The sequence below is a fragment of the Ceratotherium simum genome, chromosome 2 (assembly GCF_057802395.1).
Source record: "Ceratotherium simum simum isolate JZ-2026a chromosome 2, ASM5780239v1, whole genome shotgun sequence".
Taxonomy (NCBI): Eukaryota; Metazoa; Chordata; class Mammalia; order Perissodactyla; family Rhinocerotidae; genus Ceratotherium; species Ceratotherium simum.
The window spans coordinates 29,092,275-29,236,453 of record NC_141901.1 but is presented as its reverse complement, the minus strand read 5'-3'; the positions used below and the strand labels follow the sequence as shown (position 1 = coordinate 29,236,453).

General features: G+C 38.6%; 2 protein-coding genes and 3 pseudogenes across 10 annotated transcripts in view; 2 read left to right on the top strand and 3 right to left on the bottom strand.

The window, feature by feature from the left end:
* Positions 1-23,093, bottom strand: part of LOC147917790 (membrane cofactor protein-like) — a 183,082-nt gene extending 159,989 nt beyond the window's left edge. For 3 of the 8 annotated variants that reach the window (XM_087439866.1, XM_087439850.1, XM_087439860.1), the window contains exon 1: positions 22,821-23,088. In XM_087439866.1, the coding sequence (XP_087295992.1) occupies positions 22,821-23,010 (190 nt within the window). In that variant the 5' untranslated portion in view covers positions 23,011-23,088. Of the gene's footprint in view, positions 1-1,609; positions 1,658-1,998; positions 2,041-2,588; positions 2,772-8,362; positions 8,561-9,406; positions 9,493-16,357; positions 16,461-16,793; positions 16,983-22,820 lie in introns of all 8 variants that reach the window. The other 5 variants (XM_087439835.1, XM_087439842.1, XM_087439830.1 and 2 more) reach the window with 4 other exon arrangements.
* On the top strand, positions 11,410-11,806 carry LOC101402261 (ubiquitin-ribosomal protein eL40 fusion protein pseudogene; annotated as a pseudogene).
* A 28,697-nt stretch (positions 23,094-51,790) lies between the features above and the next one.
* LOC147917789 (membrane cofactor protein-like) lies at positions 51,791-108,444 on the bottom strand (annotated as a pseudogene). Its single transcript, XR_015553620.1, has 11 exons — positions 108,272-108,444; positions 102,707-102,895; positions 102,270-102,372; positions 95,513-95,598; positions 94,475-94,674; positions 88,912-89,094; positions 88,055-88,099; positions 84,725-84,778; positions 53,660-53,689; positions 53,329-53,430; positions 51,791-51,840 (listed from the first exon to the last, which is right to left on the bottom strand). The product of XR_015553620.1 is annotated as a membrane cofactor protein-like (transcript).
* On the top strand, positions 97,546-97,927 carry LOC106800974 (ubiquitin-ribosomal protein eL40 fusion protein pseudogene; annotated as a pseudogene).
* Positions 108,445-108,483: 39 nt separating the features above from the next.
* LOC101389269 (complement receptor type 1-like) lies at positions 108,484-136,066 on the bottom strand. The gene is given in 12 exon segments (XM_087436586.1): positions 108,484-108,583; positions 116,945-117,172; positions 124,593-125,025; positions 126,563-126,642; positions 126,917-126,926; positions 127,932-128,027; positions 128,112-128,288; positions 129,804-129,854; positions 129,857-130,195; positions 131,757-131,842; positions 134,228-134,359; positions 136,056-136,066. Coding segments are annotated over 12 exon segments (1,743 nt in total).
* Positions 136,067-144,179: the final 8,113 nt, after the last annotated feature.

Genomic DNA, 144,179 nt, shown 5'->3' with positions numbered 1-144,179 from the left:
AACACAGAATTACCATATAACGCAGCAATTTTACTCCTATGTATATAGACCCCAAAATTGGAAAACAAGGACTCAGATACTGGAATGCCAATATTCAGAGAAGCATTATTCAGAATAGCCAAAAGGTGGGAACAACCCATGTGTCTATCAAAAGATGAATGGATAAACTAAATGTGGTATATAGAAACAACGGAATATTATTCAGCCATAAAAAGAAATAACGTGCTGATACATGCTACAAGACAGGTGAAATTTAAAACACATTACACTAAGTGAAGTAAGCCAGAACACATTATGCTAAGTGAAAGAAGCCAGAAGTGATTCCACTTCTATGAGGGTACCTAGGATAGTCAAATTCATAGAGATAGAAAGTAGATAAGTGGTTACCTCCCCGGGGGAATGAAGAGTTATTGTTTAATGGGTATAAAGATCCAGTTTGAGATGATGAAAAAGTTTTGGAGACAGAAAGTAGTGATGGTTGCACAACAATGTGAATGTACTTAATGCCACTGAAATGTACACTTAAAAGGGTTAAAATGGTAAAAATTAAAATAAAAAGTTGATCCTGCAATGGAATACTACTTAGCCATAAAAAAAGACAAAATCGTCTCCAGTTGCAACAACATGGTTGGACCTGGAGGGTATTATGTTAAGGGAAATAAGCCAGACAGAGAAAGACAAACACTGTATGACCTCTCTCATATACGGAATATAAACCAACACACGGACAGAGAGAACAGTTTGGTGGTTACCAGGGGGAAGGGAGTCAGGGGGTGGGCACAAGGGGTGAAGGGGTGCATTTATATGGTGACTGACAAATAATAACGTACACCTGGTATCTCACAATGTTATAAACTATTATGACATCAATAAAAAAAGGGGGGGAAAAAGTTGATCTTGAAAAATTAACATAGTATAGTAGCCTGAACATTTCTGAAAAGGAAGTGTTCTACCAGATATTAAAACATATCATAGAACTCCAGTGGAAAAAAAACAATGTGGTGCTGGCACAGGATTGGACTGCTCAAGGGAACAGCAAGACGACTGGAACACCCATGAATTTAACGCACGATAAAACTTGGCAGTTCAAAACAGCTGGAGAGAAAACTTATTCAACAAAGTGTGTACTTAGTCGTTGGATGGGGGTGAGTGGAGTGGAGGGGAACCCTATCTCATTCCAAGTACCATAATGAATTTCAGATGTACCAATGAAAGCAGAAGACATGGTTTAAATGTTTATATACTGTAGCATGGGGAAAAAACCTAAAACTTTTATAAGAAAGACATAATACTCATAGCCTTTTAGGAAAAGATCAATACATCCAACTACCAATTAATGTAAAACTTCTATACATACAAATGACCACTGATAGCAGAATAGTTCAATAAAATATAATATATAGAATTAGAATTTAAACAGAGGGCCTGTTCCAGGAAGAGAGCTAGCACCAGAGATAACCACAAAGAATATGAGCTAGGGTGGTACAGTCCCCAATAGTAGAAATACTATAATGATAATGAGTATAAATCCCCAGACATTTAAAGAATTTTGAAAAAAATAACCAGGAACTTAGAGGATTTTGAAAATATAAGCAGGAAGTTACTCAACCTGAGATACTGGAATTTGGAGGTTTTGTACTGGGAAGAGTCGACACTGGAAAAGAAAGACACAACACTCTTAGCCTTTAGGCAAAAGATCAATACATCCAACTACCTATTAATGCAAAACTTCTACATATACAAATGACCACTGATAGCAGAATAGTTCCATAAAACATGATATATAGAATTAGAATTTAAACAGAGGGCCTGTTCCAGGAAGAAAGCTAGCACCAGAGATGACTACAAAGAATATGAGCTAGGTGTCGTAGACCCCTGAGCAGTAGAAATACTACAATGATAAATGAGTGTAAATCCCCAGATATTTAAAGAATTTTGAAAAACAACCAGGAACTTAGAGGATTTTGAAAAATATAAGCAGGAAGTTACTCAACCTGGAGACACTGGAATTTGGTGGTTTTGTACTGGGAAGAGTCGACACTGGAAAACAAAACAATGTAGACTGGATCAAACACTTGGGAGTGATTGCTGGCATTTGCACCAGGAATTGAAAAAGATTTCTGAAAAATAGAACCAGGAGTTACTAAACTTGAATGATTCAAAATCAGGCGCTTGGTACTTAGAGCAATCAGCACTGGAAAACAAAATAATGTAGACTGGATCACCACTTGGGAATTAGTGCTTTCTTTTCATTTACATGCATTATGCTTTTATTTTTGACTTATTTAGGTAAAAATTCCCATGCTTCAATTTTCTCACAAATGGTTGTTATCCCTTTTACACATAAAAAGCGGAACACAAGAAATTTATACACCTGTGTGATGTACGTAATGTGCTAAGACCCTATGAAAACACGCCAAATCAGAATAGAATTCTTTGTGGATTTTATTTCATACTTGTGTCGTGGAAATCAATGTAAGACAGAGTAAAATAGTAAAATTGCTTCCTTTCAATTATTCTGTTTCATTGACATTTACATAAAAGAAAGACAATCTGAAAAAACCAAGAAGGAAAAAGACACTTTATACCTTTAATGCACGCTGGCATCGCAGGCTCCCAAGTACTGTTGGCGCCACAGACAACTGAGTTGCTGCCACTGAGGTAAAAACCCTCTTCGCATTCAAATACAACCGCCGCTTTGTAGTAAAATTTTTTTCCAAATCCTGATACCAGTCTTCCATTTTGAAGTACTGGATATACACATTTGACCACTGAAAAGTAGAGAAATTACAGAATTAATGGAAGGATGCTTTAACAGAGCACCAGAAGAACTAGTGCAAAGGAGCAATTTCTAGTGGGAACAAAGAGACAAGGAATGAAAGAGAAGATGTTAATTTAAAAGGACAAAACTTTATGTGAGCATTTTAATTCCAGGTGAACAGATTTAGAGAAATCTAATAACTATTTTCCACCTAGAATAGACTGTCATTGTAGTTTATCGGCTTTCCTACATTTTTTTCCAATACTGACAAGTTTTGAGAAAGGTCTGACTACCATACACAAATTCCAGGTAAGTTCAAAGGCAACTTTTTTTTTTTTCTGGTGAGGAAAATTGGCCCTGAGCTAACATCTGTTGCCAATCCTCACCCTTTTTTGCTGAGGAAGATTGGACCTGGGCTAACATCTGTGCCCATCTTCGCCTACTTTACATGTAGGACGCCTGGCTCAGCATGGATTGATAATGGCTGCAGAGATCAAATCCTGGGATCCGAACAAGCAAGCACACGGCCACCAAAGCCGAAGTGAGTGAACTTAACCACTACGCGACGGGCCAGCCCCCCAAAAAAGCAAGTTTTAATACCCTTTAGCTCTAGGGATTTTTTTAAGCATGCAAACGCTGGTTACAGTACTCTGCTTTTTGAGAAAGGTAGGAAAGACTTTTTTGAGCAGGTAATACTTGAGATTATATTTAAAAGTTGCAAAGAAGCTAGACATGCAAAGATATGCACACAGAGAGTTCAGAGGTAGCAACAACATACACGAACTAGGCTATTTACAGAACAGAAAGGCCAGTGGAGTTAGGGCAGTGCTTTCCCAACATTTTGGCCTGCAACCCAGAGACCAAGAAACACATTTTACGCTAGTAAACCAGTATACAAGCACACAGGCCTGCAACAAAGTGAGTCCTTACCCTCCATACCAGTGCACTCTGGTACTTCCCATTCCACTCTACTTCTGAAGAAGTAAACGCTGGTCATGACCCTCTAGATTGATTTCAGGACCCATTAATGGGCTTGGCAGAATTTGGGGAAAAAAAGCCCAAAATACTGGCCCGGCACTGAGTACAGGAAAACATCTTTTGAGATTAAACCTGAGCAATAGCTCAGGGCCAGATGGTGTAGAGGCTTGTGAGACAGAAGAGCGCTCTTCCTCCTTTCCCTGGATCTGAGTTTCCTCAGGTGTCATTTCCCTTCAGCCTGAAGAACTTCCTTGAGCAATTCTTGTAGTGCAGGTTGGCTAGTGACAATCCTCTTAGCTCTTGTTTATCTGAAAATGTTTTTATTTATTTGACCTTCAGTTTTGAAGACCTCTCCTTGACAGAGAATTCTAGGTTAAGTGTTTTCTTTCTCTTGCAGCACACTAGCAGGTATTATTGTCCTCTGGTGTCCACAGTTCCTCCACAGTTCCTTAAGGGAAGTCGGCTGTCATTCTCCTTGTGAGGGTCACGGGAAGAGAGAATGGATTTGTTTCCTCTTGCTGGCTGCTTTTTCTTTTATCTTTGTTTCACTAGTTTACCAGGATGTGTTTAGTTCAATGAGAGTTTCTTGGTAAATTTAAAAAATTTATTTATCCTGCTAGGTTACTGAATTTCCTGGACCTGTAGGGTTGTTGTTTTTCATTATCAAACATATGATAATGTTTGGCCCATATTTATTCAAATAATTGTGTGTACTGTTCCTTCTCCTCTCTTCCTGAAACTCCAATTACATGTATGTTTGACTGCTTGCTACCCTCCCACAGGTCTGCAAGTCTCTCCCTCTTTTCTTTAATATTTGTTTTCAAAGCCTGTTGGAAGTCTACTGTCCTGACTTCCAGTTCACTACTCTTTTCTCTGTTGTGCTAAATTACTGTTAATTGCACTAATGATTTTCTTTAAGTTAGATTTAGTGGCTATAACTTACATACAATAAAACTCACCCTTTTAAGTGTACAGTTGTATGTATTTTGACAAATGCAAATAATCATGTAATCACCACCACAATAAAGCCAGACAAGTTCCATAAGCCCCCAACACTTCCTTATGCCACTTTATAATCAACCCTCCACACACCCCCAACCGCCTGCCCCAAGGAGCCAACCATTGGTCTGGTTTCTATCTCTATTGTGTTGCTTTTCCAGAATGTCAGAATGGGATCACAGCCTCTGACTATGGCTTATTTCACTTAGTGTAATGCATGTGAGGTTTCTTCCTGTTGCTGCAGAGAGTAGATGTTCATTCTGTTTTGTTGCAGAGTCTTATTCCATTGTATGGATATATCATGGTTGTTGATCCATTCACCAGTTGAAAAACGTGGGTTGTTTCCAGTGTGGGCGATTATGATTAAGGCCGCTATGAATATTCTCATACAGGTTTCTTTGTGAACATGTGTTCATTTTACTTGGATTGCTGAGTTGTGTGTTAAGTGTCTGTTTAACTTTATAAGAAATAACCAAACTATGGTTGAAAATGCTCATACCACTTTGCATTCTTACCAGCAATGTATGTAGGTTCCAAGTGCTCCATACCTTGCCAGTAGTTGGTATTTGTACTTTTTTGTATTTGTTTTTACTTTCAGCCATTCTAGTAGGTGCTTAGAGGTATCTCATTGGGGTTTTAAATTACACTTCTGTGATTACTAGTGGTATTGAGCAATTTTTCACGTACATTTTTGCCATCTGTACATCTGCGTTGATGAAATAGGTCTATTCAAATATCCTGTCCATTTTTTAAGAATTGGGATGTTTTCTTATGATTGAGTTTAGAGTTCTTTATATATTGTAGATAGAAGTCCATTATCAGATATGTGCTTTGCAAATATTTTCTCCCATTCTATGGCTCTGTTTTCTCATTCTTCTAACAGTGTCTGTTAAGAGCAGAAGTTTTGAGTACTTAAAGTCTAACATTCATTTTTTTTCTTTAAAGGATCATGCTTTTGGGGCTGTATTTAAGAAATCTTTTGCTTGGTCACAAATGTTTTCTACTGAAAGTCTTATAGTTTTAGGTTTTACATTTAACTATATGATCCATTTTGAGTAAATGTACATGGTGCTAACATGAGTTGTGGTTCTTTTTTTTTGCATATGTATGTCCAGTTGTGCCTGTATTTTACCATTTTTCCACTGAATTGTTTGTACACCTATGACAAAGTCAACTGGACACTTCTGAAAGGGTCTATTTCTGGGTTCCATTGCTCTATATGGTTATCTTTGCACCAATAGCACACTGTCTTGATTATATGCTTTACAGTTATTGACATCAAATAGAATGGGTCCTCTAATTTTTATTTTGATTATTCTACTTCTGGTTTTTCACATAAATTTTAGAATGAGTTTGTCAATTTCTACAAAAAGTTCTGCTGGGATTTTTATTGGGATTACGCAGAATTTATAGATCAGTTAAGGAGAACTGACACCTGTATTATACTGAGTCTTCCAATTCATGACCACTGAATTACTCTCTATTTATTAAGGTCTTCTTTAATTTCTTTTTTGTGTTTTGTTGTTTTTACCACTCAAATCTTACACACGTGTTGTTAGATTCACATGCAAGTATTTTGTGTATTTTGGAGCTGCTGTAAATACTACTTAAAAATTTCAATTCCTAATGGTTTATTACTAGTGTATAGACATACAGTTGATTTTGGTATGTTGATCTTGCGTCTTCTAACCTTGCTAAAACTTTAGTCTTTCAAATTTTCTACATAATCATGTCATAAATGAATAAAGTCTACTGTATTTCTTCCTTTATGAAATGTTTATCTATTTCTATCTTTTGCCTTATTGTACTGGCTAGGACCTCTAATACAATGCTGAATAGAGCGGGGAGAATACACACCCTTGTTCCTACCTCACTGGGAAATAAATTAGTCTTTTACCCTTAAATATAATGTTAGCTGTGGGATTTTTGCAGGTGCCTTCTATCACCTTCAGATAGTTCCCTTTTATTCCTAGTTTGCTGAGAAGTTTTATCATGAAAAGATGAATTCTATTAAATGCTTTTTTTCTACATCTATTAAGATGATCATGTAATTTTTTTCTTTAGTCTCCTGGAAAGGCAAATTATACTAATTAATTTCTGAATTTGAATCAACCTTGCATTCAAGGATTAAATCCTACTTGATTATGATATATTCCTATTTTTATATATGACAGGATTTTATTTGTTAATATATTGTTAAGAAAGTTGGTTCTATATTCATTACGGATGTTGTTTGTTATTTTCTTGTAATGATTTTGTCTGGTTTTGGTATTATGGCAATGCCCTTCCCGTGATATAAGTTAAGAAGTATTTCCTCCTCTTCCATTTTCTTGAAGCGTTTCTGTGGAGCTGCTATTCTTTTTCCGTTAATGTTTGGTAGAATTACCCAGTTAGCACATGGGGCCTGTAGTTCTCTTTGTGAGAAGGTTTAAGTTGTCAAATTTATACCCATAAAATTGTTTGTTTTATTCCCTTATTATCCTTCAATGTCTGCAGGATATTTAGTGACATGCTCTTTTTCATTCTTGATACTGGTAATTTATGTTTTCTTTTTTTCGTGTCAGACTAGCTATAGGTCTATTCATTTTACTGATCTCCAAGAAAATGGTGTTAGTTTCGTTGATTCTCTATTTTTTTCCTCTTTTCAGTACCCCTGATTTCTGTCCTATTTCTTTCTGTTTCCCTCTTTATGCTTAATTTGCTCTTTTCTTTATTGTCTTAAGGTAGAAGTTCAATCTTTTGAGACCTTTCCCTTTTCCAAATCTAAGTATTTCATGATATAAATATCCTGTATGCAATGCTTTTCCTGTATCCCACAAATTTTGATAACGCTGTGTTCTCATTTTTATTCAATTCAAAACACTTTCTAATATTCCTTGTGACTTTCTCTTTGACTCAATTGTTAAGCAGTAGTGTCTTGCACAATTTTTACATATTTGGGGAATTTATGGTATCTTTATTGGATTTCTACATTCATTCCATTGTGATCAGATAATGTACTGTGAACGACATCAACTTTTTGAAATTTGTCAAAAAATTATCTTATTGCCTAGAATATGATATTATAAAATGTTCCAAGTGCACTTGCAGAGAGTAAATATTTCGTTGTGATTCAGTGGTTCCTTTCTTTCAAGAGTCAAATCCCCTCCAATGCCTCCCTGCTTTTGGTCACTCTCAAGTGCCTGAAATATTCCTTTTTAAATATGTTCTGTCATATTTAACAATCTTATCAGTAAGAGAGCTAGTATTTTACAATTTACTCTGTCATCACCTACAGCCACAGCTCTCAGACTTCTTGTAATGCAAGCTAAAACGTTCTCATTTTTAAGCCAGTGTGTGTTGTTTTTTGATGCTTTCTAGCAAAAAAATCCTAACTCAGGCATACACACAGTAGTTCACAATGTAAAACTGGAATGCCAAGAACATGTGAGGTGAGAGGTGGAGAACTCTGCAACTAGAATTGTTTTTGACTCAATTTGACCTATATTAAATTAAATTAGAAAGTCAACTTAACAGGAGGAGGACACACACGGGACTGTTTTGTTTACCTGCAGGTAAAACGATTTTTAAAGTATTTCTACAGTATCTACAAATGAAGAAGGAAATAAATGGAAACGTTTTTACCTTTACACTCAGGAGGGTCACTACTCCATTTGTCATTCCCAGAACAAACAAGTCTGCTCTCTCCGACAAGTGAATATTCATCTGGTCCATTTGAAGGATCACAACTATAAGTTACTACATCATTGTACGTAAACACCTCCTGGTCGCTTCTGGTGTATTTTCCATTTTGTATTTTTGGAGGTGGGCTACAAGACATCACTTAAAAAGAGTAAAAAAGAGGACATGAAAGGCAAAAGGAAAGGTAAAAGATTAAGACGGCATTAGTAAAGTCCTATGAACTCCTTCAATAGATTCATTAACGTGTTTTGTACAATCTAGTCATGAATCCAATATCCAATTAGAAGAAGGATTCTTTGAGAAATTGTATTATCCCCATTTCAAACCACTAACATGGAAATGAACTTTCAAAATAAACCTATTTTCTTAAATACGTATATAAAATATCTATACAAAATATCTACATTTATCTACAAGGCCATGCTACGTTTTCTTCTCATCATAAGAGATGCTGACAATTTAAGGATAAAATATGCTTGTGATTAAAAATAAAATTCGGTGCTACTTGAGAAATGCTTTATAATTTATATATATATCCTTTTGGTATATCGGTAGTTCACAATACCAAGATATTATTGTCTTTTTCACTTTCATCCTTATGAGTGTATGGTGAAATTTTCCAGAGGCTACAAATTATGTGATAATGCAGCAGACTGAATCCCGATGTCATCCTTTAAGAAAGATATTGAGGAGATTTGCGATAATGTAAAACAATGCCACTATTCTCACTGTTTGTTTTGGAAAACTGATGTTTCACAAAAATACGTTGCATATGTTACTATGTATTGAGCTTACTATTCTTAAAAATGAATTAACAAATAATTATTTAAAAACACCTCATTTTTAATTCCAATATAATGAATATCAAGATAGAACCCCTATAAACGAAAGCTCGCCGATCTTTGTCAATTTAAGACGGGAAAAGGGTTCTGAGGCCAAACAGTGTGAGAACTGCTGCTCTAAATTCTAAAGAGAGAATACACTTACCTTGACATGTTGGGGGACTGGCACTCCAACCCACAGTTTCTCCAACAAGTTCACAATATAGAATTTTGTGTCCAATTAAGTTAAAACTAAAAGAAAAAAGAAAAATTGACTGTGTTCTTTATAGTTAAATAGGTGCAAATAATAATGAAGAAAATTTTTATATGGTTGTTGTCCTGCACAACAGTAGTTTGAGAAGAAGTTTCTAAAATAATGAAAACTGCTAATAAAATATGTAACTTAATTAAAGAGTTTCTGGATTTGAACACACATTGGCAAGAGGAAAATGTCTAAATAAATCTGTCATACCTGTTGGTATGGACTCTTTCCTATCTTTGGCAATCACATTACACATTCATTTCTATGCCCTTGCTCACGCCATCTGCCCAGTAAGGACAACGAGTGAGTAGACAGACCAGGCCCTAGAGCTTGCCCGCCTGGATTCGAGTCCCAGCTCCATGACTGACTTGTTATTTGAGCTTGGGTAAGTCCCTTAATGTTTCTCTTGCTCAGGTTCCTCATCTATGAAGAGGGGATATAGTACGCACTTCAGGGGTTGTTCTGAGGATTAGATGAGTTAGCATCTGGCACACAGTGAGTGCCAGGTATGTTTAGCTCTTATTAATATTCTTTAGATCAGAATATCTTCCTAGGAATAGCTCAGGAATACTACTGGATGAAATCTTCTCTGATGATTTAAGTTCACAGTATTCTCTCCTCCTTCTGGACTGGCACTGTAATGATCATGAATAATTCTATGTATTTGGTACTTATTTACTATTTTGCTTTGACACCTCTCCGGATTTACTGTGTTTCTCAAGAAGGCTACAACTTCTTGAGAAGGGTCTCTATCTTAAACTTTTGGTATCCTCCAAAGCACCTAGCAGGCTCTCTCTCTAAAACTAGTAACTGGAAGTTCCAATATCTTCACTTGATCAAGTTAAAAAATAGTAACTGAAACTGCCTGTACACGCTTCCAGCCAACTTTTCCCCAAGTGTCACTCATTGATTCTATATTAGAACATATTAGGAGTGGATTCTGGGATGATGGCAAAGTAGGAAGCACCAGGAATCTGTTTCCCAGCTAGACAACAACTGCACTGGTAGAATCTGCCTGATGTAACTATTTTGGAACTTTGGAGTCTGTTGATATCTTGCATTTTCCAGGGGAAGACTTAGACAGGTAATCAGCCTTAATTTTGGTCAATTTTAGCTCCTAGCACAGTGGCAGCTACCCACCCCAACCCCAATGTGGGGTTCATGTGCATGTGTCCCTGGAGCAGCTTAGAAGCAGCCTGTAGGAGCCAGGTTGGGCAAAAAGGATTCTGTCCTCCAATTATCGGGGATCTGTGCTCTGATCACTGATTGCTGCTTCTGATCACAAATAAGCTGAAAAAGGGGTTGGTAGTCATTGCTGTCACACCTAGCCCTACTCTTGCAAGCCCCTTGCGTGCCAGCTGAAGTGACTTTCGAGGGATTTACAGGTTCAGCGCTCTTTGCCGCTCCTGCATTTTGCAACTTTTCCCCTTTCAGGGACCAGACATTCAAAACTAGGACATTCAAAAACAACTGCATACACAGGGAAAATTAGAAAGTGACTATGCACACCCAGGAAAAGGCTCAAAAACACCTAAGATGTCCTTCAGTTTCATGTCAGGCTGATCCTCAGCATAGAGGCACCCTACAACAACAAACACACACACAAACAAAAAAACTAAGAAAACATCAAGCCTTAGGAAACAGGGATAATCCTTCCAGAGTTACCACATTATTAGATTCAAAGGTTGAGTTCAACAAAAATCACATGGTACACAAAGGAACAGGCAGTACGCCCCTAATCAAAGAAAAAAATAAATCAATAGAAATTGTCCCTGAAAAGACTTCATCGTAGATTTACTAAACAAAGATTTTAAAATAACTGTCTTGCACAGGTGCTCTTGGTGGCAAATTGGAGGTTTCCACTACTGCCACCCTCTTTTTCTTCACTGAGGGGCTGAGTAGCAGACGCAGAGATGCAAATCTTTATGAAGACCCTGATGGGCAAGACCATCTCTCTTGAGGTCGAGCTCAGTGACACCACTGAGAACATCAAAACCAAAATCCAAGATAAGAACGGCATCCTACCTGAGCAACAGTGTCTGATTTTTACAGGCAAACAGCTGGAGGATAGTCGCAGTCTCACAGACTACAATATCCAGAAAGACACCACTGTGTACTTGGTGCTTCACCTGTGGGGCGGCATCATCAAGCCTTCCCTTTGCCAGCTCACCCGGAATACAACTGCTACAGGATGATCTACAAGTATTATGCTCATCTATACCCCTGCACTCTCAACTATCACAAGAAGTGTGGTCACACCAACAACGTGTGCCCCAAAAAGAAGGTCAAATAAGGCCTCTCCGCTAGCTCCTACTTTGCCTGCAGGGTGGCCTCCTGACCGAGCCTCAAGGCCCTGGGGCCTCAATAAAATTTGAAAGATAAAAGAAAACACTGTCTTAAAGATGCTCAAAGAACTATCAGAAAATATAGGAAGTCAAGAAAACAATGTGTCAACAAAATGGAAATATCAGTTAGGAGATGGAAAACCTAAAAGAAACCAAAAGTAAATTATGGAGTTGAAAAGTACAGTAACTGCAATGACAAATTCAATACAGGAATTAAAGGCATATCTGAGCAAGCAGAAGAAAGAATCACTGAACTTGAAGACAGGCGAACACAATTTATCGAGTCCGAGGAACAGAAAGGATTGAACAAAAGTGAACAAAGCCTAAGGTGTGTGCAGGATACCAAGAAGCAGACAACGTAAACTCTGTGGGACTCGCAGGAGGAGAAAATAGAAAGAAGGGGCAGAGAGAATAGTTGAGGAAATAATGGCTGCAAATTTCCCAAATCTGATGAAACACGTGAATATAAATATCCAAAAAGCTCAACAAGCTACAAATAAGATGAACTCAAAGAAACCCACACTTAGAAACATAATAACCAAACTTTCAGAAGCCAAAGACAAAGAGAGAATCTTGAAAGCTGCAAGAAAAGAGTAAATCATCACATCCAAAGGATTTTAAATAAGATTATCAGAAGACTGCTCATCAGAAACTCAGAAGCCATTGACAGTTGGCCAATATACTCAAAGTACTAAAAGAAAGAAAGTGTCATGCAAAAATCCTCGATCCAGCAAAACTGTGTCTCAAAAGTGAAGGAGAAACTCAGGCATTCCCAGATAAACAAAAGCTGACGGAGTTCGTGACCTCTAGACCTCCCCTGCAAGAAATGCTCAAGGGAGTCCTGCAAGGTGAAATGAAAGTACTCGACAGTAATTCAAAGTCTTTTGGATAAATAAAGATCTCACTAGTGGTAGATATATGGGCAATTATGAAAGCTAGTACTACTCTGATAATGGTCTATAACTGCAATTTTTGTTATGTGATTTAAGAGTCTAATCTTTTTGAAGAAATTATTAGTGTAGAAGCTAGTATTATAGTTATAAAGCGTAGATGCTAGTATGACATCAAAATCCAAAAGGGGTGTGATGGATCTGTAGAGGAGCAATTTTTATAACTTACTGAAGTAAAGTTGGTATAAATTCAAATTTGAGTGGTATAACAAAAGGATGTTAAATGTAATCTTCATGGTAACCACAAAGAAAACAGACTTAGAATATACACAAAAGAAGGTCAGAAAAGAAGTTAAACATTTCACTACAAAAATCAGCTAAACACAAAAGAAAACAGTATTACAGAAAATGAGGGACAAAAAAGGCCATAAGGCATATAGAAAAGAAATGGCACAATGACAGAACTAAGTCCCTTCTTCTCAGTGATTACATTAAAAGTTAATGGATTAAACTCTCCAATCAAAGACAGAGCTTGGCAGAATGGATAAAAACAAATGATTCAACTATACGCAGTCTACAAGAGCCCCACCTGAGATCCAAAGACAAAAGCAAGTTGTAAGTGAAAGGATGGAAATAGTGATTCCATGAAAATAGTAACCAAGAGGAAGCAGCCGTGGCTATACTAACATTAGAAAAAATAGACTTTAAATCAAAAAAAGTTACAAGAGACAAGAACATTATATATCAATAAGGGTTCAATACTGCAAGAAGATATAACAATTATAAACATCTATGAACCCAGTGTCAGGCTATCAAAATATAGGAAGCAAAACCTGACAGAATTGAAGGGATAAATACACACTTCTATGTAATCGGCACTTCTACAATAGTAATTAGAGACTTCAATAGCCCATTCACAATAATAAACAGAACAACTAGACAGAACATAAGTAATAAAACAGAGGACGTGAACAACACAATAAACAAACTAGACTCACAGTCACATATAGAGTGGTCTATCCAACAACAGAATATATAGCCTTTTTAAGTGCACATGGGACATTTTCTAAGATAGACAATATGTTAGGCCACAAATTAATGTTACTAATACAATTAATTATATAATATATAACCTAATATATAAATAACAACATAATTATGTAGGCTACAAATTAATATTAATCAATAGACTTAAAAACATAGATGGTGTACAAAGTATTTTTTCTAACCACAATGGGATGAAATTAGAAATTAACATCAAAAAGAAAACTGGAGGGACCAGCCCGATGGTGTAGTGGTTAAGTTCGCATACTGCACTTTGGCAGCCCGGGGTTTGCAGGTTCGAATCCCAGACGCGGACACACGCACCAATTATAAAGCCATGCTGTGGTGGCGTCCAATATAAAGAAGAGGAAGATGGGCACGGATGTTAGCCCAGGGACAATCTTCCACAGCAAAAAGAGGAGGATTGGCAGCAGATGTTAGCTCAGGGCAAATCTTCCTCACACACAAAAAAAAGAAAACCGGAAAATTCACAAAATTCTGAAAATTAAACAACACACATTTAAACAACCACTGGCTCAAAGAAGAAATCACAAGGAAAATTAGAAAATACTTTGAGGTAAACGAAAATGAAAACATAACATACCAAAACTTATGGGATGCAGCAAAAGCAGTGCCAAGGGGGAAATATATAGCTATAAATGCTTACATTAAACAATTAAGAGATCTGAAATCAACAACCTAACTTTACAACTTAAGGAACTAGAAAAATAAGAACTAAATGAAAGCTAGCAGAAGGAAGTATACAATAAAGATTAGAGCAGGAATAAACAAAACAGAGAAGAAAAAAACAATAGAGAAAATCAATGAAACCAAAAGTTGGTTCTTCAAAAAGATCAACAAAATTGACAAGCCTGTAGCCAGATGGACTAAGAAAAGAGAGAAGACTCAAATCACTGAAATCAGAAATCTAAGTGGGGACATTACTACTGATTCTACAGAAGTAAAAATTTTATGATAGTACTTTGAAAAAATTTATGCCAATAAATTGAATAACCTAGATAACATGGACAAATTCCTAGAAACACAAAATCTACCAAGACTAAATCATGAAGAAATAGATAATCTGAACAGGTTTACAACTAGTAAGGAGATTGAATCAGTCATCAAAAATCTCCCAATAAAGAAAAGCCCTGGACCTCATGGCTACACTAGTGAATTCTACCAAACATTTCAAGAAAAACTAACACCAATCCTTATCAAATTTTTCCAAAAATTTGAAGAGGAGGAAATTCTTCCAAACTTAGACTATGAGACCAGCTTTACCGTGATACCAAAGCTAGACAAAGACACTACAAAAAAAGAAAGCTACAGACCAATATCGCTAATGAACACTAATGTAAAAATCCTCAACAAAATACCAGCAATTTTGCAGCATATTAAAAGGATTATACACCATGACCATGTGTAAGTTATTCTTTGAATGGAAAGATGGCTCAACATATGAAAATCAATCACTGTAATATGCGACATCAATAGAATAGAGGAAAAAACCATATGATCATCTCAATTGCTGCAAAAAAAGCATTTGACAAAATTCAATGTTTTCATGATAAAAATACGCAACAAATGAGGAACAGAAAGAAACTACCTCAAGATAATAGATGCCATACATGAAAAATCTACAGCAAACATCATATTTAATGGTGAAAGGCTAAAAGCTTTTCCTCTAAGATCAGGAACAAGACAAGGATGCCTACTTTTTTCTATTCGACATGGTACTAGAAGTCCTAGACAGAGCAATTTGCAAAGAAAAAAAATATAAAAGGCAACGGAATTGGAAAGGAAGCAATAAAATTATCATTGTTTGCAGACGATATGTTCTCCTATGTAGAAAACTGTAAAGATTACATGCATACACAAACAAAAAAATTAGAACGAATAAATGAATTCAGCAAAGTAGGAGGATACAAAGTTGATACAAAAAATCAGTTGCATTTCTATAGTGTATTACATTTACCCTCCAAATGCACATTTTTCATAAATGCCCAGTATTCCCAATACATACTATTAAAAGAGCCCCATAGAACAATGGTTATAATTAAGTTTTTGAGATGCTTCATTACTTTGCAGCAGTCTCAAAGATAAGGTTTTCCAATTTAGAGATCTTGATCAATGTTATGGTCCAGGCTAACCAGGGCAATTTTGGTCTGCTAATACCTTACAGAGTATCTCGATATAAGAATATCTCTGGATGGCATTTCTACCTCCCATTTCCACAAGCCCCACTTCAACTCTGAGAGGTGACATTTTAAATAGGGTGTGCTTTGATGTCAAGGATAAAATCACCATGGTTATTACATTTTAATGCTTGTGATAGGCTTATTATTACATATAGTATTATACAATTTTCCTTTCCTTCAATTTAAATTTCTTTCTATTAATTACACATCTTTTCAGTCTCCATAAAAAAACCAAGAGTTGTTTTGCTTCAAGTACAACTTGTCACAGAGAAAGCAAAATGAAATCAACTTCATGGGAATGCTTAGGAAGAGAAGCAAAACAAAAATGGAATTCACAACATTTACCTTATTTCCTCTAAGGAGCAACTTACTTACCCCTCATTACAAACATAGTGAATCTGTGAACCAAACTCCAAAGTTCCATTTACATATTTTACTTCACCATTTGTGGGTTCTCCTGGATGTCGACATAATTTTCCTAAAAGATAATTTTCAAGTTCATTGTTTTATATGAATTTCAAGACAGATTTGAATCAAAATCAAAATTCTACATTGTTCTTTTGAATTAATGAGACTACTATTTATTTTCTTTAACTATTATAAGGCCAAACTTAAGATTCAGATTTACCTAGGCAACCAACTACCCAGAAAAGGATTCCCTGGAGATTTTTCAAAGCCTGAAAATATACACTGCTATCTAAAAGCTACATTCACATGAGAAAATCATCAGTGCCGCAGTGGAATATGCACCATAAAATGTGTGAATATCTGTAGAGCAACAACAACAACAAAAAAAATTTTGTTTGCTTACTTGTACAAGCCTCCTGGAGAGGCGTCCATGTGTTATCAGGCTGACAGACAGTAGAGGTGGCAAGAGGAGGTGTCTTGAGCATGTATCCTAGACGACACTCATATTCTATTGTGTCTCCAGGCCTATAAGAAGATTGAGCAACACCCCTCACCCTCATAGAATTGAATCTTGGCGGATCACCACAGGCATCTAGGAAGAAGAGAATAAGAACATGAAAATAAAGTACTTTACCTCTTTCACCAGCCTAGCAGCAGGCAGGTAGTACAGAATAAATGGAAAGGTTCTTGGCAAGACACTAAATGACTGGCCCAGGCTTTTACCCAAATGGTGATACTTATGGATGATGTGTCTAGCTCATTTTAAATAACATTCTATCAGCTTTTGGTTTGTTGGGGAATAAGGTGAATTTCCATTCAACAGTAAACTGAAGAGACAATATCAATGGTTTTGGTTTTAAAATATATTTATAGGTACGCATCCTTTCCCACTTTTTCTAAATTCCTTCCAAAACTCACCTCTCCTCTAAGAAGTCTTCTATAGTATGTACCACTCTGCTGGGATTACGCTTCCATAGTTGGAAACACAAACTCATGACCATTTGTCACTTCGGGCTCAGTCTCCTCTCAGGAGGCAAGTTCCTAGAGGTCAGGGACCACACGCCTTCTTTTTCTACTACACCCCGTACCCAGCGGGTGCTCACGAAATGCTACGGTAAGAGGCGATGATGAAATGAGCATCGTGGATTTCACGGATCAAAATGAATATGGACTGCAGAACTTCAAAATAGAAGTACATTACTTCAAAATGAAAACATCATTTCATATCTTTCATATTAGTGAATGGACCATTTTGTAAGTGAATAGATGCCATTTAAATATCAAAATGTACTACTTTGATAGCCTTACATGAAAAAAATTTTGCTTTCTTGGACATTATTTCATATAATTTAATCTTCCTTCACTGCTCTATGGAGCGTGCATTCCCTCAGAAGCTCCCTGAGGTAGCTGTTTGAGCTCTTTATCCAATATATCCCTACAGTAAAGCTACTATATTGCTAGGCTTTTAGATAAATTTTTTACTTCTGGATTTTTTTGGGGGGGGGGATTTTTTCTCCTTAAAACAATGTCATTTCTACTTCAGCAATTCCTCACACTGCAACTAGAATAATATTGATATGATACAGTGACCAACCCTCTTCCAAGTCAGATGCCTGTCAATGGCTCCCCATTGCCCTCAAGGTAATGTCTAAGCCTCCTTAACACAGCTAACAGACTCTTAAAACCTGTCACTATCAGGACGCTGCTCACTCTTGCACACTATTCTCAAGCCATATTCCATTCCACGTAGTGCCCGTTAAGTTATTTAAATGACATTAGCACTCTTGGCCTCCATGCACCATTTTACTCCAGTTTTGACCAGAGACCCTGCCATTCCTCCCACCCGCTCATCCTTCAGTTTCATCCTAGATGCCACTGATTCCTTGAACCTCCTGACATCTCTCAATCAAAAAACTGGGCTAAGTGTCTTCACGCTGCCCAAATTTACTTCTTTCATAGCACTTTGCATATTGTAATTCTTTATTGTTGACACTCCTTGCGAGACTGTCACCTTCTTAGGGACCATGTCTCACTCATCACTGCATTTCTAGGACCTCGGGCCAGAGCTGACTGAGCACGGGTATCAGTTCTATACACTCTAAGGTCCAAATTCAAATTCTTTACTGGTCAGCCAACCTGTTCCAGAGGAATCTGCAAACCATGACTCTTTTCTTTGCTGTTTTTACACTTGTCTTCAATTTTATTTCATTGGTTTAGTTATAGAGAAATTCCTTTATCTGAGTTTTAAATTTCTTTCATGTCAAAATACTTATACTTTATTATTTTATTATACCCATTATTCTTTGTTACTGCTATTATATGAAATGGTATTTTAACATTATCAAAGGTAAACTCCAAATATTTTAGGTTATATTTTTTCCTAAAGTATGGTAACGCAAGATTCCAGTACTTGGTTCGTAGAACAATAGTGATGATAGTAATAATTGTAGAAATATTTAAGCACTACTTGTGCCAACCATATTTTAAGTGCTTTTAAACTAACTTAATCTTCATAATCATCCTATGAGTTGAGATTACTCTTCCATAATAGTTCCACAGGTCCTATTTCCCCCTCCTTAAGATGAGCAAACTGAGGCACAGTAAGGTGAAGTAACTTGCCCAAGAAACATTCCCAGTAGGCAGCAGACCCAGGAGTCAAGCCAGGCAGCCTGGTTCTGTTACCGGATACATACCCCGCTTCTTTACCCACCACACAGGAGAGGCCAAATGAAACTGGAATGCCAGGATTAGGGCAAGGAAAGAGTTTTTATTTCGGGTTATGTCAGTTGGGAGACAAGAGCTCTCAAGCTTCTCCTGTCTCCTCGAAAGATGGGATGCAAAGGGTTTTAAAGGTTGTGAGGAATGTGGCTGCTTGTAGGGAGCGGAGCCTGTGGCCTTGCTGGTCGGTGCTTTCCCACCAGCCTGCATTTGGCCTTGTGAGGTTGCTGGCAGGGAGGAGGATGGCGAGATAAGGGAATCGCAGGTGGATGTCCTTCAACTGTCTCTCCGTGGTGGATGGTGGATTCTGGTGCCAGGAGGCCAAGGAGTTGAGGCCTGAGAAGCTTTAGCTTCTTGGTATTTTCTGGATATCAGTTTCCCTGTAACAAACCTCAAGAACTGGTAATTAGCCAAAACTTCAGTGTGAGCCCAGCTTGAGGCCACCTGGGCTTTTAACAATTAGTAACTTCTGTCTGCCTTGTGAAGTTCAGGGATAAAAAAAAATACCCAATATTTACATATGAATGTAATCTAGAGAAGCAGGGAAAGAGGATGAGTGCTTTTGGTTTCAACCCCATATATGCTGGGCTTAATTTAGGGGAACTGATATCAAGGCTGGCATCAATAACATCATGTCTGAATTTTATGATGGTGATTCTTCATTCCTGACTATCCTGCTGCTTTTCACAATTATTCACTCTGTGATCTAGTCCTCTCCTTTCTCTTGCCTGCTTTGCCCTACTGCTGCCTCACTGGGTAGCTTGGCAGTCCATGAATCCCCGAGCCTGCTCAACTCTTGTCTTCTAGATAAGAAGATAATCATCTTAAAGCTTTATGCACTGGAGAGAGATTTGGCCACATAATTTCTTTTCTTGCCCATCTCCCAGGATTCTGGTAACCTAGCGACTGACCAGATAAGGACTGCTCTCTTTGCACTGTAATATGCAGAGGAAGGAAACTAGGTAACTACTGTGTAAGCACTTACTGATCTTGGCTTCATATTGGAAAGAAATAAAAGACCTAAAGCAGACAGAAGAGACCATCCATTACAGAAGATTGTGGCTTTTGTCCAAAAAAGCAGACTCCTTCTAGAGGAATGAAACTGCTCCAAGTTACAATTTCAACTGTAAATGAAATTCGACAAATGTTCCCTTCTGCAACCTTGTAACATTTGGCCACTACCTCTAAGATGACAAGCCTCCCAGGCACAATAGTGTCTGCTTACAAAACCTTCTCCTCAGGAGCTACTTCAAAAGTGAAATGTTTATTTTATCCACATTTTTCCCTGCCCAGCACAGCAAGTTCTCATTTTTACTTCTCCAAGTCTCATACCTCTCCTGATTTTACCTTTCAACGGTAACCTTAACCTTGTTTTTCCTCCTCTTCATTTCTAGTTGTTACCTTCCATGATGCATCCTATTCACTTCAGTTATCTATTTTCCTCTATTTTAAATAGCTTTCAGAGTCTCCTTCAACTTCCAGCTTTAAGCCTATTCTAAAAATTATTCTTCTTAAAAAATTCCTTTTACTACCACTGTTCCACCACCCACTCGCCTCCTACATAGAAATGACCTTGTTAATGATCTGTAACAAGCAAGCCTGCAATACTGTGAGCCCTGGAAAGTCTACTAATGGGGAAGACAGAGCCTCTCTGACCTCAGCTGTCCCTGCCTTAGACTTTTAGGCACCACAGAAAGGCCATCCTAAGCACAGCGCTTTAAAGAACCTTCCTCCTGGAGGCATGTGTGCCTGAGCTCTAAGCCCCTGCTGAATAGTATATTTAATTTTCTGGTATTTAATAGTAATAAAAGTGTTGATATGGAGGCAAAAAATAGTGGACATTTGGAACCACAAGTGTGACAAGACAGACAAGATCTCTGCATTCTAGTTGGGAGAAAACAGAAAAGATAGTTTTGGAAGGGTGACTACAAGTTGGGGGGGATTTAAGCTGGAGAGTGTGTGGGGGTCTACCTGAGACAGGGTGGTCAGAGAAGGTCCCTCAGAGTGGGTAGCATCGCAAATGAATTTGAAGAATAAGAAGGAGCCATTTATGCAAGAGGCAGGAGGACCATGTTCCAAGGCTGAGGAAATACAAGTGCAGAAGCCCGAAAGTCGAAGAGTCGGCCTGTGTGATGAGCAGAAAGGTCTTCCCTGCCTCCAGTCACTTGTTAAATGCTCTCAGAGACTCATGCTCCTTTCCTCCAGAGCACCTCTCGAGTCATAACATATTCATTAGTATTACATTTTGGTTACCGTCTGCCACTCCCAATAAATTTTAGCAACTATTTCTTGATTACCTACTGGGGATCTAACAATGAGCATAACACAGTCCCTGCTTATACTCATGTGTGTGCGCAAACAGACAAATAAAGATCATGAAAACAGGAATAGTTTGTTATTGCTCACCAGCGTATCTTCAGGACCAGCAGAGGACCTGGCCCAGAGAGGCAAATCTTTGTGGAATGAATGCTGCTAACGAAAGAATGCAGCATACAAACTGTATATGTAATAAGACCTTGAAAATAACTTGGGCATAGAAACACACGTGCATACAAAGACACAGGAAATATACCCAAGTATTAATATGGCTGTCCTTTGTGTAAGTTTTTTACAATACCATGTCTTTTTTACTATATATATCTTTAAAGTACTTATTTCCATTCTATGAAACAAGAAACAAACTTAGTAGATGGGCCTTCAGCTATAGTGTTTGAGCTGTAGGGGAAAACCAGATTAACACTATTTATCGTTCATCTCTTAGGATAATCATTTCTCACTAGGTTTGGCTACCAATGTTTTTGAGCTTACTTCCGATATCCCTCAAATGTGATCCAACCTAATGAAAAGAAGGGAACAATGTCAAAAAGCCTTTTGGTAATAGAACTGGATACTGTCTGTACTGGATGGGCACAGGAAGATAACTACATGGCAAAAAAAAGCAACAGCCTGCAAACGGATACCAATATGATGTTCAGCAACAAGGAGCCTGTGAACGTCAGGTACAAAAGCACAGCGCCCTTCCCAAACCCTCTAAAGCCCAGGCCCCCAGAGCCTGCTCTCACCCCAGCGCTACGGGCACACCAGGCACTTCCCAGCCCCCTTACAAAACGAGCAGTGAGCCTCCTTGCCCCACACTCGGCACCGCGGGGCTGGCCACTTCCATAAAGCACACACCCGGTAACACCCGCCGGGGCTTCCGCAGCCCAGCCCAGCGGGGCACCAACACCCCTCTCAACAAGGCACCACCCTGCCCAGGGAACAAGGGCAAACCCTCCCCACGGGCACAGCCCGAGTCCTAGCAACACCCCCGCGCACCCGGGCACTCAAGAGCAAGCCCTCGCCGCTAGCAGCGGTCCGCGCGCCCATCCCGACTTGGCTCAGCGCGGCCACCGCCCTGCAAGCTTTGGCCAGGGACGCGGCTTGGCCCCGGTAAACGCCGGCCGCACCCACCACCCCGCCCCGCTCAGTGCCGACCACCAAGCACGCCTCCGCCGCCCGCACTACGCGGTCCTCACCCCCCCGGAGCCCCGCACAGCACCACCCGGGGGGAAGCCTGGCCACGGAGCGCCAACTCCGCACGGCCCGGCTCGACCCAGCCCCGCGCCTCCCACCCGACCCACCGAGCGAGGCTCCCCCGCCCTCGGCTCCGGTCCGCCCGCTCCCCGACCCGCTCCGTTCGCCGCCGGAGCGCACACCCTCTCCAGGCTCCTACCGGAGGACACGGGCAGCAGGAGCACTAGGGCCCCCAAAAGGACCCCAACGAAGCTCCAAGAAGAGAAGTGGCTCTCGGGGCGACAGGGAGGTGCCGTGCGCGGCGCGCAAGACGCCGTCATTTTCGGGGAGATCCGCGGGATTCCTGAGAGACGGCGGAGCGGACCTTCTGCAGTCTGGTCACCGTACATAACTATCCCCAGACTCGCAAAGAGTCCAGCGCCGAACGGCAGGTGGGCGTGGCCTCTACCGCGCCCGGAGCGGAAGTGACTCGACCTACCGGGGCCGGGGCTGTGGGCGGGCGGGGCGGATCTGGCGGCTGCGAGGCGGGGCGTCGGCGCGGGGACGGGGCGTCAGGCCCGGAGGGGACGCGGCGTAACCCTGACTGGCATCTGACGGACTGGCGTTGGCGGGCGGCCCCGCCCCCTCCCGCGTGAGCCCGACTCTTCTCTGGCCGCACCCCCTGCAGACCTGCCCGGAAGCCCGAGGAGGCTTGCGGGAAAGGCTGGGTCACCGCCGCGTTCAAGAACGGTTAACACCCCGCTCAGGAAGGGTGGAAAGGAAACAAGTGCGGCGGGGTCATCGTTGTCCCTTTTCCGGAACGCTGGATGGAAGGATAAAGCGCATCGACCTGAAAATAGAAACCCGGGGCCCAGGAGCGGGTCACCGTGGGGCCAACACCCCTCAGGGCTTCAGTTTTGTCCCAGGTGCTCCATCTGTCAGGACTGCCTGGGCCCTTGGTCACTATTCGGCGTTAATCAGGCATAATTGGGGACAATACTTGAGAACTGTGGTTGAGCCTCTGCTCCTGAATCCCATCAAGGCCTGCTAGACTTCAAATCCACAAAGACTTGGCCTCTGCACTCACAGCCCCTAATGTAAATTACTCTCCCCCTGCTCGCTTGAAGGGATGCATGGGAAGGTAAATTATTAAAGAACACTGGGCCCTTAGGTACTGCGCCTCAACTCAGTGGGATGGGCCCTTGCTCTTCAGCAACTAAATGTTTATGAAGAGGAAATGTACATGTATGAAAAAGGTAAGGACGAGGGTGTATTAAGTGCCAAATTCCTGTAAGCAATGAATGCCATTATTGTTGGGTTGGGTAGGAGTTGATAAGAGGGAGAAGTTTTGTGGTGAAACAATCTGTCAGTGCTGGAAAATTAAGAATGAGCAAGATTTATTTGTAGAGTTGTGAGTAAACCTGTATGACTACAAAAGTGAGGAGAAAAAAATGTAACGTGACTGGTATTAAAAGAACAAACAAAAGGAGCTGACATTTTCTTGCTCTTAGTTGGCAAAGAATAAAAACGTCAGCCAACATGAGTAAATGTATTGCGGCCTGGCCCCCTCAGACTTGGGATTTTTTTTTTTTTTTTTTGTGAGGAAATCAGCCCTGTGCTAACATCTGCCAATCCTCCTCTTTTTTTTTTTTGCTGAGGAAGACTGGCCCTGGGCTAACATCCGTGCCCATCTTCCTCCACTTTATATGGGACACCACCACAGCATGGCTTGCCAAGCAGTGCGTCAGTGCACGCCCGGGATCCGACCCGGCGAACCCCAGGCCGCCACAGCGGAGCGCACGCACTTAACTGCTTGCACCACCGGGCCGGCCCCTCAGACTTGGGATTTTTAACATAATTTCCGTATATTAAAAGTTTTAAAAGTGGCATGATTTTTAAACCACCAGTTCCATTTAGAGTTTATCCCGAAGAAATCATCAAAGCTGTGAGCAAAGATGTATAATTTAGGAAAAAATATAAACTCTTCAGTGTGTAGCCAAAATATAAGGAATTTTTGATAGGTGGCTTTATGGGATGAAATTCTATGCAGCAAGCAGTATAAAAAAAAAATCAGTATGAGAAACTGATATATTCGTATGTGGGAAAAGCAAACTCTAAATCAGAATGTGTCTTTTGGCATTCCTTTTATTAAAAGTAGTTTATTGATACAAACAAAAAGAGATTAGTTGGAAATATACCCAAATTAACTAATAGTTGATAGGATTATGGGTATTTCATTTTCTTTGTGCTCTTAAGTTTTCTATATTGACACTGTATTACCTTTGGTGTCACGTACAGAAAAAAAAATTTTAAATCTAACCTGTATATCAACTGCTATTTTGTTCATAGAATGGCGAAGATAGAGCCTGTATTTCACAGGGTTCAGGTATGCGAGGATGGTGACAAAATGGAAGCTCTCCGTTTAAACCTCACATGGGTCTTCTGGAATTATAAAACTTTATATGTATTTAAACAATTCTATATCTGAGATGTACTAAAGACTCTCTGGGTTCAAAAAACCATGGAATTTCCTCTTCCTCCCAGACCAACGCAGTGTTTGAAGTCTCGGTAGAGCATATAGACCCAAACTGTGGATGTGATGTATAAAATAAACATCTTAGTATCTTGGATTATAAAATCCAGACACACCATGATGACACTTAATTGAAGGAGGTATAATTAAGGAGACAGGGAATAGGAAACTCAATGAGGGGGAATTATCTTTTCTGTGGATTCTTACAGTTGTAAAAGAGTGATAAAACAGAAAAGTTCTGGGGCTCAATGTTGGCACTTATTTGTGAAAACAGAGAGTCTATTTATTGTTCTCTGCTACCAACGATCAACAATGTTATATGTCAATTATATCCCAATAAAGCTGAAAAAACCTTTCTCATCTATTTCTAGACTTGAAGTTTTTTTTTTTTTTTCTCATAAGAAAATTTACAAAATAGGGGGAAAATATGGCTAGTGTTTGATTTCCTGGTCACAAGTGCTAGACTAGCTTCAAGGATTGGAGTTTTACTGGAACTTTCCATCCGTGAAATTTTTATACCTGGTGCATCAAGCCATTCTGAATGTAATTGAAGACTTTTGCATTGATTTCTTTAACTTGTTTTGGTTTGACCCAACTGAGGCTCCACTTGAAAGGTTCTGAGCCTTGTTCCTTATTTTTCAGGACAAGCTCCATGAGGCAGAGATAGTTTTCTTGCTGTATTTCCAGTACGGAGACTGTTCTAGGCCTGTAGTAGGTGCACATTAAATGCCTGTTGTTAAAAAGACAATCACAGGCCCAAAATGGCATCACTTGTGCCAAAAGCCCATGATACTGATACCAGCTCAAGACAAAGTTGACCTAATGGAAGCCATATTGTAGAAAAGAAACCCTATTGTAACTTTGAATGACCTCTGACAAACTAACCCAGCTGGATATGCACCCTCCAGGAGAACTAACTGCTCTGTAGATTACGACCCCTGGTTGTGCATGTACCTCCTAGCTGCCATAAAATGATAACTTTGTTCTTTGGAGTTCCTTAGGAATGTGATGACCCCCAAACAGAGAGTCTATGCTGATGGCCATCATCAATGAAAACTGAAAGATGTGGTGTGGCACTCCCAGTCTGTAATGCCAGAAGGTCAACATTCCTAACCCTATCTCTTATAACCCACCGGCCTATATAACTGCTGTAAGAATTTGTGCTCCCTTAAGATGGTTCTTTGAGACATTAGTCAGCCATCTTCCCCCTTGCTAGCAAGCTGTAATAAACTGCCCTTTCTTTTCAGGACCTTGCCTTTTGACGATTGACTTTTGTCTTTCGGGGAGCAGATCGTGCCCTTTGTGCGGTAACAATACCAAACGTAGATTTAATGAGTGATCTCACTGCAGTTTCACCCGCTCCCAGAAATGTCATCTGAATCTACCAGTCTGGAATTTTCTGGTCAAGTACCAGTAATCTGTCCAGTAGGCCCCCTCCACCCCCCAGAGGTAGAAGAGACAAACTGTGTGAAAAAGCATTGCCAGTTTCGTTCCTCCCGTAAACAAAATGTCCTGGCTAAAAATAACCATTTGTTTTCTTTTGCCAGTAGCTCCTTTGCCCCACCCTTCTTCCTATAAAAACTTTCCATTTTGTGCAACCCCTCAGAGCACCCTTCTACTTTCTGGCTGGAATGCTGCTCAATTCATGAATCGTTTCATAAAGCCAATTAGATCTTCACATTTACTTAGTGGAATTTTGTTTTTTAACACTATGTATTAAATCCTGAGTGAAATAAATGGATGTTGCTGTCAAGTGCATTTAACGTGTCTCTGCCAATTCAGCCCCAGCATGGATTTACCAAATGCTGGGAAAGTTCTGAGAGATTTTGATTTCAGTACTTTTAGACGCGAGGAACAAAGTGAGATTTGTCTCTGAAAAGAATGAGCTACAACTGTCTGCACAGAAAGCTCTCCTCAACCAGGCATTGTAAGCTGACCTATGAAGTGGAGCTACCACTGTCTCTCCCTTAGCCTTGAGATCATTTTAGTGACTGAGTTCAGAGTGAGAGTGTTGACCATGAACTTCCTAAGGTCCTGACATGAGTAGAAATCAAGAGTCAAGGCTTTGAGTGAAGTAGGGGAGTAAATACTAGTGGTTCAGCCAACTCCCCCTCAAGATATTGTCAAACTGCCAAAGAGAGAATGAGGAGAGAAGAGAATACGCATGTTTATAGACCCGGTTTTGAGCTGTGTGGTAGATCTCCTTAGGCTTTATGAATGGCAGGAGGGTGAGGTAGGTGTGTGGGGATGTCATTCAACAGAGGCCAACTTCTTTCAAATAAAACTTAATCTTAGATGACTCTTTGCCTCCTCAATGAGTATACTTACATTATGCTTTTCAGAGGTGTGGGTTGCAGAATGAACGGGCCTGTTAATGCTCCCAGAAAAGGCTTTCCACTGTCATGGTGAATTACACATTAGGTATTTGTGAAAACCTGAAAGAGAATGGCTGAACAGAGGATAGTTAAGCCACTTTTTGATGTTGGCCCTGGGAGCCCTGCCATCTCTATTTACACCTGGTAAGCCCCTGACAGCCAATTGACCTTCATATTTAGCTGATAACAGCAAGAGCATTACTGTGGTGTGCCACACTCTACACATGGATTCTGAAACCAATAACTACAGAAAGGTGGGCATTTCTCAGAAAGAACGCATATTCATTTTATTTCCTCTTAGCCTTTGAAGGCTTTAAAAAGCAAATATACTACAAACCATATTACATAAGTAGATTTGCACAGATAAAACCTTTTATTTCTTTCTCATTATAATAGTGGAGACAGAAAGTTTCATTTAAATGTCATAGAGTTATACTAACTTACATTTCACCCCTAAGTCTACAAAAAGGCAAACAAAATAAAACAAAAGTTAGAATGTTAGCACTAGGAATAGTTTTGGAAACCAATTAATCCAGCCCCTGCTTTTCAGTTGAAAAATATTAAGGCCAGAAACTAAGAGAACTGCTTAAATATGCAAGTTAAGTTAGGCAATATAGTATTTTACATATAGTTGGTTTAAACAGTATTTTCCCTAGATACTTGGTATAATAGAAAAAAATCTCATGGATTTCTTATAACTAAAAAGTCACAGGCATCAGATATTTGTTAATCATATTGATCAGTGCCCTACTGAATTCTGGGGGAAAAAAGCCAGGATTTTTTCTTGTGATGGAGAAATTTAATTCTAAGGCCAATTCTCAAGCATTTTTGGGATTAAAGAACTGCAACTTGGGGAGCACAGATTCAGGTAGAAACCCAAATAAGTGTTCCGATTACAGGAGAGGGGCTCAGGGTTTTTATGGGAAAAAGAAAGGAAGATGAGGTAAGCTGTATTAAAGAAGAGTTCCTTGGTCCTAGATGAGATAAGGCCAGGTTTGTACTTCATTGATTGGTTAGCCATTTGGTCATCAGCCATGTCTGGTTTCATCAGTCCTTCTGAACAGGATATTCTTGTGCTTACTGACTTCTTGGAATGTTGGTGGTTTGGTCCAGTTTAGAAGATAAAGAAAAGAAGTGCAAGGCAACTCATCTGAAATGGCTGCTCTGGCTCTATCTCAATATGGCTCCCCTCATGGCACCTTTCACAGTTACTTTTTCAGAAATCCAGGAAATAATAAGAAATTTGCTAAAGTTTCAACTAAGCCAAACCATTGAGCATCTTTTCCTATACTCATGGGCTACTTGCCTTTCTTTTTTTGGTGACCTGGGTCTATGTCCTTTGCTCATTTTGGGGGAGGTGGGAGGAAGGTTGGTCTTTGAATATTTAACTCTCTAAATAAGCCTATTACCCTATGTCTGTTATGTAAGTTGAATTTTCTTCTCCTAGTTTGTCAGTTGACTTTGCTTATGCTGGAGGGAGCTTTCTTTTCTATCTTGCATGATTTTTAATTAAAATTCAAGTTGGTATCCAGCTCACTCTTTATATTTATCAACGTAAAAATGGCAGAATGCACTCTAAAAAGCAACTATTAAAACCCAGAATTACACAGAAGTTAGCAGTAGTCATATACAAATCTATTGTTAAATATCTGGAAAGATTCTGATATTTTCTAGTGATCATTAGCGTGACCCATAATATTGTATGAAATAAATTTTTGATCTGTAAAGATGTGGACCCATTAAAGTCTCCAGGGCCACTTATTTAGAAAGTGTCAATATATGTTTATTAATTTTATAAATTCTTAAAAATCACGCTTTCTTAGTTAATTTCATGTATTCTGAATCCATAGGAAAGTAGGCTAGTTACTTTTATGATAAAAATCATTCTTTAATTTAAATTTTAGTATGTTTTTAATACAGAGCATAGTACCAAGTGCTTTTGAAATAGAGCTTAGGAAGTATCCAAAGCTTAATTTTTTCCCAGATATTTCTCTTGACCCCTCTCCCCTATAATCATTTAATGCTTTTTTAATAAACAGAAATTACTTTTGTCCTAGAGAAAGTGAAAACTGCTATAGCATATATTTTACTCCACAATATCTAAAAGGAGTGGGGCCTTATAAAAGAAAAAGACACTATTTAAGACAGACAGACATGTCTGTGTATAAAGAAACATATATGAAGAAAGATTAGCAGAAAGTGAATTAAAATATTAACAGTTGTTACCACTGGGTAGTCTAATTATATGTGACTGATTTGTTTTTCATATCTTCTTCCTGCATTTTCCAAATTTTCATTAATGTGCCCTGTTCCATATTATAAACCTTTTAAAATAAGGGGAAAAAAATGACAAACTTGTAAAGAGAAATCCTAGGCAACAGCTTCTTCCTTGAAGTAATGGAGACTATTTATATATGCTAAATGCAGACTTTTCCCCTGATTAGATAGTGTTTCCTTTCAGCATAAGAAAAGAGGGTGAAGGAGTGACAATAATCCAAACTAACAGGAGGGAGCTTCAGCAGATAGTGGGAGAGCTTCAGCATCTTCAGGTGCACATAGTTGCATCTCTTGTGAAATCACTTCAAAGATTTTATGAGTCTCAGATCGTCTACTGAAATGAATTGGCTCCTTTCCAAGTAAGATTTCTTTTTTTTCTTTTTTGCTGAGGAAGAGTTGCCCAGAGCTAACATCTGTTGCCAATCTTCCTCCTTTTGCTTGAGGAGGAAGTGCCCTCAGCTAACATCTGTGGCCAGTCTTCCTCTATTTTGTATGTGGGTCACTGCCATAGCATGGCTGATAAGTGATGTAGGTGCGCGCCTGGGATATGAACCCATAAACCAGGCCGCTGAAGTGGAGTACACTGAACTTAACCACTATGCCACCGGGCCAGCCCCCAAGCTAATATTTTAATTTGAGGTGTTCTCTAGCTTTATAATACACTGTCAAGGAAGAACACTGAAATAACACAATGTTTTAATTTAGATGACAGCATGGTTAACAACTGAACTACCTAGAATTTATATGCTGATAATCATGATGTTAGCATTACACATAAATTACAAATTCAAAAGAAGTGTTTATTGCTCTCTGTTGTGGTTGCTTTGTTGGGCACAAGAAAGTATGGCATAAATTGAGACATTGATTATGTAAGAGAGAGATTAATGACTAACTTGACCTTTCCTCATTGCTTCTTTTGCCAAAGGAAAAGTGTTCTCAGAGTTGAGCAACTAAATCAAAAGAGCCTTGTTCCAGAAAACATACAAGTCCCTCATAACACAAAAAATATTTCATGAGTCTCTTTTCTGAACCATGGATGTGACAGGGGACTGTAAACAGGAGCTGGTGATTTGGTGGAGGGTCAGCTTCAGATAGCATGTCCTCCTCCCCTAATCACAGTCAAGATGCAAAGAAGGATTGTACAGTCCAAGATATCCCAATGCTTCCTTGGCCATGCTCTGTCCTTCCACCAATGGAAAGATCCCTGATGAGGCCATCAGCTCACATGGCACCCCCAGTTGTCACTGCTACCTGATCCCTCATCATTGTTCTTTTCTACCTCACAGGACTTCCCAACGTCGTCTGTTACCTGCCTCATCTTTGAACCCTCCCATGTCCTTCAGCACACGGCTGTGTCTTTGGAGTCTGCCTCTTTACCTGTATCGCCCTCTCTGCCCCTGCGCCTGGCCTGGGCACACAGGTCTTAAGCTTGGTACAGACTCGAACTCATTCCTTGTCTACCATATGTTGCCACAAATGCTTAACCGTGCTCCTGTGGAACAGTGTGGTCAAAATTCCAATCTTAAAAGAGAAATTTGAGACAAATTCCTTAAGAACTTCCTCCTTTTACTAAAAGGTGGTCAACAGATAATGTACACCATTTGAGATGCACCTGGGTGTTTCCAAAAGTTCAGGATAAGTGAAATTTCGATAAATTCATTCTCAAATATTGATTATACACTTCTCATTTGATCAAATCTGTACTCAGAAATTTTGGCAAATTTAAAAAGGGGAGCCAGCCCTGATGGCCTAGTGGTTAAACTTCGATGCTGTCATTGCTTCGGTGGCCCAGCTTTGGTTCCTGATTGTGGTACCTCCACTCGTGTGTCAGTAGCCATGCTGTGGCAGTGGCTCACACAGAAGAACTAGAAGGACTTATGACTGGAATATACCACTAAGGTATATAAGTGGGGTGTTGGGGAGGAAAGGAAAGGAGGGGAAGATTGGTAACAGATGTTAGCTCAGGGCAAATCTTTGCCAGTGGAAAAAAAAGAAAAAAAGTCACCTTCTCTCTGATTCCTTTTAAAAAAATTCTCTTTAAAGGGTCCTTACTCATAAGTTAATTTCATGGGGAAGAAAACACATAAGCACAATATTTGGTACATTATAAGCGACTAATCAACCTTTGAAGAATGAATGAATGAACAAGAGAATGAATGCAATAACGTTAATAGGCAAAAAACAACACATGAAATGTCGAATATTATGTGATGTATTTAGATATAGCTTTTAATGATAGGGGAAATGGTAGTCATTTGATGACATAAAAACAGGATTTAATATTATACAGACAATATAATTGGAAGGTAGAAACCTGCAAATGTAAAGTGATAATGCAAAGAAGCTTAAGAATACTAAGCAATAGGTGGAGGGTAATATAGGTTATTTTACTATTCTTTATATTTTTCTGTAATTTCTGTATTCTCAATAATGAGCACATATTACTCTTAAAAGAAATGGTTTATTTAAAAAATGATACAGACAGAAAGTGCCGTGAGTTCCACAGAGACGTCCCTTTGGACTGGAGTTCTTCGGGAGAGCTCCTGGGAGAGTGAATCTGAGCTGGGTTAATGCAACTTGGATCGGAAGAAAGGGGGCAAAGTGTTTTCGGCAGGTAACCTGGCAGGAATGAGGTGAAATCCAGTGATATGGAATATTTTTAGATGAAGTTTTGTAAAGACAACCATTGCCCTCACAGCCTGCTGTTGTGTCTGGCTATATGTGGTGGCAGCACGGCCGGCTGTGAATCAGTTTTGCACAGCTTTTCCATCATAGACCCTGCTAGTAAAGGGAAGCGAATGCATCACCCCAAGAGCCTTGGAGGCAGAACTTAAAGCATTCCTGAAAGCACAATATTCTGTCTGATTTAATCTTGAAATCTCCTGCATTATTTGCCTTCTGCTTCCTTATAATTATGTATCTGTGTTAATATAGAAATAATGCTATTTTCCCTTCAAACTATTGGAATAATGTTAGAAAAAATGTTCTCTTAGGAAGCCATGCCATTTCATTCATGGCCTCTATATCTCCTTGGTAAGGTAGCCACACATCCCCAGACATATGCAAACACCCCTTTGAGAAGAATCAGGCTGGATGATCATTAAACCTTCAAAAAGTAAATTACCAATTGTGGATTTGTAAAAGCAATGAGCATTTCATTTGCTTCCATAAATGGTCATGAAAAGCAAGCTATTAGACAGAAGCAAAGTGAGTAAAAGCCACATCATAAACATAGGGCTTTGCAAATTCATTTCTTTTTGGGAGAAAATGGGACATCTGTCCCATGTCCAAAAGGAAATCTGTCCTTTTGTTTGCTTGGAAAAATTTGAATTGCCTACATCTTGGTTAATTCTCAATGCCTCGCCCATCCCCTTACCTTTTTCTGTGGCCACTTCCACTGTACTCTGTTGAATTTTGGATTTCTGACGTGTGTAGATATGAAATGCCAGGTTTATATTAATGCACATTCATATGGGGAAGTGGTAGGACAGAAAGAAAAGAAATTTACTAAAAAATGTGGAGTTTTTTTTTATTCTGCTTTCTACAGGAGTGACCTAATCTCTTTCCAGGGCTTTTTGTGCTGTTGTTTCTGACAATTCCCTGAGGATCTTCTGGATGGGAATTTTAGGACTCCTGGGCATAGCACAGGAAGGCCCAGGTGAACTGCTCTGTAAGATAAAGAAAAATGAAGTTCTGAATTTACAAGAAAACCCAGAGTGGAAGTGAGATACCCTGAGAGTGCATTAAAGGTTTGAACAAAAGGGACAAGTGTCTAACGTGAGAGACACCTGGGAAAAGGCTGGAACGCCAAGGCCTAAAGACAGCCCAGCAGTGAGAAGATCCTCACAGTGTGATAGGGTTCGGGGTCAGCAAACTTTTCCTCTTAAGGGCCAGAGAGTAAGTATTTTGGTTTTGTGCGCCGCACAGTCTCTGGGTCTCTGGCGTCTACTCGACTCAGCTGTTGTAGTGTGAAAGAGGCCACAGACTGTAGGTCAACGAATGGGCGTGGCTGACCCAGTAAAACTTTATTTCAAGAACAGTTACTTTTTAGTTCAGTGATTTCTAATATTCAGTTCTGTTTTTTGTGCCACTTGGGTTGAAGTATAATTTGCCTTTTCACCCCAAACTTTTAGCAAACAGCTAAACGTTTACTACACAACAGCTGTGGTAAGGCTGCTGTGGATAGGTGGAATGAGGGGTAAGGAATGGGAACCAGTCCAAGTGGAGGAGGACAGAAAGGAGAAGCAGTCACAGGAGGCTGGGTGAGGTGGAGAATTCCGTGAAAGTGGGAAAGCAGGGGAGGAGGTAAAGCCAAAGTCTGCCCAGGGTCCCTAAGAGATGCTGCACATCTAAGGGGAGCTGGAGGCCTTGGAGGCACACCCACGTGGCAAATGCTTGGGTTCCACCAGAAAAAGAAAAGCTTGCTACTTCTCAAATGTTTACAGCATAAATGCACAAAAATATAAGGAGGCTTTGAAAAAACAGTGCCTGTGCACAGCACTGACGGAGTCATCACCCCAAATCACTGGAAACAACATAATCCAAGAAAAAACAAGGCGTGTGCAGCTCCTGAAGTACTTTCTAACTTCTTTGGTATCAATGATCCGACTAGTGCAATATCATAGTCAAATCCTGTTTCCATTTTTGATATTTCAGTTGTTGAAAACATTTTGAATTCAATATGTGTTAGGTACCTGTCATTTTCCTGATTTGTTTGCAGAGTTTGAGGATGAACACAGCTGCCTTCTGGGGATGTAAATGGATATCACTTCTTTAGATTTTTTATATGTATCATTGCTAATTGGTAGAGGAAAAAAATTGGAAAGTAATTATATAAGTTCAATCACGTCTTTAGATTTTTCATCTATGTTATTGCTAATTGGTTGAGGAAAAAAATAGGAAAATATCTTAATTATATAAGTTTCAGTTTTGAAAGAAATTAGTAGCTTTCATTTTGTAAGTTAGGGTGTAATTTGCCTCAGTTTTCTGAAATTTTTGCAAGATATTTGAAAGGAAAGACATAACCAAATCCCACCTTTCAAGACTAAGTAAAAACTTTGATTAGAAAATAATACTAAATTCTAAATAATGCTATTCTATACGTTGTGTCAGAAGACTCTAAATTGCTTACAGAAAAGTGTCCATGCCTTAAAACAACACATTTCACAGTCTTCAAAGTAATTAGCTTAGTAAATATTGTTTACCACAAGACTGTAACATTTAAACTTCACAATATAAGTAGCTTTGCACTGCAGTCTTACACAAGGCTTCCTTTTTCTCCTTAGAGTGAAGATATAAGTTCTGTTTTTTGTACAATTAATACCTACAGTTAGGAGAGCAGCACTAGTTGTCATGAAGGTACATGAGAACTGACAGTAAAATGAAGTATTTAATTACTTTTAAATGTCAGTAATAACAATCGTGTAAATAACAACAGCTAACATTTTCTGACATTCATCATAAGCAGGGCACTGTGTGAGGTAGGAACTATTATCCCTATTTTACAGGCAAGGAAAATGAAGTGTAGAGAGGATCAGTATCTTGTTCAGGGTCTCAGAGCTAGTGAGTGAGTGTGAACACAGGTGTTACTAATTGCAAAGCCCATGGGCTTACCTGGTCTGCGACTCTGCCTCTGTGGGTGTTATTTAATAAGCACTTCATTTTACATAAATGAAATGACAAATAATACCATACCAATACCTTTAGATTTCAGATATGCGTTGGCTTTAGGGATTTAAGAATGGAAACACAAAGAGCTAACTCACTCCACCCCTTTCTAGTACCTCCTCATTACTCAGTCCCTCTTTACCCACCAGGGACATTAGAAGGACAGCACCACTTGAGACAGAGGAAGACTGTGAGTCAGGAGCCAGTGTTCACAGCATGAGGAAGTGCAAACTTGAGATCCACGCATGAGGCAGAATAGAGGGTTGTGCAGCCAGGTGGCATGGGCTTCCAGGGACCAGTGACTAAGTGGTTCCAGGAGGAATGGCCTGAAAGTGGCGGTGGGTGGTGAGTGGTACATGGGGAGTGAGAATACCACCCTAGTGAGTGGATGCTGAAGGAATGGCTATCCAGTTGGCTAGTGGTTAATGTGAACACAGGATAACGCAGGGAGGCTTTAAAAGAGAGTGAAAGTAATAGTGTTGTCACTCCAAGCATCATACCAATGACATCTTTAAAGTTTTATCCATGAACAAGAAGGCTTTTTTGTATAGAAATGGGAATGGATGAGAGGCAGAAACAAGAGGCAAAGATAAATGGGCTCTGAATGGAGGAGTCCAACGGTATTATTCCTCAGTGATCAGTGCAGACCTATGTTGTTTAACATTTGTCATGAATTATTGACGTAGTATATAGATAGTGAAATATCAATTGTGCAGATAACAGCATTTTTCCTTATTAACCATCTGTTTGGATGATCTACCCACTGATGTCAGTGGAGCGTTAAAATCCCCTACTATTATTGTGTTACTGTCAATTTCTACTTTTGTGTTTGTTAATAATTGCTTTATATATGTAGGTGCTCCTCTGTTGGGTACATAGATATTTACAAGTGTTATGTCCTCTTGCTGGATTGTTCCCTTTAACATTATGTAGGGCTATTCTTTGTCTCTTGTTACAGTTTTTGTTTTAAAGTCTATTTTTTCTGATATAAGTATTGTTACCCCAGCTTTCTTTTCATTTCCATTTGCATGGAGTATCTTTATCCCTTCACTTTCAGTTTGAGAGTGTTTTTAGGCATAAAGTGTGTCTCTCGTATGCAGCATATGTATGGGTCTTGTTTTTTAATCCATTCAGCCATCCTGTGTCTTTTGATTGGAGCATTTAGTCCATTCACACTTCAAGTGGCTATTGAGAAGCATGTACTTATTGCCACTTGGTTAGTTTTTTTTATGGTTGTTTTAGTAGTTCTTCTCTGTTCCTTCTTCTCTTGCTCTCCTCCCTTGTGATTTGAGGGCTTTCTTTAGTATTTATGTTTGGGTACCTTTCTCGTTATTTTTTGTGTATTTCTTATAAGTTTCTGGTTTGTGATTACCATGATGTTCATATATAATAACCTACGTAAACGGCAATCTATGTTAAGTTGATGGTCTCTTACGTTTGACCACTTCCTAAAGCCCCACACTTTTACTCCCCTCCCCCAACATTTTTTGTTTTTGATATCATATTTTACCTCTTTTGTGTGTGTGTGTGTGTATCCCTTATCCTCTTAACATGGAGATAGACATTTTTAGTACTTTTGTCTTTTGACTTTCATACTAGTTTTATAAGTTGTTGATCCACTGCCTTTACTGTATATTTGCCTTTACTAGTGATATTTTTTCTTTGATAATTTTCTTATTCCTATTTATTGTCTTTTCTTTTCCACTTACATATGTCCCTTTAACATTTCTTGTATGGCCAGTTTAGTGGTGATACACTCCTGTAGTTTTTGTTTGTCTGTAAAACTCTTTATTTCTTCTTCCTTTCTGAATGGTAATCTTGCCGGTAGAGTACTCTTGGCTGTAGGTTTTTTCCTTTCAGCACTTTGAATATATCATTGCCACTCCCTTCTAGCCTGTAAGGTTTCTGCTAAGAAGTCAGCTGATGGCCTTATGGGGTTTCCTTTGTAGGTAACTTGTTGCCTTTCTCTTGCAACGTTCAGACTTCTCTCTTTTACCTTTAATTCTTGACATTTTAATTATAATATGTCTTGGTGTGGGCCTCTTTGGGTTCATCTTGTTTGGAGTTCTCTCTGCTTCCTGTACCTGGACATCTGTTTCCTTCCTTAGGTTAGAGAAGTTTTCAGCTTTTATTTCTTCAAATGGGTTCTCTGCCCCTTTTTCTCTCTCTTCTCCTTCTGGGATGCCTATAATATGGATATTAGTGCACTTGATGTTGTCTCAGAGGTCTGATAGACTGTCCTCATTCTTTTCAATTCTTTTTTTTTTCCTGTTCAGCTTGGTTGATTTCCTCTACTCTTTCATCTAGATTGCTGATCTGTTCCTCTGTCATTTACTCTGCTGTTGATTCCTTCTAGTGAATTTTTCATTTCCATTATCATATTCTTCAGTTCTGATTGGTTCTTTTTTATACTTTCCACTTCTTTATGGAAGTTCTCAGTATGTTTGTCTATTCTACTGCCAACATCAGTGAGCATCCTTATGACTATTAGTTTGTATTCTTTATCAGGTAGACTGTTCATCTCTGTTTCGTTTAGTTCTTTTTCTGAGGATTTGTCCTGTTCCCTTATTTGGAACACATTCGTTTGTCTCCTCCCTTTGCCTACTTCTCTGTGCTTATATCTTTGTATTAGGTAGATTAACTACATCTCTCAATCTTGGAAATGTGGCCTTATGTAAGAGATGCCTTATGGGGCCCAGCAATATGCTTCCCTCCTGTCACCTGTTCCAAATATTCCAGGAGTGTCCCCTGTATGGGCTACATGTGCCCTTCTGTTGTGGAGGGGTTGCTTTGCACTGGGTGCATGGCTAGGCTAGGCTGGTCTTCGGGCCAGCTGGTTGTAAGGCTCAGCTACATGAGTCTGCTATGGTCACGTTAGTCACTGTATTGGGTAGCCAAGCCCCTGCACGGCTGGCTGCAAGGTCTAATAGCACACAGCTGCTGCTGTTTTGCTGTTAAATGAGTCAGGCCCCCAATGTGGCTGGTTACTAGGCTCAGGGGCCCACAATTGCTGCAGGCCTCTGGTGAGGCTCCCTGCAGTGTGAGCCTGTTGTTAGCTCTCTCAGGAGAGCAGCTGGGTGGGGCAGGTCCCAGGCATGGCAGCACACCATTGTTTCAGGCATTGGAAAGAGAGGCTGGTCCTCTGTGTGGCTGTTTGAGATAACAAGGGGCACAAATCTGCTGCTCCATAGCCTGGAGGCCCACACACCCCACCAAGGCAGGCCCATCACCCAGCTCATGCTCTGCCCTGCTAAGGCTGGACCACTCGTCCTGCTGCAGAGGTCCCACACACCCTGTCTACTTGGGCCTATAAGTTCCCCAAGGGTTTGCTGGTGGGTAGGGCCAGTCCCTACGGTGGGCTGCCTGCCATGGCTGAGCTGGATTAAATCAGTGCTCTAGTGGGCAGGGGGCAAAGCGCTGTTCTAACAGGCCACAGGAAGAAATCCAGTGGCGTCTGCCAGCATCCATGTCAGCACAACTGCACTAGGTCAGTACTGGCTGCCTCCAGTGTCTCAGTCCCTGGGGAGGTTGCCCAGCTGCCTCCTGCCTCTCTGAGATGCACTCAGAGCTTAGCCAGAGAGTCTCGTTTACCAAAGCACTATGCACGTTTCTTTCTGGTGTTTTTCTGTCAGTTTCTGGAATGGGTGAACCTGTGCCTGGGCCCAGTAAGAGAAGGCTTTTCTTTATCTGAAATTTGCTTGTTTTTCTGGAGATATTCCCTCTTAGTTTTAAAAGCCAACAAAGCCAGATATTATGGGAACTCATCTCAGTTGTATTAAATTCAAAGGCTGGGATGCCTATTGTGGCATAGATCTCCTGCTCAGATACCCCTGCTCCTCTAGGAAAAGCTTCGTACCTTTAAGATTGCTCCTGGCCTTGAAGCACTGTGGCTAGGATTTGTTTTTTTTTTTCTCAGCAGAGCTGTATTTCTGCCTCTTCCACCCCTGTGTGTGTTGTCCCTTGTTGTGGGGATTCTCTCCAAGTTAAATTCTTCCACAGGTTGTTGTAGATTTGTTGTGTCTGAGGGAGGAGGTGAGTTCAGAGTCCTCTACACTGCTGTCTTCCCAGAATCCCCCTCATTATTTTCTTTCTAGTTGAAATTGCAGTGTAAGATAATTTGATCTCTCTTTTTACATTTCATTCATTATAAGTGGATATTTGTTGTTGAAGATGCTAGAGATCCTCAGCAAACCCTAAATAAAACTTACCAAGTGTAAGAGAATCACGTAGGCCTAATAGGAAGATAAAAGCCAGGAAAACATCATAGGAGCAGACAACGTGATCAAACAGAAGGTCTTAGCCAGTGACAATTCTTCCTGATTTTTTGCAGTACACAGTTTAATTTTTTCTAATATAAAAAGCCATGTTTGTACTCATACCTCATCTTATCTTGTGTACTCAGCGAAGTCTGTTTTTTTCTTTTTTTTAAATTAAAAAAATATTTTTTTTGCTGAGGAAGATTAGCTCTGAGATAACATCTGTTGCCAATCTTCCTTTTTTTTTTGTTTGAGGAAGATTAGCCTGGAGCTATCATCTGTGTGAATCTTCCTCTATTTTTTATATGTGGGTCACTGCCACAGCGTGGCTGATAAGTCGTGTAGGTCCTTGCCCAGGATCCAAACTCACAAACCTGGGCCACCAAAGTGGAACACACCAAACTTAACTACTATACCATGGGGCTGGCCCCTGTTTATTTCCTTTTAACTTAGTATTTTATCATAAAAGTAATATAACTACAGCAGAAAACATATAAAACAGAAGAAAAGAAAAATATCACCCATAATCCTACTACCCTGAAATGTTTTGGTACATTCCCTTCTGGTACATTGTCCCATGCATCTAAGTTTTTACATAGTTATATGAGAGAAATGCAAATTATGACAGAGGCAAACTAATGTAAACTATTCTAGTGCATTATCATAGTGTAGTCCAATATTTCTGTTGTACTCTTAAGTTGCTTCCAGTTTTATTTGTAATGAAACCCTTGATAAAAACGCATGAAATATTTTTCATATTTTACATTATTTCATGAGATTGGATTCCTAGGAGGGATAATTGGCATGCCTATTTGTATTACTCCTCACTTACATTGCATAATTTTTCTTCATAGGGTTTTTGCCAATTATAATGGTACCTTCAACATATGAGTTTCATGACACATTGCTTTTTATTGGGCGTTCACATAAGAACTTTTTTGTTGTTGTTAATTTAAGGGGCAAAAAAATAGTACCTTGTTCTTTTCTTTTGCATTTCTTCAGTTTTAGTGAAGTTAAACAGTTTCTAGATATTTATGTGCCAGGGTAAATATATATTTACACACTTTCTCCCAATCTTGCATTCTAAGACAGTGTCTACACTTCTCTGCTCCTCTTTCAGTGTTGTGTTGTGTTGAACTATGCAGAATAAACTCCATTTACCTTAGAAATGTCATGGAGACTTTTGTGGCATAGGAGATCCAGAGAGTGGGGGGAGTGGTAGAAATCAGACAAGCCGACTTGAGCTGGAGCTTTTGAGAGAGAGTCTGGGTGTGAGGGAGAGAAGCTAGGTTCTAGAAAAGCAGTTGCTTTAGTGAACGGAACCCTGGGGTTTACCTGAAAATGGGTAAAGTGGATTTTAGGACATTTTTATGAGTGTCACATAGTGTAATCCTTCTCTGAGTCTCTTTGAGATATTCCAAGAAAGTCTTTTCTTAGTTTTTACATTATTTCTGGAGTTGACTTTATTTAGTTGTCATGCAATACTATGCTATGTTAGTCTTGAGACAGCACAGTTAAATGTGGGTTGTATATGTTGTTAGCAGCATGTTCTGGTCTTAAGGGGGAGCTCACCATCACCCCTTACTCTGAGAAAGATGTTGATATGAGTCAGGGCACTAGCATAATTCAGCCATTGAAATAGGGGTTGTGGTGGGTTTGAGAATTCCAAGACATTTTTCATTCTGTGATGCTAGCACTCACAGGTTCCTTTCGCTATTGGATTGCTATTCTCTCTCAAAACTCCCTATGGTGGGTTATTTCAAGCCTGGAACACCTCCCCAATCTATTACCCCAGCTTCCTTTTTAGGAAGGCCTAGGACTGGTATTTTGAGCAATCTGTCTTAAGCCTTAGGGGAAAATACTGTCTTTTTTCTCTGTTTTCCATGGTCTGACCTTTTTTTTACCTCTTCTCACTACAGAGTGGTAAGATTTCAAGGACCAAGATTAGGTAGAGTAAAGAGACTAGGAACAAGAGTGCAAGGAGACCTGCTTTTAGTCTGGGTCTGAGTCCAGAGGGACCAAAGGAGTTCACATGTGGTCTAGCCCAATTCCTGAGGAGTCTACACTAAGGTCTGAGTTCCAGGAATCTGCTTGTTAACAGTTATTTGGCCCATTCTAATACTTTGTCTATATCTCCTTCATGAATCTAAAGAGCTGCTTATTGTCTAGTGTTTGGGACCTTGGCCTAATAGCTGTCCATTTCCTCCTAACACTGGAATTTTCTCTTTTGTTGAATTGTGTATTTAAGGTCTTTGTCCACTGAATTACTGTTAGAGTACACAGGCTCTACAGATAGGTAGTTTGCCTGGTTGGACGCAGGCTACCCCATTTTGTAGTCTTGGGCAAGTTACCTAAAACCTGTGTGTCTCAGTTTCCACATCTATAAAATGGGGGAAATAAAAGGACTACCCTCCACATAGGTTTCTGTGTGCATTAAATTAGAATCTCTGTATCTAAACTTTGAACAGTGGCATTAAGTGCTCAGTATATGTTAACTTTTACAACTCTTACGACCACAACCACCACTCCTACTATTTGTATGATGACACTATTGTTCATTATATTTTTCACATATTCTCCCATCTGTCTGCTGCCTGCATATTTACTTTTCAAAGTACGTAAGTTCTAAATCAAATTTATTGGCCTTTTATGATTTTCTTTATCATATCACAAAGTTTAAAAAGTTGGCTGCCTTCTAGCTCTTTCATATATATTCTTTTTTTTCCTACTTTAGCTTTTCTATGGTTTGACTTTCAAAACTGCTGACAAGAGAATAGAATTTTACTCTTCTGTTTTCAGGAGAAGAACCTTCCTAGATTCTTAGTTTAGGTAATTGATCTTTGAACTACTCCCTGAATCTTCATACTTCTTCATGTAACTAAAGCAAGGAGGGGTGAGCTTTCTGGTGTCTGCAGAGCCACAGGGACTCTGTAGTTTGTGCTGTCCCTTCTTGGAAATAAACACAGGGGTCACTTACCATCTCTGTGGAGGGCCTCATTTTCTTTGTCTCTAAAATCGGAGGGCTACAAGGACAAGAAGGATTTCTGAGATGTTTAGGTTGGGGAGGGCCCTATGATCCTGTAATGGAAACAGCAATAGGACTAACTGCTCCTTAACATTAGAACCACAGGCAGGTCTGAAATCCCTCCTCCCTCCTCCCTGTCCGAAGCCTAGTATTTCTAAAAGGACAGAATAGAGAAGGAAAAAAACAAACAAAGCAAAACACTAACTTGTAGTTTTGCAAAGTCAAAAGAACCACATTTAAAAGGAGACAGTACACAGTGCAGTGTTCAAAAGCAGGGGCCGAGCAGAGCTCCGATCCTGGCACCACCACTCGTGAGCTGTGGACCATGCACTAGTTACTGGATCTCTCTAAACCTCAGTGTCCTTTTCTGGAAGATGGCAAGAAGAATAATCCCACCTTATCAGATTCTTTTGGGGACTAACACAAAGAACTTTTGTAAAGACCTCAGTACAACGCCGAGTCAGAGAATATTATTTTTATATCCACATTTTGTAGCTGTTGAGAATAATGCTAACAAAGATTTTTAAGTCAGATGCCATTTTCACAAAACATAGACAAGAATAAAGTAAGTAATTCCTGGGGACTTGTTCCAGGGAAGAGATAAAATAATCACCTCACCTGTGGGCTTGGAGATTATAGTGAGGCTCCATATCCAGTAATTCTAGGAATTAATTACTTTCAACCTTGCTTCAGGCTTCAGTTTTCCTCACAACAAAGTGCGCTTCTTATCTCTGATTTACCTTCTATGGATATTTATGAGGACTACCTTTGACCCTCTGAGGTCCTTTAGAGCTGAAACCTTTTATTAGTTAAAAGCTCATAAAGCATTTTAAATTGGTGTTTGATGTCTATCATATTACTGAAAGTTCCATTTGTTCTTCCTACTTGTTCAGTAGAGTTGAGGATCCTTCCTTCCTTTTGTTCTGCTCTTCTCCTCCTCTGTTGATACTCATTTCATGATCCTCTCTGATATGATCTCTCAGCCTTCTTAGCCTCATGCATCAATTTTCCATAAAAACCCATCAAGAAAGAGAATTACCTTTGCAATAATGGTGAAATTGGCTCCAGGTTCCCTAGTGTATACAAAAAATGAAGGCCTTTCCCACCAACAGGTAGCCTGGGTCACCAGTGTAGGTGACAGTCATCCCAGGCAGATATGCAGATGCATGTCCTCCAATGTGATGCCCGTTGTGGATCTTGGGTGGATGTGGGCATGCTAAGAACAAGTTTCCCCCAAAACACAAGGAAAGACATTCAGTTAAACAAAGAAGCATGAACACCCCAACACATCTATTTGCATCTCTGGCTGTTAGAGGCAGAGGAGGACCCAAGGCAGGCAGGTTCCCAAAGCACTAAATGGTTGCCGATCAGTGGGAAGACGAACTATCTAAATCCAGACGTCTCAACCTTTAAACTGGACCATCCAAATTAAAATGAACAATTTCTAATCATTAAGGAAATGGGATTAAAAAAGTCTTGCCTTGCTTTAGTAAACAGAGTAGGATAAATCAGTAATGTCTGTGTGTATAAAACACTTTTATATATATTTATCAGTTTCTGAATATTTGGTATTTTATTTAAGTAGATGGTTTTGAAATTGAAGGCATGTGACCTCATCATTTCAAATATTGACTCACCTTCCTGCTCCACGCTTACTTATCATGTAACTCTGCTTTATTTTCTCTATAACGCTTACCACTTTTTAACAGACCTTTTTATGTATTCTATTTTTATTTGTTTACGTATTAATTTTCTTGTTCATTGTTGCCTCCCCAAGTAGAAAATAAACTCCATGAGAGCAGGGATAAGACTTTCCTGTTCAGCCCTCTCCCCACAGGGAAAGTCCTGGCCCAGGGGAAGCCCTTCCTCAGTAAATACTGTAGACTAAGTAACAGGCTGAATAAATAGTTTAGAGATGTGGGAGATAAAAGGACATAAACATTTAAGAGAGGTATAGGGGAGGAAGACAATTCCTCTACCCTCTAGATTCTTCTGACTGGCCTATGAATTAAATTGATATGAGACAGAGTAACAGGAGAAAGTCAAACGAAGCTTTATAACATATATACATGGGAGAAACCCAGGAAAACTGAGTGAGTTGCCAGAGTGGCTGAGGTCACCACCTTAAATACCATTTTCAGCTAAAGACAAAGGAAGATGTTGAGAGTAGTGGTTTGGGGCTTCAAAGGGGAGGAAGATAGTTTACATGGAGATGGAAATGCAAACGTTTGTTAAACAAGTGTTTGCTGGGCCATCTGTAGACAGTGTTATCTTCTGGTATTAGCTCCTTCCTGGAACAGGCCTTCTATCTTAAATTCCTTTAGGCTGTTGGGGGTGGGTGGTCAAAGTTTCTTTCAGAGTCTTTTGTTCTTAAAAATAATCAAGCCAAAGAGATACATTTTGAAGTGGCCAATTCTGATCCCACACAGTCCCACCTTTGAAACTTTAAGAAGTTTCATAGTCCAGAAGCCGAGTTGGTAGATTGTTTCATCTCACTGAACACATTTCTTAGTCCTGATAATAGATCAGCCCACTTAAATTCATTTCAGAAGGGAGTGTTGCAGTTGGGCTCCAAAGCTAGGCCTATATTGTGGAAGCAAGCAACCCGGTATTTAATAAGAAGCATTTCTATGGAAACAAAAAGAAAAACAAGATTAACTGTTGGAGTGAATTATAAACCAGTTTTTGAGCCCAGGGGACAGCCAGTCAAGAAGATTTCTAGATGTCAGGGTCAAAATATCTTTTGTAGGTTGAAAGTTCTCTGATGATGTCCTTGGGTGTTCAGGTATCCTTTTGAGTGGCTTCCATAGCAACAGGCATGCTATTGTGGTGCTCTCTACAAAGTTTATATCAAGTTGTCCAGTTTCAGTTTGCAAGGCTTCAGGAAAATGGGTAGTTTCAGTTCTTAATGATTTCAAATGAAAATGATGTAAAAAATATTTAAACGTTAGTTTGGAGATTTGTAGCCAGTTATTTCAAGAGACTGGAAGAATTCAAGATGCAGTCCATTTTATAGGTAGAAAACCCTTAAAGACAATTAACAAAACTAGACTCTAATATCTACAAATGTGTATTATAGTTTTTACTGAAATAAAATTTTTCTCTCTAAAGTCACCCTCATTTTTACCAAAGATAGCTAAATTAAGACTAACTGGTTTGTAAAATAAGTCTGGCTTTAATAATTTTGGCCCAATTATTTACATAAGTACAGCAAGAATAGCAATTGATCATATAGGCTCTTTTAAATCTGGTTTGCTCTAACTTTTAACAAGGAATCTCAGACTGAACTTGAAAGGACTCTCGAGGCCAGGAAAGCCAAAGTCTTGTCAGACCCCATCTGTAATGCCTATAGATTTGGGTGAATTCCTTTCTTCTTGAGGTCTGCCAAATATTTTGAGCTTCCAGGCACCTGCCACAGAAGTGACCTTCTTTACTCACCTGGTAAGGTTGCTTGGAACCCTGTAAACAAGGTACCAGGCAAATATTTCCAAGTGGCTTCATTTCATAACATCCAATCTTTGTTTCTCAAAAGCTGTCTGGTCATGTCTGAGTTTATGCCTGTTTCTCCCAAATATGACATTCTAGTCAAAGCTTTGGTAATATAACCAATGATTCGAATTGTGTCCTCTTATAAGGAGATCAGATTCTTATTGAATTTACGCAAATACCTATATTGCCGTGAAATAAGAATATTCATTTATTAAGAGTTTTCAATTTCTGGAGGGATCAGGTAGGGGGAAAAAGATAAATGTTTCCATTTCACTTACAAAGGTATAATTTAGAAAATTGCTATGAGTCATGGTTAGCTTAAAGAGAAAAGAGAAAACACTTTCCTTAAATCTGAAAAAACAAAACATTTAAAAAAATCAGCAATATTTCAAACGAAAAGTCATAAAATTTATAATTATCTTTACCAGTTCATTTTTCCCTCATAATCAATGTTTGATCTTGATCTTTAGTTAGCAGTTTCATGAAGTCATTGGTTTCTCTGTTAGAGTTCTGCAATTTTTTACCCAGTTCAGTTTTATGATCTGAAAGTTTATCAGAAACCTGTATTCTGGTGTAAGTGTCACAGTACTTTCCATGAATCTCTCTAAAGATGAAAACATTTGTAAAAGCAGAGTAAAACAAAACTTGTCTGTCAATGAGAAAGACTTAAAATGGCAATTGACAAAGAAACTTGGCTATTTCTGTGACATACAACACTTTAAGGTAATAACTAGAATTATGACTGATAACCAGGACAGATCAGAATTTTAGAAATGTGATATAATTTTTAAAACACTTATACCAATAACATTCACCCACATAATATCATAGGTCCCTATGAAACAATGTTTTGGTATCCATTTTATCATGCTGACAATTAAAGATTTTTAAGCAAATGCAGAAGATTAAATAGCTGTAAGAAAACCCTTAGCATCTGTGATTAAAGACCTGATAAAAACAATACAAGAAATTTATTTTGGTAAAACATAGTATCCCTACCCTTCTGGTAGACTATTCAATGAAAAAACCTTTCATAATTTCTTTTATCTAGAGCAGACTAAAAGTTCAAGAAACTATTGTGAGAGAACCACATTTTAATTTTGCACCAGCTTACTTTTGATATAATGCTAATTCATTTAATTAAATATTTCAATCTTAGCCAACTTGACTATGTACAACTCTTTTCTCAGGGTTCCTCATCCACACACCTTTTATAACTTTTTTTTTTACATTCAGAATTTGTCCCATGCCATTTTTCCTTTCCTCCTAGTACTTTAGGACAAATTTATGTTTCCTAACTAAAGAAACAGAAATATTTCCATCATTTATACCTTTTTCACTGAAAACATACACTTTACTTTCCTTGAATACAAAGATATTTCTCTTATTAATTTTTAGTGGATTTAATCATACATATTAATTTTTTTACCCTTAATTTTTAAGTAAAAACTAAATAAGCATTTTAAACTGTCTTTTACATTAGCATTCTGTGGCTTGGAAAATTTATAAATACTTCTCATAATTTCTAGAAACATGTTACTTCATAGTACAATCTTTTAATAAAATATAAGACATGTTTACCAATAGACTCAAACACTTTTTAGTTTCTCTGTAATAAGACAAAAGTAGGCAAACTTAAACGTATTTGGCAATTACTGTTTTAACTTTTCTCTTATTTGGAAATGATCTACATACTCAATGAATTTTTATCATTTAAATTAAACTAGCAAAACTTCAAAGTTTCAGTTACCAAAAAGACTTTGGAAGCTATTTTATGTACAAATGTGATAAACTATAATTATTGCTAAAAGTTTATCTATAAACTCTTATCCCGCTTACATATAAATCATTTGTTCCCGACAATTATGTTTAGATTACCAATGAAAACTTCATGAGACATTAGACAAAATTAGCTATTATTTAAAGCTATTATTTTGCTGACAAATTTGTAACAGGGATAACATGAGCTTATTTCACTAGTAAACCCAGGCTGCATGTCTGCATCGTATCCAATGCTGATAACTCTGAGGACATGTCTATTTTAATCAAACCAACAAACTTAAACAAGCTTTCATTCACCAAAGATTATTTCATATCATGTTAACTTGAAAGACATTTGGGTTAGTTTCTTGTACTTTTAGAAATAATTTATATAAGTGCTTAGTTTAAGCCAATTAATTAAAGCTCTTAATTTTTGCCATACCATCCAGAAGTAGAAAAATATCTCACATTTACAACATATATGCACACACATACATGAAGACACAGGTAGACACAGACAGAGACTTTATAGCCTCCATTAAATTTTTGTTATGAATCAGGTGCAGTACAAAATTCACTAGTTTATGAGAAACATTTGCATTTCAAAGAATGACTCTTGGGTCCTAGAGAAGATGGAAGCAGAAAGTCTACATAGCTTTTTAGTGGAACAGGGGAGGCTTTGGGATTTGCAAAAGGACACATGTGAGCTTTGAACTACTTTCTAGAGCCATAACTTCAGCCTTGCAGTGATTTGCAAGACAAAGATAGTTGCTTCCAGTTCCTCAAAGAACTGGATTACAGTCTGAATGACAAAAAGAGGTTGATCTACCCTTCCAGCTACAGTTTTCCAATTGCTTCTGTGTATCAGGGAAATTTTTAACTTAAGAGGTGAATAAAAGATTTTTATGCTCTAAAACTTCAGCACAATGTATCACATCATTTTAAAAGTCTATAGAAAGCATTTAACTAAGGCCTTTTTTTCTAAGTGTACAATTTAACCCTAGACCAATTTACCTTTGGGGGTTTTTATTATCCTTCTTATTAGCACCTGATATTAGCCTCTAGTTTGTTTGTTTGGGTTTTTTTTGGTGAGGAAGATTAGCCCTGAGCTAATATCTGTTGCCAATCCTCCTCATTTTTGCTGAGGAAGATTGGCCGTGGGCTAAAATCCATGCTGATCTTGCTCTACTTTATATGTGGGATGCCTGCCACAAGATGACTTGATAAGTGGTGTGTGGGTCCACGCCTGGGATCCGAATCTGCGAACCCCAGGCCACCAAAGCAGACCATGCAAACTTAACCACTACACCATCAGGCTGGCCCCTAGCCTCTAGGTTTTATTTCATACAGTGTGGGCTCAGGCAACCCTAGTGACTTCCCTTTAGTATGTCTAGTTAACATTGTTTAAAGGGCAGATTTATATGCTGTCTTATAATCAGGCAGGCTAAATGTTCCCCAGTGAGACACAATGTCTATCCTCACAATACAATTTATAATAAAATCACGCAAAAAGAAATGATATCACTTAATTCCTTCATCTCTTATACCTCTAATCATAGCTTTCATTGGGACTTTATCAATAGGTCTCAGTCTTATATTATTGAATAGGGGAAGCATTCCCAGTCAGAGATAAGGTCTATTTTCAAAACACATTCAGGCAAAGTTGATATAAACTTTTTTGATAAAATTTGCTCAAACATTCCAACCTTTGTAATCTTATCAACATTTATACTTTTACTTTTTTTTTTAATTTAATTGTAGCCTGAGTCAGGGTCTTAAGGTTAGTAATTTTTTTTTGTATTTCTCTTTTAATTTGGCCTTTTCATAGGTACCAATAAAACAATTATGATGAGAGCTCTCAAAAATTTTTTATCAATTTAGAAGTTTTTCCAATTTATATGACCCATTGTCTGGCCATATTGACAAGTAGGATCTTAGCAAGTCAAACCAATAAGCTTAACCATGGACACAAGAGGTGTCCCCAAAAGATATCCAGAAAGTTCACTCCCAAAAATAGTATAAGAAAGCAAAGGCCATCATTGCACAAGAAGCAAGGAAGGTTGATAATACAAAGGCCCCTCATGAAAGCAATTGGGACCCTAATGACAGACTCCCCTGTGAGCTGACACAGCCAGACAAAGAGAGTGCATCTCAGAAACCTAGTCTATTTGACTGGCTGCCAAGATGTACACTGGTACATGCATCCCCCGGATGGCAGGGACCAGGAAAGTCACAAAGCCAAGCTCTCAAGACATAGAACAAGACAAAAGAAAAAACCTCATCACATTAACAGCTTTAGCTAAACCTTGGGTCTCTTGGACCCAGACTAACACCTAGGAGGGAGGTGCTGCGGGGTTGGGGACTGTGTGTGTTTTACAGAGTACCTCATCGTTTCACAGACATTTTCTTGAAGTTGACTGGGGACCTGTGTCATCTACTCTGTTCCATGACCCACCTTATCCTATCATGGAAGTCTTCTTGAGGTGGTGAGCGCCCTAATGGCTTTTAACTACTCAACCCATGCCCACCAAATTTGCAGCCTTTTTGGCTTCCAAGATGCCCTTAGCAACAGCTTTCATCGCATGTGCATATTCCTAGACAACAGGCTTATAGATGCCTGCATCTTGCCCTATTTTTTTCCTTTTTATGACAAACAACACAAAAGACAGACCAAGGGAAAATAGTGACCTTCTCTGGGAGGAAAAGGATCAATAAACCAATGAGTACTCAAACCAGATTTCCTAGAGTTGCTGAGTTCAAGAAGCTAGCTTCACCAATATCTTTTCCTGCTAATCTAAATTTAGCAAAGGACATAAAACTCACCACTATTACTTCCATTGGACCCTGCAGGTAGAGATCTGGTAGACTGATGTGTAAGAACTCTTACCTCCTGCCAGCTCTTGTCGGGGGTCCAGGATCTCTCAGCTGCAGTAGTCCAGGAGTGAGCAGTGAGCAGCCAGTGAAGTTTTATCCCATTCAAGTCGCCAAACTGCAGGGGAGGAAGACAATTCCTCTACCCTCTAGGTTCTTCTGGCTGGCTGGCTTATGAATTAAATTGATATGAGACAACAACAGGAGAAAATCAAACAAAGCTTTATAACATGTATATGTGGGAGAAATCCAGGAAAACTGAGCGAGTTGCCAGAATGGCCGAGGTTGCCACCTTAAATATCATTTTCAGCTAAAGACAAAGGAGGATGTTGGGAGTAGTGGTTTGGGGATTCAAAGGAGAAGAAGGCAGTTTATACAGAGATGGAAATGCAAATATTTGTTAAACAAGTGTTTGCTGGGCTGTCTGTAGACAATGTCATTTTCTAGTATTAGCTCCTTCCTGGAACAGGCCTTCTATCTTAAATTCTTTTAGGCAGTTAAGGGGTTTCTTTCAGAGTCTTTTGTTCTTAAAAATAATCAAGCCAGAGACACATTTTGAGGTGGCCATTTCTGATGCCCCACAGAGGTTATTCCTTGATGGCAAAACTAACAAATAAATGAATAAATAAGTTTTGGTGTACTTTTATGACATCTATATTCTCCCAACATATTCTCTACAGATTTCAACCCTGGCATTAAACTACGGACTTACAGATTAGTAACATAAACATATGATGTATAAGACCTACAACACCCCTTTGAAATTCTTCCAACAAAGAAGTACTTTATCAGTAATTTAGTGAGATAAGATCCAGAGAGCAGGTGATTCCACGAGGCAAAATACACTGGAAATAAAACTAAGGGGAATAGCCAGCCTGCATAGTTGTTCCTTTTAGTCATGGTCACAGAGAGGAACACTGCTGCTCCAAAGGCTTTTCATTCCAACCAAGACACAGTGACTAGCAGAGCTGCCTTTAAATCAGAACCTAAAGAATAATAAGGGGTAAAATGGGTGAGCAATTCCCATCTCTCTCTTCATCTCATCACTAATAGATGCTCAGCTTTCTCACTTCAGCCTAAATACCATTTGGTTCTTAGATTGAGGTCCAGATAAAAGTCTCGGTTAATTAGAGACCTGAATTCTGTAGTGGGCAGAAATTCAGAAGCCAGATTGTTCTAAAGAATCACAATATCCTGTGACATGCAAAGCTATCAGAACTTGTACACTTAATAGTCATACTGACGTCATAGCCCAGTGTCACCTAAGAAGTCACTGAACACAGGCTACACTCTTTCCTGTGCCCTAGACCCACACCATCTCTCACTGACAGCCCTCTGACAACCCACTTATTCTCGTTAGTGGGTCATGAGGAAGAACAGCTCTAGATCTGAGCAAAGCAGAGAACATCTGGAAAGAGAATAGCAGTGTTCTTCTTGCCACGACATTTGTATTGGCCAGAAAGAGGCTCACAGGATCATACTGGACTAGATGTGCTAGGAAAAAAAGAGGGATGAGGGGAGGAGTCTTTGCCACCCTGAAAGGCCCAGCTTATTAATGGCTCCTGTTGTCCTTATGAAATCTGCAGATCACTATTGGGTGGGAGGTTTTGTAATTGTCAAAGATTCCTTGGAAATTGTTGAAAATAACTGCTGTATTGCCCAATCTTGGTCCCTCACACACACATATAGTACAGACCACCAGGAGTACTAGCTCCACATAAATGTCTAATAACACTACCTGAGACAATAACATCAGCCATTAGATCCCAGTGTCAAAGACATTACTGATGTGAAGATTTATGATTGGATTAAAAATAATTATCCATACACTGTTACAAATTCCACTATTGATTGGTTTTAGGTTTCTTGAAACAATGCTTGCCTGACGTTTATCACATTGCAAACAATTTTTGTCTTATATATCAAATTTTTTACTAGCAAACTTCCCATTAAATTATTTCTTTTTTTTTTTTTTTTAAATTTATTTATTTTTCCCCCAAAGCCCCAGTAGATAGTTGTATGTCATAGTTGCACATCCTTCTAGTGGCTGTATGTGGGACGCGGCCTCAGCATGGCCGGAGAAGCAGTGCGTCGGTGCGGGCCTGGGATCCGAACCCAGGCCGCCAGCAGCGGAGTGCGCGCACTTAACCGCTAAGCCACGGGGCCGGCCCGTAAATTTTATTTTCTTGCCTCCAAACAATTCTTTACCCATTTACTTCAAGTTCTAACTGTGAATTCAAGATCAGTGTCTATATTTATGTTTGTACTCCACATTGAATTATATGTGCCATTTTTTTAAATCTCGTAATATTGGTGCCACTGAGTCCTTACCCTTATTTCAAAACTACCCAGAAGTTAATCTCCCTGGGTACTTCTTTTCCATAGGTCAGCCCCACTTTTTGGATTAACCCCTGAACCCAAGAGAGTCACTATCCAGCACTGAGTCCCTGGTCTCTATTCCAGGTCACACTCACCCCTCCTCACCAATGAAGGACATTTTTGTCCAAGCTGGAGATGAAATGGAAAGAGCACACGACCATTAGGGCATTGGTCCAGGAATTCAGCACATGATTTCACTAGGATGGAAAAAAAGAAGTAAGACTGCCATGTGAGGAACAAAGAGATCATTGATTATGACCCAGATGAGAGTGTAGGCACCTGCACATATTGGGGTGGCAGGGCTCTAGTCCCCCTGGGGCGTACAGCGCAGAGAAGCAGCCCCTCTGAGATCATAGCCAGGCTCACAGCTGTAGAACACTTCCCGCCCAGGGGAAAAGTCGTCCTTGTTGCTTAGGGTGTGCTTACCGTGTGCGATTTCTGGAGGTGGCTGACATGCTGGGGAAAGAATAGCAAAGTACCTGTCAGTTATTTGGAAATATCTTTTGCTATACCCTCTGCCTGCCGGGGAGCTTAAAAATCCTCATTACAGAGTATAGATTTAAAAGAAAATATCTAGTAGTTCAGTACCCCTGTTTTATTGATGAGCAAACTAAGGCCCCAGTTCAGAGCTGTGACTAGAACCAAGGTCTCTCCAACACCTTGTTTATGTTACTTCTACTAAAATGTTCCTAAGACTAGAAGCAGAGTATTCCTTTTGCTTTCGGGTACTGGCTGTCCAGTACAGAGCCGTGAGTGCTGGTGGCTTGTTCTGCTCTTACACTTCCTAGAAAGGTAGCCTTTTTGGCAACAACAAGGGACACTTTTGCCCAAGTCTCATCTAACTGACCCCCTCACCTAGCTCACTGTACAGTCAGTCACATGTCCCTCTTCATTTTTCCTCCCAGCTCCTTTTTCAGAACTGTAAGCCTTCTCTTGTTCTCTATGTGCCAGCCCAGGTTCTTCCCACTCCACTGCTAAGCCAGCCATTTCAGCACAAGAAGACCAAAGATGCCATCAAGAACAAAATTCCCTCAAAAGAATAAAGCTATAGAATTTCTGAAGAGAACATATGGCTTAGAGCATGTTTTGACTCAAATTTTGGCTGCCTCTAATAGCCCAGTGGATGTGTGCTCAGGGCATCAGAAAACGTTTGAGTCTCAATCTGAACCATATATACAGTCATGAGTCATTTAATGATGGGGATACGTTCGGAGAAATATGTCGTTAGGTGATTTAGTCATTGTGCAAGCATCACAGAGTGTACTTACACAAACCTAGATGGTAGGGCCTACTATACACCCAGGCTGTATGGTACTAATCTTTTGAGACCACCATTGTATATGCAGTCCATCATTGATCCATATGTCATTATGCAGCATATGATTATAAACGAATAAAAATGAAAAAAATCTTTGCTTGTATTTGAGCAAGTCATTTCCCCTTTCAGAGCCTCCGAGTTTTCAGTAATAACATGGGGAGTTTGGAAGAGAATGAGTGAAGTCTAAGGCCTTTTTAATCTGATGCTGTCTTTTAGGTCCCATGGCTCATTTGCCTACTGACCCCCTCCAATAATAGATCTATGTCACTGTTATCGTATATTATATTCATCATACATTTCACTATACATTGTCAGTAGGCTCTGCAATCAGAAAGGCTCTTGAATTCCAGGCTTTGTTCCATTATTTACTAGCTCTGTGACCTGTGAAAGTTTATTTAACATCTCTAAGACTCAGATTTCTCAATGTAAAACAGGAATAAGAATAGTTCCTACATCATATGTTTGCTCTAAGTATTAAATTAAACAATGCCTATAAAATGTGTGTGTTACAGATGACACAGGGTAAACCATTACTTTTTGACAATTATTATTATCAGAGATAACACAGAAGAGTTAGTGTTATGTTTAGTGTTTATACCAACTTCATAGTCCTTGTGTGTGCACACACACTCTCACACACTCTTCCTTAATTTCAACAGCTCTTATCATTTACACTCCCTCACACGTCCCCAGCAGAGTCTCAGTGGATGAAACTCACCCCTGGAGCAGCTTGGCAGCTCAGGCACCCGTGTGTTGTTGGCCCGGCACTGCACAATGTTGGACCCTCTCATGACAAAGCCAGGCTGACATCTAAATCTCACAATCTCACTTAAGGAAAATAAACTCCTATTTCCGGGTAGTCTAATTCCATTTTCAACTTCTGGAGTTGTGTATTAATTAGCAGAAATACACTGAGGAGGAGGGCTGCTCTAAACACCAGGTTATTGTCTTTGCTGGTACAGGATATTGACTGTTCTCCCATGAGGTGAAACTGCTTTTCTCCATCTGGCCCAGTGAGACACCGATAAGTGACCACTGTTGCATTTTGAAAAGCATTTCTATTGCTGCTGTAGTAGTTTCCATTGGATATGGCTGGGGGTGGCTCACAAGATACAGCTGCAGTAAAGTAGATTGTGACAAACAACAGCTTAGCTTTTAATTTAAGACAATTTTTTTTTTTTTTTTTTGCTGATGAAGATTTGCCCTGAGCTAATATCTGTGACAATCTTCCTCTATTTTGTATGTAGGTCGCCACCACAGCATGTCCTCTGATGAGGGGTGTAGGTTTGCAACTGGGAACCGAAGCCCAGGCTGCCCAAGCCGAGTGCATTGAATTTAACCATTAGTCCACAGAGCTGATCCAGCAATTTATTTTTTAGCAGTATTTAGGTTCAGAGCAAAATTGAGGAGAAGGCACAGAGATTTCCCATATCCCCTGGCCCCTACACCTGCATAGCCTCCCTCATTATCAACATCCCCAGCCAGAGTGGTACATTTGTTACAACTGATAAACTTATATTAAGACAGGATAATCACCAAAGTCCATAGTTTACATTAGGGTTCACTCTTCGTGTTGCACCTTCTATGGATTTGGATAAATGTATAATGACATGTACCCATCATTATGGTATCATGCAGAGTAGTTTCACTGCCCTAAAAATCCTCAGTGCTCTGCTTATTAACCTCTCTCCCCACCCCAACCCCTGGCAACTGCTCATGTTTTTACTGTCTCCATAGTTTTGCCTTTTCCAGAATTATTTTTTTTACTGTGAATTATTTTACTATGAATTTAAATAACAAAGAATCAAATGACTTCCTAAACTATAACTAATTACAGTAGTGTTAATATCTTCTAATATTTGCTAATAATAAGACATGTTGTCTACATAGTTGAAATTTAGGTGTGTGTGATATGGGTTCTGTCCATAATAATTATTTTGTGTAAAAATATCCATGTCTTATTATGGATTATATATTTGTGATGTTAAGTGGATAATCTATGTGATTTTATCATAGATTGTTAAGTTATTTACTCACTGCTGGGCTATTTTTCTTTGATGTTATTGATCATTTAGTAAGATCTTTGCAGGTTAATTAAACCACCTCTGGCACTACTCAGCAAGAAAAATAGAGAAAAGGAAAATATAAAAGATAAGGCACGAGAAATTAAATAATCATAGATCTATGGGTAACAAAATTATAAATGAAAACTATGTTCTATAATTACATAATAAATTTAAAATATGAGTGTAATTGATTACACGCATGTTCACATAAACATATATAACCAATATTTACTTGGTTAAAAGTTTATTGACCTATAGAGAAATGGAAACATTTTTAATTGAAGATAAACCCTCTAAAGAAGGTGCAAGACCTAGAAAAGTTTTTATAGTAAACTGATAATACCTTGCTAATTTGAATATTTTCAGGGAATTTTAAATTTTTGACAGGGGAAGGAGGCAGCTTGTAGAGCTTCTCATTCATTTCTTTTTTTTTTTTTTTTTTTTTTTTTTTTTTTTTTTTTTAAAAGATTTTATTTATTTATTTTTTCCCCCCAAAGCCCCAGTAGATAGTTGTGTGTCATAGCTGCACATCCTTCTAGTTGCTGTATGTGGGACACGGCCTCAGCATGGCCGGAGAAGCAGCGCGTCGGTGCGCGCCCGGGATCCGAACCCGGGTCGCCAGCAGTGGAGCGCACTCACTTAACCACCAAGCCACGGGGCCGGCCCATTCTCATTCATTTCTTTGAATCTTTAAAAGCCAATGTTAGCTTCTTCTGGTGAATACTTGTGAATACAATGAGCACATTCATTGTAGGAAATTGATAAAATATGGACAAATAAAAAGAAGAAATGATAGTTGTCCCAAAATAACTATTCTTAACAATTTAATTGTTAAGAATACTCTTCATACCCATTTTTAATAAGCCTTATTTCTTCCAATAGTTATTTTCAAACCATGCTGAACATTTCAATTTTTAACATTTGCCACCGTCATAAGTATTGTTGCATTGTGTGTCTTGGGACCAAAATTATGGGAAAATTCCATGATTATTTTCTTGGGATAAATTCTGGGAAATAGAATTGCTAGGTCAAAGGGTATTTGCATTAAGGCTTTGGTATATATTGTTCGTTAGCCTTCCAGAAGTTTCTGTGCAGTTTTACTGGCAACAACTCTGCATGTGATACTGAATTCTTCACAGCCTTAACACTTTACCAATTTGTAATCAGTCATTCTTCCATGTTCCTCAGTGTTTTGAGTTCACTTTACAATATGCAATTGACAAGAATGGACGGTCAACTAATGAAGAACAAATACAACTAGGGCATGATACTGGAAGAATTTGAAGGAAGAATAAACAGAATGACCAAGAATAACCAGAATAACCATTCTGCAGAATGACCAGAGGCTTGAGGCAATTGCTAAGAATTATATGACCTTCTTTCATCATTCAGAGTAAGAGTAATAAGGAAGAAAGCAATCCACTTCCTGGGATTGTAATGTACTATTAAGAGGTGGCAGAGACAAATTTAATTTTCTCTAATGTCTTTTAAGTTTAGTCACTAGGAGAATGATCTTTATACTGGAAAGAGTTTACTATCAAAACAGGAAAGTAGGGCAATTGTATCTGAGTTCAAGTCCACAGTTTCAGATAAATTACCTCTAAAATAGAGAATCACCAGAAGAACCATGCAGGACATGACTCCAGTTTTCAAATATCTGAGAGACAACTCGGTACGACATGGATTGGATTTCTTCTCTGTAACTCCAGGGGCAAATATGGATCAAATGGAAGGAATTATGGGGAAAAATATTTCAACTGACTCTCACAAAGAGGTGTCTCCTAATCCCAAGTGACATTATTGCGTGAGAGGAGACAAGCAGCAGATGGGGAGCCAATGAGTCAATACCTAGCAGCAAAGAATGAAAAATGATTATACTCTCTACATATTTCCCACCTAAGTCACCATGAGAAAATAATAGCAGGTAGATGTTACAAATTGCAGGACAGATTAAAATCTGGGGGACCTCAAGAAAGAAACCCCATCTCCATCTACAAATTAGTCCTTTCTTTCTAAGGACAAGCTTAAAACTTCCCTCTTTAATCCATCCTCATTCCTAGTCTCTCACAACTCAGTGCAACAGTTCTCTTATTCACGATGAGACATCTTTGTACTTTTCTTTTGGAAACCCCCCAGAGTTGTGTTATCCATGTGTACTTCCATCCAGGAAATTATAAGATCCTTGATTAGCAGGGAAGATGTCTTATTGAAATACATACACTCTCTAGCACCTCACCTCAAGACTTTCAAGTGTGGGGTGCTCAAAAAATATTTGTTGATTGGAAAAAGAATAATCATGTTACCCTGATGATTCAGTAAATGAGAGTCAGAGGAAACAGCTAATCAGCTTTACACTTGAAATGTAAAAGGTAGGCCGGCCCTGTGGCTTGGTGGTTAAGTGCGCGCGCTGCGATGCTGGTGGCCCGGGTTCGGATCCCGGGTGCGCATCGGGGCACCGCTTCTCCGTTCATCCTGGGGCCGAGTCCCACATACAGCAACTAGAAGGATGTGCAGCTACGACATACAACTATCCACTGGGGCTTTGGGGGGAAAAATAAAAATAAATAAAATCTTTAAAAAAAAAAAAAAAAAAGAAATGTAAAAGGTAGGAGTACTTACTCACTGTGCCACAAAATCACTCAAAGTATGGCACAAAATTTGGAACATTTCATCATCATTGATTTTTTATGTATTAGGTATCTATACTGTTACTGTGAGAAATGTCACAAAGGATGCTCAGCTAAGCTATTCACATCTTCCAATGTACAGCAGGGCTAAACATGATTAAATAAAAGCTAAGGGGTATCGTGCAATGTCATATGACAGTGAGGTAGGTACTGGAACAGCTAAAAACTTTGCCTCTTCATTACGTAAGACATGTGATTAGGGCAGTAGCCATTTGTAGCAGAGACTACTGGTATCTCCATATCTACTTTCCTTTTCTTTGTTAGTTACAAAACCCTGTATTTTTTATTGGGCCAATGGCCACCTTCAATAAAGGCTTCATTTCCCAGCTTCCCTTACAACCTGGGATAGCCATGTGACTACATTCTGGCTAGAGATATTAAGTGGAGTGTCTGGAAAGTGTCTTTAAAGGGATGAGTGTTCCCTTCTTCCATTCTTCCTCTTTCTGGCTGGAGTTTGGACCATGAGATGAGATGAGTCAGAGGGAAGGATCCCAGGTTTCTGTGCATCATGGTGCCAGCACATGAGCCTTGGACAGCCCTTGGTTCTTAACCTGTGAGAGAAGTAAACTCCTATCTTGTTTCAGCTCTTGTTGTTTTGTGTTTCTCTGTCTTTTATAGTTTTAATCTAATCCTAACTTATATACCAGTTCTTCCCAAAACAGTGACATAAAGATGATGGGAACCATGTGGGTATAGCAATGACAGTGAATATTTTTGTAGACACATTGAGTCTCTTTTATATTTAAGTAGTGATTGAATTTTACTTATTGTTAACTTGTTTTTTTATTGGCTATGTTGTAAAATCTTTTCAAGGAGCAAGCAATTATTTAATCTTTAAAATTTCTGCAAGCAAGCAAATTGAGATCCACTAGAGTGAGGAAGAAGATAATAATCCCTCCACTGCGTGTGTGTTTCCTTCTGTCTGTCTCCTATCATACATTTAAAAGTTGTCTTAGGAGCACCGGATTATGGATGTTTTCTGATTTTTGACCTTGTAGAGGTTGCCGTTAACATGCTCACTATGGCTAATCTAGACAATTGGAGGAAAAATGCCAAGCAGTTTCCAGCCTGTTAGCTGCAAAAAACAGTGCATATTTTTCAAGGTTGTAAGTTTTCAAGGTTGTAAGACAGTGATATGCCACAGTAATGCTTATGTTGTAAGTTTTCGTGACCTGATTTCCCATCTCTGTGAAGTTCTTTCATTGGCGTCTACTTCTTAGCTCCCCTGGGCATTGGAAATTTGGGTAACCATGAAGCTAAACCATTGTCCAAGAAGAGCCACCAGTTTCTTTTGCCTATAAGAAATATAACACACTGTGGAGAAGTATGCCGAAACATATAGAGCCCATTAGGTGAGGTTCTGGAAGGGAGAATTAGGGGCTGGATATGGTGCCATTTCTATCTTTTTCTTTTGTCCGTGCATTTTGAACTATTTTGCATTTGAAGGAATCTATGAAGACTTTTTTTTTTTTTTGTGAGGAAGATCAGCCCTGAGCTAACATCCATGCCAATCTTCCTCTTTTTGCTGAGGAAGACTGGCCCTGGGGTAACAACTGTGCCCATCTTCATCCCCTTTATAGAGGACGCCTGACACAGCATGGCCTGACAAGCAGTGCGTCGGTGCATGCCCGGGATCTGAACCCAGGTCGTCAGCAGCGGAGCGCGCGCACTTAACCGCTAAGCCACAGGGCAGGCCCCTCTGAAGATGTTTAATAGGCTGCAGATTATTAAAGGTAGCTCACAGATATGGTTCTGTAGCAGGCCTCTTTTATTTTAAGAAATTTAAAATAGAATTTTATTGGATTATAAAAGTTAACATATATTCATTCTAGACAAATTTAGAAGTCATCATTAACCCAAAGGTCAAAAAAGTTCACCATCCATAGTTCTACCACTCATCATAGTTAAGTTTTTGCTATGAATTCTTCTAGCCGTTTTATCTAAAAATACACATGTAACCCAGATGTCAACTGGGCTATTACCTTTCAAGCAAGAGCTGGTTAAATTGGACTCAAGCACCAATTCCATATCTGTAAAGTACAGATTCCCATCTGCCCTCACCACCCCTCCAACCAGGAGTTCTCAGGTTTCTTAGGGCTGACTTCCTCATGTTTCTCTCTGTTTCCACGCCTCTATGGCCTCATCTGGTGGCTCAGGATTCTAGGTACAATATTTAGCTGCAAAGCCAAATCCCTTTGTGCATTTCTGTAAAAAATCCACACATTTAAGTATTTTATGACTATATTTCCTTTACTGAAGATTTGGAGGGGGTCATATTTTGAAGAGCGTCTCTAGCCATAATTTTGGCTCCTCTTTCCCTAGGCCTCCCTCTCTAGACTACTAAATATCTTGCACCTATCCGTAACAGAACTGTTATACCTATATTTACTCCTCGCTTTTTCTCCAAGTAGTTTCCCAAACTAATGCAGTTCCTTTCCTGAGGATGGTTAAAAATTTTAACCTGTTTAAACCTTTACACATCTATAGTTACAGTTTAAACCAAAATGTTTAAACTCACACTGTACATGTTTTTATAACAACTTCAATAATTATAGACTATATTGTGAAAAATTTCTTCATTATTATGTGTTACTCCACAACATCACTTTTAGGAGCTGTTTGTTGGTTATTACTTCAGTGCACCATCATCTATCTAATGAATTTCCTATTATTAGAAATTAGTTTCTCATTTTGACTGTTATGAAAAAACATTACATTGCACATTCTTGTACACATGAAAAGAAAAGAGACAGAAACTTCACGTACTTCAAAGACTTCAAAGACAGCTTGAGGATTCAGATGTTAAGGGCCACCCAAGAGAGAAGATTTGTAGATTTGGGTGAAAGGCTATGCATAGTTTTAAGCCTTTTGGTACATATTTCCAGTTTGCCCTCCAGAAAACTTTGACCATGACCTACTCGTATGTCATGGCAGTGCACGTTTCTCTGAGCCTATATTACTATGAGGATTTGTCAATTTGCCAATCTAAAAGGCAAATATGGCATTCCATTTTTAAAGTGTTTTTCTCATATTACAAGTGATATAAACCTTTTTCTATGTTTATTTGACTGTTTCCATTTTGCTTTTGTAAATTATTTTTTCATAATTCTTTATCATTTTTCTACTTGGGTATTTACTTTTTATAATTGATGTATAAGAGCTATTTTGATATTTTTCCTATTTGATGTTAATCTTTATTTTTGTATGTTCAAAGGTGTTTTTTCTTGTTATTCACTTTTGTCAATCTTGTACATAGTAGAATTTTTCCTTGCTATACGCCTACAGAGGTTTCAAATCAGAAACATATTTGCTTAAATATTCATCTAGTTCCTTTATAGTTTTATTTTTAACATTTAACCTTTAATCTGTACAGACTTTTCTTTGGTGTATGACATGAGGCAGGGATCTAACTTATCATTTCAGATATTTGCCTTATATATGAGTAATTCAGGTTTTCCATGCCTTGAAATGCCATGTTTACCACTGCCACATTCTTACAACAACTTGTGCTATTTCTTGGGTTCTGCGTTTTGCTCTATGGATCTATGTCTCTATTCCTGCATCATATCAATTATTTTATTCTTTGAAATAAATTTTAGCATCACTTCGGTTTTGTAATATGTTCTGGTAGTAAACACCCCTTTTGTTACTATTTCAGGAAGTTCTGTTCATCAGTCACATGACATTTAGAGTCATTTTGTCAAATTAAAAGAAGAATGCCATTGGAACTCTGGTTGGAATGACATTAAATATGCATACTAATTCCAAGATAATTAACATCTATGCAACACTAAGTCCTCTTCTAAATAAAATTTTTATCTTCCATTTCTTCAAGCATTTTTTGTCTCCCAAAAAAGTGTTTAAATCTTCTACTTACATGTCCTACATAATTCTTGTTAAATTTGTTTCTAGATGATTTTGCTGCTTTTGTGAATGGTATTTTTTCCCACTATATCCCGCTTGGTTGTTAATTATATAAAGAAAGTAACTAATTTATGAATATTTATTTTTTACTGGACATCTTACTAATATCTCTAATAGGGTCTGATAATTATTTAGTTAATTCCTTTAGGTTTTCGGGTAAACATTCATCAGCTAATATAATAACTTTTTCTTCTCTTTCTCAATATCTATTTATAGAGAGATCTGTCATTTTATTAGTTTGAATTTCAAGAACTTTAAAAAATAGGAAGGATGTGAAGTGTTCCTTTCATTCTCTTAACTTTAATAAATCCTCAAGCATGCTTCTATATTTTAGCCATTAATTATAATGTGGGTTTTTTTTGGCATCATAGAGTATATTTATATGACATTTATAGAAAGATATATTTTTCTACAATATTATAAAAAGAAATTTGGATTTCCTCATTTGGAACTATTTCTAGAATACCTCTCCTTCTTCACTTTGCATAATTCCTTTTATATTTTATGGTCATGTGCTACATAATGACATTTCAGTCAATGATGGACAGCATATAAGTCAGTGGTTCCATAAGGATTAGTACCATATATCCTAGGTGTGTAGTCTACGTTTGTGTAAGTACATTCTGTGATGTTTGCACAATGATGAAATTGCCTAACGACACACTTCTCAAAGCGTATCCCTGTCTTTAAGCGATGCGTGACTGTATTTAACATTTGATTTAGGATTTTAGCATTTATATTAGGAAATGAGCCAGAGATATATTTTGTTTTCATTTGCAATCTTTGGCAAACTTTAATATGGGCATGATTGTATTTCTGTGCTCTATAACAGTTTAAATAATCTTTTTATTATCTATTTCGTGACGTTTAAAAGAAGTTACAAAAGTGGGCCATTTTCTTTATTTGAAGGCACTTCTTTGTGGTGGTTTTAAATATGCCCACAAAGTCTTTGATGCACCTTCCTTCAAGTTCTGGAGCCTAATTCCTCTCCTCTTGAATATGGGCTGGGCTTAGTGACTTGATTCTAGTGAATAAAACAAAATGTAAGGGAAAGTGAGCAACTTCCGAGACTAGGTGAGAAAGGCACTATGATGTCTTCCTCTGTCTCTCTGATTCCTCATCTAGAAGAAGCCAGCAGCCCTTACAAGAGGCCCCTGAGGTGAGGAACTGAAGTCTCCTGCTAACAGGCATGTGAGTGAGCCTTCTTAGAAGTGGATCCTCCAGCACCACTCAAGCTATTAGATGACTGCAGCCCCAGTCAATATTGAAGACACTATCAAGGGAATGAAAAGACAACCCAGAGAATCAACGAAGATATTTGCAAATCATTTATCTGAGAAAGGTTTAATAAACAAAACTATAAAGAACTTCTGAAACTCATCAACAAAAAGACAAACAAACCAATTTAAAAAATAGGCAAAAGTCTTGAATAGACATTATCCAAGGATGATATACAAATGGCCAAGAAACACAGGAAAAGATACTAAACATCATTAGTCATTAGGGAAATCCAAATCAAACCACTTTTCACCTTCTAGGATGGCTATGATAATAATTTTTTAAAAAGAGAAAATACTTAGAATCATGGCCCTTCCCAAAACTGAATCAAGAAGAAATAGAGAATTTGCAGAGACCCATCAAAAGAAAAGAGATTGAAGCAGTAATCAAAAACCTCCCAAAAAATGAAAGTCCAGTATCAGACCTCTTCTCTGGTGAATTCTATGAAACATTCAAAGAATATGTAATACTTTTCCTTCTCAAACTCTTCCAAAAACTTGAAGAGGATAGAATGCTTCCTAACTCATTTTATGAGGTAAACATTACCCTGATACCAAAACCAGACAGAGACAACACACAAAAAAGGAAAATTACATGCCAATATTGCTAATTATGTTTGATGCAAAAATCCTACACAGAATATTAGAAAATCAAATACAGCAATACATTAAAAGGATCATACACCATGATCAAGTAGGATTAATTTCAGGGATGCAGGGATGATTCAATATCTGCAAATCAATCAATGTGATACAGCACATTAATAAAATGAAGAATAAAAATCACATGGTCATCTCAATAGATGCAGAGAAAGCATTCAACAAGACTCAACATCCATTTATGATAAAAGCTCTCAATAAGATGGTTATAGAAGGAAGGTATTTCAACATAGTAAAGGCCATATATGACAAACCCACAGCCAACATCATACTTAACAGTGAAAAACTGAAAGCTATTCTCCTAAGAACAGGAACAAGACAAGGATGCCCACTCTTGCCGCTCTTATTCAACACACTATTGGAAGTCCTAGCTAGAGCAATTAGGCAAGAAAAAGAAATAAAAGTTATCCAAGTCAGAAAGGAAGAAGGAAAACTGTCATTTTTTGTGGATGTCATGATTCTATGTATAGATGATATTTAGGAATCCACAAAAAAACTATTAGGAATAATCAATGAATACAATAAAGTTGCAGAGTACAAAATCAACATACAAAAATCAGTCATATATCTATAAACTAACAGCAAACTGGCGGAAAGTGAAGTCAAGAATACAATCACACTTACAATCTCAACAGAAATAAGAAAATACCCAGGAATAAATTCAACTAAGGAGACGAAAGACCTATACACTGAAAACTATAGGACACTATTGAAAGAAATTGAAGAAAACATAAAGGGAAAGATAGTCGATGCTCATGGATTCGAAGAATAAACGCAGTTAGAATGTCCATATGACCTAAAGTGATCTAGAGATTCAATGCAATCACAAACAGAATCCCAACAACATTTTTCACAGAAATAGAACAAAGAATGCCAAAATTTATGTGGAACCACAAAAGATCCTGAAAGGACAAAGCAATCCTGAGAAAAAAGAACAAAGCTGGAGGTATTACTCCCTGATTTCAAAATATACTACAAAGCTATAGTAATCAAAATAGCATGGTACTGGCTCAAAAACAGACACACAGATCAATGGAACAGAATTTAGAGTCTGGAAATAAACCAACACATGGATGGACAGCTAATTTTGTGTGTGTGTGTGAGGAAGATTAGCCTTGAGCTAACATCCATTGCCATTCCTCCTGTTTTTGCTGAGGAAGATTGGCCCTGGGCTAACATCCATGCCCATCTTCCTCTACTTTATGTGTGGGACGCCTGCCACAGCATGGCTTGATAAGCAGTGCATAGATTGACGCCTGGGATCCGAAACTGTGAACCCTGGGCCACTGAAGCAGAGTGCAGGAACTTAACCACTACGCCACCGCAACAGTCCCAAGGGACAGCTAATTTTTGACAAAGGAGCCAAGAACATACAATGGAGAAAGGAAAGTCTCTTCAATAAATGATGTTGGGAAAACTGGACATCCATATGCAAAAAATGAAAGTAGGCCAATTTCTTATACCATACTCAAAAACTAACTCAAAATGGATTACAGATTTGGATGTAAGACCTGAAACCAGAAAACTCCTAGAAGAAAACATAGGCAGTATGCTCTTTGACATTGGCCTTAACAGTATCTTTTTGAATATCATATCTCCTCAGGCAAGGTAAAAAAACAAAAAGTAAAAATTGGGACTACATCAAACTAAAAAGCTTCTGCATGGCAAAGGAAACCATCAAAAACAAAACAAAACAAAACAAAAAGACAACCCACCAACTGGGAGAAAATATTTCCAAATCATATATCTGATATGGGGTTAATTTCCAAAATATATAAAGAACGCATACAAGTCAACAACAAAAAAATGAGCAATCCAATCAAAAAATAAGTGGAGGATATGAACCAATATTTTTCCAAAGAAGATACACAGATAGGGAACAGGCATGAAAAGATGTTCAGCATCTCAAATTATTAGGGAAACGCAAATCAAAACTACAATGAGATATCACCTCACACCCGTCAGAATGGCTGTTATTATAAAGACGATAAATAATAAGTGTTGGAGAGGATGTGGAGAAAAAGGAACCCTCATACACTGCTGGTGGGAATGCAAACTGGTGCAGCCACTATAGAAAATAGTACGAAGATTCCTCAAAAAATTAAAAAGAGAACTACCATATGATCCAGGTATTCTACTTCTGGGTATTTATCCAAAGAACATGAAAACACTAATTCAAAAATATATATGCACCTCTATGTTCATTGCAGCATTATTCACGATAGCCAAGACTTGAAAGTAACCTAAGTGCCCATCAATATACCACATCTTTGATATATATATATCACACACAATGGAATACTACTCAGGCATAAAAAAGATGAAATTGTGCCATTTGCAACAACATGGATGGACCTTGAGGATATTATGCTAAGCAAAATAAGTCAGAGAAAGACAATTACCATATGACTTCACTCATATGTAGAAGATAAACAAAGAAACACATAGATACAGAGAACAGATTGGTGGTTCCCAAAGGGGAAGAGGGTGGAGGGAAGATGAAATGGGTAAAGGGGGACATATGTATGGTGACAGATGGAAACTAGACTTTCAATGGTGAACACGATGCAGTTGATACAAAAGTCAAAATATAATGATGTACACCTGAAATTTATATACTTATAAACTAATATGACCTCAATAAAATAAATAAATAAATGAATAAAAAGAAAATATCTTCTGTCTCCACATGGGTATAGAATCCTGGCTGGAAAATGCTTTGCCCTCAGAATTTCTAAGGCATGGCCCCACTGTCTTCTAGTTCTAATTTGGCTGTTGCAATGTTTGTGCCATTCTGCTTCTTGATTCTTTATATGTTATCTGGGTCCTCTCCCTGACCCTTTATGGACATTTTTTAAGTGCCATCTTTTTCCTTGATATTCTGAGAATCAACCAGAAAAGTGCCACAAGCTGTTATGATAATTTAGTAAGGTAACAGAAATTAATAAAAGATGTCATGGAAAATAGGAGTGTTGGTGAGAATATGGAAAAAGTGGAACCCTTGTACATTGCTGGTGGGAATGTAAAATAGTGCAACCTCTGTGGAAAACAGTTTAGTGATTGCTCAAAAAGTGAAACACAGAATTGCTGTCTGGTCCAGTAATTCCAATCCTAGCTGTATATCCAGAAGGATTGCAAACAGAGACTAACACAGATATGTATTTATGAAGTGTAGAGTTCAATTTGCTTTTAAGATTCAAATTGGAGTGTAGCATACAGAACAACATATATATCAGATTGTTTCACAGAATGGACTGGTTTGTGGAAACTTACCATAGAACCTCAGAATCAAGCAGTTGCACGGCTTCAAAAAAAGACTACCGTGCATCTCCCAGTAAATGTCATTTATGGCTAAAGAATTGTTTTCTCATCCCACAGACTGCTGAGCCTAGTGCTGTGTCAGAATCACTCAGGAGTCCAGCACAGGCATTGCTGGGTGGTTCATCTCCAGCATCTTCCCTACTCCCGCAGCCACACTGTGGGAGATCACAAGGCACGAGAGGAGCAGGAGAACAAAGTCAGCTACCCCCAACAACCTGGCCCCTTGCTGACCCAGTCATGCTCCTGTCTCTGCCCAAGTTTAATGTGTGAGCAGTCAGTAACATCCCAGTTCCATGCAGAAATATTGCCTGGGATCCCCCTGCTCCCGGGAGTCTTGCTCATAATGAAGTTCAAGAACAGAATGAGATGAAAGTCCAGCTATGGAGCAGGCGGCAGTGGGCAGAGGAGCAGGAACACAGACTTTGGAGTTAGACCTGGGATCTACACCAGTCATTAGTCCTGTGACTTGGGACAAGATTTGCAATCACGTTAAGGATCAGTTTCTTCTGCCACAATGGGAATAACACCTGCCTCACAGGACTATTGTGAGAATTAAAAAAGACAACTTGGTGTTCAAAGTTTATTTCCTTCTCTTCTCTAGACACCACATACTGTTATTTCCAGGACCCATGAAAAATGTAAGCCTGTACCTGGAGGCCTAAAGAATTGGTAGGGAACCTGAAACATACAGAATCTACTGTATGTCTTTCTTTCTCTTGTTTATGGAATCAGAGGAAAAATAGCCATGTTTTTTTAGTTTCAAATAACCAAAAAAGATGATGCAATTGGGAGATGGGAAATCAAATTTGAACACAGTTTACAAATTTTATTTTTAGGCAAATTTTGAAAACAATTAAAAACAAAACTCATGGGCTGGGAGGAGTGCGGCACAGTGTGTGGAGTGCGGCGGCCAGGAGAGGAGCTCCACCGCAGGCCTGGAAACCCAGTCTCCTTTGGCCCATTGTCCCAGGGCCCAGCCAAGCTGACCACAGGTTCAGTCCTTGCCCCTGACCAGCGTGTGTCCCCCAGCAATGTGCAGAGACCCGGGATGCAGCCCTCTGGCAGGGCAGCCGTCAGAGAGGCAGCAGGCCACGATGTGCTGGCCGCAGACCTCTGGTGCAGCCTCTTTGCCTTGGCCCCGCAGAGCTATAAGCGCAACTCCCTGCTGCGGCCCTTCCCTGCATCCTATGCCCGCCACGACTGCAAGGACTTTGAGGCCCTGTGAGGAAGAGTTACCCTGAGCTAACATCTGTTACCAATCCTCCTCTTTTTGCTTGAGGAAGATTGTTCCTGAGCTAACATCTGCACCAATCCTCCTCTATTTTTTGTATGTGGGATGCCACCACAGCTTGGCTTGATGAGCAGTGTGTAGTTCTGCACTGGGGATCTGAACCCATGAACCCTGGGCCGCTGAAGCAGAGCACACGAACTTAATCACTGCAACACTGGGCCAGCTCCCTGTTCCTGTATTTTTAAAATTTATTTTTAATTATGCAAGTAATGTTTGAATATATCCTTATTATAAAAAACTCAAATGAGATAGTGATGTCAACATCCTGGTGGAGTGAGCTTCCCCCATTGAACTCTCTCCATCTAAGACATAATAAAAAGGACATTCACGTTCCAACAGAAGCTATTCACACAACAAGGGGACGTCTGAGGCACCTGAGGGCTGAGGTGCTGGAATCCCCAGAGTAAGTGGAAGGGGGTAAGAGGAGCTCCCTTCCTTCCTGAAAGACCGCAACCTTGAGACTGAGATCATGTGGCTCTCGGGGGGGCGGGGGCAGCTCTCCATGGGAAAACCGGCGTTCTCCAAGACCCCTCACAGCCCGTGGGGAATCGCCCTACAGAGGCAGCGGAACTGTTGTGAGGGTACTTTCAACAAGCTAGCCCCTCAGGAGAGCAGAGAGTAACAGCGAGGCGAGAGACCTCTGAGATCAGGGAGGTGAAAGTGCCCCTTCCCCACCCGGCCCGCCTGCCTGGTGCTTCAGCACTGCAGCCCTGCAGACTTGGCACAGCAGCGCTACAACTTGGGTCCGGCCCCCAAGGCAGCAGCCCCCAGGCGCCCAGGCACCAGGGGTGGTGACGCCCCCAGCACTGGGGCCCCACCAGCGGTGGCAGTGCAACCAAGCCCCGCCCCCAGAGGCAGCGACCCCCAGGCACCCAGGCCCCACCAGCAGCGGCAGCGTGACCATGCCCCCCCCCCCAGAGGCAGTGGCCCCCAAGTGTCCCGGCCCCACCAGTGGCAGGGCGTGCCTGCACCTCTGCACCAGGCGCAGTGGCAACTCAGGTCCCACCTCACCACAGCCCCAGCTGTTCTGGCTGAACCGTGCCACAGCCCCAGCTGCATCAGCTTGACCGCACCCCACCCCCAGCTCCTTCTGCTCGACTGCTCTCCCAGCTCCAGCTGCTTCTGCTTGGCCATGCTCAGGCTCCAGCTGACTTGGCTCCACCAACTTTGGCCCAGCTGCACTCCAGTTCCAGCTTCTTTGGCCCAGTGGTGCTCCAGCTCCTGCTTTTTCAGCCCAGCCATGCTTCAGCTGCAGCTGCTTCAACCCACCCACACCCGAGCCCCAGCTGCTTTGGCCTAGCTGCACTTCAGTCCCAGCTGTTCCCATACTCCAGCTCCAGCTGTTCCCACGCTATACCCCCAGCAGCCTCCACTCAGCGGTGCTTCACCTCAGCCATGCCTCAGCTCAGCTGGGGGCCGACCAGAGTGCCCACGGATCAAGGTGGGCCAGAATACACACAGGCTTTGACCCCCACCCAGCGGCAGCAAGAGGAAACTGCAACTATATATTTTCACTATGAGGAAAAATAAGGTAACACCAACAGGCACTATGCAAAAATATATTAAATCTCAAGACCAAAAAGAAAATGACAAGCACCCAGAAGTCAACCTGGAAAGCACAGAAATGTATAACCTTAATGACAGAGAATTCAAAATAGCCATCATAAAGGTCTTAATGAAATACAAGAAAACACAGATAGACAATTCAATGAAATCAGGAGTTTCTTCACAAAAGAGATTGAAACTATAAAGAAAAACCAATTAGAAATCTTGGAGATGAAAAACACAATAGAGGAGATAAAGATAAATCTGGAAGCCTTAAGCATCACGGCTGATAATATGGAGGAAAGAATTAGCAATATTGAGGACAGCAATGCAGAAATGCTCCACATGGAGGAGGAAGGGAATTAGGACTAAAGAGAAATGAAGAAACTCTCTCAGAAATATCTGACTCAATTAGGAAATCCAACATAAGGAGTATAGGTATTCCAGAGGGAAAGGAGAGGGAAAAAGGAGCAGAGAACTTGTTCAAAGAAATAATAGCTGAGAACTTCCCAAACCTGGGGAAGGAGCTGGAAATACCACTGAATGAAAAAAATAGATCTCCTAAATATATCAACATGAAAAGACCCTCTCCAAGGCATATAATAGTAAAGCTGGCAAAAGTCAATGACAAAGAAAAAATATTAAGGGCAGCAAGACAAAAAAAAAACAAACAAAAAAAACCTACAAAGGATTTCCTACCAGGCTCGCAGCTGATTTCTCGACAGAAACTTTACAGGCTAGGAGAGAGTGGAACGATATATTTAAAATTCTGAAGGACAAAAACTTTCAGCCAAGAATACTCTATCCAGCAAAAATATCCTTCAGATATGATAGAGAAATAATAACTATCCCAGATAAACAAAAGTTAGGGAGTTCACTGCCACAAGACCCCCACTACAAGAAGTGCTCAAGAAGGCCCTCATGCCTGAGGAAAAAAAGAGGAAGGGGATTCAAAGGTTTGAATAAGGAGGAAAATAGGTTGACAAAACAAGAAAAATTGCAGCTCTCCATCAGAATAGATTAGCAAACACTTAATTATAAAACCAAAGATCAAGGGAAGGTAAGCACCAAAAATAAATATAACCTCATCATGTTAAAACACAAACTCACAACACAAGAATGAATATGTAACAACAATAACTTAGAAGGGGAAGAGGTAAGGGATTGAATCAACTTAGTCTAACAGAATAAGAGGCCATCAAAAAATGGACTATCACATCCACGAGATTTTTTTATACAAACCTCATGGTAACCCCCACTAAATAATCAGAACAGAGTCACACACAGTAAAGAAAGAGAAAACTAAGAGAACTCCCATAGAGAACTACCAAACTGAATTGGTAGTCCAAAGCACAGGGGACGAGAAACAAACGAAATGCAAAAGAACCGGAAAAGGAGTGATAATATAGCAACAATAAGCCCTCATATATCAATAATTACCCTAAATGTAAATGGACTGAACTCTCCAATCAAAAGACACAGAGTAGTGGGATGGATTAAAAAACAAGACCCAACAATATGCAGCCTCCAGGAAACAGAGCTCAGTTCTAAAGACAAACACAGGCTCAGAGTGAAAGGATGAAAGACAATACTCTAAGCTAATGGCAAACCAAAGAAAGCAGGTGTTGGGACTGGCCTGGTGGCACAAGTGGTTAAGTGCGTGTGCTCTGCTGCGGCAGCCTGGGGTTCACCGGTTCAGATCCTGGGCGTGCACCGACGCACTGCTTGTCAGGCCATGCTGTGGCGGCATCCCATATAAAGTAGAGGAAGATGGCCATGGATGTTAGCTCAGGGCCAATCTTCCTCAAGAAAAACAAAAGGGGAGGATTGGCATCAGATGTTAGCTCAGGGCTAGTCCTTCTCACAAAAAAAAAAAAGAAAGCAGGTATTGCCACACTTATATCAGACAAAGTTGTCTTCAAGATAAAACAGGTAATGAGAGACAAAGAGGGGCAATATATAATGATAAAAGGGACACTTCACCAAGAAGACATATCACTTTTAAATATATATGCACCCCATAAAAGAGCACCAAGGTATATAAAGCAACTATTAACAAACCTAAAAGGAGATATTAACAACAACACAATAATAGAGGATCTTACCCCGTTTTCATCAATGGATAGATCATCCAGACAGAAAATCAATAAGGAAATAATGAACAAATGAAAAACTTGATGAGATGGACTTAATAGATATATATAGAGCACTCCATCCACACACAGCAGATTACACATTCTTCTCAAGTGCACAGGGAACATTCTCAAGAATAGACTATATGTTGGGAAACAAGGCATGCTTATATAAATTTAAGAAGATTGAAATCATAACAAGCATCTTTTCTGACCATAATGCCATGAAGCTAGAAATCAACTACAAGAAAAAAACCGAGACAGTGACAAAGTTATGAAGACTCAACAACATGCTGCTAAACAACCAATGGATCATCGATGAAATTATAGGAAAAATCAAATCATATCTGGAGACAAATGAAACAAAAATACACCGTGCCAACTCATAAGGGATGCAGCAAAAGTGGTCCTGAGAGGGAAACTCATAGCAATACAGGCCCACCTTAACAAACAAGAAAAACCCAAATAAGCGACCTCAAACAACACCTAACAGAATTAGAAAAAGAAGAACAAACAAAGGCTAAAGTCAGTAGAAGGAGAGAAATAATAAAAATCAGAGCTGAAATAAATGAAATTGAAATTAAAAAAACAGTAGAAAGAATCAATGAAACAAAGAGCTGGTTCTTTGAGAAGATCAACAAAATTGACAAACCCTTAGCCAGACTCACCAAGAAAAAAACAGAGAAGCCTCAAATAAATAAAATTAGAAATGAAAAAGGGGAAATTACAACAGATACCACAGAAATACAAAAGATTATAAGAGAATACTATGAAAAATTATATGCCAACAAATTGGACAATCTAGAAGAAATGGATAAATTTTTAAACTCCTACAACCTCCCAAAACTGAATCAAGAAGAAATAGAGAATCTGAATATACCAATCACAAGCAAAGAGATTGAAACAGTAATCAAAAGCCTTTCAAAAAATAAAAGTTCAGGACCAGATGGCTTCTCTGGAGAATTTTACCAAACATTCAAAAAAGGTTTAATACCTATCCTTCTCAAACTATTCCAAAAAATAGAGGAAGATGGAACACTTCCCAACACATTCTACGAGGCCAACATCACCTTGATACCAAAGCCAGACAAAGACAATACTAAGAAGGAAAACTACAGACCAATATCCCTGATGAACATAAATGCAAAAATCCTCAACAAAATATTGGCAAATCGAATACAGCAATACATTAAAAAGATCATACACCATGATCAAGTGGGATTTATACCAGGGACACAGGGATGGTTCAACATCCGCAAATCAATCAGTGTGATACACCACATTAACAAAACGAGGAATAAAAACCATATGATCATCTCAATAGACACAGAGAAGGCATTTGACAAGATCCAACATCCATTTATGATAAAAACTCTCAATAAAATGGATATAGAAGGAAAGTGCCTTATAATAAAGGCCATATATGACAAAATCAAAGCCAACATCATACTCAAAGGTGAAAAACTGAAAACCATCCCTCTGAAAACAGGAACAAGACAAGGGTGCCCACTCTCACCACTCTTATTCAACACAGTTTTGTCCAGAGCAATTAGGCAAGCAAAAGGAATAAAAGGAATACAAATAGGAAATGAAGAAGTATAGCTCTTGCTGTTTACAGATGTCATGACCTTATATATAGAAAACCCTAAAGAATCCATTGGAAAACTGTTAGAAATAATCAACTACAGCAAAGTTGCAGGGTACAAAATCAACTTACAGAAATCAGTTGCATTTCTATATACCAACAACAAACTAACAGAGAACTCAAGAAGACAATCCCATTTACAATTGCAACAAAAACAATAAAATATCTAGGAATAAATTTAACCAAGGAAGTGAAAGACCTATACAATGAAAACTATAAGACATTATTGAGTGAAATCAATGATGACATAAAGAAATGGAAAAATATTTCATGCACTTGGATTGGAAGAATAAGCATAGTTAAAATGTCCATGCTACCTAAAGCAATCACAGATTCAATGCAATCCCAATCAGAATCCCAAGGACATTCTTCACGGAAATAGAAAAAAGAATACTAAAATTCATAAGGGGCAAGAAAAGGCCCTGAATAGCCAAGGCTATCCTGAGAAAAAAGAACAAAGATGGAGGCATCACAATCCCTGACTTGAAAACATACTACAAAGCGAGAGTAATTAAACAGCATGGTACTGGTACAAAAACAGACACACAGATCAGTGGAACAGATTTGAAAGCCCAGAAATAAAACTGCATATCTACGGGCAGCTAATCTTTGACAAAGGGGCTAGGAACATAAAATGGAGAAAGGAAAGTCTCTTCAATAAATGGTGCTCAGAAAACTGGACAGCAACTTGGAAAAGAATGAAAGTCGACCATCTTCTTTCACCATACACAAAAATCACCTCAAAATGGATAAAAGACCTGAAGATGAGACCTGAAACTACAAAACTCCTGGAGGAAAATATAGGTCGTACACTATTCGTCATGGGCCATAAAGAGATCTTTTCAAATTCCATGTCTACTCAGACAAGGGAAACAAAAGAAAAAATAAACAAGTGGGACTTCATCCAATTAAAGACCTTCTACAAGACAAATCACACCAGGATCAAAATGAATATGCAACTCACCAGCTGGGAAAAAGTATTTGCAAACCATATATCTGACAAGGGATTACTTCCATAATATGTAAAGAACTCACACCCTGAACAACAAAAAAATAAACAACTCGATCAAAAAATGGGCAGAACAAATGAACAGACACTTCTCCAAAGAAGAGATACACATGGCCAATAGGCACATGAAAAGATGCTCAACATCACTAATCATCAGGGAAATGCAAATCAAAACCTAAGATATCATCTTACATGCATTAGAATGGCTATAATCACCAAGACAAAAAACAACAAATGCTGGAGAGGCTGAGGAGAAATGGGAACCCTCATTCACTGCTGGTGGGAATGCAAACTGGTGCAGCCTCTATGGAAAACAGTATGGAGATTCCTCAAAAAATTAAAAATAGAAATACCTTATGAACCAGCTATCCCACTACTGGGTATCTACCCCACAAACCTGAAATCAACAATCCAAAGAGGCTTATGCACGCCTATGTTCACTGTAGCATTATTCACTATAACTAAGATGTGGAAGTAACACAAGTGTCCCTCAACTGATGATTGGATAAAGAAGATGTGGTATATATATACCATGGAATACTACTCAGCCATAAAAAAAATACAAAATCATCCCATTTGCAACAGCATGGATGGACCCGGAGGGTATTATGTTAAGTGAAATAAGCCAGAAAGAGAAAGACAAACACTGTATGATTTCACTCATATGTGGAAGATAAACCAACATAGACAGATAGAACTGTTTGGGGGTTACCAGGGGCAAGGGGGGTAGGGGGTGGGCACAAGGGGTAGAGGGATGCATTTATATGGTGACTGACAAACAATCATGTACAACAAAAATTTCACAATTAAGAAAAACTCAATTCAGTGCTAGAGGATTATCTAATTAACACAATTTTAGGACACCAGTTTTTTTGTGTCACACCAAAGGTGAAATAAGATTGCCAGTGTTCTCACACTTCCATATGGCTGGGAAGGAGGAGTCCACACTCTTCCTGAATAGGCCACGTGGAAGCGTTGCCCTGGCCAGCTGAAACTCACCTTTGTGGAGAGGCTGGAGCCTCACAGGTAGATAGGGTGCTGGTTTCCTGATGAAGTGAGTAATATCGGAAAACACTTGGCATACTGTGAACTATTTTACAAAGCCAAGCAATACAAATTTAAATATTAACCCATTTTAATAACAGTTTGACATCTGCTTGTTCCTAGATGCCCTGGAACATTCAGCTGCTGTTGTAGCCCAGCTAAAATCAGACTTGCCACCTGCACTGTCATGGTGCAGGACCCCTAGGAGCATCACAGGCTGACCGATTTCTCCTGGCCTCCAGAATCTGTTTTTGTCTAGCACCGTTAGATATCAGTTGTGATGCAGGGGGAAAAGCAGCAGCCTCGAAGATGGGTGGGCAGAGAGTGGGGAAGGAAGATCACACTTTTTCCTACTAACTTCTTTAACTGAGTTTATGATACTTTATTGCAGAGGTAAGAGATAATTTAATGGATTTTTTTTTTTCAAAACAAATCAAGTAAGACATGGATTCTGCCTGCAGGTAGAGCTGATTCTAGTCCCCAAATGAGTAAGTGCTAGAAGATCAAGTTTAGCATTAAAGCACAAAAACAATGACTTGAAACATCTTTTCCATAAAGTAGTTTCTGGTGCTCCCACTAAATGCTTCATTTTAAACAGTCCACGTGTCTAGGTCATGAGAAGCAAAATGCAGGCCCCAAGGAACTGAGGTGCCCCTCACACAGGAATATTTGCTTTATTCATTGGAGGCTGACGGCCCTTTCCCTAAAATTGCCATTCCGAGGTTCTTCATAACAAATTGTAGCAGAATGTTTCTTCTGGGGATATCCTGAATCTGCTTTCGAGGCCGTAATTTCAACCTATGAACCATCACTGTCACAGTACTATACTTGTAATATGGCAATTTTAAAGGACTATTGTGATGAGTGACTTAATAATTAGGCCTGTCAGTATTTCTCTAAGACCACTATATTTTTCTGTTTTTCAAAGTCAATACAGTTTTTTTTCTGTAGTAGTGGAATCCTTTTCTTTAAATAGAATTTTAAATAGAAATCCAATATATGAGAAAGATAAGTAAGCATTATATTCAAAGAAATATTTGATACAACAACAAACCTATTGAAGATGATAAAAATCTGAAACTGAATCACTAAATACTGATATTTTCTATTAGCTTCAGCATTCATTTAATTAACTTCAAATATTGATAGACACCTTGAAGCTCACAACAGTGTGGAAACTACTTTCCTGGTTGGCTTTAGCCTCAAAGGAATGCTAGGAGCCCAGCAAGAAACACAGGGCTGGGTGGGCCCAGACTGCCATTCTAGCTGATATGTTCTGTCTTTCCCTTTGCCCCTGTGATCAAAGACACCACTTGGCTATTACCAAGAAATTGCCCTTCATGTTGGCCTTTGTAGAATCTGCTCCCAAACTCTTGATTGTAACCTCAGGTACCGCCTCACGTTTTAAGTGGTAGGATACACATCTCCCTCTCTGCCCAGCTATGTGGACACACATTTTGGCACAAATAGAGGAACATTTCCAATTCATTTCACTCAAAGACAGAGGGTGGATGGGGTCAAAGGTTTTAAGGCAGTGCACATCATAATTTTCAAAATCAGAGGATGTTTTTATTGGTTTCTCTTTCATATGCTAAAAATATTCTTGTCAAGGGAAACAGATAAATGCCTTTACAGAATTATTTACAAGTTGACATTGAATACATTTACAAAAGTAAGTAAAATGTATTTTGGTTTCTGTAAAAGGATATTTTTTGCTTCCTGCACTTAAAATGAACAGATTCTGTGATTATTTCCCATTTGGTTAAAAAATGTCCTCACTACTGGATTCACAGCTGCTAGAAAGTAGAGGAAGCTAGATAGTCTGATAAAAGGACGAGGGGACATTACTCTACTGGAGTGTACAGCAAAGCAAAAGCCGTCAGGACACTTCATGTTACGTTTAGAACAGGAATGGTAGAAGAAAACACCAATCACTGAGCAAAGGCAACAGGACTCTGAGTGTCCTCTGATGTTGCCTGCCCACATATCTTAGCTCAGGTCATTGCTGTCTCAATATTCACTGAATATTCTTCAAAAGAAACGACATCGCTGAAAAAAATCACAACAGGAAGCAAATACATTTTAGTGATAAAAGCAAACCTTTCCCTCATCTCTTCTTCTCAGAGAGAAATAAATTTTACCTCTCTATGGCTCTCACCAGTTAGGTATGTGCTGAATGGAGGAAGGGAAAAGTGCAGAATAAAAAGTAACATGAAACCCAAAGGCAGCGTGAGTGGCATAATAAGTAGGGTCAAATGAATGACACAGGAGAATCGAGGTAAAGCTGATAACCAGGTTCATAAATTAAGACTTTTCTGACTCTCACTTAGGAACTTGAAACAAGAAGTTTGTGCAAGAAGCTACTTTAACTTGAAAGTCGTATAGATCACCCAGCAGATGAACAGATTCTGAATTTCCGTGCAATCTGTTTACCTCTGAAACCGTTTAGCCTGAAGTGAATGACATAAACTCTCTCTCTCAGAAAACAGACTGTGTGAGGAGAAGGGGTCCTGGACTCTGGCATCTTATTTTGAGGGAACACACAGAGCATATATTAAGTCCATGTAATATGGTCTTGGAAATCAATTTTATGACATCATACATTCTCAGATGCATCTGGACTTTTGCACTGAGTACAGTTTCTTCCTGGGAACATTTGTTTTCAACCTGAGGAAGATCCCTGTAAAACTTAGTATATGACCTCCTGTATTCTGGGACGGATTTAAATTTCATAAATGTGGTATATAAACCAATTACAAAAATCTTTGTTATTTATTAATTTTCTGTTTCAAATTTTTTGAAGAGTTTGTTCAATGCTCAAGAATCTGAGAGCCAAGTAGAAAAATGTTCAAGTTAATATGACCCTTCAATTTTTCACCTGATGTCATTACACTCCCCACCACCTGAACTGGCTACTATATATATTACATCCAGTAAACTTCTGTAACATTCACTTAAGCAGACCGCTTAAAAATTACGAAGTTATTGAATTAGTCATTATTAATAAAACATTAAAAATAGGTTTAAGTTATAACAAACAATAAATAAACTGAACAGAGAAAAAAAAGAAAAAACAGTTTAGTCACAGGTAATAAAACACACAAATAATGCAAAGAATTCTAAAGCATTTAGCGAACTCTCACTTATCCAGGGATGATTTAACCAGAGTAAAGAAAATCATGCATTTATAGAAGAAAAATCATTACAAATAAGTGAAAACATTGAACTAAATGCATCTGTTTTTTGGAATCACACAGTCATGACATGCGAAATAGGACTCAAGCAGTAGCAAAGGACAGGGAAGCGCTGTGGATCCCAAGACGAGAAAGTCTGGTAGAAACATTAGTTAAGAAAAGACACTGGAGGGGAAAAGAAAGGAGCGTGTAGATGGGACAATTTCAGACCAATTGGGATCTTATTCTATTCTTGGCTGAAAAATAAGAAACAGAAAACTATAGCAGAATACTTCAACCTTGTGGCCATTTTTTCATCAGTACTTTAAATATGTTTAATGATCTTAAAATGACTGCTTATACTATTTTTGTACTGTGGTATGAAGGCCATAGAAGGGTAACTGTGTTCCCAAATCATGATAAGTACAGTTTACATCAAATCCACTTTGTACCAAGTTATAACAGGAATTTGGGATTATCTGTGCCTGGTGCCCTGCTTCCAAGGGACTCCTAGAAATAGAGAAGTAACTGCACACATTTTATAGTCTTGTAAAGGAGTTTCTCAGGCAACAACAGCCAACTGGGGAGAAGATTATGGACATTAAATAGTGCAAAGAATATAATAAAAATCCTGACTTTTTTAAAAGTAAAGCTAAGTATTACCCCATACTCTTAAAAAACATACACATAGATGAGGAGTCTTTAAAAAATCCAATTATCTTAAACAGGAAAAAAATTTGCCAGTAAACTTGATGGTGTTTCTTCACATTTCAAGAATATGGCACATCAATAATAGTCTACACCCTGGATCCCTAAAGTGAAGTCCAGGCCCAGCAGCAGCATCACCTGGGAGCTCATTAGAAATGGACTCTCAGATCACTGATGCTACTGAGCCTTTATCAGGGGGAACAACGCTCAGATAATTGTTCAGCTTTAAAGGGTCCTTTAACCGTAGCTATTGAGAGTTTGATTAGTACTTATTAAGGAATCTTTAAGGATTTTGATGCAGTCATGTTTTAAACAAAGAAGGAAAGTGAGGAGCAGAAACCTATTTTACGTCATTTTCTAGAGAAGTCATTTCTACAGAAACATTTTGGTTTTGTAAAAATATTCCACTGATAGTATTTCCTAGTCAGACTGCTGTGTAATGTAATTTTAAAAATATACCACCGATAGAGAAATCAAATATGCATACTATGTGTTCTACAAATATAAGATTTAAGATTCAAATGAAGGCATCATGGGTATTTAAAAAAGATAACCAAGTAATATTGAAAAAGTCTGAGCTCTTTATGAGTGAAGAAGATACTTTTATTACCTAGTCCAAACCCAGCGAGTAATATAAAAGGAAAATATATCATAAAACGATGAATACCAAAAGTCTTAAAATTCTTACTTTGATTTCAAAGCTATTTCCAAAGCTACAGGGGAAAAAAAATTCACTAAAAATCAGAAATTCCAAAGCACCTAATCTTGGTCTGTGCTCCAGGATTTATTCTAAGTCTTTCATTCAATTGTAAGTTATCTCATTAAAATCTAAGTTTGCTGTTTAAAAACATTAGAACATATGTATTTGTACATTTTTTTCTATTCTATGCCCCTCCTCCTTTTTCAATTTTATAGATAAAAAGACAAATAAAGTTAATGTGCCTTGTAAATCTTACCCCTCTCAGCAACTTTAAGTTTAACCCCATCAGTTTTACTGCAACCTAGTAAATTAAGAGAATGTAAGAGGGAAATCAAGTAGTGTTGCTTTAATTCCCCAGTTTCACATGTATAAATAACCACTCAATGTGGAAAGAAATCAAATTGTGTATTTGAATGAGACAACTACAGAGCTCCTCACAACTACCTACGTTACACAGACAAATGGAACTTTCATCATGAAAACTGCCATGAATTCAACTGTCCAAGTCTCCACAGTGAATTATTTAAAATTAAATCTTGGCCACTAATCCAATTCAGGAAATGGGGTATACCTAGGGTAGAGAGGGCCCCATGATGGTCCATGATTCACTGCAGAACTTAAACCTCAAATCCCATAGAAATTTTTCGTGCAGTCATAATAGCCGAAGCAACTCTGCACAGGTTACTCTTGTTACAATTATACTAAAAGCAGCAGAAAATATTTTTAGTAAAGAAATGCAATTCATCCTGCACACACATGTAGGCACGTTTTTTAAAAAGAAGGCATGCGATACAGAGTACAAACAAAAGCTGCACAAAAGTATATGAAGAATGAGAAGAACCAATAAATTAGAAGAAGCAAGCTTTAATTTATCCTCTCCTCCTGGTGCGCAGAAATTTGTACAGGCAGGTGCCAATTACTGCAATGCCAACAACTACAAGACACCAAGAAACAAGTGACATGTGACTGAAAACTAATTACCAAGATTCAAAATCTAGCAGGATAAATAAATGTTGGTTATATTTCAGAAAAGGTTATTTTATTTCAGCACGTATACATTTATATTCCATCTGGACTCTTTACTCTCTAAATCCAGTTCCCCGGAATCACTTAAACAGTCCACAGTAAGTCATAGAAGAGCCCTTGCTTAATTTAGAAAATTACTCAAAGCATATTTGGGAAGCAAACTTGTATGATTAATTATCTTGAAAAAACATGTATTATTTAGGATTTGTTACCAAGCTGACATATAGAATATAAAGAATATACAATCACCAAGACAAGGTAGTACATCATATAAAAGCTCAAGTTTCTAGACTGGTTTACTTAATTTCAAGCTATAAAAATTACAGAAACTGAAAAATCATTAAGAAAATAATGCACTTATTCACAGTAATATTTTGATTTAAGTACTATCAAAGTTTGGGGTATGTACAGTAACAATAATCAGAGCAATGATTCCTCCACCTGAGAAAAAATGAAAACAGTCTGAAGATAATTGAGCACATATGGGCCTTCAGATAACAGCTGTATTTTCATTTTGATCAGATCATCTAAAAACTATAGCCGAGAAAATGTTTATCTATCTAGTTTGAGGGTGACTGCTAGTGCATCCAGGTCATTTTGATCACAGAACCCTTCTAATCAGACTCCAGATATAGGATTCACCCTGTGAAACTCTTCATAGGAATCTCACTTTTCCTTGTTTTGCGCTGTAGCTACAACACCAGGATATTTAGTAAAGGTTATCAGAACAATTAGAATTCACAAGATTAGAGGAAAATTGTTTTAAAAATGTATTATCCCATCATGGTTTAGTTCAGTATTCATTCTATCATTTCTTATGATTTTGTTAGGAATTTAATTTATATTTTTTCCCCAAAAGTGAGTCTGTGGAATAAGTCATAAATAAAGTTCCATTAATCGAACACAGAGATGCTATCTGCAGTGTCTTCACAAACAATATTTTATCTTATCATCACCCCTCCTTATTCCCTCCTCAACAAAATTTAAGATATAATCCAAATTACCAAGGAAATTCTTTCTAAGAATGTAAATGAAACACCAGGCACATGGATAAAAATTATGCAGAGAAACTAAATATGCATTTAGGTTAACATATTCTAACCGTCCAGAGAGCAATAAACAATACTACAAGATCTTAATTCGTGGAAATGTTCATCAGTAGTACCAAACCTTCTAAACTGCCATTATTTTTTTTAATTTCTATAAATCAAAGCATAAAATGTCATGTTTAACTCTGCTGTTTTCATTTCAGAAACAATCATCAAGTGTTTCACATCTTAAGATGGCACTGGAGTTCCTGGCACAATGACAGTTTGACCACAGTGTTCAGAGGGAAAACATAACAAGCCTAAAGTGCATTTTATAAAAGGATTAACCTTACTAAGCTTGTCTAATGTAAATAAAAGTAATAGATATTTTTCTTCATTTTTTAAATCAAGAAATCTTTATATTTCATTTAACTGTCACAACTAAACTTCATTATTCTCTTTAACACAAATTGTGTGAACTATGTGAGCCTACACAAAGTGTGCTACACCAGCCTGTTATGGGAAAAAACTCACCCAACTTATAGTATTTTAAGGCTTGTGTATACATGGTACAAATAGAAAGAAAATTTATCTACAAATTGCCATGAGAAAATAACACTATCAAATGGAAAGCAAGTTATATTTTATATATTTTAACCTACCTATAACCATAGCATTTAACAAAGTTAGGATTCCTTGCCTTGCTAGGAATCCTAATGTGGGAGACCTCTTAAGAAAGGTATGATCTGCATGTGTCTACACATACTACTGATTCCAGGTGTCATGGTATTTACACTATTAAAATAACTACAAGTGTCAATTATCACCAATTTGTGACACATTGTTACTTCTCTAACTACAGAAAACTGAAATATGATATTTCCATGAAGACCTCTTGGGTCTCATAATGCAGGGCTATTAGTAACCAAAATAATACCTAAAGTTTTCATGTGTTTAAGTGGTAGTGATCCATCACTGGGACTGGGATGTCCTAGAAGAAAAGAAAAAAATGGAACCGGAAATGAGTCAAAGAATAAAAAAGAATAATAATAAAAATTAATGAGGCTTAAAGACCACTAAATTCATAGGTTTGATTTTTTGCCTTTGTACAAAAACCCTTATAACTTCATTTTCATATATAAATTATATTAATGCTTCTCATTAAAAGCAGTATCACAAAGTCTTATAAAGTTATATTTAATGTCATTAGCACTCTTCTTCCTGTCCAGTAACATTTCCTATGACAATTCTGTGGTACAGCAAGAAAATTTATCATTAGTGTATTGTCAAAATTAGCCTATGGACTCAAAGTGATTTTCCTTAAAATGAAAAGATACAGGAGGGTTTAATAAACTATTTAGAAGTTGATTTGCAATAAAAGGAAACTTCAGCATAGTAAAGGTCATGTATGAAAAATCCATAGGTAACATTGTACTCAATGGTGAAAGACTGAAAGTTTTTCCCTTAAGATAAGGAACAAGACAGGATTCCTGTGTTTGTCGCTTACATTCAACATAATATTGGAAGTTGTAGTCAGAGCAATTAGGCAAGAAAAAGAAATAAAAAGCACCCAAATTGGGAAGGAAGAAACAAAATGATCCCTGTTCCAAATGACATGTTCTTTTACACAGAAAACTCTAAAGATACAGGTGTGCACACATGCACATACACACACACACACAAACACAAATCTGTTAGAATAAATGAATTCAGCAAAGTTGCAGCTACAAAATCAACACACGAAAATCAGTTGCATCTCTACACATTAACAATGAACAATCCAAAAACGAAATTAAAAAAGCAGTTTCATTTATAATGGCATCAAAAGAATAAAATACTTAGGAATAAACTTAACCAAGGAGGTGAAAGACTCGTATACTGAAAACTACAAAACATTGAAGAAGACATAAATAAATGAAAAGATATCCTGTGTTCATGTATTGGAAGAGTTAATTTGTTAAGAAGTTAATACCATGCCAAGCAATCTACAGATTACATGCAACCCCTATCACATCTTGAACATGCATTTTGCAGAAACAGAAAAATCCAACCTATAATTCATAAGACATCTCAAGGGACTAGGAACAGTCAAGACAACCTTGAAAAAGAAGAGTGAATTTGAAAGGACTCTCACATCCTGATTTTACAACTTACTAAAAAGCTACAGCACTCAGAACATAGTGGTACTGGCATAAGGAGAGGAACACAGACCAATGGAATAGAATAGAGGGCCCAGAAATTAACCCTCGCATATATGGTCAAATGATTGTCCACAAAGTGTCCTTAGAACATTCAATGAGGAAAGGGCAGTCTTTTTAACAAATGGCTCTTGGGAAACTGGATATCCACATGCAAAAGAATGAAGTTGGACCTTTACCTTACACAACATACAAAAATGAATTCAAAATGGGTCAAAGAACTAAACTTAAGAGCTAAACCTATAAAATTCTTAGAAGAACACATGGAGGACAAGCTTCATGATGTTGATCTGGCAGTGATTTTTTGCATGTGACGCCAAAGCACAGGCAACAAAAGAAAAAACAGATAAATTGGACTTCTTCAAAATTAAAAAATATGTGCATCAAAGGACACTATCAACAGTGAAAAGGCAATCCACAGAATGGGACGAAACATCTGCAAATCATATATCTGATAAGTGATTAATATCCAAAATATATAATGAAATCCTAAAACTAAAAAAAAAACCAGTTCAAAAATGGGCAAAAGACTTGAACAGACATTTCTGCAAAGAAGATATACAAAAGACCAATAAACACATGAAAAGACAATCAATAATCATTTGGGATATGCAAATAAAAACCACAATGAGATACTACTTCACATATATTATGCTGGCTATTATCAAAAAAACAGAAAATAACAAATGTTGGCAAGAGATGGAGAAATTGGAACCTTTGTGCATCACTGGTGGGAATGTAAAATGGTGCAGCCACTGTGGAAGACACGATGGTTGTTCCTCAAAAAAGTAAACACAGAATTACCGTATAACCCAGCAATTCTACTCCTGTGTATATACCCCCTAAAATTGAAAACCAGGAATCAGATACTGGAATGCCAGTATTCAGAGAAGCATTATTCAGAATAACCAAAAGGTAAGTACAACCCACATGTCTATCAAAAGATGAATGGATAAACTAAATGTGACATATACAAACAATGGAATATTATTCAGTCATAAAAAGAAATAAAGTTCTGATACATGCTAGAAGATGGATGAAATTTAAAAACATTACACGAAGTGAAATAAGCCAGGACATGTTATCCTAAGTGAAATAAGCCAGAAGTGATTCCACTTCTATGAGGAACTTAAGATAGTGAAATTCATAGAGACAGAAAGTAGAATATTGGTTACCTGCCTGGGAGAATGGAGAGTTATTGTTTAAGGGGTGTAAAGATTCAGTCTGAGATGATGAAAAAGTTTTGGAGATAGAAAGTAGTGATGGTTGCACAACAATGTGAATGTACTTCATGCCACTGAAAAGTACACTGAAAAGAGTTAAAATGGTAAAGAATAAAATAAAAGTTGATCTGGAAATATCAACAGAAGAGTAGCCTGAACATTTCTGAAAAGAAAGTGTTTTACCAGATATTAAAACATATAGTAGAACTACAGTGAAAAAAAAAAACAATTTGGTGCTGGCACAAGATTGGACAGCATTCAAGGCAACAGCAAGACGAATGGAACCCCCATGAATTTAATGTATGATAAAAGTTGGCAGTTCAAAACAGTTGGAAAGAAAAACTTATTCAACAAAGACTTAGCCGTTGGATGGGGGTGAGTGGAGTGGAGAGGAACCCTGTCTCATTCCATGTACCATAATGAATTTCAGATGTACTGATGATTTAAATGCAAAGAATGCAAGCAGGACACATGGTTGGAATGTTTATATAATTTAGCATGGGGAAGATCTAAAACTTTTATAAGAAAGACATAATACTCATAGCTTTTAGGGAAAAGATCAATACATCCAACTACCTATTAATGTAAAACTTCTACACATACAAATGACCACTGATAGCAGAATAGTTCAATAACATATAATATATAGAATTAGAATGTAAACAGAGGGCCTGTTCCAGGAAGAGACCTATCACCAACTACAAAGAATATGAGCTAGGGGTGATACAGTCCCCAACAGTAGAAATACTATAATGATAATGATAATCCCCAGACATTTAAAGAATTTTGAAAAAATAACCAGGAACTTAGAGGATTTTGAAAAATATAAGCAGGAAGTTACTCAACCTGAAATACTGGAATTTGGAGGTTTTGTACTGGGAAGAGTCGACACTGGAAAACAAAACAATGTAGACTGGATCAAACACTTGGGAGTGATTGCTGGCATTTGCACCAGGAATCGAAAAGATTTCTGAAAAATAGAACCAGGAGTTACTACACGCGAATGATTCAAAATCAGAGGTTTGGTACTGAGAGCAATCAGCACTGGAAAACAAAATAATGTATACTGGATCACCCACTTGGGAATTATTGCTTTCTGTTTATTTATATGAATTATGCTTTTTATTCTTGACTTATTTAGGTAAAAATTCCCATGCTTCAATTTTCTCAAAAATGGTTGTTATCCATTTTTACACATAAAAAAGCAGAACACTAGAAATTTATATACCTGTGTGATGTACATAACCTGGTAAGACCCTATGAAAACATATAAAATCACAACAGAAGAATTCCTTGTGAATTGTTTTTGTGTGTGTGTGAAGAAGATTACCCCTGAGCTAATATCTGTTGCCAATCCTCCTCTTACTGCTGAGGAAGATTAGCCCTGGGCTAACATCCATGCCCATCTTCCTCTACTTTGTATGCGGGACGTCTACCACAGCATGGCTTGATAAGTGGTGCATAGGTTCCCGCCCAGAATCCAAACCTGCGAACTCATGCCTCCGAAGTGGAGTGTGCAAACTTAAGCACTATGCCACCGGGCTGGCCCCTCTGGTGAATTTTATGTCCCGCATGTGTCATGGAAATGAATACAAGAGAGTTAAATTGCTTCTTTCAATTATTCTGTATGACTAATATTTAACATCAAAGAAATAAAATCTGAGAAAGAAAAAAAAAACAAGAAGGAAGAAGACACTTTGTACCTTTAATGCACGTTGGCATCGCAGGCTCCCAAGTACTGTCAGCACCACAGACCACTGTGTTGCTGCCACTGAGGTAAAAACCCTGGAGACATTCAAATACAACCGTCGCTTTGTAGTAAAATTTTTTTCGAAATCCTGATACCATTTCTCCATTTTTGAGTACTGGATATACACATTTGACCACTGAAAAGTGGAGAAATTATAGAATTAATGGAAAGCCACTTTAACAGGGCACCAGAAGAACTAGTGCAAAGGAGCAATTTCCAGTGGGAACAAAGAGACAAGGAATCAAAGGCAAGATGTTAATTTAAAAGAACAAAACTTCATGTGGGCATTTTAATTCCAGGTATACAGATTAGAGAAATCTAATAACTTTTTTCCACATAGAATAGACTGCCATTATATTTTATTGGCTTTCCTACATTTTTTTCCCTTACTGACAAGTTTTAAGGAAGGTCTAACTACCAGATACAAATTCCAGATAAATTCAAAAGCAACTTTTGATACTCTTTAGCTCTAGGGATTTTTTTAAGCATGCAAACATTGATTACAGTACCCTGCTTTTCGAGAAAGTTATGAAAGATTTTTTGAGCAGGTAATACTTGAGCTCAAATTTAAACGTTGAAAAGAAGCTAGCCATGCAAAGATATGCAACCAGCAAGTTCAGAGGTAGCAACAACATACCCGAACTGGGATGTTCACGAAATAGAAAGGCCAATGGAGTTAGGGCAGTGTTTTCTGAACATTTTGGCCTGCAACCCAGAGACCAAGAAACACATTTTACATTGTAAACCAGTATACAAGCACATAGACCTGAAACAAAGTTAGTCCTTAGCCTTCATACCAGTGTACTCTGGTATTTCCCATTCCACTCTACTTCTGAAGAAGTAAACGCTGGTCATGACCCTCTAGATTGATTTCAGGATCCATTAATGGGTTTAGCAGAATTTGGGGGGAAAAAAAAAAAAAAACCAAAATACTGGCCTGGGCACTGAGTACAAGACAACATCTTTTGAGATTAAACCTGAGCAATAGCTCAGGGCCAGATGATATAGAGGCTTGTGAGACAGAAGAGTGCTCTTCCTCCTTTCCCCTGGATCTGAGTTTCCCTCAGGTGTCATTTCCCTTCAGCCTGAAGAACTTCCTTGAGCAATTCTTGTAGTGCAGGTTGGCTAGTGACAAATCCTCATAGCTCTTGTTTATCTGAAAATGTTTTTATTTATGTGACCTTCAGTTTTGAAGACTTCCCCTTGACAGAGAGTTCTGGGTTAGGTGTTTTCTTTCTCTTGCAGCACATTAGCACATATTATTGTCTTCTGGTGTCCACAGTTCCTCCACAGTTCCTCAAGGGAAGCAGCTGTCATTCTTACTTGTGGGGGTGGGGAGAAGAGATAATGGATTTTTTTCCCTCTCTCTCGCTGCTTTTTCTTTTGTTTCACTAGTTTGACCAGGATGTGTTTAGTTCAATAAGAGTTTCTTGGTAAATTTTAAAAATTCATTTATCCTGCTAGGTCACTGAATTTCCTGTACCAGTAGGGTTGTCGTTTTTCATCAAATATGATAATGTTTGGCCCATATTTATTCAATAATTGTCTGTACTGTTCTTTCTCCTCTCTTCCTGAAACTCCAATTACATGTATGTTTGACTGCTTGCTACTCTCCCACAGGTCTGAAAGTCTCTCCATCTTTTCTTTAACATTTCTTTTCAAAGCATGTTGGATTTCTATCATCCTGACTCCTGGTTCACTGGTCTTTTCTCTGTTGTGCTAAACTGCTGTGAATTGCACTAATGATTTTCTTTAAGTTAGATTTAGTGGCTATAACTTACATACAATAAAACTCACCCTTTTAACTGTACAGCTCTAAGAGTTTTGACAAATGCAAATAATCATGTAATTACCACCACAATAAAGACAGACAAGTTCCATAAGCCCCCAACATTTCCTCATGCCACTTTATAATCCACCCTCCACACCCTCCCAACTGCCTGCCCCGAGGAGCCAACCATTGGTCTGTTTTCTATCTCTATTGTGTTGCTTTTCCAGAATGTCAGAATGCGATCACAGCCTCTGACTATGGCTTATTTCACTTAGCGTAATGCATGTGAGATTTATTCCTGTTGCTGTGTGGATTAGATGCTCATTCTGTTTTATTGCAGGGTCTTATTCCATGTATAGATATATCATGGTTGTTGACCCATTCACCAGTTGAAAAACACATGGGTTGTTTCCAGTGTGGGGTGATTATGATTAAGGCCGCAATGAATATTCTCATACAGGTTTCTTTGTGAACATGTGTTCGTTTTACTCGGATTGCTGAGTTGTGTGTTAAGTGTCTGTTTAACTTTATAAGAAATTACCAAGCTGTGTTTCAAAATCGTCACACCACTTTGCATTCTTAGCAGCAATGTGCACAAGTTCCAAGTGCTCCACACCTTGCCAGTATGTGGTATTTTTATTTTTTGTATTTGTTTTTACTTTCAGCCATTCTAGTAGGTGCATAGAGGTATCTCATTGTGGTTTTAAATGACGTTTCTGTGATTACTTGTGATATTGAGCAACTTTTCATGTACTTTTTTGCCATCCATACATCTTCTTTGGTGAAATAGGTCTATTAAAATATTCTGCTTATTTTTTAAGAATTGTGATGTCTTCTTATGATTGTGTTTTGAGAGTTCTTTATATATTGTAGATAGAAGTCCATTATCAGATATGTGCTTTGCAAATATTATCTCCCAGTATGGCTCTGGTTTTTCATTCTTCTAACAGTGTCTTTTGAGAGTAGAAGTTTTGAGATTTTAAGTCCAACTTATTAATTTTTTTTCTTTAAAGGATCATGCTTTTAGGGTTGTATTTAAGAAATCTTTGGCTAAGTCACAAATGTTTTCTACTAATAGTCCTATAGTTTTAGGTTTTACATTTAACTCTATAATACATTTTGAGTAAATGTACATGGTGCTAACATGGGTTGAGGTTTTTTTTTTTTTTTGCATATGGATGTCCAATTGTGCATATATTTTACCATTTTTCTGCTGAATTGTTTGTATACCTGTGACAAAGTCAACTGGACACTTTTGAAAAGGTCTATTTCTTGGCTCTCTGTTCTGTTCCACTGCTCTATACGGTTATCTTTTCACCAATAGCACACTGTCTTGATTACATGCTTCATAGCATGTTTTATAATAAGTCTTGGAACCAAGTGGAATGAGTCCTCTAATTTTTTTTCAAAATTGTTTTGACTATTCTACTTCTTTTGGCCTTACATATAAATTTTAGAATTAGTTTGTCAATTTCTACAAAAAGTTCTGCAGGAATTGCAGAACTTTTCTTGGGATTGTGCAGAATTTATAGATCAATTAAAGACAACTGACATCTTTATTATACTGAGTCGTCCAATCCACGACCACTGAACTTCTATTTATTAAGGTCTTGTTTAATTTCTTTTATAAGTGTTTAGTTGTTTTTACCATTCAAATCTTGCACATGTGTTGTGAGATTTACACACAAGTATTTTGGAGCTATTGTAAATACTACATAAAAAATTTCAATTTCTAATGGTTTGTTGCTAGTATATAGACATACACTTGATTTCTGTATGTTGATCTTGTGTCTTGCAACCTTGCTAAAACTTGTCTTTCAAATTGTCTACACAGACAATCATGTCATAAGTGAATAAAGTCTATTTTATTTCTTCCTTTCCAATACATACATCTATTTCTATCTTTCGCCTTATTGTACTGGCTAGGACCTCCAATACAATGCTGAATAGAGTGGTGAGAATACACATCCTTGTCTTGCTCCTACCTTAGTGGCAAATAAATTAGTTTTTCACCCTTAAACATAATGTTAGCTGTGGGAGTTTTGTAGGTTCCTTTTATCAGGTTCACATAGTTCCCCTCTATTCCTAGTTGGTGAGAAGTTTTATTATGAAAAGATGATGAATTCTGTCAAACGCTTTTTTTTTTTGCATCTATTAAGATGATCATGTGAGTGTTTTTCATTATAGTCTCTTGATATGGTAAATTACACTAATTACTTTCTGAATTTGAATCAACCTTGCATTCATGAATTAAAATTTACTTGATTATGATTATTTTTGTATATGACAGGATTTCATTATTTAATATTTTGTTAAGAAGTTTTGATTCAATGTTCATTATGGATGTTGTTTGCTATTTTCTTGCAAAGTTTTTATCTTGTTTTGGTTTTATGGAAATGCCTTTCTCGCGATATAAGTCAACACGTATTCCCTCCTCTTCTATTTTCTTGAAGAGTTTATGTAGAGCTGCTACTATTTTTCCCTTAAATGTTTGGTAGAATTCCCCAGAGAGCACATGGGGCCTGTAGTGCTCTTTGTGAGACGGTTTAAGTTGTCAAATTTATAGGCATAAAGTTGTTTGTTTTATTCCCTTATTATCCTTTCAGTGTCTGCAGGATATTTAGTGATGTCTTCTTTTTCATTCTCGATGTTGGTAATTTACATCTCCTTTCTTTGTGTCAGACTGGCTCTAGTCTATCCATTTTACTGATCTTCTCCAAGAAAAAGGTGTTGGTTTCATTGATTCTCTACTTTTTTTCTCTTTTCAATATCATTGATTTCTTTCTATCCTATTTCCTTCTGTTTCCCTCTTTTGCATTTAATTTGCTCTTCTCTTTATTTTCTTAAGGTAGAAGCGTAGATTAATAATTTGAGACTTTTCTCTTTTTCTAAGATAAGTATTTCATGCTATAAATACCCTCTATGCGATGCTTTTGCTGTACCCCACAAATTCTGATATGTAATGTTTTCATTTTTATTCAATCCAAAACACTTTCTAGTATCCCTTGTGACTTCTTTGATTCAGTTGTTAGTAGTATCTCACATAATTTTCATATATTTGGGGATTTTACAGATATCTTTGTTTTGATTTCTACATTCATTCCATTGTGAACAGATAATGTACTGTGAATGATTTCAACTTTTTGAAATTTGTTAAAAATTATCTATTGCCTAGAATATGGTATTATAAAATGTTCCAAGTGCAGTTGAAAAGAGTAAAGATTTTGTTGTTATTCAGTGGTTCCTTTCTTTCAAGAGTCAAATCCCCTCCAACGCCTCCCTGCTTTTGGTCACTCTCAAGTGCCTGAAATATTCCTTTTTAAATATGTTCTGTCATATTTATCAATCTTATCAGTAAGAGAGCTAGTATTTTACAATTTACTCTACCATTTCCTATAGCCACAGCTCTCAGACTTCTTGTAATACAAGCTAAAACTTTCTTATTTTTAAGCCAGTGTGTGTTGTTTTTTGATAGTTTCAAGCAAAAAAATCCTAACTCGGGCATATACACAGTAGTTCACAATGTAAAATTAGAATGCCAAGAATATGTGAGGTGAGGGGTGGGGAACTCTGCAAAGAAAACTGTTTTTGACTCAATTTGACCTATATGAAAATAAATTAGAAGTCAACTTAACAGGAGGAGGACACACACATGATTATTTTGTTTAGCTGTAGGTAAAACTATTTACAAAGTGTTTCTACAGTATTTACAAATGAAGACAGAAATAAATGGAAATATTTTTACCTTTACACATAGGAGGGTCACTACTCCATGTGTTATTCCCAGAACAAACAAGCTTGCTCTCTCCAACAAGTGAATATTCACTTCTGGTCCATCTGAAGGATCACAACTATAAGTTACTACATCATTGTATGTAAATTTCTCCTGGTCGCTTCTGGTGTATTTTCCATTTTGTATTTTTGGAGGTGGTTGACAATACAGCTCTTAAAAAGGAAAAAAAGGAGAACATGAAAGGCAAAAGGAAAGGGAAAAGATTAAGACAGCATTAGTAAAGTCCTATGAACTCCTTCTACAGATTAATTAACATATGATTTGTACAATCTAGTTGTGAATCCAATATTCATTTAGAAGAAGGTTTCTAAGATAAATTGTATTATCTCAAATTCAAGCCATTAACATAGAAATGAACTTTCAGATAAAACCTATTTTCTTAAATACCTATATAAAATATCTATTACATTCATCTGTAAGGCCATGCTATGTTTTGTTCTCATTATAAGAGATGCTGACAATTTAAGGAGAAAATATGCTTGTGATTAAAAATAATACTCATTGCTAGTTGAGAAATGCTTTATAATTTATAAATATATCCATTTGTTAAATTGGTTGTTTACAGTACCAAGATATTATTCTTTTTTCACTTTCATCCTTACAAGTGTATGGTGAAATTTTCCAGAGGCTACAAATTGTGTGATAATGCAACAAACTCAATCCAGATGTCATCCTTTAAGAAAGATATGAAGAGATTTGCAATAATGTAAAACAATGCCACTATTCTCACTATTTATTTTGGAAAATTGATTTTTCATAAAAATATGTTGCATATGTTAACATGTATTGAGCTTACTGTTCTTAAAAATGAGTTAACAAATTATTTAAAAAACTTCTCAGTTTTAATTCCAATATAATGAATGTCAATAGACATAACCCACATAAAGAAAAACTCTTTGGGATCTTTGTTAATTTAAAAGCATAATGGGGTCCTGAGGCCAAAAAGTTTGAGAATTGCTGGTCTAAATTCTAAAGTGAGAATTTACTTACTATTGCACTGTGGGATAATATCACTCCAATGCACATTATCTCCAACAAGTTTACATGTTAGAATATTTTGTCCAGTTAAGTAATAACTAAATGAGAAAAGAAAAGGTTACTCTGTTTTTTACCAGTTAACAAGATGAGCATAAAAATGAAAAAAAATTTTACATGGTTGTTTTTCTGCACTAAAGTAGTTTGAGAAGTTTCTAAAGTGACAGAATATAATCAAAGTACTAATAAAATATGCAATTTAATTAAAGAGTTTCTGCACTTGAAAACACATTTGCCAATAGCAAAAATGTCTAAATAAATCTGTCATACCTGTTGGTCTAGACTCTTCGCTATCTCTGGCAATCACATTACACATTCATTTCTATGTCCTTGCTCATGCCATTCTGCTCAGTAAGGACAACGAGTGAGTAGAGAGAACAGGCCCCAGAGCTTGCCCGCCTGGATTCGAGTCCAGCTCCATGACTGACTTGTTATTTGAGCTTGGGAAAGTCCCTTAATGTTTCTCTTGCTCAGCTTCCTCATCTATGATAGGGGATACAGTACATACCTCAGGGGGTTGTTCTGAGGATTAGAGGAGTTAGCATCTGGCACACAGTGAGTGCTAGGTAAGTTTTAGCTCTTATTAATATTCTTTAGATCAGAATATCTTTCGAGGAATAGCTCAGGAACACTGCTGGATGAAATCTTCTCTGATGATTTAAATTCACAGTACTCTCTCCTCCTTCTGGACTCTCATTGTGATGATCATGAGTAATCCTATGTATTTGGTACTTCTCATGTACTATTTTGCTTTGACACTTCTCTGGATATATTGCATTTCTCAAGAAGGCTACAGCTTCTTTGAGAAGAGTATCTGTCTTAAACTTTTGGTATTCCTCAAAATGCCTAGCAGATCTCTCTCTCTTACTATTAACTGGATGTTCAAATATTTGTACTGGATAAAATTGAAAAATAGTAAGTGAAACTGCCTGTACATGCTTACAGTTGACTTTTCCCCCAAGGCTCACTCATTGCTTCCATGTTAGAATGTATTAGGAGAAGATTCTGGGATGATGGCAGAGCAGGAATCACCAAGAATCTCTCTTTCACCTAGACAACAATTGCACTAGTAGAATCTGCCTGATGTAAGTATTTTGGAAATCTAGAGTATGTTAGTAGCTTGCAATTTCCAGGGGAAGGCTTAGACAGGTAATTTGCCTTAATTTCAGTCAATTTCAGCTCCTAGGACAGTGGCAGCTACCCATCCCCTACCCACAACAGGCGACTGTGTATGTGTTCCTGGAGCAGCTTACAAGCAGCCTGTAGGAAGCAGGTTGGGCAAAAAGGACTCTGTCCTCCAATTATCAGGGATCTGTGCTCTTAACACTGATTGCTGCCTCTGATCACAGAGAAGCAGACAAAGAGGTGGGTGGTCATTGTTGTGACACCTACTCCCACTCTTGCAAGCCCCTTCCACGCCAGCTGAAGTGACTTTCAAGGGATTTAAAGATCCAGTGCCCTTTGCTGTCCCCTTCATTTTGCACGTTTTCCCCCTTCAGGAGCCAGATATTAAAAACTAGAACATTTGAAAACAACTGCATATGTGGGGAAAACTAGAAAGTGACTATGCTTGCCCAGGGATAGACTCAGAAAAGACCTGAGAAGACCTTCAGTTTACACATCAGGCTGATCCTCAGCACAGAAACACCCTACAACAATCAAAACAAACAAACAAAAAAAAACCAAAATAATAACATAAAATATCAAGCTCTAGGAAATGGGGATAATCTGATTTCCAGTTACCACATTATTAGCTTCAAATGTCCAGATCAACAAAAAATCACAAGGCATACAAAGGAACAGGAAGTATGGTCCATTCAAAGGAAAAAATAAATCAAAAGGTACTGTCCCTGAAAAAGATCTAATGGCAGAACTAATAAACAAAGACTTTCAAATAAGTGTCTTGCACAGGCATCTTGGTGGCAAATTAGTGGTTTCTACTTCCACTGCCCTCTTTTTCTTCAATGAGAGGCTGAGCAGTAGATGCAGAGATGCAGATCTTTGTGAAAACCCTGACAGGCAAGCCCATCACTCTCGAGGTTGAGCCTCGAGTGACACCATTCTCAGTGATACCATTGAGAATGTCAAAACCAAAATCCAAGACAACAGTGTCTGATATTTGTGGGCAAACAGCTGGAGGATAGCCACATTCTCTCAGACTATAATATCCAGAAAGAGTCTACCCTGTACTTGGTGCTTCACCTGTGCGGTGGCATCATCAAGCCTTCCTTCTGCCAGCTCACCCAGAAATACAATGGCAACAAGATGATCTGCCACAAGTATTACACTCACCTGCACCCTTGTGCTGTCAACTACTGCAAAAACTGTGGCCTCACCAAGAATCTGTGTCCCAAGAAAAAGGGTAAATAAGACCTCTCCACTGGCTCCTCCCTTGCCTACAGGGTGGCCTCCTGACCCAGCCCCAAGGCCCTGAGGCCTCAATAAAATTTGAAAAGAAGAAGAAAAAACTATCTTAAAGATGCTCAAAGAACTAACAGAAGAAGTGTAGAAAGTCAAGAAAACAATGTGTGAACAAAATGGAAATATCAATTAGGAGATACAAAACTTAAAAAGAAACCAAAAGTAAATTATAGAGTTGAAAAGTACAACTGCAATGAAAAATTAATTAGAGGAATTAAAGGCAGATTTGAGAAGCCAGAAGAAAGAATCACCGAACTTGAAGATAGGACAATGGAAATTATTGAGGAACAGAAAGAAAAAAGATTGAAGAAAAGTGAACAGAGCCTAAGGAACCTGTAGGACACCAACAAGCAGACCAACATATACACTGTGAAACTTTCAGAAGGAATAGACAGAAAGAAAGGGGTAGAGAGAATATGTGAAGAAATAATGGCTGGAAACTTCCCAAATTTGATGAAATACATGAACATAAATATCCAAAAACTCAACAAACTCCAAGTGAGATGAACTCAAAGAGATCCACAGTAAGACACATAATAATAAAACTTTCAAAAGACAAAGGGAGAATCTTGAAAGCTTAAGAAAGAAGTGAATCATCATGTACAAGGGGTTTTAAATAAAATTATCAGAAGATTTCTAATCAGAAACTTGGAGGCCATAAGACAGCTGGCCAATATATTCAAAAGTGCTAAAAGAAAAAGAAAACAGTCAGCCAAAAATCCTCTATCCAGTAAAACTGTCCTTCAAAATCAAGGGAAAAATTAAGACATTCCCAGAAATAAAAGCTGAGGGAGTTAGTGACCACTAGACCACCAGCCCAGAAGAAATACTCAAGGGAGTCTTTCAAGGTGAAATGAAAGGACACTAGAAAGTAACTCAAAGCCATATGGGTAAATAAATATCTAACTAATGGTAAAGATATGGGCATGTATGAAAGCTAGTATTAATGTAATAATAGTTTGTAACTGCAATTTTTGTTTTCTATGTGATTTAAGAGACTAATCTTTTTAAAGAAATAGAGAAATTATTAGTGTAAAGTTAGTATTACAATTATTAGTGTAGAGGCTAGTATGACGTCAAAAACCAAAAGGGTTGGAGATGGATCTGTAAAGGAGAAGTTTTTATAATTTATTGAAGCTAAGTTGGTACAAATTAAAATTAGAGTGTTATAACTATAGGATGTTAAGTGCAATCCTTATGGTAACCACAAAGAAAATAGCTATAGAATATACACAAAAGGACACGACAAAAGAATTTAAACATTTCACTACATAAATCAACCGAACATAGAAGAAAACAGTAATACAGGAAATCAGGGACAAAAAAAGCCATAACACATATAGAAAAGAAATAGCAAAATGACAGAAGCAAGTCCCTCCTTGTCAGTAATTACATTAAATGTAAATGGATTGAACTCTCCAATCAAAAGACAGAGATTGGCAGAATGGATAAAAACACATGATTCAACTATACACAGTCTACAAGACTCACTTGAGATCCAAAGAAAAAACAAGTTGTAAGTGAAAGTTATTCCCTGAAAATAATAAACAAGAGAAGGCAGAGGTGGCTATACTAATATCAGACAAATTAGACTTTAAATCAAAAAAGGTTCAAGAGATAAAGAAAGACACATATCAATAAGAGTTCAATACTGCAAGAAGATATAACAATCATAAACATTTATGCACCTAATGACAGGCTATCAAAATACATGAAGGAAAAACTGACAGAATTGAAGGGATAAATACACATTTCTACCTAATAGGCATATCTACAATAACAGTTGAAGACTTCAATACCCCATTCACAATAATGAATAGAACAACTAGACAGAAGTAAAGTAAGGAAATAGAAGACTTGAACAACAAAATAAACCAACTAGATCTCACAGACATATTCAGACTACTCTACCCAACAATGGAATATGTAGTCTTCTCAAGTGCACATGGATATTTTCCAAGATAAACCATATGTTAGGCCACAAATTAATGTTATTAATAACAGAATTAATTATAGACTAAAAAACGTAATACATAACAGCATAATTATGCAGGTGACAAATTAATATTAATTAATCAATAAATTTACAAAGATATCATACAAAGTATCTGCTCTGACCACAATGGGAAAAAGTTAAAAATTAATATCAAAAAGAAAACTGGAAAATTCACAAAATTGTAAAAATTAAACAACACGGATTTAAACAGCCACTGGATCAAAGAAGAAATTAGAAGGAAAATTAGAAAATACTTTGAGATAAATGAAAATGAAAACATAACATACCAAATCTTATGGGATGCAGCAAAAGCAGTGCCAAGGGGGAAATGTATAGCTATAAATGTTTACATTAAAAAAATTGAGGGATCTGAAATCAACAACCTAACTTTACAACTTAAGGAACTAGAAAAAGAAGAACTAAACCAAAGCTAGCAGAAGGAAGTATAAAATAAAGATTAGAGCAGAGATAAACAAAACAGAGAAGAAAAAAACAATAGAGAAAATCAATGAAACCCAAAGTTGGTTATTTGGAAGGATGAACAAAATTGACAACTCTTTAGCTAGATGAACTAAGGAAAAAGAGAAGACTCAAATTACTAAAATCAGAAATGTAAGTGGAGACATTACTATCAATTCCACAGAAATAGAAAATATTACAGGAGAGTACTATGAAAAATTTTATGCCAATAAATTGGATAACCTAGATAAAATGGACAAATTCCTAGAAACACAAAACCTACCAAGACTAAATCATTAAAAAATAGAAAATATGAATAGACCTATAACTAGTAAGGAAATTGAAACAATAATCAAAAATTTCCCAATAAAGAAAAGCCCTGGACCTCATGGTTACACTGGTGAATTCTACCAAACATTTATGACCAAGTGGGTGTTATTCCTAGAATACAAAGATGGCTCAACCATGTAAATCAATCAATGTAGTATGCCACATCAACAGAACAAAAGGAAAAAAACCATGTGACACTCTCAATTGTTGCAGAAAAAGCACTTGACAAAATTCAATATGCTTTCATGATAAAAATACTCAACACACTAGGAACAGAAGGAAAATATTTCAAGACAATAAACACCATACATCAAAAACCCACAGCAAACATCATATTCAATGGTGAAAAGCTGAAAGCTTTTCCTCTAAGATTAGAAACAAGACAAGGATGCCTGCTTTTACCATTTCTTTTCAACATAGCACTAGAAGTTCTAGACAGAGTAATTAGGAACGAAAAAAAATAAGAGGCTTTTACACTGGAAAAGCAGTATTAAGTTATCATTGTTCGCGGATGATATGAACTCATATGTAGCAAATGCTAAAGATTACACGCGCACACACTCGCAAAACATAGAACTAATAAATCAGTTCAGCAAAGTAGCAGGATACAAAGTCGATATAAAAAAATCAGTTGCATTTCTACAGTGTATTACATTTACCCTCTAAATATACATTTTTCATAAATGCTCAGTATTTCCAATATAGACTATTTTTTTTTTTTTTTTTTAAAGATTTTTTATTTATTTTTTGCCCCCAAAGCCCCAGTAGATAGCTGTATGTCACAGCTGCACACTCTTCCAGCCGCTGTATGTGGGACTCGGCCTCAGGCTGGACAGAGAAGCGGTGCCTCCATGCGCACCCGGGACCCGAACCCGGGCCGCCAGCATCGCAGTGCGCGCACTTAACCACCAAGCCACAGGGCCGGCCATCCAATATAGACTATTAAAAGAGCCCCATAGAACAAAGGTTATAACTAAGTGCTCAGTACCTCTTTTTGAGATGCTCCATTCCTTTGCAGCAGTCTCAAAGATAAGGTTTTCCAACTTAGAAATCTTGATCAACGTTATGGTCCAGGCTAACCAGGGCAATTTTGGTGTGCTAACAGCTTACAGAGTTATTTCAATACAAGAATATCTTTGGATGGCAATTCTACTTCCCATTTCCATAAGCCGCACTTCAACTCTGAGAGTCAGTCATTTTAAATAGGGTGCACTTTGATGTCAATGATAAAGTCACCATGGTTACTACATTTTCAGTGCTTGTGATAGGCTTATCATTACATATAGTATTATACAATTTTGCTTGCCTTCAATTTAAATTTCTTTCTATTAATTACACATCTTTTCAGTCTCCATAAAAATCCCAAGACTTGTTTGGCTACAAGTACAATTTGTCACATAGAAAGAAAAATGGAATCAACTTCATGGGAACGCTCAAGAAGAGAAGCAAAACAAAAATGGAATTCATAACATTTACCTTATTTCCTCTAAGGAGCAACTTACTTACCCCTCATTACAAACATAGCGAACCTGTGAACCAAACTCCAAAGTTCCATTTACATAGTTTATTCTGCCATTTGTGGGTTCTTGTAGAGGTGGACATAATTTTCCTAAAAGATCATTTTCAGATTCATTGTTTTATACCAATTTCAAAACAGATTTGAATCAAAATCAAAATTCTACACTGTTCTTTTGAATGCATAGACTATTATTTATTTTCCTGGACTATTATAAGGCCAAACTTAAGATTCACATTTACCCAGGCAACCAACTGCCAAGAAAAAGATTCCCTGGAGATTTTTCAAAGCCTGAAAAACTACATTGCTCTCTAAAACCTACATTCACATGAGAAAACCATCATTACAGTAGTGGAATGTGCATCCTAAAATGTGTGAATATCTCTAGGGCAATTAAAAAAAAAACCAAAAAGGTTTGTTTACTGACTTGTACAAGCCTCCTGGAGAGGTGTCCATGTGTTATCAGACTGACAGGCAGCAGAGGTGTTAAGAGGAGGTCTCTCAAGCTTGTATCCTGGAAGACACACATATTCTATTGTGTCCCCAGGACTATAAGAGGATTGAGTGACACCTTTCAGCTTCATAGAATTGAATCTTGGTGGATCACGACAGGCATCTAGGAAGAAGAGGATAAGAACACAAAAATAAAGCATTTTACCTCTTTCACCAGGCTGGCAGCAGGTAGGTAGCACAGAATTAACGTAAACTTTTCTTACCCATCTTGCCACCTTTCCTTCAATTCATTTTTCACACTGCTACCAGAGTAATACTGATATGATACAGTGACCAACCCTCTTCCAAGTCACATGCCTGTCAATGGCTCCCCAGCCCTCAAGATAATGTCTAAGCCTCCTTAACACGGCTAACAGACTCTTAAAACCTGTCACTCTCAGGACGCTGCTCACTCTTGCACACTATCCTCAAGCCATATTCCATTCCACGTAGTGCCTGTTAAATTACTTAAATGACATTAGCACTCTCGGCCTCCATGCACCATTTTACTCCAGCTTTGACCAGAGACCCTGCCATTCCTCCCACCCACTCATCCTTCAGTTTCATCCTAGACGCCACTTCTTCCTTGAACCTCCTGACATCTCTCAATCAAAACACTGGGTTAGGTGTCCTCATGTTGCCCCAATTTACTTCTTTCACAGCACTTTTCATACTGGAATTCTTTATTGTTGACACTCCTTGCGAGACTGTCACCTTCTTGAGGACCATGTCTCACTCATCACTGCATTTCTAGGACCTCGGGCCAGAGCTGAATGAGCATGGGTATCAGTTCTATACACTCTAAGGTCCAAATTCAAATCTTTACTGATCACCCAACCTGTCCCAGAGATATCTGCAAATCATATTTTTTTCTTTGCTATTTTTATGTTTGTCTTCAATTTTATTTTGTTGGTTTAGTTTTAGACATTTCCATGTATCAGAGTTTTTCATTTCTTTCATGTCAAAATATTTATGCTTAGTTTATTATTTTATTGAGTTCATTCTCCATTACTGCTGTTATTAGAAACAGTATTTTAATATTATCAAAGGTGAACTCCAAATATTGTGAGTTTTTTCCTAAAATATGTTAATGAAAGATTTCAGTAGTTGGTTCCAAAAACAATGATAGTGATGACAGTAATAATTTTAGAAATAGCAAACAATAATACTTGTGCCAACCATTATTTTAAGTGCTTTTAAACTAACTTAATCTTCATAATCATCCTATGAGTTGAGATAACTCTTCCATAATAGTTTCACAAGTACTATTTTCCCCTCCTTAAGATGTGCAAACTGAGGCATAGTAAGGTGAAGTAACTTGCCCAAGAAACATTCCCAGTAGGCAGCAGACCCAGGAGTCAAGCCAGGCAGCCTGGTTCCACTACCAACACTGCTTCCCATCATGGTCTCTCATCTGGAACCCTCGCGTGCTTACACCAATACACTCTAACTGCAAGTTAGTCCTCAAGAAATGGTCTTCTGCTGAGCCTGGGAAATTATAGCAACCTTAGTTTAGATTTGCATTGTGCTAATTCAAACAGAAGGGCTCCAGGTGCCCTAAAAGGACAGGTAGTAACATCGCGTCTGAATTTTATGATGATGATTGTTCATTCCTGACTATCCTGCTGCTTTTCACAATTTTTCACTGTGATTTAGTCCTCTCCTTTTTCTTGCCTCTTTTGCCCTACTGCTGCTGCACTGGGTAGCTTGGCAGTCCATGAATCCCTGAGCCTTGTCACATCTCTGAGTCTTTGCTTACACCGCTCCCTCTGCTCAGAACACCCATCCCACCTGCTCAGCAGCAACTCCTGCTCAACTCTCGTCTTCTTAGATTTAATCCACTGAACATCTCTTCTAGGAAGTACTTTCTGTTTCCCCAGGGAAGCAGACCAGTCACCTTCTCTTGAACTTCCCTCTGCGTGGATGTCTCACGTCACTATCACATGTTTTTTAATTTATTTATTTATTTTTTATTTTTCCCCCAAAGCCCCAGTAGATAGTTGTATGTCATAGTTGCACATCCTTCTAGTTGCTGTATGTGGGACGCAGCCTCAGCATGGCTGGAGAAGCGGTGAGTCCGTGCACGCCGGGGATCCAAACCCGGGCCGCCAGCAGTGGAGCGTGCGCACTTAACCACTAAGCCACGGGGCCGGCCCTATCACATGTTTTTGAGTTGAAGAGTTAACATGGCTGACCCCATTCATCCATGTGGCAATAACACCTAGCATAGTATGTCCCTCATAGTAGCTATTCAAAAACATTTGGTACTCAAAGTACCACTGCTGTCAAACAGAGAACAATGGAGAAGAATATACTGTAATGACTCTAATATTGAAAATCATCATCTTAAAGCTTTATGCACTGGAGAGAGATTTGGCCACGTAGTTTCTTTTGTTGCCTATCTCCCAGGATTCTGGTAACCCAGCAATTGACCAGATAAGGACTGCTCTCTTTGTACTGTAACATGCAGAGGAAGGAAACTAACTAACTACCCTGTAAGCACTTATTGATCTTGGCTTCTTTATTGGAAAGAAAGAAAAGACCTAAAGTAGACGAGAGAGACCACCCATAACAGGAGATTGGGGGTTCTGTCAAAAAAGCAGACTCCTGGAGGAATGAGAATGCTCCTGAAATTTGACAAATGTTCCCTTCTGTGACCTCATAACATTTGCCAACTACCTCTGAGATGACAAGGCACAACGGTGTCTGCTTATAAAACCTTCTCCTCATGAGCTGCTTCAAAAGTGCTCTGTTTATTTCATCCACATTCTTCCCTGCCCAGCATAGCGAGTTCTCATTTCTACTCCTCTAAGTCTCATACCTCTCCTGATTTTACTTTTAAACCTTAACCTTAACTTTGTCTTTCAACTTTTCAACAAAGTCAACTTTCTCCTCTTCATTTCTAGTTTTGTTACCTTCCATGATGCATCCTATTCATTTTAGTTATGTATTTTCCTCTATTTTAAATAGCTTTCAAAGTCTCCTTCCACTTCTAGCTTTAAGCCTATTCTAAACGTTATTCTTCCTTAAAAAATTCCCTCTGTTTTCTTCTTACCACCACTGTTCTACCACCTACCCCCCTCCTACACAGAAATGACCTTGTTAATGATCTGTAACAAGCAAGCCTGCAATATTGTGAGCCCTGGAGAGTCTACTAATGGGGAAGACAGAGCCTCTCTGACCTCAGCTGTCCCAGCTTTAGATTTTTAGGTACCACAGAAAGGCCATCCTAAGCATGGCGCTTTAAAGAACCTTCCTCCTGGAGGCAGGAGGAATATTTTCCTGGGCTCTGGCCCCAGCAGAATACTATGTTTAATTTTCTGCTACTTAATAATAATACGGGAGTGTTCATACTGAGGCAAAAAGAAACGGGCGCTTGGAACCAGAAGTCTGACAAGATAGACAAGATCTCTGCATTCTAGGGGGGAGATCACAGAAAAGATAGTTTTGGAAGGGTGACTACAAGCTAGGGGGGATTTAGGCTGGAGAGTATGTGGGGGTCTACCTGAGACAAGGTGGTCAGAGAAGGTCCCTCTGATGGGGGTAACATCTCAACTGAGTTTGAAGAATAAGAAGTAGCCAATTATGCAAGAGGCAGGAGGAGAACGTTCCAAGGCTGAGGGAATACAAGTGCAGAAGCCCCCAAGTGGCAGAGTTGGCCTGTGTGATGAGCAGAAAGGTCTTCCCTGCCTCCAGTCACCTGTTAAATGCTCTCAGAGACTCATGCTCCTTTCCTCCAGAGCACCTCTCTTGTGTTAATAATGTATTCATTAGTATTATGTTTTGGTTACTGTCTGCCACTCCCAATAAATTTTAGCAAATATTTCTTGACTACCTACTGGGATATAACAGTGAGCAAAACACAGTCCCTGCTTATATTCGTGTGTGTGTGCACGCGTGCAAACAGACAAAGATCATGAAAACAGGAATGGTTTGTTATTCCTCACCAGTGTATCCTCAGGACCAGCACAGGACCTGGCTCAGAGAAGGCAAATCTTTGTGGAATGAACGCTGTTAAGGAAAGAATGCAGCATACAAACTGCATACGTAATAGGATCTTGAAAATAACTTGGACATAGAAACACACGTGCATATGAAGACAGGAAATATACCAAAGTACTAAAAATGGCTGTCCTTTGATTAAGTTTTATACATACATATATATTTTGTGTATGTGTGTGTGAGGAAGATTAGCCCTGAGCTAACATCCGTTGCCAATCCTCCGCTTTTTGCTGAGGAAGATTGGCCTTGGGCTAACAACGGTGCCCATCCTCCTTGACTTTATATGGGACGCTGCCACAGCATGGCTTGACAAGCGGTGCGTCGTAGGCGCCCAGGATCTGAACCTGCGAATTCCTGGGCCGCTGATGCAGAGCGGCGAACTCAACAGCTAGGCTACCGGCCCGGCCGCCATATATAGTTTTTACAGTACTTATTTCCATTCAATGAAACAAACTTAGTAGATGGGCCTTCAGCTATAGTTTTTGAGCTGCAGAGGAAATCCAGACTAATATTATTTATCGTTCATCTCTTAGAATAATCATTTCTCACTAGGTTTGGCTACCCATGTTTTTTATGTTACTTCGGATATCCCCTCAAATATGATCCAACTTAATGCAAAGGAGGGAACAATGCCAAAAAGCCATTCGGTAACAGAACTGGATGCTGTCTGTACTGGATGGGAACAGGAAGATAGCTTCATGGCAAAAAAAGAAAAAAAAAAAGCAACAGCCTGCAAACGGATACCAATAAGATCTTGGGCAACAAGGAGCCTGTGAACGTCAGGTACAACAGCATGGCGCGCCCTTCCCAAACCCTCTAAAGCCCAGGCCCCCAGAGCCTGCTCTCACCCCAGCGCTACAGGCACACCATGCACTTCCCAGCCCCCTTACAAAGCGAGCAGTGAGCCTCCTTGACCCACACTCGGCGCCGCGGGGCTGGCCACTTCCATAAAGCACACACCCGGTAACACCCGCCGGGGCTTCCGCAGCCCAGCCCAGCGGGGCACAAACACCCCTCTCAACAAGGCACCACCCTGCCCAGGGAACAAGGGCAAACCCTCCCCACGGGCACAGCCCGAGCCCTAGCAACACCCCCGCGCACCCGGGCACTCAAGAGCAAGCCCTCACCGCAAGCAGCGGTCCGCGCGCCCATCCCGACTTGGCTCAGCGCGGGCACCGCCCTGCAAGCTTTGGCCAGGGACGCGGCTTGGCCCCGGTAAACGCCGGCCGCACCCACCACCCCGCCCCGCTCAGTGCCGACCACCAAGCACGCCTCCGCCGCCCGCACTACGCGGTCCTCACCCCCCCGGAGCCCCGCACAGCACCACCCGGGGGGAAGCCTGGCCACGGAGCGCCAACTCCGCACGGCCCGGCTCGACCCAGCCCCGCGCCTCCCACCCGACCCACCGAGCGAGGCTCCCCCGCCCTCGGCTCCGGTCCGCCCGCTCCCCGACCCGCTCCGTTCGCCGCCGGAGCGCACACCCTCTCCAGGCTCCTACCGGAGGACACGGGCAGCAGCAGCACTAGGGCCCCCAAAAGGACCCCAACGAGGCCCCAAGAAGAGAAGTGGCTCTCGGGGCGACAGGGAAGTGCCGTGCGCGGCGCACAAGACGCCGTCATTTTCGGGGAGATCCGCGGGATTCCTGAGAGACGGCCCAGCGAACCTTCTGGAGTCTGGTTATCAGACACAATAATCTCCAGGCTTGCAGTGTCAAGTCGGAACGGCCAGTGGGCGTGGCCTGTGTCGGGCGGGGCCAATCAGCGGGCTGCAAGGCGGGGCATCGACGCGCGGCGGCGCGTTAAGCCTGGATCTATAAAGACATGGATCCATTCAAGACTCCAGGACCGCTTATTTAGAAAGTGTCAACGCATGTTTATTACCTTAATGAATTCCTAAATGTCATGCTTTCTTAGTTAATTTGGTGTATTTTGAATCCAAACAAAAGTAAGCTAGTTACTTTTAGTATAAAAAAATTATTCTATTTAAATATTAGTATGTTTTTATACAGAGCATAGTACAAAGTGCTTTGGAAATAGAGCTTAAGAAATATCCACAGCTTAATTTTTTCCCAGATATTTCTCTTGACTCCTCTCCTAAAATCATTTCATGCCTTTCACATAAACAGAAGTTACTTTTTTCCTAGAGAAAGTGAAAACTGATGTAGCATAAATTTTACTCCAAAAAGGTCTAAAAAGAGTGGGTTCGGCCCTATCAAAGAAAAAGAAGCTAAGACAGAAAGACATATAAACAGAAATCCTCAGCAACAGCTTCTTCCTTGAAGTAATGGAAACTGTTCACATTTCCTAAGTGCAGTCTTTTCCCCTGACTAGACCGTGTGTGCTTTCAGTACAAGGAAAGAGGGTGAAGGAGTGACAACAATCCAAACTGGGAGGAGGGAGCTTCACCAGATCCTGGGAGAGCTTCAGCATCTTCAAGTGTACATATTTGCATCTCTGTGAAGTCACTTCAAAGATTTTATGAGTCTCAGATCTTCTGTTGAAATAAATTGGCTCCTTTCCAACCAACATTTTAATTCAAAGCGTTCTCCAGCTTTATAGCACACTGTTAAGGAAGGACACTGAAATAACAGGATATTTTGATTTAGATGGCAACATGGTTGACAACTGAACTACCCAGAATTTGTATGCTGATAATCATGATGCTAGCATTACACATAGATTACAAGTTCAAAAAAACTGTTTATTGCTCTCTGTTGTGGTTGCTCTGTTGGGCACAAGAAAGTATGGCATAAACTGAGACACTGAGTAGGTAAAGAGAGATTAATATAACTTGACGTTTCCTCATTGCTCTTTTGCCAAAGGAAAAGTGTTCTCAGAGTTGGGCAACTAAATCAAAAGAGCCTTGTTCCAGAAAACATACAAGTCCCTCATAACAAACAAAATATTTCCTTGAGTCTCTTTTCTGAACCATGGATGTGACAGGGGACTGTAAACAGGAGCTGGTGGTTTGGAGGAGGGTCAGCTTCAGATAGCATGTCCTCCTCCCATAATCACAGTCAAGATGCAAAGAAGGGTTGTACACTCCAAGATATCCCAATGCTTCCTTGGCCACGCTGAAGCCTCTCTTCTTCCTTAAGGAGAAGGCTTCGGCATGGCCTCTCTCGTTAAGGAAGACAGGTAGAGAGGCTCCCTTTCTACCTCACAGGACTTCCCCACATCGTCTGTTACCTGCCTCATCTTTGAACCGTCCCATGCCCTTCAGCACACGGCTGTGTCTTTGGAGTCTGCTTCTTTACCTGCATCGCCCTCTCTGCCCCTGTGCCTGGCCTGGGCACACAGGTCTTAAGCTTGGTACAGACTCTAGCTCATTCCTCATCTACCATATGTTACCACAAATGCCTAACCTTGCTCCTGTGGAGCAGTGTGGTCAAAATTCCAATCTTAAAAGAGAAATTTGAGACAAATTCATTAAGAACTTCCTCCTTTTATTAAAAGGTGGTCAACAGAAAATGTATACAATTTGAGATGTACCCTGATGTTTCCAAAAAGGTGAGGATAAATGAAATTTTGATAAATCAATTCTCAAATATTGACTGTACACTTCTCATTTGATTAGGTCTGTACTCAGAAATTTTGGCAAATTTGAAAAGGGGGAGCCATCCCTGACGGTCTAGTGGTTAAAGTTTGGTGCTTTCAACGCTGCGGCGGCCCAGCTTTGGTTCCTGGTCGCAGAACCATACCACTCACCTGTCGGTAGCCATGCTGTGGTGGCAGCTCACATAGAAGAACTAGAAGGACTTACAACTAGAATATACAACTATGGACTGGGGCTTTGTGGAGGAAAGAAAGAAGAAAGGGGGAAGATTGACAACAGATGTTAGCTCAGGATGAATCTTTCCCAGCAAAAAAAAAAGGTCACCTTCTCTCTGATGCTTAAAAGAATTTAAAAGGGGGTCCTTACTCTTAAGTTAATTTGGCATGGGAAAGAAAACACATAATCACAATGTTTGGTACATTATAAGTGACTAATCAATCTTCAAAGAATGAATGAATGAGCAAGTGAATGAATACAATAATGTTAATAGGCAGAAAACAACACATGAAATGTTGACTCTTATGGGATGTGTATAGATATAGCTTTTAATGATAGTGGAAATGGTAGTCATTTGGTGACATAAAAACAGAACTTAATATTATACAGACAATGTAATCTGAAGGTACAACCCTGCAAATGTAAAGTGATATGCGAAGAGGCTTAAGAATACTAAGCACTGGGTGGAGGCTTATTTATGTCTAATAGCTTGTTTATGGAGGTAATTTTAATATTCTTTATATTTTTCTGTAATTTCTGTATTCTCAATAATGAGCACGTATTACTCTTAAAAGCAATGGTTTATTTAAAAAATGGTACAGACAGGAAGTGCTGTGAGTTCCACAGAGACGTCCCTTTGGACTGGAGTTCTTCGGGAGAGCTCCTGGGAGAGTGAATCTGAGCTGGGTTAATGCAACTTGGATGGGAAGAAAGATGGCAAAGTGTTTTCGGCAGGTAACCTGGCAGGAATGAGGTGAAATCCAGTGATATGGAATATTTTTAGGTGAACTTTTGTAAAGACAACCATTGCCCTCACAGCCTGCTGCTGTTGTGTCTGGTTATATGTGGTGGCGGCACGGCCGGCTGTGAGTCAGTTTTGCACAGCTTTTCCATCATAGACCCCACTAGTAAAGGGAAGTGAATGCATCGCCCTAAGAGCCTTGGAGGCAGAACTTAAAGCATCCCTGAAAGCACAATATTCTGTCTGATTTTATCTTGAAATGTCCTGCATTATTTGCCTTCTGCTCCCTTATCTATGTGTTTGTGTTAATATAGAAATAATGCTATTTTCCCTTCGAACTATTGGAATAATGTTAGAAAAAATGTTCTCCTAGGAAGCCATGCCATTTTCACTCAAGACTTTTGTATCGCCTTGGTAAACCAGCCACACATCCCCAGACATATGCAAACGCCCCTCTGAGAAGGATCAGGCTAGATGATTATTAAACCTTCAACAAGTAAATTACCAATTCTCAATGTTTAAAAAGCAATGCACATTTCATTTGCTTTCATAAACAGTCATGAAAAACAAGCTATTAGACAGAAGCAAAGGGAGCAAAAGCCAGACAATAAATATAGGGCTTTGTATGTTCATATCGTTTTAGGAGAAAATAGAACATAATCTGTATTTGTGTTGCTTGGAAAAACTTGAATTGCCTACATCTTGGTTAACTCTCCAATGCCTCTCCCAACCCCTTAGCTTTTTCTGTGACCACTTCCAATGTACTCTGTTGAATTTTGGATTTCTGACATGTGTGTAGATATGAAATGCCAGGTTTCTGTTAATGCACATTGATGTGGGAAAGAGGTAGGACACAAATAAAGGAAATTTACCAAAAATGTGGGGTTTTTTTTATTCTGCTTTCTACAGGAGAGGCCTAATCTCTTTCGAGGGCTTTTGATGCTGTTGTTTCTGACAATTCCCTGAGGATCTTCTGGATGGGAATTTTAGGACTCCCAGGCATGGCCAGAGTCAGGAAGGCCCAGGTGAACTGCTCTGTATGATAAAGAAAAATGAAGTTCTGAATTTACAAGAAAACCCAGAGTGGAAGTGAGGTACCCTGAGAGTGCATTAAAGGTTTGAACAAAAGGGACAAGTGTCTAACGTGAGAGAGGCCTGGAGAAAGGCTGGAACGCCAAGGCCTAAAGAGGGACCAGCAGTGAGAAGATCCTCACAGTGTGACAGGGTTCAGGGGTCAGCAAACTTTTCCTCTTAAGGGCCAGAGAGTAAGTATTTTGGTTTTGTGCGCCGCACAGTCTCTGGGTCTCTGGCATCTACTCGACTCTGCTCTTGTAGTGTGAAAGCAGCCACAGACTGTAAGTCAACGACTGGGCGTGGCTGTGTCCAGTAAAACTTTATTTTCAAGAACAGCTACTTTTCAGTTCAGTGATTTCTAATATTCAATTCTGTGTTGTGTGCCACTTGGGTTGAAGTATAATTTCCCTTTTCACCCCAAACTTTTAGCAAACAGCTAAACGTTTACTACACAACAGCTTGTGGTAAGGCTGCTGTGGATAGGTGGAATGAGGGGTAAGGAATGGGAACCAGTCCAAGTGGAGGAGGAGAGAAAGGAGAAGCAGTCACAGGAGGCTGGGTGAGGTGGAGAATTCCGTGAAAGTGGGAAAGCAGGGGAGGAGGTAAAGCCAAAGTCTGCCCAGGGTCCCTAAGAGATGCTGCACATCTAAGGGGAGCTGGAGGCCTTGGAGGCACACCCACGTGGCAAACGCTTGGGTTCCACCAGAAAAAGAAAAGCTTGCTACTTCTCAAAGGTTCACAGCATAAATGCACAAAAATATAGGGAGGCTTTGAAAAAACAGTGCCTGTGCACAGCACTGACGGAGTCATCACCCCAAATCACTGGAAACAACATAATCCAAGAAAAAACAAGGCGTGTGCAGCTCCTGAAGTACTTTCTAACTTCTTTGGTATCAATGATCTGACTAGTGCAATATCATAGTCAAATCCTGTTTCCATTTTTGATATTTCAGTTGTTGAAAACATTTTGAATTCAATATGTGTTAGGTACCTGTCATTTTCCTGATTTGTTTGCAGAGTTTGAGGATGAACACAGCTGCCTTCTGGGGATGTAAATGGATAATAACTTCTTTAGATTTTTCATCTGTATTATTGCTAAGTGGTAGAGGAAAAAAATTGGAAAATAATTATGTAAGTTTCAATCACTTCCTTAGATTTTTTTTTTTTTTTGCTGAGGAAGACCAGCTCTGAGCTAACATCTATTGCCATTCCTCCTCCTTTTTTGCCGTTTTTCTCCCCAAAGCCCCAGTAGATAGTTGTATGTCATAGTTGCACATCCTTCTAGTTGCTGTATGTGGGACGCCACCTCAGCATGGCTGGACAACCGGTGCATCAGTGCGTGCCCGGGATCTGAACACCGGGCCGCCAGCAGCGGAGCATGCACACTTAACTGCTAAGCCATGGGGCTGGCTCCCCTTAGACATTTCATCTGTATTTTCGCTAATTGGTAGAGGAAACAAATAGGAAAATATCTTAATTATATGGTTCAGTTTTGAAAGAAATTAGTAGCTTTCATTTTGAAATTTAGGGCATAATTTGCCTCAAGTTTCTGAAATCTTTGCAAGATATCTAAAAGCAAATACATAACCATATCCCACCTTTCAAGACTAATAAAAACAGATTAGAAAATAATACTAAATAATACTATCTTATACATTGTGTCAGAAGACTAAATTGCTTATAGACAAGTTTCCATGCCTTAAAGCAACACATTTCACTATTTTCAAAGAAATTTTGATTAGTAAATATTGTTTACCACAAGACTGTGACATTGAAGCTTCACAATATAAGTAGCTTTGCACCACAATCTTAGACGAGGCTCCCCTTTTCCCCTTATACTGAAGATACAAGTTCTGTTTTCTGTACAATTAATACCTACAGTTACGAGAGCAGCACTAGCTGTCATGAAGGTACATGAGAACTGATAGTAACAGAAAGTATTTAATTACTTTTAAATGTCTGCTACTCTGTGGGTGTTATTTAATAAGCACTTCATTTTACATAAATGAAATAATAAATAAAACAATACCAGTACCTTTAGATTTCAGGTATGCATTGGATTTAGAGATTTAAGAATGGAAACACAAAGAGCTAACTCACTCAACCCCTTACCAGTACCTCCTCATTACTCAGTCACTCTTTACCCACCAGGGACATTAGAAAGACAGCACCACTTGAGACAGAGGAAGACTGTGAGTCAGGAGCCAGTGTTCACAGCATGAGGAAGTGCAAACTTGAGATCCACGCATGAGGCAGAGTAGAGGGTTGTGCAGCCAGGTGGCACGGACTTCCAAGGAGCAGTGACTAAGTGGTTCCAGGAGGAATGGCCTGAAAGTGGCCGTGGATGATGAGCGGTACATGGGGTGTGAGATACCACCCTAGTGGATGCTGAAGGAATGGCTATCCAGTTGCTTAATGGTGGTTAGTGCGGACACAGGGTAATGCAGGGAGGCTTTACAGAGAGTGGATGTAATAGTGTTGTCACTCCAAGCATCATACCAGTGACATCTTTAAAGTTTTATCTATGAACAAGAAGGCTGTTTTGTATAGAAATGGGAATGGATGAGAGGCAGAAACAAGAGGCAAGGATAAATGGGCTCTGAATGGAGGAGGCCAATGGTATTATTCCTCAGTGATCAGTGCAGACTTATCTTGTTTAATGTTTATCATGAATTATTGAAGTAGTAAATAGATAGTGAAATATCAACTGAGCAGATAACAGCATGTTTGTCACTAGTGAAATGTCAAGCCAGTGAGGTTAAATCACAGAAAGAACTTGCAAGTCTGTGTGAACCGACAGGAAAGTTTTCACTAAACCTTAACATGGACGGAGGCCCTTATAGAAATATTGTAATCTTCTTATAGGTTAATTACACTGAACAGAGTACAAAAGGAGAGATTGCAACTTCTCTAGAAGAATACTCCCTCAATATACCAGAGTAGCTAAAACAAGCCCAATAAAATAGAGGGAAAGAAAAGAATACTGAAAGAAAAAAGGAAATATTCCAGATTTATAATATATGCGGTTTAGGATACTGAATTTCAGTGATGTAGAATCAGACTCCGAAATGGGCAACTAAAATTATCAATGGAGTTGCCGAATGGGTTCAAGACCTTGAGTCAGTTAATCAGGACTAAAGCCCTAACTCTTAACAACGTCCTACTGGTATGATTTTAAACAAGTCACTGAATTTCTCTGCACCTCAGAATCTTCTCTGCTTTGGGATAATCACATTGTCAGGCCTACCTACCTCACAGAGTTGCTTTGAGGACCAAAGAAGACGCTAAATGGTAAAGCATCTTGTAAACAAATATGTTAGCTGTTGCTATTCTTATTATTAATCTTGACTACTGTACACGTGAAGATCAGAAATCACTAAATAAAAATTATTTTGAGTGCCTGCAGGTGGTCCTCGCTCACAAGGAGCTCATTGTCTGGGAGGGGGATGGTGAGGACTGTAGTGGAGACCAAGACCACAAGAGATCATTTAATAGCGTGTGACAAAGCCCACTGCGGAGGAGAGGGAGGAAATGCACAGACATCCTAAATCTGCAGAACCTGAGGATTGAGGAGCCATATGAAATCATCAGTAATGTGATATAAGTCTAAAACAGACTTGCTCACCAAGTTCAGTGTCAGGATCCTAAACAATGAGCATCCTTGAAACCTGGGGTAAGTTTAGGAGAAATCAAAGACGGACTATTTGACTTGGTAGAGAGTGTGGCAGAACTCCCTGAGGGGAAGAGTGGCAGTTATATCCGTGAGAGTCCTTCAGTCTCTGGACATCACACACCCGGGAAGATTTCACTGACTGATCACAGCCCTGCTTTCTGCTGGGTCCTAGACACCACCTCAGCTGCTGACGAGTATTTGTAGCTGCTATTTCCCCTGCTAACACCCATTCCTGGCCACTTCTTTCCTGCTCCCCTCTCTCAACAGGGCATAAAACATTAATCTCCTTTTTTTTCCAAACACATAAGCAGTTTGAAGATTTACTAAGAAATTAAAACGAGACAAAAATAGAAAGAATACACACACAGAAATGATCTCACTTTAAAACCCTCCTCACGAGGCCCACTCTAACCATCCTATTACAGATTGCATCCACCTCACACCCACATTCCCAATCTGTCTTACTCTGCTCTATTTTTTTATAGCTTTTATCCCCTTTAATATAATGAATGAATGAATGAATGAATGAAGTGTGTTGTTTATAGTCTCTCTCCCTCCACTAGAATGCAAACTCCAGAACGGCAGGGATCTTTGTCTATCTTCCCTGATGGATACATAACAAGCTTTAGTACTGTCCCTGGCACAGAGAGGTGCTCAGTAAATACTTACTAAATGAAATGCGTGTGCTAAACACCACGTAAAAGTGTTACCACCAAAGGAAACATGGATAGTTTCTGAATTGTCTCCTGCATCAGAGGTAGACTTCAGCCTGCGCCCTTCCAGGCGTGGTTTCATTCTGCGTCTCCCCCAGAGCAGGCCATCTACACTCTTCTGTCTCTGTCAGTGTTTTTGGCTCTGAGATAAACTGGTCTTCTAAAGTCCTCTCCTCTCTTATATCCTGTGTCTCTCACGTGGCTTCCTTCTTCTTTACTGTGAGGACCTTTATGCGCTTCTCTTGCGGTGAGGACAGCTTGAGCTCCTGATAAGAATAATCAGTCCTCTCCAGGTAGCTGCATCTGCTTAGTTTACCAGCTTCACCCACACGAGCACAAGCACAAATGACTACACGATTAATCAGCCCAGCTGCTTCTAGAGAAGGGACTTCTGCATTCTGTTTTGTTAAGCTTAGTACCTCCTCTCTGTAATTTTTAGTTATGTGTTATTTCTAACATAAAAATAAATGGCACTTTGTTATAGCAATCCACTTATTATCCCAAAAAGTAAAACAGGCCAAAAATAAAAGTTTAGAAAATGTTTTGAAATGTTCATGGGATTACACATATATGACAGGTTTAACTGTGGCTTACTTAGATGTTTGGGAGGTTTGTTCCCTGACCTTTAAGGTTAAAGAGGATCGTGATCTTTTCCTGCCACATCCTGGTTGCCACTGCTCAGAGAGAGAATGGTTGTGCCGTGGACTTTACACTTTTAAAGAACAGGAAAAAACAGGAGGCAGGTTTAAAGACATGGAATACATGAAGAAATGGTGTGTGATCTGAGGTTATTTACATAAGACAAGATAATCATCTCTGAAGAAATAATTTTTATGAAATGGTATTGAATCTACGCCTCAGGATGACTAATAAGAGGAAATGATCTTAAATTACATGGGTGAAACAAATCCATAGCTAGTCTTGGGAATTTGATCCTTCAGTTGATTAATAAGGAATAGACTGTAGGGATGAGGAAGGAAGTAGTTGGAAAGCCGAAGGTGGAGGATCACCGTGAATATCTCTAAGAGGAAGAGAGAGTCATTTGCCCTGGGTGTTTTTAATGGGAGACTCGTACAGAAATAGAAAGGTAGAAGCCCCAACTACTTTAATTCAGCCTTAATTTCTTAAAAAGTCTAAAATTCATAAATTATAATGATACTAAATGAAAAACTTTAAGGGGAAAATGTTATTGACACAAGGACTTTTACTAACGAAAAGTATTAGGCTACTTTCATTTTTTTTTGTAATGAAGAAAAGCAAAGTGTATTTACATGTCAAGCCAAAAAATATAGAGACATTAGTTAGGAACGATAAAGATTTAACTTAAATTGACATCTCCTAATTATTTTATCATGGAATTGAGTTCCTGACTAGATTGTTTGTAAGAAGTTCTGCTGTGATATTCTGCTTTAAAAGTTTATTTTGGCATCCTCTGTGAAATTTCAAAACGTCAATTTCTGTAAAGCTTGTTGTAGGAGACTGCCTTTGTTTAGAATGTTTGCTATAGAAAACTGTTCACCTAAAGTTATAGACTGTTTCTCATGGGTATAGAATTTGCTTCTGAAGCTTGTAACATTAATCTCATTAACTTCAATCTCACTGATTTTGTTCTAATTAAACCAACTAGTACAGAAGCTGTGTGTGTTCTCTTCCCAGTCAAGAACGTTTCTCTATTTAGATCTTAATCCTTGCAAGATTTCTGCAAGTTTAAAAAGTAAATGGTGTTTATAAAAGATTTGTTTATTTTTTCAGTATCCAATGCAAAGCTTCAATTCTTCCACACTGGCAGCCTGTGACGTGTGCCAGTGGGACCCACTATCTAACTTCTAGAGGGCTGACAGGGTCTGTGTATAGAGGTCGGAGTCTGGAATGTCTCAGCAAAATTGGGATACCAACGGCCTCCTCAACACCTTTGTAAAAATTCCTTCTGCCCATTTTCCCTTTTGTATAACTCAAGTCCTTCTTAAAATTCTGAGCTTTTAAAAAATGTGTTCTTAGTATCATATATATTTCTTTTAGTGTGAGTACATCACTATCCATAATGTGCATTAAGGGCTTTCTCCATAAGAATTACTACATCTGTTTATGTGGTAGTGGGTTTTTTTTGTTTGTTTGTTTGAGGTTTTCTTTTACTTCTCTTTGGCTTCCAAGAGGAGGAAAGTACAGTAATAAACATTTCCTAGGAGAATATGGCTGTACTTAGCTTTTTTTGTGCTTTAGAGCTATCCAACAGAAAACAATGATGGGTACAAAAAAGAAGATCATACCAGAGAATGTGCCTAGGTGGTAAAACAGGTCATTAAATGCACGGAGAATATAACCCCAAGGTTTTAAACTCTGTCTTAATATCTAGTCCCACTAGAGGTTGCCAATGATTTTTTAAAATTTAACTACAAAGTCTGCTTTAAAAAACACCCGTCACAGGCTCACCTTTAATGTTTCCCCTCTGCTCCTGGTTTAATCTAGCGCATCAGTCTTACCACCATAGGGTTATAGATAAGGGGTGAGCAGAGCAGTTTTGTGACCCTTAGTCCAACAGCAGCCTTTCAACAAGTAGGTGTTAACGGCACTGGAGGTCCTGGGCTCCAGCTCTCCCTGGCCCAGTAGACGTCTCTTATGGAAGGCAGAAAACAGGAGCCATTTTACACAACAGATTCTGCTAATTCCCTTTGAAGCAAACTCTATCACAAAACTATTTCTCTTACACAGGCAGATCACAGAAATGGGCTTAGAAAATGGTCTTTGGGGTTTTGAATTTGTGCAAATGGGTGAGACTACCATCCTGAAGAAGGTTATAAACAAAAGAGGAAGTTGCATTCTCCCACCACATTAAAATAAGAAGAATGATGGTTCATTCGTAATGGTTCAAATACTATAGAGCCTTTGATAAAGGCACTCATTCTATAGGCGTATGAAGATACCAGTTTTGCCACACCATGGCCTAAATTCATCGTTATTTTCTTTCTAATTGAAACTGGAATATAAGATATTTTGATCCCTCTTTTTTACATTTCATTCACTGTAAGTGGATACTTACTGTTAAAGATGCTAGAGTTCCTCAGCAAATCCTTCATAAAACTCATCAACTATAAGAGCATCACGTGGGCCCAATAGGAAGACAAAAGCCACAAAAACATCAGCGGAGCACACAACATGATGGGAGAGGAGCTCTCAGCCAGTGACCATTCATCCTGATTTTTTTCAGTACACGATCTAAATTTTTTCTAATATAAAAAATCATTGGTTGTACTCATAAAATCTCATTTTATCTTGTACACTCTGTGAAGTCTGTTTTTTTCTTTCTAACTTAATATTTCATCATAAAAGCAGTACAATTGCAGCAGAAAATTTACAAAACAGAACAAAAGAAATATATCACCTATAATCCCACCACCCTGAAATGTTTTGGTACATTATCTTCTGGTACATTTTCCCGTGTATCTAAGTTTTTGCATAGTTATACAATAGAAATGCAAATTATGACAGAGGCAAACTAACGTAAACTATTCTAGTGGATGTATCACAGTGTAGTCCAAGATTTCCATTGTATATTTAAGTTGTTTCCAGTTTTATTTGTAATTAAACCCTTGATAAAAATGTGTGAAATATTTTTCATATTTTACATTATTTCATGAGATTGGATTCCTAGGGGGGCTAATTGGCACAAATATTTGTTTTTCTTCTCATACATTGCATAATTGTTTTTCATATGGTTTTCGCCAATTACAATGCTACCTTCAACATATGAGGATATCAGGTTCATCACATATTGCTTTTTACTGGGTGTTCACATAAGAACTTTTTTTGTTGTTGTTAATTTAATGGGCAAAACATGGCACCTTGTTCTTTTCTTTTGCATTTCTTCAGTTTTAGTGAGATTAAAAAGTTTCTAGATATTTATGTGCCAGCGTAAACATATATTTACACCCTTTGAAGCAATCCTGCATTCCAAGACAGCGTCTACACTGCTCCTCTTTCAGTGTTGTGTTGTGTTGTGTTGAACTGTGCAGAAGCAACTCCATTTACCTTAGAAATGTCATGGAGACTTTTGTGAGCAGTAGAACACAGACAAGCCGACTTGAGCTGGAGCTTTTGAGAGACAGTCTGGGTGGAAGAGAGAGAAGCTAGGTTCTAGGAAAGCAGTTGCTTCAATGAATGGAACCCTGGGGGACAGAAATGGATAAAGTGGATTTTAGGACATTTGTATGAGTGTCATATAGTGTAATCCTTCTCTGAGCCTCTTTAGGAGATTCCAATAAAGTCTTCTCTTAGTTTTTATATTATTTCTGGAGTTCACTTTATTTAGCCATCAAGTAATACTATGCTGTGTTAGTCTTGAGACAGCACAGTTAATGTGGGTTTTATGTATTCTTAGCAGCATGTTCTGGTCTTAAGGGGGAGCTCAAGATCACCCCATACTCTGAGGAAGATGTTGATATGTGTCAGGCCTCTGGCATAATTGAGCCATTGAAATAGGGGTTGCGGTGGATTTGAGTATTCCAAGAAATTCTTAATTCTGTGATGCTAGCGTTTAAAGGTTCCTTTCCCTATTGGATTGCTATTCTCTCTCAAAACTCCCTATGGTGTGTTATTTCAAGCCTGGAACACCTCTCCAATCTATTTCCCCAGCTTCCTTTTTAGGAAAGCCTAGGACTGGTATTTTGAGCAATCTGTTTTAAGCCTTAGAGGAAAATACTGTCTTTTTTCTCTGTTTTCCATGGTCTGACCTTTCTTTACCTCTTCTCACTGCAGAGTGGTAAGATTTCAAGGACCAAGATTAGGTAAGGTAAAGAGACTAGGAACAAGAGTGCAAGGGGACATGCTTTTAGTCTGGGTCTGAGTCCAGAGGGACCAAAGGAGTTCATGTGTGGTCCAGCCCAATTCCTGAGGAGTCTACACTAAAGTCTGAGTTCCAGGAATCAGCTGGTTGATAGTTATTTGGGTAATTCTAATACTTTGTCTATATCTCCTTCATGACTAAAGAACTGCTTATTGTCTGGTGTGTGGGACCTTGGCCTAACAGCTTTCCATTTCATCATGTCTAATACTGGAATTTTCTCTTTTGTTGAATTGTGTATTTAAGGTCTTCGTCCACTGTTTTACTGATAAAGTACACAGGCTTTACAGATAGGTAGGTTGCCTGGTGGGACACAGGCTATCCCATTTTGTGGTCTAGGGCAAGTTACCTAAACCATGTGTGTCTCAGTTTCTGCATCTATAAAATGGGGGTAATAAAAGGACTATCCTCTTCATAGGTTTCTGTGTGCATTAAATTAGAATCTCTGTATCTAAACTTTGGACAGTGGTATTAAGTGCTCAATATAGGTTAACTTTTACAACTATTACTACCACAACCACCACTACTGCTATTGTTATAATAATAGTATTAACCCTTCATCATGTTTTTCACATGTCTCCCATCTGTTTACTGCCTGCATATTTACTTTTTGAAGTACATAAGTTCTAAATCATATTTGTTATCCTTTTAAGATTTTCTCTATTATTCAAAGATTTTAAAAAGGTGGCCTTCTTCTAGCTGTTTGATAAATATTCTTTTTTTTTAAATTTTAGTTTTTTTATGGTTTGAGTTTCCAAACAGCTGAAAAGAGAATAGAATTTTGCTCTTATCTTCAAGAAAACCTTCCCAAGGTCTTAGTGTATATAATTAATCCTTGAACCGTTCCCTGGATCTTCATACTTGTTTATGTAATGAAAGCAAAGAGGGGTGAGCTTTCCAGTGTCTGCAGAGCCACAGAGATTCTGTAGTTTGTGCTGTCCATTCTTGGAAATAAACACAGGATAGTCACTTACCATCTCTGTGCTGGGCCTCATTTTCTCTGTCTCTAAAATTGGAGGGCTCTGAGGACAAGAAGGATTTCTGAGATGTTTAGGTTGGGGAGGGCCCTATGAGCCTGTAATGGAAACAGCTATAGGACTAACTGCTCCTTAACATTAGAACCACAGGCAGGTCTGAAATCCCTCCTCCCTCATCACAGCCCAAAGCCTAGTATTTCTAAAAAGAAAGAGAAGAAGAGAAAAGAAACAAACAAAGCAAAATCACTAATTTATAGTTTTGCAAAGTAAAAGAACCACATTTAAAAGGAGACAGTACACAGTGCCATGTTCAAAAGCAGGGGCCGAGCAGGGCTCTGATCCTGGCACCACCACTCGTGAGCTGTGAACCATGGACTAGTTAATGGATCTCTCTAAACCTCAGTGTCCTCCTCTGGAAGATGGCAAGAAGAATAATCCCACCTCATCAGATTCTTTTGGAGACTACCACAAAGAATTTTTGTAAAGACCTCAGTACCAGGCCTAGTCACACAATATTATTTTTATATCCACATTTTGTAGCTGTTGAGAATAATGCTAACAAAGATTTTTAAGTCAGATGCCATTTTGGCAAACATAGACAGGAATAAAGGAAATAATTCCTGGGGACTTGTTCCAGGGAAGAGATGAGATAAACACCTCACCTTTGGGCTTGGAGATTATAATGAGGTTCCATGTCTAGTAATTCTAGGAATTAATGCTCTTGACCTTGCTCAGTTTTCAATTTTTCTCACAACAAAATTGCTTCTAGTCTTCTATTGACCTTCTAAGGTATTTGTGAGCACCACCTGTGACCCTCTGAGGTCCTTTAGAGCTGAAATTTTTTACTAGTTAAAAGTCCATAAATAATTTAAATTGGTGTTGGATGTCAGTTGTATTACTGGAAATTCCATCTGTTCTTCCTACTTATTCAGTAGAATTGAGGATCCTTCCTTCTTTTTGTTCTGCTCTTCTCCTCCTCTGTTGATACCCATTTCATGACCCTCTCAGAAATGACCTCTCAGCCTTCTTAGCTCATGCATCAATTTTCCATGAAAACCCAGCTAGAATAAGAAATACCTCTGCAATGGTGATCAAATTGGCTCCAGCTTCCCTGGTGTGTACAGAAAGTGAAGTCCTTTCCCACCAACAGGGTAGCCTGGGTCACGAGTGTAGGTGACAGTCATCCCAGGAAGATATGCAGATGCATGTCCTCCAATATGATGCCCGTTGTGGATCTTCGGTGGATGTGGGCATGCTAAGAACAAGTTCCCCCAAAACATAAGGAAAGACATTCAGTTAGACAAAGAAATGTGAACATGCCAACACATCTATTAGTATCTCTGGCTGTTGTAGCCACAGGAGGACCCAAGGCAGGCAGGTTCCCAAATACTAAACGGTTTCTGATCCGTGGGAAGACCAATTCTCTAAATCCATACCTTTCAACCTTTATATTGGATGATCTATATTGTCTAACTGTAAACTGCCCCAGATGGGAGTTCCACCGAGATCTACAGACTACTAGTTCAACACTGCCTGTCCTCACTGGAGGATGGAGCTCGTGTGGGCAATCACAGCCACAAATGAGCCTACAGTTGTCAGGCACTGTCATTTAAAGCCAGACTAATACATAAGAGGAATGAGCTACAGAGGCCAAGAGCACAACCTTGAACTCCACTTCTCCAGGGCGTCCTGAGTTCCCTTTGTTAAAGACAAGATAAAGGGTCAAAAAAATACAGTCACTAGTTGAGCAGAACACTTAGAAGTAAGAAAAGGAGATAAATGCCTATATCAGAGTTTCTTTAACTATTTCTATGGCAGTATCAATTCTGAAGTAAATTACTGCCATCAACACGTATGTTTTGCTCTCTACCTCCATCTATCTAGTATGAAGACAACTAGTAGTAGAGATGGCATCACAGGGCATTTTGTTTGGCATTTGTTTTCAGTGCTTTGTAAATATTCTCTATAAAATCTGGGCCTCACTGATTCCACTCTCCACTCCCTCCTCTCCTCACCATCCCGCAGTCCTCACCCCAGTGGGGTCATCAAAATACCACCAACTGGGACACAGTGTGGCTCATCTAGAACCCGTCTGTTATTCACTCGACAGGTAATTCTGTGTCTGACATTCATAACATAGCCATTTTCACAAGCAAAAATGACTGTCACTATAGAAATATGGAGGTTGTCGCCTAGACATTCTGATCCATCTGGAGTGTGGGGAAATGTGCACTGACCAGCAGGACCAGAAAGTTCACAGCGAGGGGCAGGGCCTCTCCAAATCCCATTCCCTTGACTGTCACTTTTGCAGCGGATGGGTCTCTCCCCAGTGAGGTTGAAGGTCATCCCTCTGTCTGGGTGGGAGTCACATATGTAAGTAATATCTTTTCCATAGGCAATGTCTCCCAGAGAAGTTCCTGTGTAGTTCCTGTTAAGGATAGCCGGAGGATTTGGACAAAAAACATCTAGAAGGAACACAAGAGCATTAGGTCCCATTAGAGTTTCCACCAAAATGATTATACAATAATGGAGCACTTCCTCCTTCTAGAAACTCCCAGATGCAGCTTTCTCCTATTCCCCTCCTACTTCTCTCATCGCTTGTTCTTCTCTGGTCTCCTTCAGGCTCCTGACCTGCTTCTGGACCTGCCAGCAGGGTTGCCCCCCACCGCTCAGTCCTAGGCACCTTTCCTCCCTGTTGGGTGGCCTTTCCCTGGGGGTTTTGGCCACTGTCAGGGCTTGAGCTGTGCCCCATATTCTGAGGACACCTCCATCACCTGTGGGTTCCAGATCTACATTTCCAACAGTTTACATCCTTGCTACTGAAAGTATGGTGTGGGGACAAGAAGCATGGGCATTTCTTGGAAGCTTGTTAGAATCACGGACTCCCAGGATCCACTGGGACTTCCTAAACCAGGATCTTCAGTTTATCAGGATCCAGATGATTCACGCACATGTTAAAGATTAGAGAACACTAGTCTATCTGATCCATGTGGACACCCCACTGTAGTTCAAGCTCAACATTTCTAGCCTGAAGGCAGACTCTTCCTCCAAACCATGAATTTCTTCTTTGTTTTCTATCCTAGTGAACAGCTTCTGCCAGTGTATGCAGGTGGGGGATGAGCTGGGGGGGGGCGGGTCAACATCTCCACCATGTGGCTGCCTCAGAAAAAGATGATTATACAACAATGGTGCCCTGGGACTGTGTCATGAATAATTTTTTTTCCTGTGGAAAAATAAATTAGTAATATCTTGGTTTAGAAAACACTTTTCTCTATCAATTTCTGAATCTTTAGTATGTTTTATTTAAGTGGATGGTTTTGAAATTTAGGGCATATCAGCTCATCATTTCAAATGTTGACTCACTTTCCTGATCCACACTGACTTATCATTAACTCTGCTTTATTTTCTCTATAACACTTACCACTTTTTAACGCACCCTTTTAGATATTCTAGTTTTTATTTGTTTACCTATTTACTTTCTTGTTCATTGTTGCCTCCCCAAGTGGAAAATGAACTCCATGAGATCAGGGATAAGACTCTCCTGTTCAGTCCTCTCCCCACATGGAAAGTCCTGGGCCACGGAAGCCCTTCCTCAGTAAATACTGTGGACTAAATAACAGGCTGAATAAATAGTTTAGAGATGTGGGGGATAAAAGGACATAAACATCTAAGAAAGGTCACTTGTCGATGGCGAAACTAAAAAATAAATGATTACGCAAGTTTTGTGTACATTTATGTCATCTAGTTTTCCCCCACATATTCCCCACAAAAGTCAACACTGGCATTAAACTAGTGACTTATGGATTAGTCACATAAACACATGATGTATAAGACCTATAAGACTCCTTTGAAATTCTTCCAACAAAGAAGTATTTTATCAGTAATTTACTTAAGATCCAGACAACAGGTGATTCTGAAAGGGAAAACACACTGGCAAAAAAAAAAAAAAAAAAATAAGGGGAATATCCAGGCTGCATAGTTGTTCCTTCTACTCATGCTCACAAACAGGAACACTGCTGCTCCAAAGGTTTTTCATTCCAACAAAGACACAGTGACTAGCGGAGCTGCCTTTTAATTGGAACCTGAAGAATACAGGAAAATAAGGGGGACAGATGGGTGAGCAATTCCCATCTCTCCCTTCATCTCATCACTGATCCATGCTCAGCTTTCTCACTTCAGCCTAAATACCATTTGGTTCTTCGGTTCAGGCCCAGCTAAAAGTCTCAGTTCATTAGGGACCTGAATTCAGTAGCGGGCAGAAAATCAGACGCCAAATTATTCTAAAGAATCACAGTATCCTATGATGGGCAAAGCTATCAGAACTTGTACTCTTAATAGTCATACAGACATCATAGCCCAGTGTCACCTACGGAGGTCACTGAACACAGGCTACACTCCATCCTGTTCTCTAGCCCCACACCCATCTCTCACTGACAGTTCTCTGACACCTTACTTATTCTCATTAGTGGGTCATGAGGAAGAACAGCTCTCGATCTGGGTGAGCAAAGCAGAGAACATCTGGAAAGAGAACAGCAGTGTTCTTCTTGCCACGACATTTGCAATGACCAGAAAGAGGCTCACAGGAGCATAGAGAACCAGATGTTCTAGGAAAAAAAGAGGGATGAGAGGAGGAGTCTTTGTCACCATGAAAGGCCCAGCTTATTAATGGATCCTGTTGTCCTTCTGAAATCTGCTGATCACTATTGGGTGGTAGGCTTTGTAAATGTCAAAGATTCCTTGGAAATTATTAAAAATAACTGCTGTATTGCCCAATCTTGGTCCCTCCTACAGACAGATAGTGCAGACCACCACCAGTACTAGATGCACATAAACATCTAATAATACTACCTGAAACTATCACATTGGCCATTGCGATCCCAGTGTCAAAGACATTACTGATGTGAAGATATGTGATTGGATTAAAAATACTTATCCATACACTGTTACAAATTCCAATATTGATTATTTTTAAGTTTCCTGAAACAACTCTTGGCTGACTTTTACCACACTGCAAACAAATTTTGTCTTATACATCAACCTTTTTACTAACAAATTTTCCAGAAAATTACATTTTCCTGCCTTAAAACAACTCTTTATTCATTAACTTCAAGTTCCAACTGTGAATTCAAGCTCCGTGTCTATATTTATGTTTGTACTCGAGATTGAATTATATGTGCCATTTTCATTATCTCCTAATAGTGGTGACACTGAGTCCTTACCCTTATTTCAAAACTACCCAGAAATTAATCTCCCTGGGTACTTCTTTTCTGTAGGTCAGCCCCACTTTTTAGATTAATCCCGGAACCCAAGAGAGTCACTATCCAGCACTGAGTCCCTGTTCTCTATTCCAGGTCACGCTTACCCCTCATACAAACGAAGGACACTTTTGCCCCAAGCTGGAAATTAAAATGTGGAAAGAGCACATAGCCATTAGGGAGTTGGTCCAGGAGGTCAGTACATGATTTTACTAGGAAAAAAAAAATAGGAGTAAGACTGCCATGTAAAGAATAAAGAGATCATTGATCTGCAAACCAGACAAGAGTGTAGCCACCTGCACATCTGGGGGCTGCAGGGCTCAAGTCTCCCTGGGGCGTACAGCGCAGAGAAGCAGCCCCTCTGAGATCATAGCCAGGCTCACAGCCATAGAGCACTTCCTGCCCAGGGGAAAATTCGTCCTTATTGCTTGGGGTGTGCTTACCATGTGGAGTTTCTGGAGGCAGCTGACATACTGTGGAAAGAACAGGTCCAAAGTACCTGTCAGTTATGGGAAAACATCTTTTGCTATATCCTTTGCCTGCCAGGGAGCTTAAAAATCCTCAATTACAGAGTATAGATTTTAAAAGAAAAGATCTGGTGGTTCAGTACCCACATTTTATTGATAAGCAAACTTAAGACCCAGTTCAGAGCTGTGACTAGAACCAGGGTTTCTCTGACACCTTATCTGTGTTAATTCTACTAAAATGTTCCTAAGGCTGCAAGCAGAGTATTCCTTTTGCTTTCGGGTACTGGCTGTCCAGTACAGAGCCGTGAGTGCTGGTGGCTTGTTCTGCTCTTACACTTCCTAGAAAGGTAGCCTTTCTGGAAACCACAAGTGACACCTTTGCCCAAGTCTCATCAAACAGACCCGCTCACCTAGCTCACTGTACAGTCAGTCACACGTCCCTCTTCATTTTTCCTCCCTGCTCCTCTTTCAGGACTGTAAGCCTCCTCTCAGTCCCTATGTGCCAGCGTGGATTCTTCCCACTCCACTGCTAAGCCAGCCACTTCAGCACAAGAAGACAAGAGAAGCCATCAAGAACAAAATTCCCTTAAAAGATAAAGGCTATAGAATGTTTGAAGAGAGAACATATTGCTTAGAGCATATTTTGACTCAAATTTTGGCAGCCCCCATCCATAGCCCAATTCATGTGTGCTCAGGGCATCAGAACACGTTTGAGTCTCAATCTGAACCATATATACAGTCATGAGTCACTTCATGACAGGGATACGTTCTGAGAAATGCGTCGTTAGGTGATTTAGTCATTGTGCGAACATCACAGAGCGTACTTACAAAATGAGGTCCGTCGTTGACCGATACATCATTATGCAGCACTTGATTGTAAGTGAATAAAAATGAAAAAAATCTTTGCTTGTATTTGAGCAAGTCATTTCCCCTTTCAGAGCCTCAGAGTTTTCAGTAATAACATGGAGGAGTTGGAACAGAATGAGGGAAGTCTAAGGCCTTTTTAATCCGATTCTATCGTTTGGGTCCCAGGGCTCATTTGCCTACTGACCCCCTCCAATGATAGATCTATGTCACTGTTATCATACAATATATTCATCGTACATTTCACTATATATTATCATTAGGCTCTGCAATCAGAAAGGGTCTTGAATTCCAGGCCTCATTCTGTTATTTACTAGCTCTGTGACCTGGGAAAAGTTATTTAACATTTCTAAGACTCAGATTTCTCAATGTAAAATGGGGATAAGAATGGTTCCTGCCTTATATGTTTGCTCTAAGTATTAAATTAAACAATGCGTATAAAATGTATGTTTTACAGATGACAGAGTGAACCATTACTTTTTGACAATTATTACTGTCAGAGGTAACATAGAGTTAGAGTTATGTTTAGAGTGTTTATAACAATTTCATCATCCTTGAGTGTACACACTCACACACACATCTTCCTTAATTTCAACAGCTCTTATCATTTACACTCCCCCACAAACCCCCAGCAGAGTCTCAGTGGATGAAACTCACCCCTGGAGCAGCTTGGCAGCTCAGGCACCCGTGGGTTGTTGGCCCGGCACTATGGGGCCCTGTCATGACAAAGCCAGACTGACATCTAAATCTCACAATCTCATTTAAGGAAAATAAACTCCTATGTCCTGATACTCTAATTCCATTTTCAACTTCTGGAGTTGTGCGTTAATTAGCAGAAATACACTGAGGAGGAGGGCTGCTCCAGACACCAACTTGATCATCTTTGGTGGTACAGGATATCGACTCTTCTCCCACGAGGTCAAACAGCTTTTCTCCACTTGGCCCAGTGAGACACCAATAAGTGACCACTGTTGCATATTGGAAAGCACTTCTGTTGCTGCTGTAGTAGTCTCCATTGGATATGGCTCGGGGTGGCTCACAAGATATACCTGGAGAAAGGGAGAGTGTGGTAACAACAGCTTAGCTTTTAATTTTTTTAAAAGACAATTTATCTTTTAGAGCTCTTTGAGGTTCAGAGTAAAATTGAGGAGAAGGTACAGAGATTTCCCATATACTCCGGCCCCTACACATGCATAGCCTCCCCCATTATCAACGTCCCCCATCAGAGTGGTACATTTGTTACAACTGATGAACCTATATTGACACAGCATAATCACCCAAGTCTATAGTCTTTATCTGGGTTCACTCTTGGTGTTGTGCATTCTGTGGGTTTGGACAAATACATAATGACATATATCTGTTATTCTGGTATCAGGCAGAGTGTTTTCATTGCCCTAAAAATCCTCAGTGCTCTGCCTGTTAACCCTACCCCCACCCCAAACCCTGGCGACTACTGATGTGTTTACTGTTGTTCTGTTTTCGTGAATACTTGTGAATACAATGAACACAATTCATTGTAGGAAATTTATAAAGTATGGAGAAAAAAAAAGAAAAAACAATAATGGTCCAAAAATAACTATTCTTAACAACTTAATGTATATAATTTCAGATATTCATGCATGTGTTTCTATGGATTTATGTTCTACAGTGTCATATGTGGAGGCTGAATAATATTCAGGCATGTAGGTACATAGATCTACTGTCTATTTCCACTTGGATGAGGCATCTCAATCTCTAATTCCTCGCGGTACACTTTATACCTTTTTTAAAAATTTATCATACCTATTTTTAACAAGCCTTATTTCTTCCATTAGCTATTTTCAAACCATGCTGAACATTTAGATCTTTAACTTTTTCCACTGTCATAAATATTGTTGCATTGAGTGTCTCTGGACCAAAATCATGAGAAAATTCCATGATTATGTTCTTAGGATAAATTCTGGGAAATGGACTGGGTGGGTCAAAGGGTATTTGCATTAGAAGTTTCTGCCCACTTTTATTGCCATCAACTTTGTGTGTGATACTGATTTCTTCACAGCCTTAACACTTCACCAATTTGCAATCAGTCATTCTTCCATGTTTCTCAAAATTTTGAGGTTCACAGTATAATATCCCATTGACAAGATGGACGGTTACCTAATCAAGAACAAATACAACTAGGGCATGAGCCTGGAAGAATTTGAAGGACGAATAAAATGCAGAACGACCAGAGGCTTGGGGAAATTGCTAAGAATTATATGAGTAAGAATAATAAGGAAGGAAGCAATCTACTTCCTGGAATTGCAATGTGCTATTATGCAGTGGCAGAGACAAATTTAATTTTCTTTAAAATCTTTTAAGTTTAGTCACTAGGAGAATGATCTTCATACTGGAAAGAGTTTACTATCAAAACACAAAGTAGGGCAATTTTACCTGAGTTCAAGTCCACATTTTCAGGTAAATTACCTCCTAAAATAGAGAAACACCAGAAGAACTATGTAGCACATGACTCCAATTTTCAAATATCTGAGAGATTACTCTGTGCGAGATGGATTGAATTTCTTCTCTGTAATTCCAGGGGCAAATATGGATCAAATGGAGGGAACTATGGGGAAAAGTATTTCAACTCACTCTCACAAAGAGGTGCATCCTTATCCCAAGTGACATTATTGCCTGAAAGGAGACAAGCAGCAGATGGGAAGCCAATGAGTCGATACCTAGAAGCAAAGAACGAAAAATGATTATACTCTACACATATTTCCCACTTAACTTACCATGAGAAAATAATATCAGGTAGATGTTACAAATTACAGGACAGATTAAAACCTGGGGGACCTCAAGAAAGAAACCCCATCTCCATCTGCAAATTAGTCCTTTATTTCTAAGGACAAGCTTAAATTCTTCCCTCTTTAACCTATCTTCATTCCTAGTCCCTCACAACTCAATGCAACAATTCTCTTATTTATAATGGGACATTTTTGTGCTTGTCTTTTAGAAACCCCACAGAGTTGTTTTATCCATGTGTACTTCCATCCAGGAAATTATTAGCTCTTTAATTAGCATAAATATCTTATTGATATATATATATATACACTCTCTAGCGCCTTGCCTAGAGACTTTCAAGCATGGGGTGCTCAAAAAATATTTGTTGATTGATAAAAAGAATGATCACTTTACCCTGAAGATTCAGTAAATGAGAGCCAGAGGAAACACCTAATCATCTCTACACCTGAAATGTAAAAAGTAGGAGTACTTACTCACTGTGCCATAAAATCATTCAAAGTATGCCACAAAATTTGGAACATTTCATCATCATTTATTTTTTAAGTATCTATACTGTTACTGTGACAAATGTCACAGAGGATGCTCAGCTAAGGTATTCACATGTTCCAATGTACAGCAGGGCTAAACTTGATCAAGTAAAAGCTAAGGGGTATAGTGCAATGTCATATGACAGTGAGGTAGGTAGTGGAACAGCTAAGAACTTTGCCTCTTGATTACGTAAGACATGTGATCAGGGCAGTAACCATTTCTACTTGAGACTACTAGTATCTCCAGTATCCACTTCCCTCTCCTTCATTAGTAACAGAACCCTGTGTTTTTTACTGGGTCAATGGTCACCTTCAATTAACACTTTATTTCCCAGCCTCCCTTACAGCCTGGGATAGCCATGTGATCATGTTCTGGCTAGACAGATTTTACTGGGCTATCTTTAAAGGGATGGGTGTTTCCTTCTGTCATTCTCCCTCTTTCTGACTGGAGTTTGGACCATGCGATGAAATGGAGAGTCAGATGGAAGGATCCCAGGTTTCTGTGGATCATGGAGCCACCATATGAGCCTTGGACTACCCATAATTCTTAACCCGAGAGAGAAGTAAACTACTATCTTGTTTAAGTTCCTGTTATTTTGTGTTTCTCTGTCGTTTCCAGCTTAACCTAATCCTAACTTTCATACCAGTTCTTCCTAAAACAGTGACATAAAGATGATGGGAACAGATGTGGGTACAGCAATGACAGTGAATATTTTTGTAGACACATTGAGTCTCTTTTATATTTAAGTAGTGATTGAATTTTACTTAACTGTTAACTTTTCTTTTGCTTATGTTTTAAAATCAATTCAAGTGTGACAGCAAAAATTTAATCTTCAAAATTTCTGCAAGCAAACAAGTTGAGACTCACTAGAGTAAGGAAGAAGTTAATAATCCCTCTACTACGTGTGTGTTTCCTTCTGCCTGTCTCTTATCATACATTTAAAAATTGCCTTAAGGGCACCAGATCATGGATGTCTTCTGACTTCTGACATTATAGAGGTTGCCCTTAGCATGCTCACTATGACTAATCTAGAGAATTGGAGTAAAAATGCGAAGCAGTTTCCAGCCTATGTATACCTTCAAAAAACTGTGAATATTTTTCAAGGTGTTTAATAAGACATGAATATGCTGCAGTAGTGCTTATGTCGTCCTGACCTGATTGCCCATCTCTGTGAGGTTCTTTCATTGGAGACTACTTCTTAGCTCCCTTGGGCGTTAGAAATTTGGGTAGCCATGAAGCTAAATCATTGTCCAAGAAGAGTCATAAGATTCTTTGCTTATAAGCAACATACACACTGTGGAGAAGTATGATGAAACATATAGAGCTCATTAAGTAAGATCCTAGATGGGAGAATCAGGGGCTGGGAATGGTGCCATTTCTATCTTTTCATTTTGTTCATGCGTTTTAAACTATTTTGCAATAGAAGGAATCTATGAAAACATTTAATAGGTTGCAAATTAATAAAGGTAGCTCACAGATATGATTCTGCAGCAGGCGTCATTTTTTTTAAGTAATTTAAAATCGAATTTTACTGGATTATGGAAGTTAACATGTATTCATTCTAGACCAACTTGGAAGTCATGAATAACCCAAAGATCAAAAAAGTCACCATCCATATTTATACCACTAATTACAGTTAATTTTTTTCTATGGATCATTCTAGTCTTTTTATCTAAAAATACGCATGTAACCCAGACGTCAACTGGGCAAGAGCTGATTAAATGGGACACAAGCACCAATTCCAGATCTGTAAAGTACAGATTCCCATCTGCCCTCACCACCCCTCCAACCAGGAGTTCTCAGGTTTCTTGGGGCTGACTTCCTCATGTTGCTCTCGGTTTCTCCACCTCTGTGTCCATGTCTGCTGGCTCAGGGTGGTATGCATAATATTCAGCTGCAGAGCCAAAGCCCTTTGTGGATTTCTGTAAAAAAATCCACTCACATTTAAGTATTTTATGACTTCATTTCCTTTACTGAAGATTTGGAGGGGGTCATATTTTGAAGAGCGTCTCCAGCCATATTTTTGGCTCCTCTTTCCAAAGCCTCCCTCTCTGGAATACTAAATACCTTGCACCTATCTGTCACAGAACTGTTCTACCTATATTTATTCCCCACTTTTTCTTCAACTGGTTTCCCCCACAACTGCAGTTTTTTTCCTAAGAGGATGGGTAAAATTTCCACCTCTTTAAACCTTTATACAACTATAGTTACAGTTTAAACCAAAATGTTTAAACTCATCTTGTATGTGGTTTTATAACTTCTTTAATAATTATAGACTATATTGTGAAATATTTCTTCATTAGTATTTATTACTCCACAACATCATTTTTAGTGGCTGTTTGTTGGTTATTACTTGAATGGGCCATCATCTATCTAATTCCCTGTTATTGGAAATTAGTTTCTCATTTTGACTGTTAGGAAAAACACTACAATGCACATTCTTGTACACAGGAAAAGAAATGAGACTGAAACTGCACTGACCTCAAAGACTTCAAAGAAAGCTTGAGGACTCAGATCTTAAGGGCCACCCAAGGGAGAAGATTTGTAGATTTGGGTGAAAGGCTATGCAAGGCTTTAAGCCTTTTGGTACATATTTCCAGATTGCCCTCCACAAAACTTTGACCATGACCTACTAGTAAGTCATGGCAGTGCACCTTTCTCTGTGCCTATATTACCACAAGGTTTTGTCAATTTGCCAGCCTAATAGGCAAGTATGACATTCCATTTTAAAAGAGTATTTCTCATATTACAAGTGAAGCTAAACTTTTCCATATGTTTATTTGACTTGTTCCATTTTTCTTTTGTACATTATCTATTCATAACTTACCATTTTTCTATTTGGGTATTTACTTTTTATAATTGATATACAAGACGTATTTTTATGTTTTTCCCATTGGGTGTTCATCGTTAAATTATTTTTGTATGTACAAAGGTGTTTTTTTGGGGAGTATTCAATTTGTCAATCGTGTCCACAGTAGAATTTTTCCTTACTATACACCTATGGAGGTTTCAAATCAAAAACATATTTGTCTATATATTCATCTAGTTCTTTTAGGTTTTATTTTTAACTTTAAATTCTTAATCCACGTGGACTTTTCTTTGGTGTATGACATGAGGCTGGGATCTAACTTGTCTTTTTAGATGTTTGCCTTATTAATGAATAATTCAGGTTTTCCATGCCTTGAAATGCCACGTTTATCACTGCCATATTCTTACAACAACTTGTGCTATTTCTTGGGCTCTGTGTTTTGCTCTATGGATCTATGTCTCTATTCCTACATCATACCAGTTATTTTATTCTCTTAAATAAATTTTAGCATCACTTCTCTTTTGTAATATGTTCTGGTAGTAAAGACCCCTCTTGTTACTATTTCAGTTAAGTACTAAATTCTTGTTACTAAATTTTGTGGATCAGTCACATGACATGTACAATCATCTTGTCAAATTAAAAGAAGAATGTCGTTGGAACTCTGATTGGAATTGCATTAAATATGCATACTAATTCCGAGATAATTAACATCTCCACAACATTAAGTCCTTTTTTAAATAAAATTTTTATTCTCCATTTCTTCAAGTGCTTTTTTTTCTCCCCCAAAAATGTTCAAATCCTCTACTTACATGTCCTGCATACTTCTTGTTAAATTTGTTTCTAGATGATGTTGCTGCTGTTGTGAATGGTGTTTTTCCTCACTGTATTCCACTTGGTTGTTAATTATATAAAGAAAGTAACTAATTTATGAATGTTTGTTTTTTACTATACACCTTATTGATGTCCGCACAACAATGAAATTACCAAAAAACACATTTATCAGAACATAACCCCATTGTTAAGTGATGCATGACTCTACTTAACATTTGCTTTAAGATTTTAAAATTTATATTATCAAGTGAGCCAGAGATATGTTTTGTTTTCATTTGCAGTCTTTGGCAAACTTTAATATGGGCATAATTGTATTTCGGTAACAGTTTAAATAATATTTTTCTTATCTATTTCTTGAAGTTTAAAAGAAGTTACGAAACTGGGCCATTTTCTTTATTTGAAGGCATTTCTTTGTGGTGGTTTTAAATATGCCCACAAATTCTTTGATGCACTTTCCTTCCAGTTCTGGAGCATAATACCTCTCTTGTTGAATATGGGCTGGGCTTAGTGACTTGATTCTAGTGAATAAAATAAAGTGTAAGGGATAGTGAGCAACTTCAGAGACTAGGTCAGAAAGGCACTGTGATGTCTTCCACTGTCTTTCAGATTCCTCATCTAGGAGAAGCCAGTAGCCCTTAGAAGAGGCCCCTGAGGTGAGGAACTGAAGTCTCCTGCTAACAGCCATGTGAGTGAGCCTTCTTGGAAGTGGGTTCTCCACCTCCAGTCAAGCTATTAGATGACTGCAGACCCAGTCAACACTGAAGATACTATCAAGAAAGTGAAAAGACAACCCACAGAATTGAAGAAAATATTTGCAAATCATTTATCTGAGAGTGATTTAATCTACAGAATTGTAAAGAACTCCTGCAACTCATCGACAAAAGACAAACAAACAACCCAATTTCAAAAGCAGGCAAAGGTCTTGAATAGACATTATCCAAGGAAGATATACAAATGGCCAGTAAACTCATGAAAAGATACTAAACATCATTAATCATTAGGGAAATCCAAATCAAACCCACTTTGCACCTTTTAGGAAGGCTATGATAGTAATTTTTTTAAAAAGGGAAATTCTTAGAATCCTACAACTTCCCAAAACTGAATCAAGAAGAAATAGAGAATATGAATAGACCTATCACAAGTAAAGAGATTGAAACAGTAATCAAAAACCTCCCAAAAACAAAAGTTCAGGACCAGACAGCTTTTCTGGTGAATTCTACCAAACATTTAAAGAAGATTTAATACCTGCCCTTCTCAAACTCTTCCAAAAAATTCAAGAGGAAGGGACACTTCCTAACTTATTTTACAAGGCCAACATTACCCTGATACCAAAATCAGACAAAGGACAACACAAAAAATGGAATATTACAGGCCAATATTGCTGATTATGTTGGAAGCAAAAATCTTCAGCAAGCTATTAGCAAATTGAATATAATAATACATTGAAAGGATCATACACCAGGATCAAGCAGGATTTATTCTAGGGATGCAGGGATGGCTCAATATCCACAAATCAATCAATGTGACGTACCACTTTAACAAAATGAAGAATAAAAATCACAAGATCATCTCAATAGATGCAGAGAAAGCATTTGACAAGATTCAACATCCATTTATGATTAAAAAAACTCTCAATAAAATAGGTATAGAAGGAAAATATTTCAACATAATTTAAAGGCCATATATGACAAACCCACAGCTAACATCATACTCAACAGTGAGAAACTGAAAGCTATTTTTCTAAGAACACAAACAAGACAAGGTGCCCACTGTCACCACTCTTATTCAACATAGTATTGAGTCCTGACCAGAGCAATTAGGCAAGAAAAAGAAACAAAATGATCCAAAAGGGAAAGGAAGAAGTAAAACTGTCATTATTTGCAGATGACATGATTCTATATATAGAAAACCCTAAAGAATCCACCAAAAAACTATTAGAAATAATCAACGAATACAGTAAAGTTGCAAGGACAATATCAACATGTAAAAATGTCATATTTCTATATACTAACAATGAACTAGCAGAAAAGAAATCAAGAATACAATCCCATTTGCAGTCACACAAAAAAACAACAACCTAGGAATAAATTTAACTAAGGAGGTGAAAGACTTATACACGGAAAACTATAAGGCATCATTGAAAGAAATTGAAGAAGACATCAAGAAATGGAAAGATATTCCATGTGCATGGGATTGGAAGAATAAACGTAGTTAAAATGTCCATATTACCTAAAGCAATCTATGGATTCAATTCAATCTCAATCAGAATCCTAAAGACATTTTTCACAGAAATAGAACAAAGAATCCTAAAATTTCTATGGGACAACAAAACACCCCAAATAGCCAAAGCAATTCTGAGAAAAAATAACAAAGCTTGCGGTATCACACTTCCTGATTTCAAAACCTACTACAAAGCTATAGTAATCAGACCAGCATGGTACTGGCACAAAAACAGACACACGGGTCAATGGAACAGAACCGAGAGCCCAGAAATAAACCAACACATCTATGGACAGCTAATTTTCTACAAAGAAGCCAAGAACATACAACGGAGAAAGGAAAGTCTCTTCAATAAACGGGGCTGGGAAAACTAGACAGCCGCGTGCAAAAAAATGAAAGTAGACCATTATCTTACGCCATACACAAAAATTAACTCAAAATGGATTAAAAACTTGAAGGTAAGACCTGAAACCATAAAACTCCTGGAAGAAACATAGGCAGAACGCTCTTCAACATCAGTCTTAGCAGTATCTTTTTGAATACCATGTGTCCTCAGGCAAGGGAAACAAAAGAAAAAACAAAAAATTGGGACTACATCAAACTAAAAAGCTTCTGGATGGCAAAGGAAACCATCACCAAAGTGAAAATGCAACCCACCAATTGGGAGAAAATATTTGCAAATCATATAACTATACAATGGGGAAAAGAAAGTCTCTTCAACAAATGGTGTTGGGAAAACTGGATAGCCATATGCAAAAAAATGAAAGTAGATCCTTACCTTACACCATACACAAAAATTAACTCCAAATGGATTAAAGACTTGAATGTAAGACCTGAAACTGTGAAAGTTCTAGAAGAAAACATAGGCAGTACGCTCTTCCACATCGGTCTTAGCAACATCTTTTCAAACACCACATCTGACCGGGCAAGAGAAACAATAGAAAAAATAAACAAATGGGACTACATCAAACTAAAAAGCTTCTGCACAGCAAAGGAAACCATCAACAAAACGAAAAGACAACCTAACAATTGGGAGAAGATATTCGCAAACCATACATCTGATAAGGGATTAATCTCCAAAATATATAAAGAACTCATGCATCTCAACAACAAAAACTACCAACCCAATTAAAAAATGGGCAAAAGACCTGAACAGACATTTCTCCAAAGAAGATATACAGATGGCCAACAGACACATGAAAAGATGTTCAAAATCACTAACTATCAGGGAAATGCAAATCAAAACTACAATGAGATGTCACCTCACGCCCGTCAGAATGGCTATAATTAACAAGACAGGAAACAACATGTGTTGGAGAGGATGTGGAGAGAAGGGAACTCTCATACACTGCTGGTGGGAGTGCAAACTGGTGCAGCCACTATGGAAAACAGTATGGAGATTCCTCAAAAAATCAATGATAGAACTACCATATGATCCAGCTATTCCACTGTTGGGTATTTATCCAAAGAACTTGAAAACACCAATTTGCAAAGGTACATCATGCACCCCTGTGTTCATTGCAGCCTTATTCACGATAGCTAAGACTTGGAAGCAACCTAAGTGCCCATCAAGGGACGAATGGATAAAGAAGCTGTGGTATATATACACAATGGAATACTACTCAGCCATAAGAAACGACGAAATCCAGCCATTTGTGACAACATGGATGGACATTGAGGGTATAATGCAAAGTGAAATAAGTCAGAGGGAGAAGGCCAAATACCGTATGATTTCCTTCATTAAGTAGTAGATAATAACAACAATAAACAAACACATAGGGACAGAGATTGGATTGGTGGTTACCAGAGGGGAAGGGGGGAGGGAGGAGGGTGAAAGGGATAATTCGGTACATGTGTGTGGTGATGGGTTGTAATTAGTATTTTGGTGGTGAACATGATGTAGTCCATGCAGAAATAGAAGTACAATGATGTACACCTGAAATTTTTGCAATGTTATAAACCAATGTTTCTGCAATAAACAAGGAAAGAATTATAAAAAAAAAAAAATCATATAACTGATAAGGGGTTAATATCCAAAATATATAAAGAACTCATGCAACTCAACAACAAAAAAATGAACATTCCAAACAAAAAATGGGCAGACGACATGAACAAACATTTTCCAAAGGAGATACACAGATGGCCAACAGGAACATGAGAAGATACTCAACATCACTAATTATTAGGGCAATGCAAATCAAAACTACAATGGGATATCACCTCACATCCATCAGAATGGCTATTATTAAAAAGACAAGAAATAACAAGTGTTACAGAGGATGTGGAGAAAAAGGAACCCTCATACACTGCTGGTGGGAATGCAAACGGACACAGCCACTATGGAAAACAGTATGGAGATTTCTCAAATAATTAAAAATAGAACTACCATATGATCCAGCTATTCTACTTCTGGGTATTCATCCAAAGAACATAAAAACACTAATTCAAAAACATATATACACCTCTATGTTCATTGCAGCATTATTCACAATAGCCAAGACTTGGAAGCAACCTAACTGCCCATCAACAGATGAATGGATAAAGAAGATGTGGTACTCAGCCATAAAAAAGATGAAATCGTGTCATTTGCGACAACACGGACCTTGAAAGTATTATGTCAAGCAAAATAAGTCAGACAGAGAAAGACAATTACCGTATGACTTCACTCATATGTAGAGGATAAACAAACAAACAAACATAGAAAGAGAGAACAGACTGGTAGTTACCAGGGGGGAAGGGAGTGGAGGGAAGACGAAAGGGGTAATGGGGCAGATATGCATTGTGATAGATGGAAACTAGACTTTCTGTGGTGAACGTAATAAGGTCCACACAGAAGTCGAAATATAAGGATGTACACCTGAAATTTATATAATGTTATAAACCAATGTGACCTCAATAAAATTAATAATAACAAAACAAAGAAAATGTCTTCTGTCTCCACATGGGTATAGAATCCTAGGTGGAAAATGCTTTGCCATCAGAATTTCTAAGGCATGGCTCCATTGTTTTCTAGTTTTAATTTGGCTGTTGAGATGCTTGATGCCATTCTGCTTCTTGATTCTTTGTATATTATCTGGGTTTCCCCCCACCCTTTATGGATATTTTTCGAAGTCATCTTTTTCCTTGATATTCTGAGAATCAACTAGAAAAGTGCCATGAACCATAAGATAATTTAGTAAGGTAATAGAAATTAAAAGATGTCATGGAAAATAAAAGTGTTGGTGAGAATGTGGAGAAAATGGAACACTTGTACCTTGCTGGTGGGAATGTAAAATGGTACGGCCTTGGTGGAAAACAGTTTGGCGATTCCTCAAAAAATGAAACATAGAATTACCATCTGATCCAGTAATTCCAATCCTAGCCATACATCCAGAAGGACTGGAAACAGAGACTCAAACAGATATGGGTTTATCAGCTGATCTACCTGTTTTTAAGTACATTGTGATAAGTTGTATTTTTTCTACAAAATGGCACATTTTATGGATATTTTCAACTTCATTAGGATAGAGAGGATATGACATTTTTATAAATTACTGAATCTCTTCCATATCTATGGTATATCTCCTTTCTCATTCATGTGTATTTCTAGAGTTATTATTTTGTGAAATTACAACTGGCCAAGTTCTGTTTGTTTTAATGGGCCACTTTGAAGAACCTGCTCTTAGATTGACTTATCTTTCCTATTGTTTCCTTTTTTCCTTTTTTATTAATTTCTTTTCTTTATTAATTCCTTAGTCCAGCTGCTTTTCTATGTCCATGCTTTTAGTCATTTTAAAATTCTTAAGTAAAATATATTGTTCATTTATTTAAAATTTTTCTCATGAAATAACAAAAGTATCAAATATTTCTCTAAGGACAGTTTTGGGATCACCATCGCAGAAATGTTCATGAGTAATATTTCAGGAGCATTTATAGTGAAGAAGCTGAATAATGTGAGGTTTGCCATCACAGGCTGTGGAGGCAGACTGGCAACATTCAGATTCTAACCTCAACCTCTGTCATATGAATTTGAGTAAATTAGTTAATCTCTCTTTTTCAGTTTTCTTTTCTATAAAATGGGGGTTATGCATAATATTTACTTCAAAGCATCATTTTAGAGATGAAATAAGTTAATTCATATAAAGCACTTGGAAGAGTGCCCGGGGGACATGCTCTCAATGATCATTCCTCGTTATTCTGTAGATAATCTGCAATGGCTGCTTTAAGAGCCAAAACTTTGAACTTCTAATTTATTCTTTTGTTATTAATTCCCAGCGTTCCTGTATTGTAAGGAGAGTATATAGCTGTTTTGATTTCTTCTATGTTCACATCTATGGAGGTGCACTCTGTGGAGTGACATGATATCAGCTTTTATAAATGGTTCCTAGAGGGGACGCTACGTTCTCTGTGAGGCACCAAGAGCGACACACATGTACCGAAGCAGCTTACTGCTCAATGTCTTGTTTTTTGTGCCTTTACTTGTCCAATCTGAGGTTTTCAACTACTATTATTCTTTTACCAGTTTTTCTTTTTATTTCTTTTTAAATCTTCTCTAACTTTGAACAATAACAGAAATTGAAGAAAAATAATGCTTGCAATCCCTTCATGTAACCAGATGTTGGCAAACTAAGTCCCACAGGACCAATATATCCTACAGCCTGTATTGTAAATGAAGTCTTACTGGAACACAGCCACACGTCCATTTATCCGTTGTCCAGGGCCACTTCCCCACTACAACTGTCCAGCTGAGTAGTTACAGCAGAGATTGTACGGCCCACAAAGCTGAAAATACTTACTATCTGGTTCTTGACAGAAGTTTGCCATCCCTCGGTCAAAATAATCTGTTTCAATTGTCCGGGTTAACATCTACTCCTTGACTACATGCTTACTGAAGTTTATTTGTCTTCAGTGATTTGACAACAAAGTTTTACAATATATTTTTGCTAAAGTATTCGCTTAGAATACCATGTACTTTTGGTCACTCCCACCACATCTCAGGTAAAGCCCACTTTCACCAAGAGCATTCAAACACACATATGCATAGAGAGCATCTCCTTCAAATTTGTCATTATTTTTCCCAATTGAGAACAAACTCTACATGCACCTCTGCAAGTTGTTTTCTTAGTTAATGTCACATCACAGTCATCCATCCAGGTCACTGAATACAGAATCTAATTAAGTCACTTTGATTGCTGGAAAGCAGTGCAATGTAGATGCCTTACAATTTCCACAGTGGCTGCACCAACAATGTACAAGGGTTCCAATTTCTCCACATTCTCACCAACACTTTTCATTTTCTGTTTTAAAAAAATTATTAAATCCATCCTAGGAGGTGTCAAGTGGGTTTGATTTGCATTTCCCAAATGACAGATGATGTTTAGCATCTTTTCCTGTGTTTATTGGCCATTTGTATATCTTTTACGGAGACATATCTATTCAAGTCCTTTGCCCATTTTCAAATTGGGTTGTTTGTCTTTCTATTGTTGAGTTGCAAGAGTTGTTTATATATTCTGGATATAAAAACCTTGTCAGATATATGATTTGCAAATATTTTCTTCAGTTCTGTGGGTTGTCCTTTCACTGTCTTCATAGTGTCTTCTATGGTCCTGATGTTTATGTCCCCCCCCTCTAAATTTATATGTTGAAATCCTAACCTCCAAAGGTGATTGTATTAGAAGGTGGGGACTTTGGGAGGTGATTAGGTCATGAAGATGAAGCCCTCATGGATGAGATTAGTGCTCTTATAAAAGAGACCCCACAGAACTCTCTAGCCCTTCCACCATGTGAGGACGCAAGAAGAAGTTTGCAACCTGGAAGAGGGCCCTCACCAACCATGCTGATACCTTGATCTCAGACTGCCAGCCTCTGGATCAGTGAGAGAAACTTCTATTGTTTATAAGCTA